This window comes from Vitis riparia, chromosome 15, assembly GCF_004353265.1.
Source record: "Vitis riparia cultivar Riparia Gloire de Montpellier isolate 1030 chromosome 15, EGFV_Vit.rip_1.0, whole genome shotgun sequence".
In the NCBI taxonomy this organism is placed as follows: Eukaryota; Viridiplantae; Streptophyta; class Magnoliopsida; order Vitales; family Vitaceae; genus Vitis; species Vitis riparia.
Window position 1 is genome coordinate 5639809 of NC_048445.1, and position 139895 is coordinate 5779703.

At 34.3% G+C, this 139895-nt stretch overlaps 15 protein-coding genes, 1 long non-coding RNA gene and 1 other non-coding gene across 37 annotated transcripts; 7 read left to right on the forward strand and 10 right to left on the reverse strand.

The window, feature by feature from the left end:
* The first annotated feature begins 3677 nt into the window (after nt 1-3677).
* On the forward strand, nt 3678-5285 carry LOC117932562 (vestitone reductase-like). The gene is made up of 4 exons (XM_034853837.1): nt 3678-3801; nt 4095-4619; nt 4743-4938; nt 5036-5285. Exons 1-4 carry the CDS (start codon nt 3681-3683, stop codon nt 5199-5201), a joined length of 1008 nt encoding a protein of 335 aa, XP_034709728.1. The 5' UTR covers nt 3678-3680; the 3' UTR covers nt 5202-5285.
* A 3575-nt stretch (nt 5286-8860) lies between these two features.
* Nucleotides 8861-10666, forward strand: LOC117932454 (vestitone reductase-like). Its single transcript, XM_034853710.1, has 4 exons — nt 8861-9074; nt 9452-9976; nt 10064-10259; nt 10364-10666. Exons 1-4 carry the CDS (start codon nt 8882-8884, stop codon nt 10503-10505), a joined length of 1056 nt encoding a protein of 351 aa, XP_034709601.1. The 5' UTR covers nt 8861-8881; the 3' UTR covers nt 10506-10666.
* Nucleotides 10667-13122: 2456 nt separating this feature from the next.
* On the forward strand, nt 13123-14737 carry LOC117932452 (vestitone reductase-like). Its single transcript, XM_034853708.1, has 4 exons — nt 13123-13310; nt 13485-14009; nt 14103-14298; nt 14417-14737. Exons 1-4 carry the CDS (start codon nt 13190-13192, stop codon nt 14556-14558), a joined length of 984 nt encoding a protein of 327 aa, XP_034709599.1. The 5' UTR covers nt 13123-13189; the 3' UTR covers nt 14559-14737.
* A 1637-nt stretch (nt 14738-16374) lies between these two features.
* LOC117931709 (protein transport Sec1a-like) lies at nt 16375-33485 on the forward strand. Of its 4 annotated transcripts, XM_034852733.1 has the most exons (22): nt 16375-16631; nt 18572-18630; nt 19452-19533; nt 21900-21978; nt 23323-23373; nt 23491-23587; nt 23707-23739; nt 24564-24692; nt 26966-27157; nt 27241-27324; nt 27416-27514; nt 27599-27669; nt 28300-28396; nt 28944-29069; nt 29227-29322; nt 30022-30141; nt 30260-30337; nt 30963-31159; nt 31442-31532; nt 31684-31773; nt 33220-33296; nt 33401-33485. In XM_034852733.1, the coding sequence occupies exons 1-21, from the start codon at nt 16559-16561 to the stop codon at nt 33271-33273; spliced, it is 1998 nt and encodes a 665-aa protein (XP_034708624.1). In that variant the 5' UTR covers nt 16375-16558; the 3' UTR covers nt 33274-33296; nt 33401-33485. The 4 variants fall into 4 exon arrangements, with proteins under 4 accessions (XP_034708624.1, XP_034708623.1, XP_034708625.1 ...); XM_034852732.1 differs by having other exon boundaries at nt 33220-33485; XM_034852734.1 differs by lacking the exon at nt 23323-23373 and having other exon boundaries at nt 33220-33485.
* Nucleotides 33486-35658: 2173 nt separating this feature from the next.
* Nucleotides 35659-45704, forward strand: LOC117932498 (transducin beta-like protein 2). 2 transcript variants are annotated; one of them, XM_034853768.1, is made up of 11 exons: nt 35659-36018; nt 36708-36813; nt 37533-37593; nt 37706-38001; nt 40163-40302; nt 40883-40957; nt 41369-41459; nt 42708-42911; nt 44656-44700; nt 45207-45293; nt 45386-45704. In XM_034853768.1, the coding sequence occupies exons 1-10, from the start codon at nt 35803-35805 to the stop codon at nt 45290-45292; spliced, it is 1320 nt and encodes a 439-aa protein (XP_034709659.1). In that variant the 5' UTR covers nt 35659-35802; the 3' UTR covers nt 45293; nt 45386-45704. The 2 variants fall into 2 exon arrangements, with proteins under 2 accessions (XP_034709659.1, XP_034709658.1); XM_034853767.1 differs by having other exon boundaries at nt 35660-36018; nt 45207-45704.
* A 736-nt stretch (nt 45705-46440) lies between these two features.
* On the reverse strand, nt 46441-46513 carry TRNAK-CUU. Its single transcript has one exon. It is a non-coding gene; the product is annotated as a tRNA-Lys (tRNA).
* Nucleotides 46514-47605: 1092 nt separating this feature from the next.
* On the reverse strand, nt 47606-53388 carry LOC117931855 (glutathione S-transferase zeta class-like). Its single transcript, XM_034852925.1, has 9 exons — nt 53187-53388; nt 52426-52482; nt 52225-52310; nt 51964-52035; nt 51394-51447; nt 51196-51271; nt 50918-50979; nt 50193-50252; nt 47606-47953 (listed from the first exon to the last, which is right to left on the reverse strand). The coding sequence occupies exons 1-9, from the start codon at nt 53269-53271 to the stop codon at nt 47855-47857; spliced, it is 651 nt and encodes a 216-aa protein (XP_034708816.1). The 5' UTR covers nt 53272-53388; the 3' UTR covers nt 47606-47854.
* Nucleotides 53389-54406: 1018 nt separating this feature from the next.
* On the reverse strand, nt 54407-65009 carry LOC117931702 (ATP-dependent DNA helicase 2 subunit KU80-like). 9 transcript variants are annotated; one of them, XM_034852724.1, is made up of 12 exons: nt 64922-65009; nt 63728-63820; nt 63282-63333; nt 62773-62904; nt 60968-61377; nt 58453-58736; nt 57495-57600; nt 57083-57196; nt 55642-55809; nt 55239-55556; nt 54904-55034; nt 54407-54798 (listed from the first exon to the last, which is right to left on the reverse strand). In XM_034852724.1, exons 1-12 carry the CDS (start codon nt 64934-64936, stop codon nt 54738-54740), a joined length of 1884 nt encoding a protein of 627 aa, XP_034708615.1. In that variant the 5' UTR covers nt 64937-65009; the 3' UTR covers nt 54407-54737. The 9 variants fall into 9 exon arrangements, with proteins under 9 accessions (XP_034708615.1, XP_034708614.1, XP_034708608.1 ...); XM_034852723.1 differs by having other exon boundaries at nt 57405-57600; XM_034852717.1 differs by having other exon boundaries at nt 57083-57289; nt 57405-57600.
* Nucleotides 65010-66687: 1678 nt separating this feature from the next.
* LOC117932246 (ATP-dependent DNA helicase 2 subunit KU80-like) lies at nt 66688-77577 on the reverse strand. Of its 4 annotated transcripts, XM_034853391.1 has the most exons (13): nt 77452-77577; nt 76713-76848; nt 75820-75912; nt 75383-75434; nt 73675-73806; nt 72649-73052; nt 69975-70261; nt 69657-69852; nt 69362-69568; nt 67855-68022; nt 67440-67766; nt 67053-67183; nt 66688-66959 (listed from the first exon to the last, which is right to left on the reverse strand). In XM_034853391.1, the coding sequence occupies exons 2-13, from the start codon at nt 76716-76718 to the stop codon at nt 66899-66901; spliced, it is 2064 nt and encodes a 687-aa protein (XP_034709282.1). In that variant the 5' UTR covers nt 76719-76848; nt 77452-77577; the 3' UTR covers nt 66688-66898. The 4 variants fall into 4 exon arrangements, with proteins under 4 accessions (XP_034709282.1, XP_034709281.1, XP_034709280.1 ...); XM_034853390.1 differs by lacking the exon at nt 76713-76848; XM_034853389.1 differs by lacking the exons at nt 76713-76848; nt 77452-77577 and adding an exon at nt 76574-76671.
* A 924-nt stretch (nt 77578-78501) lies between these two features.
* On the forward strand, nt 78502-80041 carry LOC117932248. Of its 2 annotated transcripts, XM_034853394.1 has the most exons (7): nt 78506-78698; nt 78783-78839; nt 78925-79050; nt 79131-79206; nt 79305-79397; nt 79476-79589; nt 79676-80041. In XM_034853394.1, exons 1-7 carry the CDS (start codon nt 78562-78564, stop codon nt 79727-79729), a joined length of 657 nt encoding a protein of 218 aa, XP_034709285.1. In that variant the 5' UTR covers nt 78506-78561; the 3' UTR covers nt 79730-80041. The 2 variants fall into 2 exon arrangements, with proteins under 2 accessions (XP_034709286.1, XP_034709285.1); XM_034853395.1 differs by lacking the exon at nt 79305-79397 and having other exon boundaries at nt 78502-78698.
* On the reverse strand, nt 80003-83739 carry LOC117932247 (proteasome subunit beta type-1). The gene is made up of 7 exons (XM_034853393.1): nt 83625-83739; nt 83395-83502; nt 82260-82341; nt 81092-81221; nt 80864-81006; nt 80683-80769; nt 80003-80282 (listed from the first exon to the last, which is right to left on the reverse strand). The coding sequence occupies exons 1-7, from the start codon at nt 83669-83671 to the stop codon at nt 80208-80210; spliced, it is 672 nt and encodes a 223-aa protein (XP_034709284.1). The 5' UTR covers nt 83672-83739; the 3' UTR covers nt 80003-80207.
* Nucleotides 83740-84884: 1145 nt separating this feature from the next.
* LOC117932669 (protein cornichon homolog 4-like) lies at nt 84885-87965 on the forward strand. Of its 2 annotated transcripts, XR_004654201.1 has the most exons (6): nt 84885-85038; nt 85805-85986; nt 86440-86562; nt 86672-86737; nt 87342-87502; nt 87662-87965. XR_004654201.1 is itself a non-coding variant. In XM_034853946.1 (5 exons), exons 1-4 carry the CDS (start codon nt 84967-84969, stop codon nt 86697-86699), a joined length of 405 nt encoding a protein of 134 aa, XP_034709837.1. In that variant the 5' UTR covers nt 84886-84966; the 3' UTR covers nt 86700-86737; nt 87662-87965. The 2 variants fall into 2 exon arrangements, 1 of the variants encoding a protein (XP_034709837.1); XM_034853946.1 differs by lacking the exon at nt 87342-87502 and having other exon boundaries at nt 84886-85038.
* Nucleotides 87966-92399: 4434 nt separating this feature from the next.
* Nucleotides 92400-101866, reverse strand: LOC117932394 (AT-hook motif nuclear-localized protein 1-like). The gene is made up of 6 exons (XM_034853638.1): nt 101568-101866; nt 100322-100735; nt 98230-98297; nt 94472-94603; nt 93443-93604; nt 92400-93094 (listed from the first exon to the last, which is right to left on the reverse strand). The coding sequence occupies exons 2-6, from the start codon at nt 100665-100667 to the stop codon at nt 92798-92800; spliced, it is 1005 nt and encodes a 334-aa protein (XP_034709529.1). The 5' UTR covers nt 100668-100735; nt 101568-101866; the 3' UTR covers nt 92400-92797.
* Nucleotides 101867-105032: 3166 nt separating this feature from the next.
* LOC117931672 (65-kDa microtubule-associated protein 3-like) lies at nt 105033-112168 on the reverse strand. Of its 4 annotated transcripts, none has more exons than XM_034852677.1 (13): nt 111974-112168; nt 110206-110293; nt 109780-109986; nt 109428-109682; nt 108808-109017; nt 108548-108703; nt 108273-108432; nt 107540-107691; nt 107363-107450; nt 106841-106914; nt 106578-106652; nt 106208-106478; nt 105033-105680 (listed from the first exon to the last, which is right to left on the reverse strand). In XM_034852677.1, the coding sequence occupies exons 2-13, from the start codon at nt 110275-110277 to the stop codon at nt 105223-105225; spliced, it is 2178 nt and encodes a 725-aa protein (XP_034708568.1). In that variant the 5' UTR covers nt 110278-110293; nt 111974-112168; the 3' UTR covers nt 105033-105222. The 4 variants fall into 4 exon arrangements, with proteins under 4 accessions (XP_034708568.1, XP_034708569.1, XP_034708567.1 ...); XM_034852678.1 differs by having other exon boundaries at nt 109428-109673; nt 111955-112168; XM_034852676.1 differs by having other exon boundaries at nt 111955-112168.
* Nucleotides 112169-119733: 7565 nt separating this feature from the next.
* LOC117932095 lies at nt 119734-127545 on the reverse strand. The gene is made up of 2 exons (XR_004654111.1): nt 125094-127545; nt 119734-121567 (listed from the first exon to the last, which is right to left on the reverse strand). It is a non-coding gene; the product is annotated as an uncharacterized LOC117932095 (long non-coding RNA).
* A 2875-nt stretch (nt 127546-130420) lies between these two features.
* On the reverse strand, nt 130421-132848 carry LOC117932094. The gene has a single exon (XM_034853135.1). The coding sequence runs from the start codon at nt 132647-132649 to the stop codon at nt 130748-130750; it is 1902 nt and encodes a 633-aa protein (XP_034709026.1). The 5' UTR covers nt 132650-132848; the 3' UTR covers nt 130421-130747.
* Nucleotides 132849-136868: 4020 nt separating this feature from the next.
* On the reverse strand, nt 136869-139645 carry LOC117931849 (LOB domain-containing protein 19). Its single transcript, XM_034852920.1, has 2 exons — nt 139269-139645; nt 136869-137328 (listed from the first exon to the last, which is right to left on the reverse strand). Exons 1-2 carry the CDS (start codon nt 139557-139559, stop codon nt 137035-137037), a joined length of 585 nt encoding a protein of 194 aa, XP_034708811.1. The 5' UTR covers nt 139560-139645; the 3' UTR covers nt 136869-137034.
* Between the last annotated feature and the right edge of the window lie 250 nt (nt 139646-139895).

Below are 139895 nucleotides of genomic sequence, written 5' to 3' on the forward strand. Positions count from 1 at the left end.
TTTTTTTATTAGAAGAGATTTAGGGATTTTACTAAGGATGAATGTTCTAGTTATTGGGTGGATTTTTGCCAAATAACCTTTAGGAAATGGTATTTGTGTATTGAAGTGATTTCACCTGTCTTTCTAGTCGTCAATTCTACTAATAGCCACTTATGGAGGGAATGAGTTTCTATAAATCGTCAGTGTGATGCAAATAATTTAATTGATTCTTTTTCGAGAATAAAGTTAGGAGTTCAAGGAATTGTGAAAGACAAGACGAAAGTGTTTGTAAGACAAGAGCTAAGTAACCAAGCAAGAGAAAAGGGACTTGGAAAGCCAAACGCTTTATTATGATGAATGGATGAATTGTTTTTCCAATTATAGTTACTTGGCTTTTCATATCTATAGAAGGGGGAATGAAATCAAGGAATTCTTAGAATTCTTCTTTTAAGTTTGATTAGGGGACTTTCTTTGGGGAGTTGCATTAGGAGAGCCTCTTGTAGTTCACACACGATGGAGAAGTATATCTTGGCACAACTAAACTCAAATAAAAAAAATGAAGTCATTGTGGATGAATCTCAACTATGGAATAGACATTGTGGATACAAGTTCACACAAGATGGAAAAGACATTATGTCTTAGTTAGCTAAGGATTGCATCTAGAGAGAGTGAATAGGTGTTTTATTGACTTGGAGATGGTTGTCTGAAAAGGCTATCACTCCCTTATTTCTTTCTTATTTATTTATTTCAATTTTTTTAGCAAACATTCAAAACCATATGCAAGAATGAATAAACTAACGATTTGAACAATGGAAGTAACACAACAATAAAGAGTTATCCAATCATTCAACAATACCCATGAAGTATCCAAATATTCAACCAATCCATACCCAAAACAAAAACTAGTCCAATACTTTCATAAGCACAAAGGGTTAAATTCAGCCCCTTTTCTCAATCATTTAATCCATTATAACAACTTTAAATTTACAAGCAAAGATAGGCTAGTAGAAATAACCAAATGAGAAAGACAATGGAACCCGGATTTAACATGAAAAATCTCCAAATAAAAAACCACAATCCTTCAAGCAATTGAAAAAAGTTCATGGTAAAAAAAAAAATTAAGTCCATCAATCCTCTCTTAACCTACTTGACTAGTACCTTCCAACCTCAATTACACACCTTCTAGAAATCAATCACTTCTTGAACCCAATCAAGAAAAAAGAGATTTTATCCTAATCCAAAGACAACAACCATATATGGGATAGAAGAACCAGACAAATCAACCCGTATTTTATAAGAGAACCTGATGGAAAATAGTTTTATAACTCAAAACAAGGAAATTTTCATGGGAATCAAACACTCCCAATTTGGACAGAGTGAGGAACACAATGGGGAGGTATATGAAGGCTAATATGTTTTCCTTAAAAACTAACTTGGAAATTTGTGGGTTTCAATATATAGTGGGGGCTGAGATCGATCCGGTGGTTGTGATTCAGCCAGAAAATTTTAAAAGAGGATTTATTATTATTATTATTATTATTTTATGTAGATCGAGACAAATAGATACACAAGCAACATAAAATCTGAAAAAATAACCAAGGACAAGAAAAACTGAGTTATATGTACATGTAAGTGAAATTGTTCAACAAAAAATGAAAAAAAAAGAGTTGAAAGCAGTCAAAAGTATCAAAAGGGAACTAAAAAAAAGGATTAATTGATTAAAAAAGATAAAAAGATCTTAAATTTGTAAAATTAACCTCCCTTATTTATTCACTTGAAGACTAATCCATTTTTTTACATAAATACCCTTCAATATTTTCATTATTTACATATGTTTTAAAAATAAAAAGGTTATTTTTGCAAGAAAAGGACAAGACATAGGTTGCAAAAAGGTGAAGGGTTAGTTTACAAAGTGAGGATGATTTTATCCCTTTTAATCGGTTATAAAAAAATAAAATAAAAACTTATTGAAACTAAAAATCAAAAGTGTCCAAAAGGACCTATCACAATAGGCCCGATAAGCACATAAATCACCACCTAAGTACCTAACCCAAATAACAAGACTAATGAAAGATTGAAGCTAGTACATGTAGCCAGAAAGTTGGCCTTTTATCAATCCACATGAGTACGAAACCTCTTGAAGTGCTCAATCATTAAGACTTGTTTGCCCAAAAACATGAGTCGCTAGCCTTAAAGCAAGTCATCAACTAATCAAGAACACCATCGTCTAACTCAAGATGAGATCTAACATCCCCAACATTGACATCACTAGCTCTAAATCAAGTTGTTGACCTTTTCAACCCTTGCTAAGGGTATTGATGTAGTGCAATCCTAATGTGTTATTGATCTTTGGTATACCATTGATTGGAAATTGTGAACAATTGAGGTTAGTCATTTAGCGTAAGTCCCACTGTTTTGGTTATAGCGTTTTTATCAATGGATTAAAGTAAAATATTTGTTTATGAAATTATTATATGAATTGATTATATAAAGTGTATTACGTTATTTTACCTTTAAATTGAAAGTGTTAAATTTTTAGAAGAAAGTGAATTAAATTATTAAATTAAATGAACTTATTTGGTAATTTATTCCTGTAAAAATGTGATGTCTTCCATGATTTAATGTCGTACTATATTTTATTCTTCTTATTGAACTATTTTTCAGTCTTATTGAGATGTCAAATTCATCTTTTTTTTATTATTTCACATTTTTGGCACAAATGACATTGGTGAAGAGAGATCGGAATAGGAATGATGTTTTTATTAGAAACAACTTTAGAATTGATTATTTAGGATTTTTGACTTAAAACTCAATTCAGTTATAATTATTAGAATTTTTATTTAAGTGTTTGAGATAATTATTAAATTCATTGTTTAGACACTTTAATTATGCTTTGATTATTGTTTTGAATCATTTTATGGTAGTAGTAATCTAGTTGCATTTTGGATTTTTAATTAAAGTCATTCATGTGTTAGGTTTTGGGGTTTCATATGTGAAATGATCGGAGTTCCCTTAGCTTTCAAGTTCAGTGGCACATAAGGTGATCATGGTTTGGGTTCTTCAAGATCTCATGACCTTCTTCCAGACCGATCAAAACCCAAAGAACCCATCAATAAGAGCTTCAATTAACGTCACGAAGTCCCCAAAAACAATAAACCGACATAAAGATTCACCAAAAACAGACATATATAAATGAGAATTTAGATAGAGGACTGACAATTGAGGTAACAATTGGGAGAAGAATTACTAGTATTCATACAATCACAATTTCGTATTCTTTCCAAACAAGCAAGGATTTCAACTTATACCTGATCTAAAGATATAGTTTTCAGCACATATGTGGAATTTGATGATTGGAGCACATTTATTGGATTTGATGAATGCCTGCATGTCATCCATCAGAGCTGAAATACCTACGTTATCAGAGGCAGTAAAAGGTAGTGGAAGTGATAAGGATGGCTCACCGACTTTGGGATGCCACGGCTGCAAACAGTAACAATGATTTTGGTGAAGAGGTGTGACAAGTTAAATTTTTCCATCGAAAATGATGGGGGCCATGTAGTGTAAAGCACTACTGTGAATTGACATGCAACCTATGAGAGAAAGGGAGAGAAAGAAATCAAGACTCCAGAGAGCTTACAGAGAAGGGAGAGAAATACTGAGAAGAAAGAAAAAGGGAGAAGAGAGAGTACTGATAAGAAATGGAAGGTGAGAAAGGGAGGGTGTGTGTAACAGGTGGTACAGGATTCATAGCCTCATGGCTCGTCATGAAGCTTCTTCAACATGGTTACTCTGTTAATGCCACCATTCGATCTCACCCTCGTATGTATCTTTCGTCTGTTAACCCAGTACTACTTCATTGATTTTTTATGGCTAGCTCATCATCTGCTTTTTTTACATGTTAACTCTCAACATTTGCTTGGGCTTCTTGGCCAGTCGATCATGAATTTTAAGCGATATTCCTCTCTTACTCCCCTTTTAGAAATCTTCAATTGGGGGGTTTATGATATACCCTTCTGCTTCAGAACCAGCTTTATATAATTAGTAGTTATTTTTGCACCCTTTTTGCATAGAAAGCAAATTCAAGAAATTGTGACATTTTCAAATGTGATCAGAAAGCAAGAAAGACATTAGCTACCTAACAAACCTACCGGGAGCATCGGACAGGCTCCAAATCTTCAAGGCAGATCTCAGTGAGCCCCAGAGTTTTGATGCAGCCATTGAAGGATGTATTGGAGTTTTCCATGTTGCTCATCCCGTGGATTTTGAAGAGGGAGAACCCCAGGAAACTGTGATCAGAAGATCAGTGGAAGGAACTTTAGGAATTTTAAAGGGTTGCCTGAAGTCAAAGACAGTGAAGCGAGTTGTGTACACTTCTAGTACAGCTGCTGTCGTGTACAATAACAAGGATGAAGACATAATGGATGAGAGTTCATGGAGTGATATAGATGTGATCAATTCTATAAAGCCCTTAGGATCGTCATATGTGATTTCCAAGACAAGAATCGAAAGGGCAGCCCTTGAATTTGCAGAACAACATGGATTGGATCTGGTGTCTTTGATCCCTTCTTTTGTAGTTGGTCCCTTCATTTGTCCTGGTTTTCCAGGTTCAGTCCACTTGATACTGGCTATGATCTTGGGTATATCTCATGCCTCAGTCTCACTAACCCTTCATTATAACTCAGCTGAAAGATCTATTCAAGTATGTCTCTCAATAATTTGCTTCGAGACATGAATTCTTAACAAGATATCTATCTATGCAGGTAACCAGCACCACTATCAATATCTAAAGAACACATCAATGGTGCATGTAGATGATGTAGCCAGTGCACACATCTTTCTTCTGGAATACCCAGATGCAAAAGGCAGGTATATTTGTTCATCAGACATACTAACACTTAATGAGATGTCTGAGCTTCTCTCTGCCAAGTACCCACAACTTCCAATACCCACAATAGAGTGAGTTCTGTTTTTAGTCCTTCTTAATATTCTTCAGGGATTTTTTTTTTTTTTTCTTCTGAAAGGCAAAATGATCATTTTTTTTTCCTTTTTCCAGTTCTTTGAAGGAGATTCAAGGTTTCAGAATACCTGGGGCATCATCAAAGAAGCTTTTGGATGCTGGGTTCAAATACAAGTATGGGGTGGATGAAATGTTTGACGAAGCAATCCAATGCTGCAAAGAAAAGGGTTTTCTAAATTTCTTACCGTACAGCATCTCTTAATACTACTGTATCGTGTGTATCGATTTATGTTTGTATATGTTTTTGAACTAAAACATTTAAATATGACAGATTTCATTCTAAATAGAACTTAAAACTAAATAATATTTAATGATATTAAATATTAAACTTATTTTTTTTAATGTTTTATTTCTATTAAATATTAATTAATAAGTAAAGAAAAACTAATAGATTATTTTTACTATTCAAAAAATCTAAATATTTTAATTTTTTTATTTAGTTAAAAATTAAAAAATATGAGTAATAAGTTAATATTTTAACTTTTTTATTTAATAAAAAAATTTTTAAAAAAAATGAGTAATAAATAAGAAAAAATAAAATAATAAACGATATGAACCTAGAAACAAGTTGCATTCATACTAAAAATACTAAAATTGAATAATTTAAATGCCATGAGTGATCATAAAAATTAATCTTATTCTTAAAAACACTTAGAATAAATGAAGATCTTTTACTCGAATTTTTTTGTATAAAATAGTCTATTTTTAAAAATAAAGAACATATCAAGAGCATACCAAAGTTTTATAGCCTAATCAAGTTGCATGCTTAAGATTGACATGGGTTATAAGTCTTTATAATTCTGCAATAAAAAAAAATTGGATCTACTTTGAGAAAATAAATAGATCCAAACGAAACAATCAATTTTGTTTGATAACAGCCAAATAGTCTGGAAAAGTTTATTGAGTAGTTAGCAGCATACTATATTATCTATCCTTATTTTCCAACTTGATGTCATGAGATGGTGGGCAATGGGCATTGGGATTTTCTACCATTTTCTAGGATTTGGGATTTTCTATCCTACTTTCTATTTGTTGATGTTACGTATGATGATGGGCATTAGAAACAATGATATATTTTTACAATGGGAGGGAAGAAAGTTGTGAAATTCTTAGATGTTATATATATATTTCTCTTAACTTTGTAGACAACTTTTAAAACTGTATACTTCTTTTAACTTTGTAGACAATTTTTAAAGCTGTGAAGACCCTTTTGGATTATAGAACGAATAATATGTATACATTTGGGTGTAGTCCTATACTTACAAAAGGTATCAAAGTCGATCTTTGACTCATGTGAGATTTATTTGTTTGATCCCATAATTTTGTGGGATATAATGAAGATATTGTGTTTGCATGAGAGGGTATTTGTGATGTTTGGGCGCAAGTTGATACACAGTGGTGTTAGATTTAAATAATCTTTTGCCCTCATTGATCCAAGAGGAAGTAGGATGGAAGAAGATAATGGGATCCTAACACCAAAAAGAATTTTTATATGTAATTTCAATTTTATTTTATACACTAAAAAGACTTTATTTTATAAAGATTTCAATTTTAATAAAAAAAAAAAATCAACGTATTTCTTTTGAATCCATCATTCTTACTATGATGTTGTTCATTTAAATTAATTAACATAATTAAATACATTAAAAAATGAAACATACCATTTTTTTTATCTAATTATTTCTTTTACCAAACTTCCCATAATAAATCTTCTAATAATCACTTAAATTGTTTCCTGAATGACTTAATATTGTTCAGTGAACAAGCTAGCAATGATTCTAATAATCATGTTTAATCCTTAATAAATTAATGATTTCACATAAGTAAATGAACAACCACTCTTTGTATAAATAAAGTACTTAATTTAAGTACTTAATTTTTAATAAATGTATCCTAAAGTGTAATACAATGTTTTTGTCTAGATGTCTAAGTATCATTAAATTGCATTTTGCGATTTTCTTATTTTCCACTTTCAACCACATGTTTGAATGGACTCCAGTAATTCAATTTTGGGTCCATTTGCCCTACTTCCAAAATGTGAGTAGGGAGAAATTTTTGAAGAAACCATACGCCAAATTGTGAAAGGAAAATGATTGATTCACCTATCATGATTAGGTATTATTACAAAACTCTGAGATGTTTAAAATGGTAAGGTCGCTTAAGCTTACAAATCAACAAAGAAGGTTGGAAAATTCAAGGTTATTGAATCGATCTTACCCATGAAACGTCATTGAAAGCACATGAAAAAATTTAGAAAAGTATAAAGTGACGAAGGAAATAAATCCTTTGGTTTTTGAATTGTTGTTGTACACTATTATAAAAGAACGAGAACAAGTAACAAGAAAATAAGAACACACAAATTTACGTGAAAAACCTTAGATGAAAACAACCATAAGTAGAGAAGAAAAAAAATCCACTATGTCAAAATTTGGTGCAAAATGGAAGATAATCGAGCGACTACTATATAGACATAAATTTCATAACCCTAAAGGATCGGGTCAATCCACTACCAATACAAACCCTCTAAAAAATCTCATAATTTTTTTTCATCACATATGTTGCACAGTGAACCTTTTGGATAAGACCAAATAGAATTCAGATCATCAAACTCTAATATACATGATAAAAGGTCAAGTTAACCAATATTATAGATAGTTACTCATTCACTTAATGAATAATTTTTATACTTATTCAATTTGTATTAGGTTACCATGTAACAAAGAGATTCTTCATGTATATTGAAGACCTAAATATACATGTTTATGACATAGATTAATTTATCATATTTTTTATGTATTCCAATTCTTAGGAGTAAAACCCTTATGCACTAGAGTTATATTAAATAAGAAAATAAAAAATAAATAAATAAAAAGATTGGTTTACTCTTAATGTTAGAATTCCACCTTCAAATCGCCCTCCACCCTGTCAATCTTACCACAAAGATCCATCCACAATGGCGGCAAAAATGTGTAGTGCAATTAGGCTTCAAACAACTCTACATTGATTCCATAATGGGACCCAACAAAGAAAATAATGATATGCTGAGCTGGAAAGAAAGAAAATTTTGTTGCTTAAAGAATGCTTATCCGTGATAGTGATACTTATAATCTTATCTACATAACTCCAGGATGGTCGTACTTAGTATCTTGTTAAGAACTAATCAATACAGCTTGTTTTATTGAGAATGCCACCTTGGCCCTGAAACAGATTGGACCAAGGCTCAAACACATGGACCAGGACATAGTGGGTTAATCCCATATTTAATTTATTCAACTCTCAGTAATTCATATTGTTGGAATCCGTGCAATAATTAATGGCGAAAAATAAAAAAATGAGAAAGAAGAACACGAGGATTTAACGTGGTTCAGTTAATTACCTACATCCACGAGAATAGGGAAAAAGGATATTCACTTTGTTAAAATTAGAGTTATATAAAAAGGTATTTATACTAACCTTTAGGAATGAAATTCTAAAAATACCCCTAAATCATACCGCGGGAAGCCTATACCCCCAACCTATTGTTCACCACCACAATAAAAAAAAAAAGTAGAAGCCTGAATGACAAATGTCATCACTATGCTCTCATTCCACTCTGCTTCGTTACGACATTTTGTCCATTTTTCTTCATATATCTTTTCGTTCAAATATGAGTAACGTACTATAACACATATTTAAAATTTAAAATATTTAGTTGGAATGTTAGAGGCTTCCAATTCAAGAAAATAATCAAATAGATGCTTATTTTATTTACACACGTGGAATCAAAAAGGGTGTTTGGTGGAAATTATTATATACATATATGCTTTGGCAGAAATCTGATTTGATAGGCCAACCCACAAGACAAAAGCAGAGGGAAAAGAGAAACAAAGAGAGAAATCTGATATGATAGGGCAACCCACAAGACAAAAGCAGAGGGAAAAGAGAAACAAAGAGAGAGAACAGAGAGAGATGGAAGGTGAGAATGAGAAAGGAAGGGTGTGTGTAACAGGTGGTACAGGATTCATAGCATCATGGCTCATCATGAAGCTTCTTCAACATGGCTACTCTGTTAACGCCACCATTAGATCTCACCCTGGTATGCAATTCTCTCCTCTGAGTACTCCACCATTTTATGGATTTTCATGGCTGATCATCTGATCTTTTTAAATGGGCTTTATTGCCTTATGTTGATGCTTCTTTATGAATCTTTAGGGACATTTCATTACTTGCAAGTGAATATAACACAGTGTTTCAACAAAAAATATGTAATAAAATTGTTTTCTTGTTTGACCCTTTTTAGCATCTTGTTTATTTTATTCCTCTGTTTTTTTTTTTTTTTTTTTGGCATTTTCTCAATAGTTGGAACTTGGAATTTCTCACTTTCTGCTTCACAAAGCTTCTGGGTTTTCCTCAAATCCCACTTGTGGGTAGTTGTGTGTATACAATTTTTGTAACATCATTTCATTTGATCAGGAAGCAAGAAAGACATCAGCTACATAACAAACCTACCAGGAGCATCAGAAAAGCTCCAAATCTTCAATGCAGATCTCAGTGAACCACACAGCTTTGAGGCAGCCATTGAGGGATGCATTGGGGTTTTCCATGTTGCCCATCCTGTTGATTTTGAAGCCAGAGAACCAGAGGAAACTGTGACCAGAAGATCAGTGGAAGGAACACTAGCCATTTTAAAGGCATGCCTGAATTCAAAGACAGTAAAGAGGGTTGTCTACACCTCTAGTGCATCTGCTGTTGTGTTCAATGACAAGGATGAAGACATGAAGGATGAGAATTCATGGAGTGATGTGGAGTTCATCAGGTCTCTAGGGTCTTTTGCAGGGCCATACATGATTTCCAAGACACAAACTGAAAGGGCAGCTCTTGAATTTGCAGAAAAACATGGCCTGGATCTTGTGACTTTGCTTCCTTCCTTTGTTGTTGGTCCCTTCCTTTGTCCATTTCTTCCTGGATCAGTGCAGATGGCACTTACTATGATCAAGGGTACATTTTGAAGGACTAGGTCATTCCATTAAAGTATTTTCCAGTATTTCCTTCAACCAAAACTAATGTTTTAACATATCTGTGTAGGTATTCAGGATCAGTACCAGAATCTTATGAACACATCAATGGTGCATGTAGATGATGTAGCCAGTGCCCATATCTTTCTTCTTCACTACCCCAATGCAAAAGGCAGATACAATTGTTCATCAAATACAATAACAATTAATGAGATGTCTGAGTTTCTCTCTGCCAAGTACCCACAACTTCCAATCCCCACAACCGAGTGAGTTGATCCATTTTCAGTCCTTTTTCAGTATTATTTCATTTTTTTGGTTTCATTTCTGCTGCTGATGATCTGAAAAGGCAAAATGTTCAACACTTTTGCAGGTCTTTAAGTGGGATTCAAGGTTACAGAACACCTGGCGTCTCATCAAAGAAGCTTTTGGATGCGGGTTTTGTATTCAAGCATGGGCTGGATGAAATGTTTGATGGAGCAGTTCAATGCTGCAAAGAAAAGGGCTTTCTTTAGTTTATGTTTGGGCACTAGCTCTTCACTTTCAGAAAGTTTGCTTGTATTTCATGGTCTGTGATGACTGATGACTTATGTTTTGTTATTGTTTAATATTAGACCTGGCCAAGTGTATGAATACTTACATGAGCATTTCAATGATTTGATTTGATTCTCATTAATCCAAACATAAAATACTAAATTATGTTTATATGAAGAAAATGATGGTAATTAATATGATTGTGTCAGCCACTTATTTTCCAATTTGCTGATGATGATTTGTTGAAACTATTTCAAGATAAGCATATGAGATTGTGAAACCAGTAGCCGATAAGAAGGTGACAGGAAGTGTGGAGAGCATATTTATCCACAAAAAAATAAAAAAATTTAAACTTCGAGGTTGAGGTTATGTTTGTTCCTAAAAAGTGTTATAAAAATGTGGAGACCAATGTAACTCAAAACCACAAATGACTGAGGTGGTGTTATTTATTTATTTTTTTTATAAATTGAAAAAACTTTGATGTGAATTGATATAATTAAATTGAACTTATTAATTACAAGTTTATTTTAGTTATATCGGTACATCAATAAGTTACTTTTAATTAAATAAAAAAATTAAATATTTTGAGTTTTTTATTCAGATTTTTTTATTTAGTCAAAAAACAAACATCACCTTAATCAATGTATTAATTGATTTTTAAAACAATTTTCTCTACTATTTGGAAAAAAACTAGAAAATATGTTTAACAATCAAAAAATCATTTTTTGTTTTCTGTTCTTAAAATCAGAAAATAAGGTGTTTTTAGATAATATCTTTCATTTGGAAGGTTATTTTGAAAAATAATTATACAAATATATAAAATGTTTAAAATTAAAATATTAGATATAAAAATTATTTAAAACATAATTAAAATATCAAAAATAAATTAAAAACATTTTAGATTCTCAAACAAATTTTTGTTTTACAAAAATAAAATAATAATTCGCAAAAATTGTTTTTGAAAATAGTTATCAAATAAGACCTTAGATTCTGATTAAAAAATGTTTGTGAAAATAGTTTTGAGAACTATTTTTTAAAATTATTCTTATATTTTTTTTAATGTTTTTAAATAACTTTCATATGTAATATTTATTTTTAAATATTAAATGATCGATACCCATCAAACATCATTCAACGTGTATGACAAAATTTAGAAAAGTATAAATTGATAAGGAAATAAATCTTTCATGTTCAATTTGTATTTGGTTACCTTGTAACAAGGGGATTCTTCATGGATATACTATAATTTTCTTTGATTGAATAAATCTCTTTATTGAAAAATATGTCAAAAGGAATATGTAAGAGAGATAAATCAAAGCTCAAACTTATCCCCTATTTCACAAGGGGTTGAGGTATTTATAAGGTTATGTTTGGTTATAGAAAAATTTGAAGGAAAATATAAGAGAAAGAAAATAGAGAGAAAAATGAAAAAAAAAAAAAAGATTCAAAGTTAATAAATTATTTTTATATACTTTTTTAAATTCATATCACTTATTTTCTTTTATTATCCAAAATGATCTTTAAATACATAAGTTTCTAAATAATTTTAATTATATTTGATTTTTTTTTTTTTCATATTTCTTATAGTGACACCAAACATAAAAAATAATTTTTTTTATTTTAATTTTTACTTTCCTTAATACTTGTCGGGAATCAAACATAGCCCAAGTCTTCTTCTTGATAAGATTTTTATGAATATTTTAATATGTGTTTTCCCTTCTTTTTTTTTTGTTGAGTTTGGGCGAAAGGAAACTACTTTATGACTTCGGAATTGTAATTTTTTATCATTTCTTTAGTTAGGAGATGTTTGATAAAACGTAATACTTATAACTTAACGACTTAACTTTAAGGTAAGTTATATTTAAGTTATTAACTTAAACTTATTATTTAATTTTTACTTTAAATGCTAAGGCTGGTTGATAAAATTAATTTAGAACTTATTATAAATTATAAAATTGACATATTTATATTTATAAATTATAATTAAAGTAAAGAAGATCGAGTAATAATAGAGGTCGTAGGATAGCAAAAAGAGATCATAAAGGTAATTAGGATAAATAAAAGTAAATAGGTAATCCCACGACCAGTGAGTTAATATTAAGTGCTCCAGTTAATTGGTTTCATGTGTGCTGCTGATGATCGGAGAAGGCAAAATGTTCAACATTCTTGCAGGTCTTTAAGTGAGTTAATCCATTTTCATATGAAGTGTTCGGGTTGGGCTCTTGGGTTTAGATTTAATTTGATCACAGGAGCACGTCAAGTAATGATGTCATCTTGCTAGACAAAAAGGAATAGGAGGAAAGAAATCTATTATTTAACGAGACTCTCTCCCGATTGGGTTGCCTTTCCCAAGTCTCGTTAGTCTTGCCTGTTGGTCGAGATGGTCGTCTCTTGTCCCGCTGTCAGCGGGGAATATGCTCCCTAGTTGTATATTTAAGAATATGATCCTTTTATTAAATAGATTATATGGACTGCATGCGTAGCTTGTAAATTGACATGCAACCTAACACAGAAAGGGAGAGAAAGAAATCAAAACTCAAGAGAGACAAAGTTTGTAGATTGATATGCAACCTACTAGAGAAAGGGAGAGAAAGAAATCAAGAGAGGGGAAACAGAGAGACAGAGAGACAGAGAAACAAAGAGAAGAAAGAGAGAGAGAGAAGAAATGGAAGGCGAGAAAGGGAGAGTGTGTGTAACAGGTGGGACAGGGTTCATAGCCTCATGGCTCGTCATGAAGCTTCTGCAACACGGTTACTCTGTTAATGCTACCATTCGATCTCACCCTCGTATGCAAATTTTTTGAAATTTATAATCTTTTTTTTTTCTCATTTTTTTAAGTTTAGTTTTTCGAAACTAATAAAATTATTAATCGTGTTTTGGAGTACGAAATGTTTTGCCATTCTGGTTTTTTTTAGCAAAGAAGCTAACTCTAGAAATTGCAAAAATTTCAACATGATCAGAGAGCAAGAAAGACGTTAGCTACCTGACAAACCTTCCGGGAGCATCGGAAAAGCTCCGAATCTACAACGCAGATCTGAGTGATCCCAGCAGTTTTGAAGCAGCCATAGAAGGATGTATCGGGGTTTTCCATGTTGCTCATCCCGTAGATTTTGAAGACACAGAACCAGAGGAAACCGTGACCAAAAGATCGGTGGAAGGCACTTTAGGCATTTTAAAGGCGTGCCTGAATTCAAAGACGGTGAAGCGAGTTGTGTATACTTCTAGTACAGCTGCTGTTGAGTACAATGACAAGGGTGGAGACATAAAGGATGAGAGTTCATGGAGTGACGTAGATTTCCTCAAGGCTCTCAACTATTGGGGCCAATCATACATGATTTCCAAGACAATAACCGAAAGGGCAGCTCTTGATTTTGCACAAGAGCATGGATTGGATCTGGTGACTGTGATTCCTTCTTTTGTTGTGGGCCCCTTCATTTGTCCCCGGTTCCCTGGATCGGTGAACACCGCACTGGCTCTGGTCTTAGGTTTGTTGCTTCACTTTGTGAAGACACACATGTGATATATATTGGCACTTTCTTCTGAAAATACCTTTTTCATAATTTTCTTGACATATACAGGTGACCAGCAACAGTATCATATTCTTATGAGCACATCAATGGTGCACGTGGATGATGTATGCAGTGCACACATCTTTCTTCTGGAATACCCAGATGCAAAAGGCAGATATATTTGTTCATCAGACAGACTGACACTGAATGAGATGTCTGAGTTTCTTTCTGCCAAGTACCCACAACTTCCAATACCCACAAAAGAGTGAGTTCTGTTCCATTTTAATCCTTTCTTAATAATTGCTCCATGTTTTTTGGCTTCATATCTGTTGATCTGAAAAGGCAAAATATTCAATTGCTTTTTTGTTTTTTTTGTTTTGCAGTTCTTTGAAGGAGATTCAAGGGTGTGGAACACCTGGCGTCTCGTCAAAGAAGCTATTGGATACTGGGTTTAAGTATAAGTATGGGCTGGATGAGATGTTTGATGAAGCAATTCAATGCTGCAAAGAGAAGGGGTTTCTCTAGTTCATGTTTGGTATAATGTCACGGACTTAGTCTCTTCCTAAACTCGTGCGGCACTTAGACAAGTCAAGACACTTGATCTTGTTAAGTCAGCCATACTGAAACATCTTGTGACAATAAGCTCTTAATAGATAGAACTGCCAGTTTGAACATTACATTTGAGGTTGTGTTTTCTATCGCTACTTCGAGTGTGTTTGGTAGTAATCGTAGGAAGTGTTTATATTTTTTTTTATTTTTTATTTATGCTTGAAAGATAAAAATAAAAAAATAAAAATATTTTCTAAAATTATTATCAAACGCACTCTTTACTTGTCTGGGTTATCAAATTGATTTCAATGGGCCCGTTAGGCTAGTTGGACTAGGTGGTCTGATTCACCCATGTGATGCATGACTTGTCAAATATATATATATATATATATATATATATATATATATATATATAATTTTGGAATAGAAAAAATGTAATATTTTGTTTAATATTTCAATAAAATGCAAAGTATATTATTAAAAATTATATAATAATATGATAATTGCGTGATTTTAATTGTATTTGGGCTTGAGCCCTATCTCACCCTTACACGTAGTTGAGTGACATAGTTTGAGGTTCCTAGGCCATTCCTTGACCATGTGATATCAGGTCTAGCTTACAAATGTGTGATTTAAAAAGCCAACATGATGTTGATTGGACTAATATCTCGACGGCCGAGATAGCTTCAAGTCCACTCAAATATCATAATTCATACCTAGTTTCATATTGTTACATTACTTGCCTATTTCTTACTCAAACACTGTCATTTTATGAGCTAGTGGTAAGAATGCTTCATATGCTACAAATGCTCTCTCATTAGTTAGAGAGGAGATTCACACATGAGGTCATTCATGTGATGAATGGCTTGGATGTTTTGTTCAATGCTGTTGTATCAAAAGTAGCATAACTATACAATTTGAATATTTGGTTACATGATACCGAAAACTTGTTAAAGGTTTTAAACTTACGTGTTTTGAAGTTATTTTTTCAAGAGATAATATTAATATAAAATTTATTAATTTCTTTTATATTGAAATTATTTCTCAAATTACACTTAGACTAAAAATTAAGTTTTTTTAAAAATAGAAGTTGAGTATTTTATATTTTATTTTTAGTAAAATTTTCTCTTCAAGTAGCAACCTCTTTTAAAAATAGAAGTTATTGTTTAAGAAACAATGACTCCAACATAGATCCATGTTTTTTAAAAATAAAATAAAATTGAAGCTGTTATTTTAAGTAAGATTGCAATTTAGATGGATTGGATAAGTTATAAATTGAGTTAAATTCAAATTAAGAAATAATCAATTCAAATCTAATTTAACTTAAGTTTTAATTTGGGGTAGTTAATATAAATTTAAATTAATCTTATTTTTTAAAACTTGAATTCAACAAAAATTTAATTCAAGTATTAAAAATGGTTGGAAAAATTGTGTCTTCATTAAAAATAAGTAAATAAAGAAGTTGGAAGCTAAAGAAAAATTGTCCTTCAAGTAGCCCATTTTTGTAGAAAATCTCCAATAGATAAATCAACGTGAGAGTTGAGAGGCGGTCACGTCTTGGCACCAACACCAGGATCGAAGCCCCTTCGAGGGTTAAAAGTCGAACACTTCAAAATATGGGGGGGCCGTATGAGATAACCCCAAATATCAGGGGCCGACAGTTGAAAAACAGGAAAGGATGGAACCGTAATTTCAAGCATTTAAAGAGACAAAACGACGACGCATTTGGTGCACCATTCTGGCGGCGTTCCCACCGAAACGAAAGCGAAATTCCCGTTCTATTTTACATTCAAAAAATAAAAATATTCATCGAGAAGAACGTTCCCACCACAACCATAACGACCTTTCCTCCGATCATTTCTCTCCTCCTTTCTTGCTCCAGAAAACTCTCTCTAGAGAAGACACTCTCCCCTCTAACTTTCTCGCCTTTTCTCTTCTGGATTTGGCTCTCTGATCTTCGTTCGTTTGGATCCGCGATGTCGATGTCGGACTTTGATTTTTCGTCAAATGCCGGAGAGTACAAGAACTTTCGTCAAATCAGCCGCGATCGTAAGTTTATTTGACTTTTTTATTTGGATTTTGGTTTGTTGTACTTTTGTTGTCTGTACTTCTTTGCTAAGAAAACGGACGAAAAGATAGGGAAATGATGAAGAAAAGCTTTTCTTTTCTTTTCTTTTCTTTTTTCTTTCTAGAAATCATATTTTGTGGACAAATGAGTTTCTTATTTGCTTTTGAGGTGAAAATTTTGAAAAGGTTGTGGGCATATGGCATTTTCGAAATCTGTGCGTGGAAGAATGTTTTTGAGAGTAGGGGGGTATTGAAAATCCTGAGAAAAATTTGTGCGTTTCCAGTAACGGGAAACGGCGTTGGTGTACTGGATGTTGACTTAAAGTTTTCTTGACCTACCTGAAATTTGGATTTTTTTTTTTTCTTGATTTTCAAGAAAGAAACACCATTTAGCAACTTAATGATGCCGAAAATTGGTTTCTTCTTAAAATTGTAAGTTTCATTGCTTTTATTTTCCCAGAGAAATTCTGAACCCTGAGTGGAGAAGCTCCCACACATTGAATCATATGCTTTTGAAAAATGATTTGTGTTTACTATTACTTATATAAATATTTGTTGATTTGATATGCAACCGAATGCATAATTAAGAGGATTTATTTATATACACCAGAAAGCACTTGGGAGATGCTATTTTGTCTTTTATGGTTTTTCTAGTGAAGAAAAGGAAAGAAAAGAAAAGAAAATAAATGATAATGCAATAGAAGTTCTTTTTTTCTTTTTTTTCCCCTCAAATACTGAAAGCTCAAGTTGGAGAAGGAATGAAGAGTTTATATTTTCATATACAAAAATAGTTTATGTTTTTTTCTTTTAGTATTATTTCTCGCAAAGGCACTGATGTAACCCTTCTCTGAGTAAATGAAAAAAAGCATATGAATTTCAGTAGAATAGTTCAGTCCCCTGATTAGGCAGTCTATTTGTTTCTTTATTTTCTTTTTCTTTATTTGTAGATAAATGTAATCCAGGATGTTGAACTTCAATTTAAATTCAAGACATAGTGATTTGGCTCAAAGACAAATAACATGTTCAGTTTGGCTAATGCTCTTCTTCCATATTGGTGGTCATTTTGCTTTAAGTTGCCAATCAATTGAAACAATGGAACGTTATTGGATTTCAAGATGGTAGGGAGTAGGGATCTGGAGATGGCACTTATGTGGATACTGCATGCCACAAGTTCATAATTTTAGAATGATTGCATTACAGTATAGTGCTAGGGACTAGCTCAACAGTGGGCAAAACAGAGATTTGACTAAGAAGATTAAACTGCTGAAAATTTAGTGAAATCCCAATGAAGCGGATTATGCTGCTTCAGTGCTTTGAAAAGAGGAGGTGAAGGTCAAAAGGTTGTTGGTCAAACTTCCCACCCTTCTTTTGTGTTGGAGTAAAATATTTGAAGATTGATCACATGGAAAATGTATGATAAACATATATTAGAGAAAAGAGCCTGTGCAACCAACTCAAGAAGTTGGATAAGGTATTGATGGTGGGATGATAGAAAACTAATTTTGAAGTATTGTAGAATATGTTATTTAAGAAAAAACTACAGAAAGTGGTTGGTGGTTGTTCTTTATATGCACAAATCCACTTAATCAGTTGCTTGTTTGTTGATCTTATTGGGTAAATAATTTGCATTATGATGGCCTTTTACTTCCTAGAATGATCACATTTTAACCAAGGTAAAATCTTAACTTTTTAGGCAAGCAAGATGGTAGCCATTTCTGTTTGTTAAAGAAATTACATCCCTATGGAACGTCCACATGCATGTTAACATATTTATTTTGATATGCTATGTTTAAGATTGTTGCAAGATAAATTTTTAGAACTCATTGAACATTTGTTTGATAAGTAGATGTTGAATTTGACATATTAATTTTGGTTTTTTTCTTCCTCTTTGCTCATATACTATTGGTGGATTCGTACTTCAGGTTTACTACATGAAATGCTCAGATCAACTAAAACTGGGGATTCAAAATCAACTTGGAAAGTATGTTGATGCTGCAAATCTTCTGATTTATGATTCTCTTAATGCTTTTTGAACCTAGCTTTATTGTTTTGGAGAGAACATGTTTGGTGTTTTGCTTTTGTTTACCCCTATTTTTTCAAAATTAGAAACAAACAGTACATGGCATGTACCTGATAGTTCAGATCCCCTCTTACTATTGGACCATTGCCTTGATGATAAATGCTTCTAAGGCTATGTTACAGCAAATTGATAGATTTTTTTGTTCAAAACTGAAATCTAACAAAAATAAAATTTTAATTGACGCTTTGGAGCAGAGAGAGGGAAGAGAATGAAATTTAGAATGTTGAGTTCATATTTGAATTCTGGTTCTTTCTTAGGGTTTGTATGCTTTAACACATATAAGTAGCAATAAATATGATATCCTCAAATTTTCAATGATACATAAGGGATTTGGACATAAATGGCATGTTTGTTACATTAAGACATCTGAAAATCTCTTCTTATTGATGAGTGCTGGGAAATGCAGCAATATTTTACCTGGAAAATAAAATTCTGTTGATTTGATCAATATAAGATGCAAGTAGTGATTTGATTGCAAATTAACCTTGACCAAGGATTAAAGTTTTCCTTATGTTTTTGACTTCATGTCATATGCATTAGAGTTGCTACTGTCTTCACCTAATTAATCAACCTATGTGATATTTGTGATCAGTGCATCTTGAATTCTTTTCTGTTGTTAATTCTTGCTGAATAATTCTGTCCGTCATATCCAGTACATAGTTGCACATTGTTGAATTTGTCTATGTTATGTTGTTTAGTCAACCTTAACTGATCTTCCACAGGTACTCATCATGGATAAAGTTACTACAAAAGTCATGTCTTCCTCATGCAAAATGGCGGACATAACAGATGAAGGAATTTCCTGTAAGCTTCAAAAGGCATTTGCTGAAAATTGGACTCTGTGAATCCATTCACTTGTTATTCTTTTAATTTTTACTACATTTCCTTGTTTTCTGAATGTATTCATGCTTGTGATGCTTTTCTTGCTTTTTTTTTTTGATAGATAAAAAGAAATGTATTCAACTAAAAGAGGAAGCACCAAAAACAGTGCCCTCAAAGTATACAAAAGCAGCCTAAAAGCTCGAAACCCCTACTTAGAGCCTTGCCAATCCAAAAAACTAACAAGAGAAGAAGGGCTCAAAACCATAAACACCCTAACCCAAGACCAAAGATTACATACAAAAGAATATTTCAGTCTATGCGAAAGCTCCTCATTCTCAAAAGCTAACAAGTTCCTTTCCTTCTAGATTGACCAAAAAATACATAAGGGGGGCAATTGCCAAGCCTTTTTACGAGTTTTCCCCACAAAAGCTCCATGCCACCCAAGAAGAGTTTCCTTCACTGAACATGAAAGAACCCAAGCCACACCAAATAGGGAGAAAATGAGATTCCACAAAACCCGTGTCTTTATACAATGAAGTAAAAAGTGATCCACTGTCTCTACTTCAGATAGGCATAGAAAACACCTGTTTGCCATAGAGTACCCCCTCCTTTAAACTTGCTCCAAAGTTAAGATTTTAGCCCAAGAAGCCTCCCAAGCAAAGAAGGCTACCTTAGGAAGTGCCTTCACCCTCCATATACTATTACAAGGGAACAAATGAGAGTCTCCGGGCTCCAATATAGAATACAGCGACTTGACTGAGAAATCACCACTCTTTGAAGTCGTCCAAACCACTCTATCTTCGTCCTCTCTCTGCACCCTAAAAGCTTGGATCTTGAACATAAAACACTCCACCATCTCAATCTTCCAATCATCGAACGCCCTTGAGAAAAGAGGGGTCCAACCCTCCCCATCACTGTCTGGGTTCCAAACATCCGACACCCAAGCATCTTTAGACAGGGAGATGGAATATAAAGAGGGACCTTTTCTGTCAAGTCTTTTTATAGTTCACTTTCAAGGGACACCAAGCCCCCCTTCCCGACTAGAACTATTTGGACGCCTTGGGTTCCAATTAGGGCTAGCTTCTTTGGGTGGGAGGCGGCTTGGAACAGGCTACTCACCACTGACCGCCTGAAGAGATTTGGTTGGAGCATTCCCAACAGATGTTTTTTGTGTAAACAAGAGTAGGAAACCACAGATCACCTTCTTCTGTTTTGCGAGAAAGCCAGAATGTTATGGCTTTTGATCTTCTCCCTTTTTGGGGTGCAATGGGTGATGCACTCCTCTGTGAAAAGAAACCTCCTGGCTTGGCATGGTTCTTTTGTGGGCAAGAAAAGGGAGAAAGCTTGGAGAGCTGCCCCCCTCTGCCTGATGTGGACCATTTGGAAAGAAAGGAATAGAAGGGCTTTCGACGATATTGAGAGGAACGATCAAGATATTAAATCCATTTTTTTGTACACTTTTGTGAATTGGGTTAGGGTATACATAGAGGATCACACTTTGTCTTTGATAGATTTCGTTGACTGGCTAGCCACCAAGTAAGGGTCAGGCTTGTTTGTTCATTTGTTTTTTGCTGCTTTGTATTTGGTATACTCCGTGTATACCCTTTCTCTAGCCTTTTGGCTCTTAATGAATTTTCTTTACCTATCAAAAAAATAAAGAGGGGAATGACTCACAAAGAGGCTCATTTCCACACCACTTGTCCTTCCAAAATTTCACTCTCTGACCATTACCCACTTGGTAGGCTAGTCTACTATTAAAAAACAACCACTCATTTCTGATTGCTTTCCAAAGTCCAACACCATACCTCCCACTTATAGCCCGAGTGCACCAATCCCCTTCTTCCACACCATATTTCTGACTGATAACTTGCTTCCAAAAAGCCTCTCTTTCATTGGTGTAGCACCAATTCCACTTACTTAAGAGAGCTCTATTCATCAGAGCTAAATTTCTCACACCCAACCCACCTTTCCTTGTTTCCAAGCAAACCAGATTCCACCTAACAAGGTGTGGCCTCTGCACAAGAGCTCCCCCTCCCCATAGAAAATCCCTCTACACAAGATGCTTTTCTTGTTGTATGTCATATTGTCTGTACACAGAAAACAATGCTATTCAGCTTAGTAATCTGTTCTCTATTTATATACACTTCTTGTTATATAGTGAATATATTTCTATGCCATTGTTTTCCAACCAAATATTGGTTTGTATGAATGCTTCCATGCTAATTGCATTGTGCATTTCTGTGGTTCTATATTCAGCTATACAACCGTACGAAAATATATTCCTAGTTTAGTTTCTGAGTGCCGGTTCCTATGAATGATACTTAATGGAATTTCTACTTTTTCTGCAGTGGTTGAAGACCTTTATAGGAGAAGGCAACCATTGCCCTCCTTGGATGCTATATATTTCATCCAGCCTTCAAAGGAGAAGTACAATATTTTCCCTTTCATTTGTTTTTCTCTTTGATGCTTATTTCCTTAGTTATATTTAGAGAGAAATTGCATAGTTTGGGTATGTGAAGAAATCCTGGCTGCTTTTCTGTTTTTAATTTGGTTCTATATATAGATCTCTGTATTGAATTCAATAGTAAAAGTAAACCTTTAAAGTCTGGTTATTAATTTTTTTGGACTCCTTTGTAGTCTAGCTAGCAATTGCGCGTTCGCATGTCTTCTGATTCAGTACTGCTCCTGCTGGACTGTATCCATTAGTTCATTTAAATCTTACAGAACTGTCTGGTTAAAATGGTTTTGTGCCCAGTCCCAAACACTGGAGGGCAAGGCGTTGTCAAAATGGGTAGAGAAGAGATGCATTTCAAGTGTTTTGTAACACCGTTACTCATAGTTTAATTTCCAAATGAACGCTTGAAAATCTCAAGGTCTATAGTCATCAATTTCTCTTCATATGGCACTTGTGGTTCAAAGCAAGCTATCAAAAAATGCTCTAGGATTCTGCTTGTTGCCTTCATACTTGTAGTCTTGGACTCCCTTTGGATCATGAAAAGTCCTAGGGAAAGGAAGAAAAGTAGGAAGGAATACAAATTCTCTTTTTAGGTTTACCATAGAAATATGAGGAAAAATCAAATATAATGAAAGTTAGTTAGAATTGTATGCATTTTTAAATTCTTCATTCCTAATATAAGAGAGCAAAGAAGAGAAATAAATTTCAAAAAACATGTGAGGAATTTTTTTATTTTATTTTTTTAACTTTAAACCATTTTTTTTTCCTTTATTTTTTTCTTTCCTTCCCCTTTTTCCCTCTATTTTCATTCTCTTGCACTTTCTCTCAAACTGTTCAGGACCTAAATGGAGTCTAAAATTTCCATGGTTCAAAGAAAACTGTTCCTTCTCAGTATTTTTTATTTGGATTCAAATCTGGTCATTCTTGTTATTTTTTTTAGGATTTTAGTAGAATCCCCCCACCTTCCTTCTAGGCCATCATTAAATCCCCCTTCCTTTATTTTGTTATGTCTTTTAAGTTGTTGACTCTATAAACCTTTTGCAAAATACTACTGGTTAATACTTTATTGTTCCGGTTGTCAGAAGATGTAATGATTTCTCAGTACAGTTGATATGCCTATCAGAAATTGATTGTTTTAATTCCAATGTGAGTGCACCAACAAGGGTTCCTAAATTTGAGATTAGGCTCTCATTTCTGTTTTAAAATTTTTTGTTTTTATTTTCACTTCTCTTCCTACTGTGTCCCCTTCACGTTAAACAACTGCGACAGAATGTTGTGGAAATGTATTTAACTTCTGTTTCTTGCTTAACATGCAGTGTTGTCATGTTCTTGTCTGACATGTCGGGAAGGGTGCCTTTATACAAGAAGTATGTGAAGGATTCTAGCTTTTCATCTTCTAGAACTCTCTAGCAAGTATTGTTATGAATTGATAGAAAACTCTTTTGTTTTGGTCATTTCTCAACCATTCTAATCTTTGGTTTCAGAGCATTTGTATTCTTCAGTTCCCCTATTCCAAAAGATCTGGTTAATCACATCAAGAGTGATACAAGTGTTCTACCCCGCATAGGTGCATTAAGAGAGGTTAAAAATTATCATTCTTCTTGTAAAGATTCTTGTATATTAAATAGTTTATCAATTTCCAGTTTTGAGATTTTTTTTTCTATTTGTGACATTCTTCTTGTTTGCTTGGTAACATCCAGATGAATTTGGAGTACTTTCCCATAGACAGTCAGGTATTTGATGGTACCGTATGTTATTCCATTTTTTGTTCATTCTATGACAATTAATATGCTCCATATGAGTTACCAGGGCAATATGTAGGTCCACTATTCCCTGACTTAGAGATTCCAATGTTTTTCAAACATTACTATTCTTGAAGGCTTTGTTATTTTTCTATGATACAGATAGAAACACCTTTAAGGAGGAGGGTTATATTTGTGAAACAAGTAACTACCTGTACCCAATTCTTATGTAATAACAATCAAACTATTAGCTTTTTGGTTTGTCTAGTTGGAAATTAGGACAATTTTCATAACAGAGAAATGGTTAATTGTCATTGAGTTCACTTCTGAAAAAATACATTGCAGAATGATACTGTCATAAGGAATTATGGGAAACTCCTGTTCGCCCTAACAACCGTAATGGTGCAATGTTCTCTAATACCCTCCAAATCAGGTTCCTACTTGCTTGCAGTGTGCCCATTACAGTAGTAGTTTGGCAAGGTATCCCACTAAGAAAATACTTTGAACTTAAAAGGGTCCATTAAATCTACTTGTTGGAAGTAAAACTTTGAATTGACACTCTCGAGACTCACTCCAGATTAATGTGGCATGTCAACAAATGCTCTCCATTGAAATGTGAAACTCCCTGAAATTTTCTCCCCAGAACAAAGTTAGAAGCCATATGAACTAAGGAACATGAAGACATGGCCCTTCATTAACTGTCTAGGGTGCTTTTTTCCTTAAGAATACAGGGTTTTGAAAATGTACAGATTAGTATTCTAGCATTTGGGATTTTTTTCTTAAGATTTAGCATTTTCATTATTTTCTTAACCCAGGCTTTTATTACTGATCATGAAAGAGCACTGGAGGAGCTCCTGGGGGAAAATGTGGAGAATACTCGCAAATTTGATAATTGTTTGAACACAATGGCCACCCGAATATCCACTATTTTTGCTTCGCTAAAGGTATGAATATAATACTCTAGAATTTTGATTCATAGAGATTTTTTTTTGAATTGCATAACCAATAGGGAAAGTTTTCCCCACTGCCAACTCTAGGAATTTGGTGTCAAGTCATAATTCTGTGAATAATCCAAAACCAAATTGCAGGAGAAGACTTTCTGGTTCTGGTTCATGTGTTTTGCTCAATTTTTCAATTACTGAATTACCAAAGCAGCAAAAGGCAATATGCATATTTTACTGAACACCATATTGTTCATCTTCTCTTGATTGCTTGAATATATGACTTTGCTTGTTACTAGTTGGATGGGGATCATCCTGGTTTTGCTACTTGAATGACTACCAGCAACTAGGAACCACATTCCAATGCTACATCAGTACTATGCTTTTATTGTCACAAGCTGAATTTGCATGTGAATTGCTGTGAGCACCTTGTTTTATTGGGTTTGAATTCCTTAAGACTCATTAATTCACTTCCAATTAAAGATTCTTTCCCCATTACAGGCTGATCCAATTGTTTAAACCATTTATTAAATCCTACTCCATCTATTCCATTTGATTCAGGCCTTATCTTTTGCTATTTTGCATATTTGTGGGAAGCATTCTATCTTTCTTTGGTTTCCTTTCTCATGATGTTCCTCTTTCTTATTATAATTTGACTGGTAGCTTTATACTCTATGCAACTGAGCTGTTAAATTCATTCACTGAAATTCCAAATCTTATAATTTGGATTGAACTTCAAGGAATCTGAATACCCCTTCTTATAAAACACAACTCAGCCAACTAAATCCTAGCATGATTTATGCAATTCAATTTGTCTTCATTAAATGCAGGCCTTGAATTTATCAAACGTCATATTGTGCTTCTGTTTGCTTCTTTACAACTCTAAATTTTTTCATATTTCCTTCCTTTTCAAGATATCTGTAGATTTTTAAGGCTTTTCTAAACAGGAAATTCAGATATATTTTTAGGTAAAGATAGAATTTGATTTCCATATTCTATATGTTTACTATGGCTAAGAAAAACCTTTGAATATAAAAAAATAATGATAATGGTTGAACCAGCAATTATTTAACTCAGAGTGGAAATCCCTTTTTTTTCCTATTGCTATCCATGATTAAGATGACTAGAATGGAAATTCTCATTTATATAACTTCTTATTCTTATTCATTTAAAACCTTGTTGGATCAAGCAAGCTTCTTTTGTTTATTGTGCTTTCCAAGAAACACATTGATTCAACTGAGCTGTCCCATCCATATAGTGCTTTAAATTAGAGTTTTATTTTAGCTTTTGTGCTTCAAATTAGAGTTTTATTTTAGTTTGTGCACAAATGGACATTCAATATCTTTTTGAAGACCAACATTTTGCAAAACTCACCATTAGATTAAATATATGAGTCATGCCTGTCATGCTCACAAAATATTAAGTTGGTTCGAGATAGAGCTGCCCCAGCTATAAAGCCTTACTCCAATTATCTGGGTTGCCTGAATTTTTTTCTTTCCAATTGCTGCCTTTGCCAAAATGGACTTCAACAACTTTCTAGTGGATCTACATGTTTTGAAGTTCTCCATTGATTCAATAATAAGTCATGCCACCATAGTCACCAAAGCTCATGTTAATTGGTGATAGAGTTATCCAGTCCATAAATCCATGTTCAACAATTTGGGTTAGTTAAAATTTTTATTTATTTTTCTTTTTTCCCCTAATTTGCCACTTTTGTCATTCATCTCTAGCCAGGGTCATGCATATCTTAAGGATTGAAGGTAATAAAATTTGGGAGTACTGTCTTTTAGTATGATCGGCTACATGTTAGATCACTACACCCAAAAAATGAATCTATTAGGTAAAAAGCCTGTATATAAGGCTAACACCTCTTATCTCATGTGGCCTCAACCTGTATATGGAGAAGCAAACAATAGAGCAGACAAACATAAGGGGAATTAAATAGAGGGGAAGACTCAATTTCTAGATCTCTAGAAACCAAGACTTTGATATCCTTTTAAACTGCTAATTTAGCCCAAAAATTGAAGGTATTAGGTATATATATCAGGTTAGCAGGTAACCCAACCCTCATTCCTAGGGCATTTAGGCCTTCTTGCTGAAAGGTTGAAGCCTTGGGATTTTATATACTGACATATGGAATTGATATTACCGGTCCCTTTCCCATAAGGTGTCATTGTACTATTGGTGCAACTGCACCATCAAAAATTTGTAACTAGTATGGTTTCTAATAAATTAAATATTAATTCTAACTTATGTATGTGTTTGCATATATTCAGGAGCTTCCCTTAGTACGATATCGTGCTGCCAAGACCCTTGATGGATCTGCAGTGGCAACATTTCGTGACTTGGTTCCTACAAAGCTTGCTGCTGCTGTTTGGAACTCTCTTGAAAAATATAAATCTACTATTCCCAACTTTCCCCAGACTGGAACATGCGAGCTCCTTATCTTGGATAGATCTATAGATCAGGTTATTATCTATTTTCCTGTTGTGAATTTATTGCCATATTTTCTCAGTTAGATTTATTGAATATGATGATTTTGCATGTTTAGATAGCTCCTGTCATACATGAATGGACCTATGATGCCATGTGCCATGATTTTCTGGATATGGATGGAAATAAATATGTACACGAGGTACATCTTTTTGTTATTTTTGTTTTCATGGTTTTGTATGTTAAATATCACTTGAAGAACTTTTGCTGGAGGATACTCAAACATATATTAGATTCCTAGCAAAACAGGGGGTGAACCTGAGAAAAAGGAGGTCCTTTTAGAAGATCATGATCCTGTCTGGCTCGAGCTCCTCCATGTACATATTGCCGATGTATGTCTCATTCATTTATATATGTCTTTCTTCACTGGGATACATGATTATTGTAAGTACTTGTTCCACTAATTGGCATGTCAGGCTAGTGAACGGTTGCATGATAAAATGACCAACTTTGTCTCAAAGAACAAAGCTGCACAACTCCATCAGAGGTTAGCTTTGGCATCTATCTATATCTTTTTGAAACATGTTTGCTTTTGTCATCATGTGATCAAATTTCAGAGGTATTTTCCTGTTAAGGATCACTTAATATGGTATTATCATTCACTACACCTGCTGGCTACTATGTATAACTTCTTTCTCCATTCTTAACACTCTAACTTGGGAACACAATATGATGATATGTTACTAATACGGGTATGTCTACCTGATTGACCACTTTGTAATTGTCATCATTTTGGAAAGCACAGTCCCATTAATTTAAAATATGTATCATCATGGCAATGGAATGAGAACTACAATGAGAAATTAGTCATTTAGGACAGTTTCCCTTTTCATCTTTTCCCCTAATTCTCTATGGGAGACTGTTTTATCGACAAGGATTTAGAACATTTTGTATGAATTTGTGAATGTGGAAATGAGGCTGCTTGGTGTTTCTTATGATAATTCAGAGGCTCTCTTTCACACACAATAATTCAAGATATATCACAAATACATGGAATTTTTCAAACAAGTTTGGCATGTTATGTCTTTATAAATTGCAATTTGAATAGAAGTGCATCAAATGATGTAATATCTACTCTGATGCTATACACTTCTCAAATTGGTTTTTTAATATGCAGAGACAGTAACGAATTATCTACACGAGACTTGCAGAAAATGGTTCAAGCTTTGCCACAGTATAGTGAACAAATGGAGAAGCTTTCTCTCCATGTTGAGGTTGATTTTTTCTTTCTATTAGTGTTGTATTTCTGTTGATGAATGGGCTAGAAATTCATTTCCAAGAGAAAACTTCAAGCATTTTTGTCATTTAAATACAAAGTGATTTATTGGATTCTGAGGCATTTAAGGACTTTTAAGTTATGTGCATAATTATGATTGTAAATTATAATTACAAGATCTTTGTGCAAAGGAGTTTTTTTTCTTTAGTAAAAGAACAGGAAATAACAAGAAACCTTATCAACTATTGCGTAATTTCTTTTTAAGTTTAAGGAATTTCTGATTTTCTAGCACAATAATGACTATAAATTCAAAAATTGTTGCAACAGAAATAGAAACAAAGAAAATAAAAGAACTGAAGGAATTCTTTCTTAATTGTTTAATAGCCAAGAGAGGATATACGGGATCATCCAGTGGTTCTATCTGCAGATACAAGCAGAAGTAATTAAATGATGATGTTAAGAGAGAAGTAGTATTAACATGGACAAAATGAGTGTTCCAAGACAAGTCTTTGTGTTTATTGTCCCACTTGATCATGGCAATGCAGATTGCTGGTAAAATCAACAGAACTATCCGAGAGATGGGACTTCGAGACCTTGGGCAACTGGAGCAGGATCTTGTCTTTGGAGATGTAGGAGCAAAGGAAGTGATAAACTTTTTAAGGACAAAGCAGGTGATATGCTAAAGATTTTTGTCTGCATAGGAACTGATGCACCATATTTCTAAGTAATGTCCATTTTTTATTTAAAATAATTTTGTTTGGAAATGAACTAATGCACCATATTGGGTAATGTCTACTTTTTTATTTAAAATTTGTTTCACTTATGCAGGATGCTACTTCTGAAAATAAATTGCGTCTGTTGATGATATATGCTTCCGTTTATCCTGAGAAGTTTGAAGGTGACAAAGGTTTAAAGCTAATGCAGGTAACAAGTGAACTCCAATTCCTGCTTTCTTTATGTGGAATATCACATTATCCTTTTTCACTTCTCTTATCATTGACTAAACTAGTTGCAAGGGGAAATGCCGAAAGAGCATGTTAAATGCCATCTGTTAAACAAAAGAAGGATCAATGGTGCTCTAAAAAAATGTTTGGGCTTAATTCAATTGACCGGCTCTGTTTGATACCTGAATTTTCCTAATTTTTTACTTCCCCAAGCAAGGATAGATGTCAGCATCAGGCTTGCAGAGGATGGACATACACTTGCTTGCTTTCCTCCTTAATCCACAAAGATGATTTCACACATTAATATGTTAAAATCTTTCATGCTATATCATTTGTGTGAGAGGCAAGAGCTGGAGGTTTTTACATCAACAAACTGATACATCATAATTTTATGATTTGTTTTTTCTAATTAGAAATTGAGTGTTTGACACGAGATTTGATAAAAATTATGTGTAATTCAAAACTGTTGGCATCCTTTTTACATGCACACAGTGCCTAACGAGGTACAATTTCTGAAACTAGAATTCCTTATGTCTTGGGTTTTTTAGGAATTTCAGCCTTTTTTTTACTAGTGTATTTGTGTTCTGATGCAGCTCTTTTTAGATTATTATGAAGTATTGATGACTGCTCACCTTTACCAAACTTTCACATTGTCATGTTCATTGATCTTTTTCATCAGTTAGCAAGATTATCACCCGAGGATATGAAAGTTGTGAATAACATGAGACTGCTTGAGGGATCATCGGCTACCAAGAAGAAGTCCAGTGGGGGTTTCTCACTTAAGTTTGATGGTCAGAAGGTAAATAAATATAGTGATTGTAATGCTCATTGAAGATCCTTACAGCTTTCTTCTTACATGATTCTTGCCCACCAACCTAAGGTTTAATAGTTTCTAGATGTTCTTGCTTGATTATTAGGTAAAGAATGCAGCTAGAAAAGATCGAACCACTGAAGAGGAAACGTGGCAGTTATCACGATTTTATCCCATGATAGAGGTATGATTTAAGATCATGCAAGATTCTTCACATTTGTTCCTGCAACACCTTGAAAATTAGGAGTAAGTGCTGATAGCAATGACATTATGTAAGCAAGTTTAATAGTTTTTTTTCTAACCAAGACCATCCTTCTGAAACAGTGAGAGTTGTTTTTTAAAATTAAACCTTAGCATGTGGTAATCCTTTTGAAGTATCTGTGGCTGCCAGTATATGGACTGTTCAGATACAGAGTAGCATTGCCTATTTTCATTAGTGTCATTCGTTGCTCTACCCTGCTTGAATTATTTGAAAATATATATATGTTCATTAAACATTCTTTTAGACATAATTTGTACAAGAAGATCAATCAATAGTTTGTTGGGTGAAATATGAAATGTTTTTCTTTTTACTGGGTTGACTGTTGCTATGTAGGCAGTTATTTTGTAAAGGCACTTCTTACTAATCTCAGAGCAAAATAATGTCCCTGTCTGCCTGTGAAGTTATTTATATAACAATGTCACTTTGTCTGTTGTGACTAAAGCAAGGAAAAGTTACTCTCTTATTTTACTTATCCAGATAACTGCTTCTCTTAATATGCTATGAGTTAAATGGGTGGTAGTAAGTTACATGCTGTGTCATTTATCAGGAGCTGATTGAAAAACTCAATAAAGGTGAATTACCCAAGAATGAATATCTGTGTATGAATGAACCAAGTCCACCTGTCCCACGGAGCACTGATGGTGCATCTGCACGGACGAGTCAAGCTCCAGCTTCTCAGCCAGTAAAATCAAGACGAACTGCAACTTGGGCACGTTCTCGTGTTTCTGATGATGGATGTTCAAGGTACTCTCACAGTTCTCTTAATTTCTCATATACTGGATTGATCTATTCTGTACATGACTTCCATTTGCAGTATCCAGCTTTTGGATTTCATCTTCCTGTACCATATTTGAACAATTTGGTTTATCTATTTTTTTCTACATTGTTGAACTTATACGGTGTGATCCATAATAATATAATATGTATTATCAAAATTTGATTGCTGATCAAAGCCTAGATATTCAAGTATATTTTTGCATACAATTAACAAGTTCTTATTACTTGCTTCTTCTGTCTTTTTTACAGTGACTCAGTTTTGAAGAATGTGTCTGTGGATTTCAAGAATATGGGGCAGCGAATTTTTGTCTTTATCATTGGAGGAGCAACGCGATCTGAGGTAAAATTCTCAAGAATTTCTTTACCATCACCTGCATCTTGGCCTTACCAGATGTTTTTTCCCCCTTTTTTTCCCTTGATAGGCAACCTGATGGTTTTCTCATCTTTCCTTTTTTTTTTTTTTGCATTATTTTGTTGTTGCTGTTGTCTAGCTGCGGGTTTGTCACAAGCTCACAGCCAAACTGAGGAGGGAAGTTGTCCTAGGCTCCTCTAGTATTGATGATCCTCCACAATTTATTACGGTAAATAACTGCTTATTTATCTATTTCTTTTCCTTTTCCTTGCTGGTGATAAACGAAAATCAGGGGCACAAAAGACATCACATTTGGGTTGAAAAACTAATAGTTTGAAGCATTGATTCTAGAGCCTCCATCTCCTTTCAAATGATAGTATTTTCAAGACAATAAAATTACAATTCCAAACCACAAGAACACAAACAACTTGTCAGGCACTACATACAAAGCAAAAAAATCAAGACTAGGAATTCCAAACCAATAGTAAAAGAAACTTTGAACAAATAGCCACTTTGCAAGTTCTGGTAAATGGTTACCAAAGACAGTCAATCCCAAGTTTTCCCCCTAGATGTCCATATTAGGATGATGTTGCAGTGATATGGTGATAGGCCAATACATCAATTCCCCCCTGGATTTTGAAATACCTTGTCCTCAAGTTCAGGTGTAATTATTTGCAGTAAATCCAATGGCCTGATTTTTGAAAGAAATTCTTGAAAGATGATTATATCATGCTCCTACAATTTGAAATTACTCATCCTCTAGCTTGATAAAGAGGATCAATTTCTTCAATCGTAACCCCATCATATATGATATATTTGTATTGGTTTATGATGAAGGGTGAGTCTGCTCCATGTCTAATCTTTCAGCTTCAAGACTATGCCCAAAAGAAAGACCACAGATTTCTTCAAGTAGTTTCAATAATTCATTAGCCTATCAGTGCTCTTAGGAACTACAAATTCACCAATCCAAATGACACATGCTATAGTTTCTGATCAACGAGTCTTCTATTTCACTAGTACTCCATTTGTTTGCACATGGAAAGTTCTAAAAAAATTCATTATATACAAAAATAGTGTAGACGTACATTATTCACCCACCTTTCTAAAATTTCCAATAGAGTAGATGTCATCTCATTGTCACTCATCATTTTCATTTGTCTTCACAATTTTTAATTCATCATAGTAGTAGTGAACATCTGAAATTCATCATCCTCCTCTTTGATGGCAAGCACTAGAAGATAATGAATTGTATTATTCATTAGCACTCTGGGAGCCCACTTGAGATAGTTTTTGTTTTTCACTTTAGCTGGAAACTGAGCAGTATTGGTGTTGTAATTTCATACTTTTTTTCTAAGCCATGGCTGTTCTAATAAAATTAGCCAAATGAGTGTAGAAGCTTTTATCAAGTCTTAAAAAAAGAGTTTTTGGCTTCTCAGAGGATAATCCAAACAGGCCCCAAGTTGTTCTCATTTAAAACAAGAAGATGGCCTATCAGTATACCTAGTTGTCCTCAACTTGTGCAGGATCAAATTTTTCTGTAGGCCATGATTTTGTTTTCTTGTTGGAGCTTTTGAAAGCATGACTCTGACCTAGAGGACAGTCAAGGACTGCAAACATCATTCTTTCCCCTTCTTATATTACCAGCAGCAATTATATTCATGTTTTTTTTTGGCAGAAACTGAAGATGCTGTCAGAAAAGGATATCTCATTAGATGGCATTAGAATCTAAAATTTGGTTCCTGGACAGTCAAGGTCGGTTTTCTCTTTTGTAATTATGAATCTGTAATTCTTATTTTTGTCCCCTTTTTTTTTTATTCTTTTATTTATATATTTCCTTTTTGTTCCCATTAATATAGAACTTTTCCCATGAGATCATCCTCAGTTGTTCAAACAGAATGGGCCATTTTTGGCACCACATATAAAGGTCCTGTATTATTTTGAGGGCAGTGTGTCCTGGTCCTTCCCGGGGTGTGGGGGGGGGGGGGAGAACAATTGAAGCAATTGCATTAGAACACCTTACGCGGTAAAGCGATTATTTGACAACTATTTTCCATGACACTTTTTTATTTTTTAGTGCAAAAAAACGAAAAAATAATTGAGAATCAGAAAACTATTTTCTACTTTTTGTTTTCACCATTCAAATATAAAAAAAAGTTAAAAAATAAAAAAGAGATTAAAAAAAATTAATGTTGTTAAATTTGATTTTAATTTGAAAATATATATATATAAAATTAAAAAAATTAAAATATTTATATTTTCAAATTATTTGATCTTTATATAAAAGAGTTTAATTAAATGAAATAAGTTTTAAAAATAATTTATTAATTTTACATTTATTTTTTATTTTTTAAATTTTTTTCATTTTACTTTTCCTTTTATGCCCTCTCCTATTTTTCAAACATAACGGAATGATATCACAAAAAATAAATAAATAAATAAATAAAAATATTTCAAATTTGTAAAACTAACCTTCCTTATTTTTGAATTTGAAGAGACTCATTTTTTACATAAATACCCTTCAATATTTTCATTATTTACGTGTGTTTAAAAAAAAAGGTTACTTTTGTAAGAAAAATATGATATTTTTGTTAAAAATGGGTATTATTTAGGTTGAAAAAAAGTGAATGGTTAGTTTTAAAAAAAATGAAAAGATTTTATCATTTTTAATCGGTTATCCTTTTAAAAATTATCCCGTAATATTTCGTTTTAAAAGATAAAACGTTTCTAATACAATTGGGGCGTGCCTATTGCTAGCTTCTGGTTCAAATTGGCTTAATAATGGGATAGATAAATTAAAGATGGCTGAATAATCTTTCCGAGCATTATTAAATATGAGAGATTTGTAAGTCTTTTGTAATTCTATGTCACAAGGTATTCCACCTAGCAATGAAAAAAGATTTATAGATTGATTAATTTAAAGGGTAACATTGGCATATTATAAAAAAATTATTACACATAAGAAGGTAGAGTATATCAACATCCTCAAATATCTCTAGTCTATACACACATATGTGCCTCAATTAATATTTTTAAGACAAAAATAACCTTTAATAAAATAATCAAAATACTCCTTAATTATCGGAGTTGTACTTTTTCACATATTTTCGATACCCACCTTTGTAAGTTTAGACCAGGGAAGAAAATATCGCGATATTTCGGGATTTATCGAGAAATCGGCTATTTTTCAGCCTATATCGGTGATTTTCACCCCATTTCCTTCCTTGCTGCCGAGAGGATTTGAACCCCAAACCAAAAGGTTTGGGGTTCACCCACATACCACATGAGCTAATTGTCCTTTGTTAAATAATATGCAACCCATATATATATACTCAAACTCATTATATAAAGAAAATATAAAAATATTTTAAAGAGCAAATTAATTATAATTATTTTGTAATTAAATGCATAGTCTTTTAATTAATTACCAAAAATATAAAAATTATATAATTTTCTTCATAATGTTTTTAATATCATTAATAATTAATTAAATATTAAAAAATTATATATATATCATTATTTATTTTATATTGTTTAATACAATTGAATTAAATGGATCATATTTTAATACTAATATATATTTTAAAATTAGACATATTATAATCAAATATCATAATATTAGGTATAATTTAATAATAAATGTATACTTATAAAATTCATATTTTTATCGATACATACGATATTATTATCAAATATGATAAATCATGTTATACATATATCAAAATTTTCAATAAAATAACTTTAAAATGTCTATTATACTTCTAATTATATTATTATGAGGTTTTTCTTGCATTTCCATGAGTTTTTAACAATTTTAAGCCTACCAATAATATCCACGGATATATCTCCGATATATCCGATATATCCGTAAAATCGAATTACCGATATATCCGTGATTACCGATATTTTCATCATTGGTTCAGACACACATAAAAAAAATAAAAATAAAAATAAAAATAAAAATAAAAATAATAATAATAATAAAACACCACTCTTTTTCATTTCTGTCCCATTTGTTCAATCAAGATTTATACAAAATCATAAGCCCTAAAATATACTATATATATATATATATATGTATATATATATACTACACTCATATGTGAAATCTGGCTGTTATTCTGGGAAGATAAATACAAGCGTTAGCCCCCCGCCATTTTGAACATCTTCCGAATCTTCTCCGCCGCATCATAACGCCATTATCATCATCATCACTGTACCGACTTTACCGAATTCTCAATTCGATTTTCTCCGGTTACGAATGGATCCGGTTCTTCTGGCGGCGGTGGTCTCGATCCTCCTCGGGGCTCTGATCGCACTCGTTTTCTTGGGGAACTACTTCTTGAAGCGCAGATCCGAAGTTGAATCCATTTTCAAACCGGAACTCCAATCCGACAAGAATCCCAAGCCCGCCAAGCCTCCTCAATCTTTCTCCAAGAAGTCTCACTTCAAGCATCACTCCCATGCCGCTGATAAGGTGTTTGCTTCCCTTCTTGATTTCTTTTTTTTTTGTTTGTTTGGTTCCTGAGAAAACACGAGAAAATATTTAATTTTATGTTTTAACAGGAAAACAAAGTTAAAGCTTAGCTCAGTAGGGGGATTTTCTAGTGAAAATTTTGAGGTTCAAGATTTTAGTTCCTTATCTTTAAACGGGGGATGAGGGGTTTTCTCTAGGATTTAGATGTGATTCTGGCGATTAATTTCATTTGTGGTCCTACATTTTCTTAGAAAATCGGTTGGCGTAAAGATTTTGTTTCTTGAGGGTTTAGGCGTCTTTAGATGTGATTCTGACGATTATTTCATTTGTGGTCCTACATTTTCTTAGAAAATCAGATGGCGCAAAGATTCTGTTTCTTGAGGGTTTAGGCGTCCTTAAGATTGAATGTGTTGTTTTTTCTTAGATTTCCTCCACACATATCAGCAGGAAATAAACGTTTATGCTAGGTTTAGTGGAGAAACGGGGGACAGTGGTTTTTCTTCTTCTCCTTATTTCTATGTTTTGTGCTTGTTTTCTCTCTCTCTCTCTCTCTCTCTCTCTCTCTCTCTCTCTCTCTCTTATTTTTTATTTTTTATTTTTAACAAATAATGTATTTATTTTGCTTTCTTGCAAACAAATGGGAGTAACGCTTTCCTCTCTCCCACTATTGGCGTGATTGTGAAATGCAGGATCAGAACAAGCGACATCATCCGTTGGATATAAATACACTGAAAGGGCATGGAGATTCAGTCAATGGTCTGTGTTTCTCTCCTGATGGGAGGAATTTGGCAACAGGTAGACTAAAATGGTTTTATTTTTTATTTGACTTTCTTTGTACCATGCATTAAATTCCTTACATTTCTGCAATGTCAACTTCTGCTTGATTCAAATGGTTTGAGCTTGCAAGAAATGGTGATGTAGTAGGGCAATGTGATGTGTTTTAGATGAATTGTGAATTATTGTTTGTTGATTTTGTGTCACAATAAAATTCTGGGATTTTTAGGTTTCTTGATGAGAAAATAGAAAAGGTAATGGTTGTGCAAGAACCCAAGAACAGAGAAGAAAATGGCCTAATGGTGGTGCAGTTGATCTGAAGAGGGATCAAGAGCCCATATTCATTATGACGTGGGGAAGGTTTCTGGGCAAGATCCCAAGTTCATTGGATTGACTGCCTCATGTGGGGGTTTTCAAGTCCTCGGTCTACTCTTCTTTATTATCTTCTTGGATATTCTTGTTGCATATTTCTAACACTTCTTGATTGCGGCTCTTCTTATATTCATCCTGTTACTCCAGTAAAAATGATTGATTGAGAAACCTGACCATGTTCATGTTCTTCATAGACAAGTGAATTTTAAGCCTTAAAAGAACAGCTACTGGCAAGCTGTTGAATGGATTATATGTAATTTAGCTATTCCATGTGAGATGGCTGGTATTTTGGAAACAAATCCTATAACATTTTTCCTGGACCCATTTCACATCTGCTATTGACCTTCTATTTTTTTTTTTTTTTTCAGCATGTGCTGATGGAGTGGTCAGGGTATACAAGTTGGACGATGCTTCAAGTAAAAGCTTCAAGTATGTATCACTTAGCCTTGATGTTTTATCAGTTACCACCTAACAAATACTAGTGATACTATTTTTTTTTCTTCCTTGCTTCTCCACTGTTTTTCTTATGATTCTTCTGCAGGTTCCTAAGAATTAATGTGCCTCTTGGTGGTCATCCAACAGCAGTCACATTTGGTGATGACTCAAGTTCTGTAGTTGTGGCTTCTCAAACTCTATCTGGCTGTTCTTTGTTCATGTTTGGAGATGAAAGGGCCAAAACTGCCAATGAAACTAAGCAACCAGCCAAACCTCCTGTCCCTGAAATCAAATGGGAACGTCTCAAAGTCCATGACAAAAGAGCTATCCTGACCCTATTTGGAACAACTGCAAGTTATGGCAGTGCTGATGGGAGTACAATTATTGTCTCATGTTCAGAAGGTAATTTATGATCTTATATCTGATTCATATTATTTATTTCAGTTTGTGATTTGTATTCATCTTGATAATAGACTATGTTTAGTTAATAAATTATCCAATGAAAATAAACAATCAAGAAAAAAAGGTTACTTTGATGTTCTTACTCACAATTGAAATTACTTGTTTAGTAGGCTGATCTTGTGTCCTAATTATGTCATTTAATTCATTTTGAATTTTTTTGTTATTCAACTTCAGAATCTTTTGTTAATTTCCCAGTACAAATGCTAAATTAAGAAATGTCTATGTTGAATATTGATGTTATGATCTGTGTTTGCTACTGCCAGGACTACAGGATCCTTACATCTAACGATATTTACTGATTATAGAAGGAATGGGTATTCAGTTTGAACTGTTGAATGGCATCATGGGCTTCATTGTGTGGCTATAATCTTGTAATGTGGTAGCCCATTTATATTATGATAGGAGTTATTGTTCCAATCTACAGCCAAATGACAGATTGGACATCCAATTTCTGCAACATTACCAGTAATTTAAAACATGAGTTACCCTCTTAATTTGATGATTTGTTCCTGGTTCAAACCTTTGAGCAAAGGTGAAGCCTCTGTCTCACTGGCTAGCCTCTGTCCAGCATGTTCCGAAAATGCTCATGCTAATGTTCTAAGATCTGTGAGTGTTCCTACAATTCCTAGTTGTCTTGGATTACCTAGAGAACGTTTGTCAAAGTTTAGCTTAGGGTAGTATCTTCTTAGATGGTCCGGTAGATCTGCACACTAGGTTTCAAACTAGTAATATGATGCTTAAAAGAGTACCCTCAATGTTGCACAAGTTGATGCCTAGAGACCTGAAGAGAAGTTGAATAAATCTGCAATGCCTCAAAAATCGTCACCTTCCTCTCCTACCAAATTGCCTATGATCAAGTGAGACTAGCAATGCACAACAAAGACTTGCCCCTAAAAAGGCTTCCAAAATCATTATTAGAAATAGTCAGCATCTACACCACACTTCTAGGTGGAACCCATTGAGTTTCCTTCAAGTCTAATTAGCTTGTGCCACAGTGTTAGTACCACTGAAGACTATAGAAAAAGATGATCTACTAATTCTTCACTCCTCTTATGCATGACACATTATTGTGGGCCGAGAGCCTTATAAGGTCCCCTTTTCTATGGAAAATTGTTTGTATTGACCTTTAGTCATGTGAAGGACTTGACTTACGGGGGGAGTGGGCTTTAGATTTCCAGATGAAATATGCAGGTGGAAAGGGAGTGAAGTTGGTGGAGACAATAAGGGCTTCAAAAATAAATAAATAAGTGAAAACAACCTAGAGGATGTCAAAAGACTAAGGTGGTGTTTGTTTTTTTTGGTTGAATAGAAAAAGCCAAAATATTTGGTTTTTTCTATTAAGCTAAAAGTAACCTATTGACATCATCCAACATAACTAAAGTGAATTTGTTATCAATAGGTTCAATTTAGTTATGTTGGATGATGTCAACAGATTACTTTTAGCTTAATAGAAAAAGCTAAATATTTTGGTTTTATCTATTCAGTCAAAAAACAAATACCACCTAAATCTTCTCAGTAGGAAAAGTGGATGACAAATACACATTTTCTAAAGTCAACATGAGGTGAGCAAGTTCTTTTATTTCATGGTCCAAAAGGCTGTGATGGAAATTAAGATTCTATGACATAGAGGAAGTGGAACTTCGAATTAAAGAAAAACTGTAACTCTTTCACTCACCATTCTATAGAGGTTTAAGAATCAAACATAAGGAGCTAGATCACACTATCAAGTATCTTTCCAGAACCACCAATCTAATACTGAGTGAAATCACAAAATAACTGTGTAATGTCCTTCCAAAGACACCAATGTGACCAACTAACAACCTTAGTGTCCCAACCACTAGAGTGTAGCCCGTAAATACTTACAATGATCTTGGTGAACCTCTAGAATCACATCCCTAATATGGCTCTATTCCTCAGAAGTATCCTCCTTAAACCAAGTCTCCTTCACTTATCGCCTTACACACCTGGTCCCCTACTAACAAGACGATCTCTCTTCCATTCCTCCAAACCAAACCATAAAAACTCCATGGGCCACTATGGCTGGACTGATAAAAATGTTTGTTTTCTGTATACATATGTCTGATTACCTGTTACTTTCCAGGGACTGATATTTTGCTTTGGCATGGAAAAACTGGGAAGAATTTGGGGCATGTTGACACCAATCAGCTGAAAAACAACATGGCTGCTGTATCTCCCAATGGGCGGTTTATTGCTGCTGCAGCTTTTACTGCAGATGTGAAGGTTGGTATCCTTAATTGCTTAGTACACACTATAATGTTCAATGACCAAAGGGGAAATTTGGCTGGACAGTTTTCACTCCAGCTTCACATCATTTTTTCAGATCACATCACCATGTATGCAATCTACAGTTGCACATGCAGTGAATGCATTTTAATTGTTTTCTGGCAAAATCATCTGCATGTCTATTAATCACTATGCATGCAATTTACAATTGCACATGCCTTGAAAGCTTATAGTTTCTTTGCCTGTAAAATCATCTGCAATTCTATTGCAGGAGTTGATATTACTGTTATACCTATTTTATGCACATCTCATACTGGATTATGTCCCTATGTGCATTCATATCCACAAACACATTCATATAACCTAATAGGCTGTGCACATGGCAAGACACATTTGTTCAATGTTTTTATACTATGTATACTATTTAATGTCTTCATTAGGAACTCACTAGATGTAACAATTAACTGTTATTCAGGTTTTGTCATGTAACCTGTAGCAAGGTATGGTATAATATTTAACTTAATTGTTCCACAGTGTGAGCTGATTGTTATTTTTCCATTTGTACGTTACTTTTCAGGTCTGGGAGATTGTATATTCAAAGGATGGTTCAGTCAAGGAGGTTTCAAACGCTATGCAGCTCAAGGGGCATAAGGTTGTGTTTTCAAATGCAATTACATGTGTTCATGAAGTTTTCATATAATTCCAGAATATGAAAAGCTTTATTTAATTTCAGGACGTTAATCAAAATTAAATCAACATTTTGTAGCTTTTCTAAAATCAAAATTTATAAGATGTATTATTTATATATATGAAGCAAATTTCAAAGGCCAAGCATGTGAAAGAGTCAGTATTTTAATGGTATGAAGGTATATAATTTATATAATCTTCCACTAAAACCGCTTCATGCTGCTGATAAGAAATTATTCTATGGGTTAGATGATCATGCCCGTCACTATTTTCAACTCCTTCAATTGTTTACTTGATGAATTTATTATTGTCTTTATGTTTCTTTTTATTATAGAATTATGTTTGCACTAACACAATTCCTGTTCTTAATTTTCAGAGTGCAGTAACTTGGTTGTGTTTTACTCCTAACTCAGAGCAAATCATCACAGCATCCAAGGATGGTTCAATAAGAACATGGAATATCAATGGTAAGCATGATTTCATGAATTCCTATTATGCACTATTTTTTGCCTAGTTCTTGTCAGCTTAATTGGCTTTATGTTTTTTGAAAGTAATGCTGTTTTCATCTAATAACTTGACTTGCTATAACTTTTTTTTTTTGGTTTCTTTTCTCAAGAAGATTTATTTGGTGTTTGAAAAAAAGAAAGCACTAAAAAGTGAAAATCTAGTGGATCGAGATCAAATTTTTTCTATTATATATGTATTTCCAAGTGTGCTTGTTCCCCCTTCTTCCTTACCATGGCAAGTCTTTGTGAAATAACCCTGATTACAAGAAAAAAGAAGGCATTAAGAGACCCTCCTAGCCTAACCCTAGGCGCTTTAAGATCCTTTTACAAACCTGCTCCCATTTCGAGTCAAGAGATAAATAAATAGACACATCCCATTACACTGATTGGGGGCATTCATAGTGACTAAGGGGGTCAAAGACCAAGAAGTGAGTTATTTATACTAAGCATGGGTATTTTTGTCTACAAAGTAGGATCCACAACTCAAATTAGAGCCATGAAAGAAGTAGGTGGCCAATCAACCCAAAAGAATTTAGGGGAGGGGTCGAAGTTCTTGAATGAAAAAAAATATGGAATTTTTATTTGTTGATGTTAACAAATTCAATATAATATAATTATACTATCCATTATATTGTAATGTATAAATAATATTATAAATATGTAATATTGTTGTATAATATTAATATATATATATATATGTGTGTGTGTGTGTGTGTGTGTGTGTGTGTATTGAAAAGTGAAAAATTGGTGGATCACACTAGATGCAAGTATGTACATACATGTATGTATTCTATTTGGATCCCTTAAAAAATCCATGTTTAAAAACTTTCAGGTTTTTTGTCTTACCATTAGAGGTTACAGATTTCCAAATAAAAAAAGGGAAAAAGGTCCATGACTTATTAGTTCTTTTGAGACATTTATAATTAGTTCATATTAACTTGTAGGTATTTTTTTCTCATAAGTCTGTGACAACTGTCTCCCCTTTTTTACATCTAAATATGGGTAACAAAGATTTTCCTTTTTGAATATTAATTATAAACCTGTAATGTATATGAATGGGATAATTGTAGATTGATGGTCTTCCCCCTGTTTTTTTTTAATTTTTATTTTTATTTTTAATTTGTTATTCTTCATTCATTCATTTATTTATATTGTTAATCATAATGGAATTTTGTTTGTGCTGAACCTGTTTTATACATTCTCCTGAAGTTCGATATCATCTTGATGAGGACCCCAAAACCCTGAAGGTTTTTCCTATCCCACTTCATGATTCCAGTGGCAGTACTTTGCTCTATGATCGACTCAGTATTTCTCCTGATGGAAAGATATTGGCAGCCACCCATGGTTCCACATTGCAGTGGTTGTGTACCGAGACTGGAAAGGTCTTGGACACTGCTGACAAAGCCCATGATGGTATATCTAAGCTTAAAACTTTTCCACTACATTTTTCTTTCATTTTCTTCTTGCTCCTATTATATGCCATTTTGTGATTCTCATATGTTGAAGAGATTATTATTTTTTTCCTCCAAGCCGTTATCCAAAAAAAAAAACCTGCAGGGTTTGTTGGCATGTGATGTGACTGATTTTTTATGTTTAAAAAATTTAATTCCATTCATTTGAATATGGTTCATGAATACAAAGTCATGCTCCCCTCCACTTAGCAGGAACCAAAATAAATAAATAAATAAAACACATCATGTGAAAAACTATACTGCTATCTCCACCTTTATTTGTTAGAGGCAGTTAGTAGACAACAACAGCATGTTATCTCCTTTTGATCTTATAAGTAGGCCCAAACAATCATAGTCGGTCCCTTAAATAAACTTTGTTTGTTGTGGCTTTGTTATAACACTTTTATTCACTCCAGTTGTTCCTGTCACTAGGCATTTTTCTACCACAAAGTCCCCAATTTATATTAGGACTGACAAACGTAAATTCATAAAATATATGATTTGTTAATGCATCACATTGATGTAGCCTCAGTAGTTATTATGGCCATTATGGGTGATGGAAGTGGTTAAATAATCTTACCCATGCTGCATATATGCTGATAGAAGTAATTTCTTGCTAGGTGACTCATCTTGATCGCTATGTATTGCATTTTCTTTAAATGCCTTTTACTTCCTCGGGCAACATTCAACTCTAGTTGTTAGTATTAAAGGATATGATACAGCATTAGAGTCCTGGGCTATTAGGATGGTTGATTCTGGCTCTAAGGCTCAGGGCCAAATTCACACACTATGACCATAATAAGAAAATGAGGTTAAGTGGGAGATGGTGGTGAGACAAGTGAAAGGGTGGGAAATATTCAGAGAAAGGAGTAAAACCAATGTTGAGGCAGAAAGGACTGGAGAGGGGGGGTGGAGGTACAGCTTTTGGATTTAAATGGCAGGGCGGAGGATGAAATTAAAAGAATGAGTGGCCACTTGGTGTGTAGATGGGGGCATCTCAACAACTTCTCTCCAGCCTGACAAATCGGAGGATTGGGCTATTAACCATTGGAAGTGATGGAGCAGCAAGGCTCTCTGTTTCTCTTCAAATTCCCTTCATAGATGAAGGGTTTGTGACTTCTGGAGGAGGACCATGCCTCTAACCTTTATAATTCTTCTGTAGGGAGGGAAACATGGTACGCTTTTAGCAATCTTTTTTAATAATGGATTTTGGATCTTTCATATAGCGTAAATGTTTCAGTCTCAGAGAGCCTTGCTTTCTGTTCCCACCCCAAGCTATGACTGTATATGAATTGCCTTTCATTAGGAGATTTTATATGATAATAAATCACTTAAATGGTACATGTAGATGAATTGCCTTGATAATCTACACATCTAGCATGTTTCTTAAGATGCATATGTGGTAACCTACTGCCCATATGACATACAGAGTTTCATCTCATTTTGTTTTAATTATATTGAGCTGCTCTTGTCATGTTATTCCAGGATAAGTACTCTTAAGACTTTCTATTGTATCCATGGATGGCTTTACTCTGTTGCTGAGATTGTTATTCATCGTCTCTGTGAACTTGCAATTTGACTCCATACCCATGTGCTTTAATACTGTTTTCCCTGTTGCCTTTTTACTATTATATCAGTGTTCTAAGTTGTACTTAATACACTGTGTAAGTCTCAAGATTTTGTATTAACCTCAGGCTGTCATGCAGGTGACATCACATGCATTGCATGGGCACCTGAGCATCTTCCAATAGGTAAATTACCTTTCTATTGACTTACTAATTATCATTGCTTTCTCTTTATATTCTCGATCTTGAATTTCGGATAAATCGGTCATACATTGCTCTGAGGCAGTGCTATTTGATGTTGCACTTTCATCAGATGTGTTTCTAGCCAGAAATGTGCTGAAAACACCTATCATGTTATACTTTAAACCATGAGAAGAAGCGGAAACTTTTAAACCTGCCTCCTTAAAAGTCAACAGCATCTAGGGGATGGCAACAATGCGTTTATTAGCATAGTTAACTAGCAAACTATTACCTCAATCAAACATATTAGATCATTTGGAGTGTTCAGGAAATTATTAGAAAATAATCGAGGGATCAGATGAATAGAATTATCAAAAAAGGTGGTAGCTCTCTGATTTGCAGACATTGCTTCATTCCACAGATTCTAGAGTTGCTTACCACTCTTTCTCCATTGTTTGTTCATCTCTGCAATTGAGACATGTATTAAACATGCCTTCTTTTTTCTTCTGCAGGAGATCAGAAATCCTTGGTTTTAGCTACATCCAGCGTTGACAAGAAAGTGAAGTTGTGGGTGGCTCCTCCACTCCTTACATCATAAAGTAAGCACCGAGTTCTGTCAATCATTGGCTAGAAGGAGATGGTTGTCAAGTTGTTTTCCGATTTGCTTCAGAAGTTTCTTTTACCCTTACAGGTTCTATAGCGTTAACACTTCATAGCGAAGTACACGCCTCCAGCAAATCTTGTATACACAATTTTTCAGGAAAATATTGAATATAAGCCAACTAATCTTTGTTCTCGCATGCCTAGACTGATCGTACCAAAGTTTTGGCGACAAGGTTTCATAAAGATATAGACACCATATGGTGGCTTTGGATTTTTGAGTGATCCCATTTTGAACTTAGTGATGCTGACGATGACATTAAAAGGTTCAAAAATTCTAAATGCCTTGTATACAACTCTAGAGAGACTTGGATGGAGGATATGAATAAAATGGTTTTGATTTACAGAGATGAATGAGTCCTTTATTTGACTTTGTGGCTCAGAGCATACACAGATGCTGCCTTGGAATGTTGGGTATGCATAAATTAGCCTTTTAATTACATTTATTTGTGTGTGTGTGTGTTGCTGCTCAAAATCCGGCTGAATCTATCAAACTGGCCCACGCTCATGCTCGTTGGATTTTATTTAGTGTGATCAAAACTAGGGGTAGTAAAGTTTGATTTGATTTGTCAACACGCTTAAGAGTATGTTTGGTTTTTAGAAAGTAGTAAGCAAAGAAAAAAAAAATGTTAAAAGGAAAATGAATTTTTCATATTTAAAAAAATATATAAAAAAAAAAGTCTTTTTTTATATTTTTTTTTCTTAAACTTTTTGAGAATATATGGTCATAACATGTTTTTTTAAGTTTAGATTGAATATGACTGTGTTTTGATCATATCCCGATTTGTGTAACTCATTTAATAAATAATTTTTTTTTCAATCAATTTGTATAATATGAATTTAATCCAAATTTATATATCTAAATTATTATCGTATTTAGGTTAATCCATGTAAGTAATTGAATGTTTGACAAACACGAACTGGGGGTGGAGGGGGAGGGTTAGAGGTAGGGTTCTTAAAACAGTTCTCATTGGTTTGTGTTCCTCCCAATGTTGTTCTTGTTAGTCTTTTTTGTTAATTTCAAAGCTTACATTAAAGACTTTTGAACCTGCAAGGCAAGCAAAAACACCAAAAACAAAAAGCCACCGCCCACCGTGGGGCTCGAACCCACGACCACAAGGTTAAGAGCCTTGCGCTCTACCAACTGAGCTAGACGGGCATTTGATGAGTGTGACAAATAATTATATATCTAATTTTTTATTCAGGAGCTCCCTTTCCAAGAAAACTTAACACTAATAAGAAATATATTACTTATTTTTTATTTTAAGTACTAAGCTTATTTGATAAAATTAAATTAATTTTATTCTAAATTATTAAATTGACACATTTATTTTTATTAATTTTAATTAATATTTATTCTTATTTATTTTCATTAATTTTAAGCAATAAATTTATTTATAAAAAATCCATATTTAAAGTATTGTAAATATATAAGATGACCATAAAATATTTATTATAAAAATGAGTTATACATATAATATTATAATTCTAAAATATACTCTCACTAGCGTGAGTAAATGAAGCAAAAAGTATTTGAAATTAAGAATAAATTAATTATTTTGACTTAATATTTAAAATTAAAAATAACTTTAAATTAGAATATTAAGTTATTTTACCAAAAATACTTAATCAATTAGATTATTAAGCAAGCTTGAATTCACTTTCCATTTTTAAAATAAAAAAAGTAACTTAATATAAAATATCTTAGAAACTTATATTAAAAATTTCATGATTTTCAAATTATGTTTTAAAGACATGAGATAAATTTATTTATTTTTTTTACAAAATATTTTATTTTTATACAGAAATTTCTGTTTTTAAAAACAAAAAATTTAAATGCATCCATAGCATCACAAGGCGGGCCATACCAAGGAAATGTGATCTTTTTCCATGGCTCATACCAACTCCCCAATTTCAAGCATATCTATTCTAAGAAATTGCAATTTCATTGGAAACAAAGGCCAAAGCCCATTTTCCAGTAGGCAGCAATGAAGTGCTACTCCAAATTTAAGCTCATCTGCTTCCATCATTCCTCAATCATATCCCAGATAACTGTTTGATCTGGATTCTGGTCCCAGGCAAGAAAATTGGTTCTTGGAGAAAAAACTCAATGCCCCTTCTTAGACATTCACTTTCAGTATACATCTCCAAATTATAGTCATCTGTGATGCCAAATCCTTCTTCACTAAATGATCAAAAACAAGAATCAAAATGCCTTGGAGTTCCTACATTTTGCATACATATCCACAGGAATTTTGCACACTTGTTAGCCAATCAAACATCTTCTTTTATAGAAAACCCATGAACCTGTTTTCAACCACAAAGCACTGAGATTGGCCTAAGCTGGTAGAATGCTTCCAATTCTCACATGGTTTGGTTCTCCACTACCATTATTGCATTGCTCACATAACACAACCCTAATCAGTCTGTAAAAAATAAAAATACAAGAACCTTTCAAAGGATCCCTAGTCTAAATTAGAGCAGACACCAGTGAGTGCCATTACAGTTCAGCATCGGGTTGTCTTTCTGGCACAGAGGCTTGGAATTCTGGCAAATCCTTGCATGACTTGTATATCCCATTCAAAGTAGGGAACTTGGACTGCATAAACAATGAAGAAGGTAAATAATTTGATGTCACAATGGAAGAAGAATTACAATTCATTGACAAGTTCTCATCTGCAAAATGTTCTGTTTCCAACGGATTGAAAGTGAACAAATTGAAAATTTGTCATACATTTAAGCTTATGGGGTGCCTTTGCATAATATGGATCATCTCTAATTATTGAATACTAGCTTCTTCAAGATGTTTGTTAACATGTCATTTTCTAGGGATGAGACCCCAATGGTGAGTAAAAATTGTTCAAAGTAGGTAAGAAATTGATGAAAAAGACCAGTAACGCATTTTTTTATCATCTCTAATTCTCAACTTTCCTTCCAAGTTTTTGCCTCGATATTTTATAGAAATTTGTCCTCAAACTCACATTATTTTACTTTAAATATTAGAGAAAATTGTATCATCTCTAAAACTATGATTCTGAGACTCTCCAACTTCACCCAAAGTATTCATGTCAACACGACAAGGGGTTGGTGTGGGTGGGTGTTGAAGGGACCAAGTCTGTCTGTGTTCTAAAGAATATGAGCTTAGTAAGTTTCCCTGGCTTCTTACAAACACGAATGTCATCTCCATTCAATATATGACACATGACACTAAAAACCCTATGTACAATTTCGGTTACAACAGAGTGAGGGAGGCTCTTTTTTGAGACACCAACAAGTGTATGATCCTTATTAGATGCTCACATATTGCTACATGTATGACTGTTTGACATTATTTGATTTTTTTTTTCTTACTTTCAATTCTGTTAGTATATAGTTACATTGAAGAAAGAGAGTTTGGTGCAAAGAGAACTTTTATAGCAGAATTTTGCAATAAGATAGAAAACAATAGAGATAAAGGAGAAAAGAGGGGAGTTTTGATAAAGAATACTTTATTTCTAATTGATTTTTAATTCTTTTTTCTTTTATTATGACATGCTTGAGTATCCATACCCATTATTAAGATCCATTTTAGCCAAACCCTGACATCCTAAATTTGGAGTGAAGGATCAAACACTTGGACATATATCAGCACCCAACATGCTTGTTTCTGATCAAGAGAATATCAGCACCCAACACCCACACCAAAATTCATGCGACATAGGTAAAATCAAATGTACAAGCTGCAAAAGTTTTTTTTTTTTTTTTTTTTAAATAAAGGATATTCTTTCAAACAAAAAGGTTGGAAGTCTAATTTTGAAGGAAAGCAAAAAATGGACCCACTAAACTTTGTTGATCACAGAAGGCTACAAGACAACAAGATGAATTTATTAGGCATTACAGATCCTAAAAAGAATGATTATCAAAGATCATTTGCTTCCTTTCGTGCAAACAGACCATCATTACACCCCTAGAAGAAGTTTCCACAACTTAATTCCTTCATCCTTCACTTCTAACCCTAAGACTCTGTTTGGTTCTTGGAAGTTTGAGAGAAAATATAAAGGAAAGAAAATGGGGAGAAAAAATGGAAGGAAAAAAAAAAGATTTAAACTTCATAAATTTTTCCTGATCTACTTCACAAAATCTATTTCTCATCTTTCTTCTTCAATATAAAGAATAAAGTATTTAAAATGTATAAGTTTCTAAACAAATTTTATTATATTCAATATACCTACCTTCATATTTTCCATGATAAATGAAACAATTGGGAGTCCTTGTACTTTTTGTGATCCAAGTGGAGCCTTAATGATTAGTCCTCCAAAGGTGAATATTCATTCAGGCACATAAACTTTTTGAGCACCATCTATTTCCTTATCCGATCCCAACTACTTTTCAAACCCAATATTTGTATCAACCCGTCAGCACTAACCATCAGGCCTTTTGAATCACAAAAATTTTAGTTGGACCCATTAAACTTACTGCAGTTCTCTTGTTAGAAGTTGAGATAACCCTTTGATTTGCAGTCCTACACCTGAAGTTCTCTCTTGGATAAGTTATAAATTTCGTCAGTAAGCCTATTAACATCATTATTCTTAATTAGGAAATAATATGCTTCCAATATTATTTTTGAGTTTTTGGAAATATTTGATGAATGACCCTATAAGAAAGTAAAACTGGTAAAAATAATTAGATATGCAAGCAAACATGCAGATTTTTTCCCCCCTACAAATGCCATATAAACAAGAAGCAAATAAAAACCCTGCAGAATTTACAGAAAACTAATAGCTCTTGATTATTGAAATGATGGAACTACTGGTATTTGAATATGGAAGAAGCATAAAAAAAATGGAAAAGGACTTCACCATGTCAATATTAAACCTCATCTCAGCTACAGCAATTTGTGGAGCCAAAAACACATCAGCCTGCAAACAATAACCGCTTGTTAGTTACTTTAGCTTCAAGGTCCTCAGTGGTTAAACAGTTACATAGGATTGCTTTCCTTCCTCCAAAAGTATCAAATGACGTTAAAAAAAAATTATAAAAAATCATAGTTCTAATTATTCAAGTGTTATGAGCAAATTAACAAACAGATATGTCACTTCCAAGACCATCAAAAGATCTTCACTTTGGCAAGGCATAAAATTTTGTCGCTGTAGACCCATAACAGATTTTGCAGAATGGAGAACCAATAGAAAGGACATAAGGAACCAGTTTCAAGGTAGGGAGGAAAACAATGGGTACAAAATACAGTGTAGGCTTGTTTCTTTAGATTGCCATATGGTGAAACTAGTGAAATAAAACTTTCAGAGTACAGGACTTCAACTATTTTCAGGAACCAAGTTTTTTAGCATCTGGAAATCATCATTCACTGAAGCAAAGATATATATTGTTTTGAAAGAAAACATTGATTTTCTGGCAGTTTAGTTGCATATAATCTGTAAAAGATGTCTAAAAGCCCTTTTAGAATACTATGATGCACTATTCAAATAAGAAATTAGGCATGCACTAGAGAGCAGACATGAACACAGCTCAAAAGGTTGGAGGCAAGTAATTGAGATGGTGTAGAAGGTGTTAAAAAGACCATTACCATATAAACTTCTTCTCCTGTTGCGTATGTGCCGGCATAATCTTTCAGCAACTTCTCAAGAGCTGCAAAAAAGGGTTCAGTAATTCATACTGGTGGCTGCAGAAGAGCACCATTTTATAGTTTAACAATGGCAATAATTTATGAACAACATACAAAACATCCTTAAATTCGACAATAGAAAATAACACTTTAACAGTATGAAATACAGTATAAATCTCCTGCTTCCCTGGTAAGTTATAGATTATGGTAGGATGGGGAAAATGGAGAAAAATACTGACCTTGGAAACCTTTTTCTATATTATGTCGAACCCATAATTGTCGTTCTGCAGGACCAAATTTTTCCTCAATATACTTCTTCAGGAATAAAACCATTGTGAAACATTAGACCACAAGTACAATACTAAGTAATTTAAAAAATATATGCATATATAAAAATATAACCCTCATCAAATAAATTATCCAAAAGCAAAAAATACCAGAATTGACTGCATAATGAGAGGTTGCATACTGCTGCTAACAATATTTGAAGCCTGTGGCATAATTACTTATTAGCATGGTGGCACAAGTACAAAAGGTTATGCAAACTCATTTTCAACTAACACAAAGCTTGTAATTTTCCAATACTTGATTCAACACATCTGTCTACATTATGCTTTCACATTAGCATACGGTTTCCCTAATGAAAAAGAACTGCCTGGTGGCCTGCAAGCGCCCTAACTGAATGGTTACATTGTTTCCAACTCTATGGATCCTGTAATCTACGATAGTGAAACCCAGAGGTTGTTTAATTGGAAACTTTTTCAAGATACACAATTTCAATGTCAGACATGGTTTTTATTTTAATTTTTATAAATTCATTTTCAGGAACTGGTGCTTAATCATGTGCACAGCACAAAATCCGATGACTACAAGGACTCCTGCGATCTGCTATATTAACAGATCCAACATTTTGTACCCAGATTCTCAAATCTCAAACTACTTTTCATATAAATAACTCCATACAAAACTTTGCCTTGAAAGAATAAAGAATCCACTAGAGATGTTACCTGGAGATTGAGAGCTCTTAGTTGAGGATCAGAAGGCAATAATGCATTTTGAGGATACTTCTCGTTCAGATACTGACCAATAACAACAATATCACTTGTCCACAAACGGTTAAAACAAAAGGCACGATAGCATACAACCCAAAATAAAATGGAGTTAGAGGATAATCCTTCAAATAACATAGTTTAACTACTTCAAGAATCTATAGCACCATAGCCCTGAATCAAGTCCATGGGATCATTTCTCCAACTAAAGATACCAACCAGTAAGATTGCAAAAGAGTCTGAAACCACAATATCGCCATCAACTAACACCGGAACAAAACAAAGAGGATTTAATTTCTTGAACTCTGCAACTCAAACATCAGTGTTTGTGAGTTCTTACTTCTCATTTCCTATATTAGTATGTGAGTACATGATTATATATTCATGCTTATTACTATATGATAAATCTGGGGACGTCACCTGGACTAAACTGCTCTCCCTTTCTAAGGTTGACTGATCGATACTCATAAGCAAGTCCTAACCATCCATCAAAAAAGAAATTAAATAAATTAAAACAATAAAAATCATAAATTTAAATTTCAGAAAATATGTCACTTCAAGTCAGTCATGTTTTCAATTCATGAAACTACAGGTGAATATTTCTTTAGTCTGAAAGTTTAGAATCTCTGGCCAAATTTTTACAATCCCCATTCCTTAATCTTCTATTTACTTGGCTGAATTTCAATGGAATCCAAATCATACAAAGTACATCAGAAAATCCCACTGTTGGGAACTTCTTTACCAGCAAGTATCACCGCAGTGGAGAATTTCTAAATTATGATCCAACTCCATAAAACACAATTCTTTCATTTCAGCCAAATTATGAACAAAAAAAAAAAAATCTGTTGTTCCTCACTATTTAACCCAAATTTTCAGAAGTTCACAGATTTCGGAATTTCAGCCAACTCTCAAGTTCCCTAAAAACCCATGATCCAAGTTCAACCAATTGCCGTCCAAATTTCCAAGTTACTTTTCCAAGTGAATGAAAATTATTGCAAGGAAAAAAAAAAAACCAAATACCCCAAAAATATTCTACCTAAAATTTCCCAGTTTCTCAACTTATAGCTATACCGGATCCAGCCAATCTACAACCAATAAATAACGAAATAATTTTAAAAAAAAATGGAAAAAACAAAAAAGTTTCAAGGATCAAATATCTGGAGGGTATGAAGCAGGAGAACCTTTGATGTTCAAAGCAAAGCGGACGCGCCAAGCGCACGAGCTCTGCCAGTAAGAATACAAGACAAGCTTGGAAGATGAAGACATCGATGAGTTGCTGGAGCTTATTCAGATTTTTTTAAACCGGCACAAATATTATGCAGTGGAGACCTCAGACTTAAATATCCATGCCATAGTTTTGTGAAATCAAAATTCAAAATTCAGGTGCTGGAATTCACGGCGGTTGAGAAATACCTAGCTACATTCCCGCTAAAAATATATATATTATTATTTTTTCAAAAAATAATATAAATGATTTTTCAACATTAAAAAAAAATTCCTAAATTTTATCAAACTTTCTTTTAAAAAATATTTTTTGGATTAAAAGCATTTCCGACTGTTAAACCCTTATAGGTTATTGATAATTTTAAAAGGAAATATACTTCTTCGACCATGTTTTTTTTTTTTTAATTATTTATAGGGGACATGATTTCAATTGTTGATTAAAAGGAGTATATAAATAAAATCAAATTATGAAAAAATAGAACTTCACGAAAGATTTTCAAAGATAACACTGAGTGGGTTGAAAACTAGAGTACCATGGGATGAAAGGGAAGTTTGTCTTCCTAAAATTCCAAATATTGGATTAATTAGGACATCCAATTGATTAAGAACAAATGATGGCCTTGGTACAAGGTAATGAATGTTACACTATCATGCATGGCCTTCCCATTCACCATGCGAAGACCAACATTTGTATAGCTAATGGTCCATATAAAAAGTTATCTAGATGATCACTAATGTAAAATATTATTTTAAATGATAAAAATTCTCTTATTAATGACATTTAAGCAGTTAATTTAAAGTAGGTTTGGTAGTGTTTTTAAAAAACGCTTTTAGCCTAAAAAATGTTTTTGAAGAAAAATTATATGTTTAAAAAAATTTTAAAAACACTTTCAAAACTTCTAAAACTCACTTCTCGTGTTGAAAAATCATTTATAGTGTTTTTTGAAAAAAATACTTAATTAATGATTTTCCTAAAAACACTTTAGAATAAAGCACTTCTATTAAAAACACTTTAAGTAAAAATACTATCAAACTCCCTCTTATTCGGTGTTAAGTTTAAAGACTTTTTCTATTCGGTCAAAAAACAAGCACCATCCAAGTAAAAATAAAACTAAAGATAAAAAATTGGTTGCACCAACTAATTTAATTTTGCCTCATGTCACTACATGCATGGCAATTATGAGGAACCAATAATCAATCATTCCACTGCTCAACCCCATAATAACAGGAGGAAAATTTTGGATACAGCTAATGGATATATAAGTAATCAATATTATGTGACTCCTTTGGTTAGGATGATAAGAAACTTCCCTGCAGAATGAACTCAAAACTTTGCCAGGGAACAGAATTTTCAATTCCTCCAAAATACCAAATTCAAGATTGAAAGAAGAGTTCTCTCTTTCTTTCTTTTCTGTTCTTTTGTTTTCTGCCTTTCAGTTCAAAATGGAGTCAGAAACAAAGCTGGTTACTACAAGAAATCCAAAAATAATAAAGAGGTTCTATTTTGTTTACTCTAGTATAGGCTCCTTTTTCACCATAAAGCTTCTGGCCTCATCTTCTGTAACTTCACTGCTTAGAGAAGATGGTAGGGATCAACTGTTGCTGAAAGAAATGAGATTGATATAATGAACAACTTTTGGAATAAAATGGAGCAAATGAGAGGTGGAAATAAACCTGTCTGTTACTTCAGTCTTGGGGATCAGCATGATTTCTTTTGATGCAAGGGATTCACAGAAACTGTTGAGATTATGGTACTTGCAGAATTTGTAAATATGGAGGAGGAAATTGCTGAACTCTGTCGGTTTCTGCACAACAAAAATTTCAAAACTTAAACTGGCTATGCTTGGCCCATGAACATTGCAATCCTTCATTGTATCGGTCGTATATAACATGCTGTACAATAATAGAAACTACCAACAAAATTTATCAGACCAAGAAGCACAAACAGAACTAAACAAAAAAATGCAAAAACAGAAAGACAACCAAGAATGAAGAGAGGTGAAGGATACTTGCTCAAGGATGCAACCCTTGCGAAAGGCAACTAGACAATCCAATGCTTTAAGATGGTTATCCCTTTCATTTGAATTTTGCACCAGGTCAAAAATCTTGTTCTTCATCTCCTTGATTGCTTTACCAACCCACTCTGGGCTTTCTGTGTGTGACATCATGGCTTCAAAATCTTGAATAGGAGTTGAATCTCCAATCTTCTTAACCATAGTAATTACAGATGTATTTTCAACAGAATTGATGGCTCCAGCATCACTACTCTCTCCAATATTTGCTTCCTCTTTCACACCAGACTGTCTGTCTCTAGTTGATTTCTTCAGCTACAAGACAAATCCAAGTATAATTACCAAGAGGAGATTGACATAACTGAGCTAACTACATTCACAAGAGCTTCTATGAATGAACCTTAGGATTCTGCTTGAGTTCAAACCGCCTTTTAAATTCATCAATTATGGACTTGTTTTGAGCAAGGAGTTTTGGATCAGGCTCCGTTATTGTTTTGAGGGTTTTGTCAACTGGAGGAACAGCTGCATATGGCTTCTTCGACTTCAACTCAAGATAACGATAAAAACGCTGTACACACATATAATATGTTTAATTAGTTTGGTCAGATAAACAGAAAGACATGTGAGAAGGAAAACCAAATACTAGGCCAAACACTCTCATGGGTCATCTTCCAGAAAGAGATTTAGATGGTGTCTGTTTTTTTAGCTTTTTGCTAAAAGTAATTTAGTTTTATAATTTAGGTTGTTTGTTTTTCTACTTTTTCATGACTTATTATAAACTTTTTACTAAATAGAAAAAGTCAAAATATGTAATTTTCTAAATAGAAAAAATAACATATTGATTTTTTTTACTTTTTAATACTTAATAGAAATAAAATACTATAAAAACAAACAACCTAATATTTAACACTATTAAGCATTAAGGTTCTATTTAGAATTAAGTAAAAAAACAAACACCACCTTAGATTTGTCTTTGGGCACCCAAGAGTATAGTCCATCCTCAAGAAATCTTATTTGTCACACCCTTTACTGATGCTGCTGGAGTATTTTTTCTTTTGCTGTTCAACTTTACACAGAAAATTGAAGTAACTCCTAGGGCACCAAACTCTTGCACAGCTTTCATTCTGCAACTGTATGGTACCAACTACCAAGTGTCTCCTTTAAGATATACAGTTATGTTCTAAGCTCAATGAAACTATTGTGTTAGTTTGACAATTTGTAGTGCAGAAATCATGCAAGAGAATCATGGAACAGGATCTAACTGGGAAAAAGTACCCGAAAAAAAAGTACATTTACTCATAACGATTTTGATGAACAAAACCATGCTGATCTTAAAACTAGAAAAATATTTGCCTCCCCACTCAAGAAACTAGGGCATTGCTGCATTAAATCTAGCTTCCTAAGGAAACATATGCGGATTTTGATTATCAAAATTCAAAAAAAAAAAAACAAGAAAATTCCACCTCAAAACCAGGTTTTACCAACAGTAAGAACTGATTTTGATTGGTTCAAGAGTGTTGCAGAATAAAAGTGCACAGTTATTACTGAGGTTAAACCAAACAATAATATTGATTGGTTCAAGATTTTTTCAGAATAAAAGCGCACGTCAAACCCAAAAAATGTCAAACCATAGTCGAGTCACTGAGTTTTAGATAGAATATGTTAATCAAGGGCACATTAAACCCAGAAAATTCCAACCTACTCAGGAGACAACACATGAATTTATAAATGAATAAGAGTGATGACAAGCCAGACGAGGACTTATGACTGATTTTGCGCTTCTTACGGGGAATTATGTCAAACTAGGATTATGTACATGGACAAATCACATAATCAATTACCTCCAGAACAGGATTGGGTGTAACATCAGGTAAGAGAGATTCCTCTCTGCCAAATGGTGCAAGATAAAGCATCTGGACCAAGTTATCTGCTGCTTCTTGCTGTCCTTCATTTGGCTGCCATGACAAAGGAAGATTGCTGAAAGATGGAAACTGAAATTCTTGAACATCCTCAGCATAGGGAAGTATATTAAAGTAAAACGAATCAGGCTGTCCAGGAAAAACAAAAAGTTTTCTTAGGGAAAGGAGAGCAATAAAATAAAGAGATGAAATGGCCCAACTGACAACTTCATGGGAAGGAATAAAATAGCATATGAGAACTTACAACACTATCTTTTTCAGATACATTGGGTGTCAAGATCCCTATGATAGCATTTCTCTGTTTTCGTCTCCAAACACAGCGCAAAATTGCTACCTTGTTCATTTCCTTCATTGCTCTTGCTAAGGCAGAAACTGCAAGAATAGCCTTTGTATTTCCTGGCTCAGCAATGAAGATGTTGACATCCTTCTTGTAATAGTGGCTTTGATACATAGGTAGACAAGGGTGAAAAAACAAAAAAGCCAAAAGATCTTTGTTAGAGCATTATAAACATTGTGGGCCTAAATTCTAACAACTTAAGTTTTTAGGAAAGATGGGAACTCAACATGATACTGGTTAACTGGAGGATCTCAAGTTGGAGTCCTCTTCTCATCTATTTATCTGTCTCATTATCATGACCATAAAATTTGTGATTTGTCCATCTCCTTGTTTGTCTCTCCAAGATTGGATATGAGGTCGTGTCATGTGTGAGGGAGATGTTAAGGAAGGATATACATTGTATTTCCCCCATTGATTCATTTATCCATTTATCTATGATCACCAAGCTGCGAGTATAGGGCACGTGAAGGGGATGTTAGAGCATGTCATATGTAGCAAAACCTCGTTAAATGAATGTTTGATAAATTAATAACCTTGCTAAATGCATAAGATACTAATATTTTTAGAAATCCTTAGGGGTCCAAGGAAATATAAATTAATAATTGATGAAGTGCATAATATATATATATAGAGAGAGAGCAAATAGTTCTATATATTAACTTTTTACCACATCTATTGTTTTTTAGATTTATATGTCATACATGTACAAGTACTATACAATAGAAACATAATACTCTTTATAAGTTAATAAATATTCATTTATTAATAAATTAATAACCCCGCTAAGATGATAATTTCTCTTGGTCCTAAGAGTATTATTTTATATGGGTTTTACTGTATAATAGACCTAAATGATAACATCCTAAACTTTTAGGAAACTCAACAATCTAAACCCTTCTAATTGGCATTAACCAACACTAAATCATATGGAAATTGGAAAAACAGCTAGTTTTACCGCATTATGTTTGAAGCATCAGTGAATCCTAGAAGCTTCACACCCTTTTCTGGTTCGAATTTGACAGCTTCCCATTCAGCAGATGAAATTGGAACAACTTGAGGTCCATAACTATAACCTTTAATCCTTTGCGTCAGAGGTACAACTTTGCTAGGATCTTCAACACTTTTATACTGAAGATTTACCCTGACTTCATGTGTGGCAAATTTATCAGTAGGAGGAGCTTCATCTGAATATAGTTTCAGTACAGGGAGCTCTTCAGCTGATTTCTTGTAAACCCATACCTAAATGTTAAAGTTTGCAATTAGATTAATCTCAAAGATACGTTTTATTTTTTATTTTTGTTTTTATTTTTTATAATGTTGTTACACTTGTATGCATGGGATTGCAATGGTGGAACATAAAGAGTTTAGTACACTTGCAGAAGAACATGAAGCTAAGATCCAAAATAATCAAAGCAAGAATGACAATTACATAGTAATTAATAAGATACTGAGGGAATATTATTCGTAGAAGAGTTAGGAAATGGGGTAATGGGATTCCATCACCATGTAAAGGGTAGCATCAAAATGCAAAATGTGATGTGCCCCATCAAGGTGATACCCATCTATTGCCTTCTGTCACCCACATTAGGGTGCCCTTATCTGAACTTGGAGAAAAACAATAACATCACAAATCTCTAAGGTCATTCCCTGGGTGGCTTTCTGCCAAAAACCTTCCTTTCTTTCAGGAACATTAATTCCAAGAGTGACGTAAGAGTATGTACTGCAGCTGATGCTAGACCCTGGCTTGGAAAGAATGGATAAGGAACTCTGAATAAGCTCAGTATTTATCAATGGCAAGTAATAGAAACCCCACCTCCAATCAGTCTATTGAGGCTCTACAACTCCACTAAGTGACACTATCAACCATTGGCAGAGCCAGTGAATGGCTTGAGGGGGAGCAACATCTAGCTATTTATTTCAGGGGGTGGGGGGCAAAAATTGAACAAAAAGTACTCGTAGTCTAGTGGTAACAAAGAGATTCTTCACCTAATCATGATAAAGGGTTCAAGTCCCCCTATGTTAAATTTTTTTAAAAAAAATTCGGAGGAGCATATGCCCCTCCTGGGCATGCATTGGCTCTGCCCCTGCTATCAACCCACAGCCTCCACTGGTCTTGCAAACGCTGAACCTGGCACTGAGCAGTTAGATGCCTGTAACAACTCCTTGAGCAAGCTGCTATTGGCTCTGACAAGTGCCAAACTGTGCACAACAAGGAATTAAAACTTCAGATCATCTGGAGCATTTCTTTTTGAGAAATGTTCTCCTGGTCCTCTTGCCTCACCTTCACAATCCCTCAGACTCTGGTTTACTCTACTGTCAAGCCACAATGTCTCTTTTGTTCCTCCATTCATGAATTACACCTCCCCTAACCAGAAAAACCCAAACAAGAAAGAACCTCTAGATGACTCCTAAAATCAATTGGCACTTTCTATTATGAGTGCACCCAATTTTTTATTGATTTTTTTGTGTGCATAAAAATCTAAGTGGGCTTTCAATCAGTGATTGGTTGCTCAACAGTATGGATATTGCAATACCTAGAGTTTTCTTGCATGTGGCTCAATGACCTTGTTAACAATTGAGATTAGCACTAACCCTTTTTATCTCACAGAAGATTAGAGAGGAATGACTGCAACTTAGAAACAGAACTTCTAGGTCTCAAACTCAAGTTATTCCATTCCAGTGACAATACTGCTTAATCCAATACAATGTTTGTGCTGTTGAGCCAAAAAAAAACAAAAAGCAGACTTCATAAAACTAGAGGAGCACCCTCTTTGGGCCCAGATAAATTAGCTCATAAACTTACCAACTACAAGTAATATGGATTCATGCCATGATACTCCAACCTCAATCAATGATAAGCACCACAGGAACACTTGATGTAGGGAACAAAATTGATTCTATATTAGAGTACGCCTAGAGGCATAGAATGCAAAGCAGTTAATTTAAGCCAGGGGCAAAGTATAGCTAAATATGAAATAAGTCGTGCATTTGCATGCCTTCTCACATACACAGCCAGAAAAACAGGTAAATGCAAATCCATATCACAAAATGTACTCTCATGTATTCCCATCTAGGATAATGCAAATGCCCAAGACCTAGATATGAAGCATCCAAAGGCATCAGGGTTAGTCACGGGAAGGGGCAACAATTGAAACGAGAAAACTAACTATTAATGATTTCATAGGACACAATAATAGCAAACCATGATAGTGCTTGCAAAGAAAAACAGTTCTCAATAAATAACCAAAACAGAATACATAAACAAATTAAAAAAAATAGAAAACCATACACACACTCGCATGTTTGCTACATATATAAATACATAAATACCTATATACATGTTATTAATCTCCTTTAGAATAAATAAAATTTCTTTTCTGGGCAGGAAATAATGTTATGAAACAATCAACCATAAATAAAAATATTACATTTACTTCAGAAGTACATGGATAACATGCCATAAACCTAACCTTGATCTCCATTTTGGGGCTTAATTCAAGATCACCTCTGAATATTGTAACAGGTGCTACGTTCCGAGTTCTAAGGGCGCCTAATAATGAAGTAGGACACTCAACATACACTGTCTTTGCAATTGTCTTCTTGGAAAATAGTTTCAATAGAAGATCATTCTCCTCCATTATTCTCATATTCATATTGCCACTTAGCCTCCCCCTTGCAACTATACATTCCAGCCTCATGCCATGTGCAGTCATTTGTTCAGCAATGGTGCCAATTTCATCTTCTTTTGCTCCTTTATATGGACCCTTGGTAGGACATAGTGCACTTGTAATAAGGCAAAGACGTTTCTTTATCTTTCCCCTTTTTGTCAATAGAAATTTCTTTATCAACATATCCATCCCAACAACAATAGCATCAAGAACTATCAACAAGGTTAAGGAATCAAGAGTATGAAATTGCAATGCTTAATAATGAACAAGGATATGAAAATACAATGCTTACTAATAAACAATTACCAACTACTAAGTCACTTCCTTTCCAAAACAGTTGCCCTCGTGAAATAATGCCAAGAAGTATTCCCCTATACCTTCCAATACAAACAACTAAAAATCTGCCAATTTAAGTGAAATTATGAAATGATATAGTTTATCATACCAAGTGCAATTTTAGGCAGTACTAAAACTTGGAATATCAGTTGTAATCCTGTATAAAACCTATTAAGTTACTTGACATCATGCATAAAATTAGTCAAAAGTTGAATTATATTACAAAATCAGGAATTAATTACTAGGATAGCAAACTGATACAACTGGACAGAAAAATGCATGAGTGAAGTTGATGAGAATGAATCTTCAAGATTTACTCAAGATAGGAATGAAAGGAATGAAGAAATCCTAAATCTTTCTATCAAAGGTATTTAAGTAATTTTGTAGCTTCTTTAAAGTTCTCTAATGTCATAATTAGTTGCTAGCTGATATTTCAGTTTTATTTCGAATTTGGGAAGTTTTGGAATTCTTAGTTTCTAAATTTTCTATTTTCTACATTAATCTATTTTTTTTTTGTAAAGTTTATATTTTTGGGTCCTTAAAATCTAGAAGTTTTATTTATTAAAAATTTTATTATAAAAAGTTTTTTATAAATCTTCTAATCCTAAATCTTTTTAATCTTTTTAGTTTTACCGTTTTAGAAAAGGAATAAGAGTCCTAATAAGTTACTAAATAAGGAAGGTTTAATTTTTCAAGGTTTAATTTAGATTTTAGTGCTTTTGAAAGTTTTATAAGGCTAATTGATGTAAAATAGGATTAATGAAAGATTAATGATTAATAATTTAAAGTTTTATCAGTAGATCTAGCAATTCTTAATAATGAGATTCCATTGATTTTTCTTTTAGATGAAACTCCTAGAAGGCTTTAGAAAGATTTTCAAATTTTTAATCTTCTTTCTCTATATTTTATTTTACTTTCCCCTACTAGCAAAATTTTTTATTCCTTGTTTTTCTCCTTAAACCCTAAAAATGTGAAGCACTAGCCTGTAGATTTGATTGTAGACAACCAGCCTAGGGTTGTCCTCCATCAAAAGTTCATTCTTGAGCAAAACAATCACAACTAGAGAGAGCTCTGATGTCTATTTAAAGAAAATTACAAATTTTTGGGAACCCAAAAAGCATTGGAACGTTATTAATAGAAAGCAGGGAATGCATGTTGAGAAGAACTATTATTTCTTGTTTAATAAACTATAGAACATGTGTTTTCTAAGTCTCTTGTTGAAGAGAATATAACCTTCCAAAACAAAATAATCTATGTAAAATATTGGATACACTCACCAGCAAAAGTCCCTCGAGGAAGTTCTCGTACAGCTTCAACCAGATCACCATCAACAACTTTGTTATCCTGTGAAACCAGCACATGCTTATATCCCCCCACTTTCTTCGTCAGCTCATTTTTAGTAACTGATAATTCCAGGAATGTATGAATTAATACCATTTCTTAACTAGTTAATCCAACATTTGTCCAGTAATATGCAAGTTACAAAAATATGAAACTTTGCCGAAAATCAGCAAAAAATTAAGTACCACTACAATATTTTCTAGATTTCGTATTGATATTTTGAATAATATATATTAGAAATACCATCCTAACAAGGAGTACCAAGAGATATAATAACATGGAGTGAGTTTGCTTCTAACTTTCTCATTCTCATACAACCTCAATGCATGTGGATAATAACATACAAAAGATTTACTCCTTTTGATCTAATGCAATTGACAAATTGTATGGAACTGATCAATGTTCTAAAGAGATCATTTAGTTAAAAAAAGGAACATACCTTTAGTTCCAAATAAAACAATTCCAACTAAATCTTTTTTGTTGTAGATCAGCTGCAATCATAAAAAGGAAGACAATTAGTATAATTTGTAAGCAACCAAGACACTGCAAAGAACTGATGATGCTCTCTTTTACATTCCATATACGGAACCCTATGCAGCTTCCTATGTGAGACCTTAATGATGTCAACTGCAAAAGTTGCAATTAATCAAACATGAAGTTGGAAGAGAAGATTGAAACCCACCAGACTAAAGTTGCAGATACAAACTTTTGTAATTTCCAAACAAAATTCATTCCCCCAATCCAGCCCCCCACCCCAAAAAGGAAAATGATAAAATAAATAAATAAATAAAATAAAATTAATAAATAAATTAAAAAAAAAGGGGGGGGAAGAAGAAGAAATGAAATGGAGAGCTAGATCACTAAAGGAATTAAACTGAAACATGCCTTCTTCTGTAATAGCATGAAGCAGAGTTTTTCAACTTCTGGCAGAAAATTGTGCATTGGTGGACTGACATCAAGCAATAAAACCAATGCCTCCTGTAAAGAAAAAACATAGCATTAATAAGTACAGTAAAGAATGTATATTTACTATAACAACATGAAGAAAAATGGGGTTCATTTGAAGTGGTAGGATACTAAGCGGATGTATGTATAGTCTATCACTGGAATAGTTCCTCTGAGAACAAGTACTTTCCTTTTTTACATGTCACACAGAGAATTTAAATGACCATGTCCCTCAAATGGCAGAAGCTCTATTCAGAGCTGGCTAGATATGTTGAAGAAATATCAACATGACTGGATTCCCAGGTAAATTGAATCAACATTTCCTTGTGTCGCTAAGAAACACTCTCAAAAGGCGACAACAGACAGAATGTGCTTAGAAACAGAGAAGACACAAGTTATTAAATAGGCGTAAATTGGAGGGTTTTTCGAAAAACCCTCCAATCTGCCTGGCTAAAAACAACCCAGTTAGGTAAATATAACCTAAAAAATGTTAAGTTTTGTCTTGTTTAGCAACGGCTTCAAAGTTTCAAGGTGGTTAACTACTACCTTAAGTTATTTTCCAGGTTGAGAGAAAAAAACCAAACGAAGTAAAGACGTGGTACTGCAGAAGAAACACTTTCCTCCAAAAAGGGCCAGTTCTCCAGCAACATCAAAAACAAGTTTTTTATCTTCTGTTTTCTCAAGACACTGAAAATGTAACACCCCCACAAAATTATTCCATTTTTCCACAAAACATTTTCTCAAAATAAACCAAATACAGAAGAACAAAAAAAAAAAAAAGGTTCCCATCCCTTGAGGGAAATGGCAACCAGAGGAATCCCAAAAACCAGCGTTGAACTCTGAGCACAGCCACCCTACTTCCACAGCTTCATTAACTGAAGTTATATACTAACACTAAGTTACTCTGCTATTCAAAATCAGCAAACGGAAAACACTAAAACAAAAACAGATAAAAAAAGCCCTAAAACCCATGAAGACCAACAAGTGAAGCATCATACGGATCATGTTATGAATTCTCAAAACAACAAAAACAAAAAACAAAGTATAAGCAGATTTCTGCAGAAAAGCAAAATCATTCCAGATACAAAACGCTAACATAACAAAAGCAACCTTTCATTTGAATGAAAATTTCACCTGATTTCGAATCATTTCAGAGGATGAGAGAGAGAGAGTTAGTTCAGCTTCTTGTGGAAGCTAAAAGCCTAAAACGGGTTTCATTTGAATAGCGATGGCATGGTGGTTTCCTGTTCCCGCCCCCGTTAGAGGACGAACAAATACTAAAACGGCACCGTTTTGAAAGAACTCAACTTGGGGACCGTTTGGTTAGGCTGCAGTTTTTGCACCCCTCGATACCATCAATTTTTTATTTTTTATTTTATATTTTGAACCAAAATATTGAGAGTATCAATGCCAAACATAAGCTTTTATTTATAATTTTTAAAAAGTATAAACTATATATATATATATATATATATGTTTTAGCCTTTTAGGCACAAATATCCTAATAGAAATAAATAACATAAATGTCACACAAATTTTCCAATTTTTTTATTATTTTAAATCAATATTTATGTCAAGGTGAGATTATATTTATAATTTAAAAATAAAAATATTTATTTTGTAAGAAAAAAATTAGAGCATTTTTGTCCGGTATTTTTTTTAGGGTTAAAAAAGTTGAGTTAAGGTTTAATTGATGACAAATAGTTTGTTTAGTTTATTTTATTTTTTCTTTTTTCTTTTTTTTTTTAACATATATGAAATAAAAATTTATTTCATAACAATAAATTAAAAAAAAATTATAATATCAATAAATTAAAAAAATTTATAAATTATACTTATTTTTTATATAATCAAAATTTTAAAAATTATAAATTATAAAGATGGGAAAAACAAAACAAAACAAAACAAAACAAACGGTGCAGGTAGGACAGCCCGCCCTGTTTGTAAAAAGATCTTCCCTCACCTTCTCTCAAGGGAATTTATTTTTTAAAATAAAAAAAAATTATTAAAATATAATATTTTAAAAATAAATATAAAAAATGACACTTTTTATCCATTATTTTATTTTTACATCAAACTCCAATTTTTTAAAAGATGAAGTCACTTTTTATATTGAATTTATCATTTGAAAAAATGAGTTTATTTTTTGTATTAAATTCATTGTTTTAAAAGGTGAGTTTATTTTGTTGTATTAAATTCATTGTTTTAAAAGGTGAATTGTGTTTCATTTTTAAAGTGAACTCATTTTTTCAAAATTAAAATAGTTTTAGAATTATTTTTCATGTTACAATAATTTTTTTTTAAAAAAAATACACTACTTTAAAAAAATGAATTTATATATGTAAAAATGATATGGTATAATATAATTTGATATTGTTATTAAAAATCTAAAAAATTGAATATTATTATATAAGATAATATGGATTATAAACGTAATCGATTGTCAAAACCTTATCCCCGAGACCAATCCAAATTAAATTCAGATTGAAATTTTTTTTACCTAAACCCAACCTCTATTAAAAATGATTATCTAAACTCGCTGGTGCATTAGATTGATTCAACCTAAGCTCGTCGGAGCATTAGATTGGTCTCGGGTTGACTCGGGCAACCCACCCAAGTTACACCCCTACTCGGCACCAACCAATTTACTGTTTCAAACTCCTCTGCAGTTGAGGAAAAATCAACTTTCTTCCAAGTCACTAGTTGTAACTGCTATAACTAATGGGCACCAATTTCCAACTTCTTCAAGGCCTTCAGTAGAGCAGCACAATAACATTTATGAGAGCTTATCTGAGCTCTATCTCCCTCCCACCATGACTAGTACGGACCAATATTTTTTTACAGTAGGTTGAGTACACGGCTTTCATGATTTTGTCTATAAATTGTGAAAAGGCTTGGAATGCTAAAATCCAGAATGAGAAGAATCATACTAATGGAAACCAAAGCTCAGACGTATCAAAATTTGAATTCCTTTTTCCTACATAATATCATGATTAACCTACATTTCCTTTCCTATTCCCATATACCAAACACACCTGAAAGGAGTCAGACCTCAGTAAGTGTGTGGTTAACAATAAGCAACAAAAGTTCACATGGAGCTGCTCAATTTGTTTACTCTAGTTTTGGCTCCTTTTTCACCATCAAGCTTCTAGCCTCATCTTCTGTAACTTCACTGCTTAGAGAAAAAAAGTAGAGACAAAAACACATTAATGCTGAAAGAAATGAGGGTGATGCAATGAACATTCGAAAATGTGGGTGGTCTAACCTGTCTGCTGCTTCTGTCTTGTTGATCAGCATGATCTCCTTGGATGCAAGAGATTCGCAGAAACTATTAAGGTTATGTTTCTCACAATATTTGTAAAGATGGTGAAGGAAATCATTGAACTGTTTTGGTTCCTGCACAAGAAAATTTTTCAGAACTTAACTGAGCATGCTCAGTCTAGCCATGGTTGTTAAAACACCAGTGTGAGTGCAGGCCTCCAGATTGCTAATGCACCTTGTGTTCATTCATTGTACTGGTCATATATAACATACCGAACATAATAGAAACTACCAACAAAATTTATCATGCCAAGGAGTTTAAAACAGAACAAGGCAGAAAAAGCAAAAACAACAAACGCAGCCAAGAAAGAAGAGAGGTGTGATGGTATACTTGCTCAAGGACGCAACCCTTGCGAAGGGCAACTAGATATTCCAGTGCTTTAAGATAATTATCCCCTTCATAGGAGTCTTCCACCAGGTCAAAAATTTTATTTTTCATTTCGTTAATTGCTTTCCCAACCCATTCCGGGCTATCTCTGCGTGACATCATGGCTTCAAAATCTTGAATAGGAGTTGAATCTCCAATCTTCTCAACCCCAACAGTAGATGTATTTTCAATAGATTTGATGGCTTGGCCATCACTACCATCCCCCATACTAGCTTCCTCATTCAGTCCAGATGGTCTTTCTCTCAATAATCGTCTAGTTGATTTCTTAAGCTGCAACACAAATCAAAATATAATCTCCAATTAGAGATTGGCATGATGACACAATTATCTTCATGCACAAGTGTTTCTATGAAAAAACCTTTGGATTCTCTTTGAGTTCAAAGCGCCTTCTGAATGCATCAATTATGGGCTTGTTTTGAGAAAGAAGTTCTGGATCAGGTTCAGTTATCTTCTTGAGACTTTCGTCAAGAGGAGGAACAGCTGCATCTGGGTGCTTTGATTTCAACTCAAGATGACGATAAAAACGCTGTCCACACATGTAACATATTTAATCAGTTTGGTCAGATAAAAAGAAACACATGTTAAGAAGCAAAACAAAAACTGGGTGAAACACTCTCATGGATCATCTTCCAGAAGGGAATTTAAACAATTTGTCTTTCAGCACCAGGTTCATAACTTGCTGTTTAGAGGTTCACCTGGAGGGTTTTTCTATTTTTTTACTTTTTAATTTTATTCATTTTTTGTCGTTTGATTCTAAACCTAAAACTGAAGTAACTCCTAGAGACACCAAACATACAAGATAATAATTATGTCCTAAGTTCAACGAAATAATTGTGTCAGTTTGTCTTGCAGAAATCCTGCAAGGGTACTGTGGAGCAGGATTTCAGTGGGAGAAAAGTATCAAGTCCTAAGTGGTCCAAGACACAAACCCAGTATAACAGGGTTGCTTCCTAGGCTGCATCCACAAAGGAGAAGAGATTTCAAAATATAGGCTCATAAAAGAAAGCTGAAAAAAGCAGGGCATTTGGTAAACAAACTTAATGACTTTATATCACTATATGAATTAATAAGTCATTAATCAAACTACGTATGTCTGAACTTAATACTACTTAAAATCAAAACTAACATAAGGTAACAAGTAAAATGAATCACTTTTTCTACATCCATATAATTATGCCTTTGTTGCCCAAAACTCTCAACCTTTTATTAACTTTCTACAACAACCATCAACCTTTCTCCTTTGTTTTTCTCTCACAAATTCATTACTTTAATATTAATAGGGATAAATATGTCAAAGTCAATAGTTTCAAAAAATGTTTAAGTTAGTTTTACTAAACAGCCTTGATGCTTGAGATAAGAATCAAATAATCAGTATTTAGTTTTTACCAACACACAACATACTCACAATATAGTAGCAATGTGACAAGAAGCTAACAATTTGACAAACAAAATCATGCTGATCTTGAATTTGGAAAAATTATGTGCCTCTGCTGTATCAAATCTAGCTTTCCAACTATTCTTGAAGTTGATTATCAAAATTAAAAAGCAAATAATTTCCACCTTAAAACTAGGTTTTACCAAAAAGTAATTAACAGATTTTGATTGGTGCAAGATTGTTGCAGAATAAAAGCACACATCAAACCCAGAAAATGTCACACCAGTCACACCAATGAGTCTTAGCTTGAATATGTTATTCAAGAGCACATCAAATAGAGAAACCTTAAACCCATTCAAAAGAAAATAAGTGAATTAATAAATAAATAAAAGTGATAAAAAGAACAGCTGAATTACAATCCTTTTGGCACATCCTACTGGGGACCATGATAAAATGGATATGCACATGGGAGAATGACATAATTAATTACCTCCAGAACAGGATTTGGTGTCAAATCAGGCAGTAGAGTCTCCTTGCTGCCAGATGGTGCAAGGTCAAGCATCTTGACCAAGTTATCTGCTGCCTCTTGCTGTTCTTCATTCGGCTGCCACGATGCAGGGAGATTGCTGAAAGATGGAAACTGAAATTCCCGAACATCCTCAGCATAAGGAAGTACATTGAAGTAAAATGAATCTGGCTGTGCAGCAAATCCAACAAGCTTGCTTAAGGGATGTGACCAACCAACAACTTCAAGGGATGTAATAAAATTGCACATGAGAACTTACGATATCATCTTTGTCAGACACATTGGGTGTCAAGATCCCTATGACAACACTTCCCTGTCCTTGTCTCCATACACAGCGCAAAATTGCTACCTTATTCATTTCCTTCATTGCTCTTGCTAAGGCAGAAACTGCAAGCATGGCCTTTGTATTGCCCGGCTCAGCAATGAAGATGTTGACATCGTGCATATAATAGTGGCTTTGACATGAAAGGCAGATAAGGAGGAAAGAAACAAGTAAGCCAAATGATCCTAATTATTCTAATTGGCATTAACCAATGCTACATCATATGGATCCAAGTAAAAGGATGGCTAATTTTACCGCATTACATTTGAAGCATCAGTAAATCCTAAAAGCTTCACACCCTTTTCTGGTTTGAACTTGACAGCTTCCCATTCTGCGGATGAAATAGGAATAACTTGAGGCCCATAACGATAACCTTTAATCCTTTGCTCTGGGGGTACAACTTTGCTAGATTCTTCAACGCTTTTGTACTCGAAATCTACCTTCACCTCATGCGTGGCAAATTTATCAGTTGGAGGAGCCTGATCAGAATATTGCTTCAGAGTGGGGAACCTCTCCTCAGCCGTTTTCTTGTAAACCCATACCTAGTCCATATCAAAGTTGGAACAAAATGAATTTCAAAGTTTTTTCTTTTTTTTTTTCAAATAATGATGTTACACTTGTATGCATGAAGTTGCAATGGTGGAACGTAATAGCAGTTAAGAACACAAACATAAGAATATGAAGGAAACATCCAAAACATATAAGCAAGAATGGCAATTACATAGTAATTAATAAGATGTTCTGGCATTATTAAGCGTACAAAAGTTTGTTAGAGAAGGTCACAAGGTTCCAACACAATGCAAACTCTGGCATCACAAAGTGACATATGGCATGAACCCCCCCACCCATCAAAAGGCAATACCCATGTGGCCCATTTGATCACCTGCACTAGGGTGCCTTATCTGAACTTGGCAAAAAACAACAGCACTACAATCCTGAAGTCTCCAAGGTCATTTCCCTGGTGACTTTCTGGCAAAGGCCTTCTTTTCCTTCAGGACTACTGCATGCCAGTGTGACAAAACACCAGGCACCACAGATAAGGCCACTTGCTAGACACTGGCTTGGGGAGCATGACTGAGGCTAAGTAAGCTTGGAACTTGTCAATGGCAAGTAATATTGACCCCAGCTCCAACGAATAGAATGCCTGGAGGGGCCTTTTTATTTACATGTTTGTTAAAGCAGCCCCAGCCCACTGAGGCTGCATCAACCTCTACCACTCGCTTGTAGGGAAAGAGAGTTCTCCTCTAGTAATGGAGCAATTATTTTCCCTGTAGGTAACTCAGCTGCAACCTCCATTTGGTGACACTGTCAACCCACAGCCTTAACTGGCCTTTCTAACACAGCATCTAGCACTGAGCAGCTAGATATCTGTAATAACAGCATGATCAAGCTGCTATTGGTTCTGACGAGCAAAATTGCCCATGTAGCACCCCAGGACTTCAGATTTTCTGGAGTACTTCCTTCTGAGAAACACCCTCCCTGTGCTCTCAGCTCATCCTCATTCTCCCCCAGACTACGCTTTACTATACATTCAAGCCAGCATGTTGCCTCTGTTCCTTCTCCATTCATCCACTACACCTCCCTTGATCAGCAGAACCTACACAAGAACCTGTAGATGTCTCCTAAAATCAATTGGCACTTCCTAGTAGAGATGCACTCCTTCTTTTGACTGGTGCTTATATATAAAATATTGGTTTTCCTATTAGAGAAAGAATTGGCACTTTCTAAGTGGGTTTTAATCAAAAGATCCGTTACTAATTGTATAGCGATGGCAGCATCTAGAATTTCCTTGCACATGCCCCTATAACGTTGTTGACAATTGAGATTAACACTAACAATTTTTATCTCTCAGAATATTAAAAAGATAGAACTACTACTTTGAAACAGAAATATAGATTCATGCTACGATACCTTAAGAAATCAAGCAATGACAAGCTTCAACAGGAATGCTTTACGTAGGGGACCAAGTTGATTTGATATTAGAGCATGCCCAGAGGCATAGAATGCTAATGAAATGCAATTAATAAATACCAGGGTAAAGGAACAGCTAAACATGAACTGTAATGCAATTGCATGCCCTCTTCTGTACACAGCCAGACAAACAGCTAATGCACAGGCCCAGGATCTAGCAATGACATATCCAAAGGCATCAGGGTAGTCATAGGAAAGTGCAATAGTTGAAACAAGAATATTTAACTATTTGCGATTTGATATGATACAATGTGACAATCATTAAAATGCTTGAAGAGCAAGTGAGCAACATAGTTATTAATCAAAAAAAGATAGAACTACTACTTTGAAACAGAAATATAGATTCATGCTACGATACCTTAAGAAATCAAGCAATGACAAGCTTCAACAGGAATGCTTTACGTAGGGGACCAAGTTGATTTGATATTAGAGCATGCCCAGAGGCATAGAATGCTAATGAAATGCAATTAATAAATACCAGGGTAAAGGAACAGCTAAACATGAACTGTAATGCAATTGCATGCCCTCTTCTGTACACAGCCAGACAAACAGCTAATGCACAGGCCCAGGATCTAGCAATGACATATCCAAAGGCATCAGGGTAGTCATAGGAAAGTGCAATAGTTGAAACAAGAATATTTAACTATTTGCGATTTGATATGATACAATGTGACAATCATTAAAATGCTTGAAGAGCAAGTGAGCAACATAGTTATTAATCAAAAAAAAAAAAAAAAAGCAAAGAAGAAGAGAACAAATAAATAAATAAATAGAGGTACACATACACACACAAACTGATGTTCATTACATGGATATGTACATACATACATGTTATTAATCTCCTTTAAAATACATAGTTTCTTTCATAGGTAGGAAAAAACAGTATGGAACAATTAACAGTAAATAAAAATATTAAGTTTACTTCAGGATTATATGGGTAACATGCCATAAATCTCACCTTGATCCTCATTTTGGGGCTTAGTTCAAGATCACCCCTGAATATTGTAACAGGTGCTATGCTTCGAGTTCTAAGGGCACCTAATAATGAAGTTGGAGTCTCAACATACAGTGTCTTTGCAGTTGTTTTTGTTGAAAATAGTTTCAGCAGAAGATCATTCTCATCCATTATTCTCATATCCACATTGCCACTCAGCCTCCCCCTTGCAACTATACATTCTAGTTTCATGCCATGTGCAGACATTTGTTCAGCAATGGTACCAATTTGATCTTCTTTTGTTCCTTCATAAGGATCTTTGATAGGACATAGTGCGCTTGTAATAAGACAAAGACGTTTTTTTCCCTTGTTTGTAGATCCAAATTTCTTTATCAACATATCCATCCCAACAACAATGGCATCAAGAACTATCAATGACGTTAGGGAATCAAGGATATGAAAATATGATGCCTAAATATGAGCAATTAGCAGTTCACTGGCTCACTTCCTTTCTAAACTGTTGCCTCAGAATAATATCAAGAAGTATCCCCCTACACCTTCCAATGAGAACCACTAAAAATTTACCAAATGTAAAATGGGAAAATTTTGTGAAATAATATACTTCATCATATCAAAAGCAATTCTAGGCAATCTTAAAAATTGAAACATTAGCTGATATTCTGTGTAGGACCTATTAAATTACTTGAAATCATGAGTAAAATTAGTTAAGACTTGAATAACAACATAAAACAAGGAATGCATTCCTGGGATAGCATATTTAACTGTTGACATTGGAGAGAAAAATGCATGAATGAAGTTCGTTTACTTGAGCAAAAAAATTACAATTGAAGAGAGTTCTGATCTTTGCTCAAAGAAAATAACAATTGTGTTGGGAGTTCAAGGAGCTTTGGAATGTTAATACTAAAAGCAGAAAATGTCTGTTGAGAAGCAATAATATTTTGTGTAGAATAAACTATAGAAAAAGTGGTTTCTAATTCTCTTGTTAAAGACAAGTGTTAACAAAAGTAATCTATGTAAACTATTGGATACAATCACCAGCAACAGTTCCTCGTGGAAGCTGTTGTAAAGCTTCAACAAGATCACCATCAACAACTTTGATATGTCGTAAGACCACCACATGCTCATATCCTCCCACTTCCTTTGTCAGCTCATTATTAGTATCTGAGAATTCCAGGAATGTATGAATTAATAACATTTCTGTAATTAGTAAATCCTACATCTTTCCAAGAATAGGAACATTGATAAAATATGAAACTTTGCTGAAAATCAGCACTAGCTTAAGTACAATACCAACATTACTGGAAGAGATTATTGATGTTCTGAATGTTATATACGTGAGAAACACCATACCTGGTATGAGGTACCAAGAGATAAAACAACATAGATTGAGTTTGATTCTTCTAATTTTCTCACTCTTATACTACCTCAATGCATTTAGATAATAACAAATAAAAGATTCACTTTTTTTTTTTTGTCTAATGCAATTGGCAGGTTGCTTGGTACTGCTGAGTACCAACCAGAAATAGCTTCTCTGCATCACAAACTCAAACCATGAAAAACATAGGTGAGCAGGAGTTTGGAGTTGCATTTGAGAGCAAAGGAAGCTAGGAGTTTGGAGTTGCCTTTTTCAGAGGAGGAAGTTTTCCCTGCCCTCTCAGCTTTGAATGGGGATAAAACCCCGGGACCTAATGTGTTCACTGTAGACCCTTGGCAGCTATGTTAGGACTTTGTAAAGAGTGAAATGTTGGGATTCTTAAGGAAATTCTATGAGCAAGGGCTCATGAAAGAAGTTTAAATGCCACTTTCTTGGTCTTAATCTCAAAAAAAAAAAAAAGGTGAAGCAGGAGATTTGAAGGACTTTAGGCCAATTAGTCTGGTGGAGAGTCTGCACAAATTACTACCAAAGGGCAGTAGCAAATAGATGTGCAGGGCAGGGTGGCCTCTAGCTCTCAAAATGCCTTTATTGAAGGGAGACAAGTTTTGAGCGGTGTTCTTGTTGCAAATGAGGTCATTGATTCAAGGTTGAAGAGTTGTTCTAATCGCATTCTATGCAAACTTAACATTAAGGTCTATGATCATGTTAGTGTTTTCCGCTTACGGTTTAGGAGAAAATGGGTTTTGGCCAAAAGTGGATTAAATGGTGTATATCAACAGATAGGTACTGAGTGATTGTTAAATGTACTCCTACTGAACTGGATGGTTTAAATGGTGTTCTATTTGTTATGGTGATGGAGACTCTTAGCCACTTCTAGTAAGAGTAAGGGAGAGGGGTTTCATCTCAAGTTTTAAGGTGGGAGTCGGGAGGTAACAGTGGCAAGGGAGTGGAAATGTCTCACCCATTGTTTTCTGACAACACCTTGATTTTTTGTGAGGCATGCAAAGATCAAATGATGTATATTAGATAGATTCTGATATTAGGGCTTTTAACAACGTTGAGTTATCAAATCAAAAGATTAATTCCTTCTTTATGTGTAATTTTTTGGAGTGGATCAAAGGGAGATTAGAGGATGTGTCCATGTTTATGGTAGATTTTTTCAATTGGTTAGAGTGCAAGTAAGGGGAGGAAGAGTTTTTATTTTCTCTCTTCTTCTTCTGCCCTGTAGCACACTTGTATACATCTTGTGTACTTTGTGTGCCTTTTTTTATGCTTATTAATATCTTGCCTCTTGCCTATCCAAAAAAAAACATATATTGCATCAACATGTAAATGATTATTCAGTAAAAAACTCTAATGTACCTTCAGTTCCAAATAAAACAATTCCCACTTCATCATTTTTGCTGTAAATCAGCTGCAATTATTACAGTGAGAAAATTAGAATAATTTCTACAAAAGGCAAGACACCATAAATAACAGATGGTGTTCTCTCTTTCACTCTTTCATTCCATAAACAGAAACCCACGCAGGTCCCCATGTTAGATCTTAAGGATGACAACTGAAAATCTGCAATAGTCAAACATAAAGTTGAAAAAGAAGATTGAACCCACCCCCCACCAAGAATAAACTTGTAGATACATAGTTCTATTTCCAAATGACATTCTTCTCACTAAACAAACCCCCTACCCCGAAAAGAAAAGCAACCAACCCCGCCCCCCCCAAAAAAAAAAAAAAACTACAGCAACAACAAACTGACAAAGAAGTAGATCACTAAAGTAATTAAAAACTGAAACACGTGCCTTCTTCTGTAATAGCATGGAGCAGAGCTTTTCAACCTCTGGCAGAAAAGTGTGCATTGATGGACTGACATCAAGCAATAAAAGCAATGCCTCCTGTTAAAGGAATACATAATATTTGTAAGTACAGTAAGGAATGTATTCTACCCCCAAAAAAATAAGTACAGTAAAGAATGTATCTCCACTGCCACCATCTGAAGATAAATTGGTTTCATGATCCGGCCTATTTTCGCACCCAAGTATCCTTCATTGTCTACTTATTCCTAAAGAGTGGATGGCAGTAACTTTAGCTAAATGTTTGTGAAGTTCACAGAAGAGATTAAGTGCTAGAGTAATAGGTAGATGCATAATCTAAATACTTTATCAGCGGAATAGTTCCTCCAAAAACAAGTACTCATAGTTTCATGCCCCACATAGAGCATTTAAATGATTGAATCCCTCAAATTGTAGGAGCTCTATCACTCAGGCCTTCCTAGATGTGTTGAAAAGCTATAACCATGATTGTTTTTCCTGATGAAATGAATCAACATTTCCCTGTGTGACTAAGAAGAACTCTCAAAAGGCAACAAGAAAGGCAGATAATTATTGGAAACACAAGCGATTGAATAGATGCAAATTGGAAGGAAAAAAATTCTGACGGCCATAAAATCAATGGGTTTCTGTAAAACCCAAAAATCCAGCCAGATTAAAAAAAAAAATCCACCCAGCTACTTGGTTTAGCAATGGCTTCAAAGTTTCAAGGTGGTCAGCTCCCTACCTTAAAACATTTTCCAGCTTGTGAGAAAAAGAAAAACCAAAGCAAAGAAATGATACTGCAAAACATACAAATATCCCAAAGAGCAATCAGATTCCTGGGCAACTCCTAAATCACACATGTATCACATTTTCCAACCTACCCTCATTTAGCATGTATCTTTTTTGCAGGCCATTTTATAGGAATTGAAAAAGAATAGCACCACCCAAGCAGACCAGAATCAGGATGCCCTAGTTCACACCAGAATCAAGTACCATTGCCACTGAGCTAGGACCAACCTGCTAGCAAAAAAATTAAAGACATGCTTGGTTCCATACCCAAAGAAGAGAAAAACTGTGGAAGATTTGTTCAGCAAGGTCTTTCCAAGAAACCCTTTTCCCCAAAAAGGACCAGTTTCTCCAAGAACATCAGAAAATGTTTCCCAGTTTCTGCGTTCTTTATGACCCAAAAAAAATATATATATCTGAAAATGAAACATCCCCCAAATTATTTCCATTTTTCTACAACCCCTTTTCTTAAAATGAAGCAAACACAGTAAATATACACAAAAATTTCCGACCCCTAAAGCCAAATCCAAACCAGCAGAAACCCAATCACAAACAATGAACTCTGACCAGAGTCACCCTATTTTCACAGCTTAATTAACTTAACTCGTATATTAACACTAACTCTGCTATTCAAAATCAGCAAATAAAGAACACAAACAAATCGAAAGCCCTACAACCCAAAAGAGGATATGACAAGTGAGGCATCATCTGGAACATTTTATGTATTTTCAAACCAACAAAAACAAGTGTCAGCGGACTGCTGCACAAAACCAAAATCAATACAGGTACAAAACACTACAGCAGCAAAGAGCTTTCGATTTTAGTGAAAATCACCTTATTTCGAGCCATTCCAGAGGATGAGACAGAGGGAGTTCAGCTTCTTGTAGAAGCCCAAATGGGGTTTTATTTAAAAAGTTAGAAACTGTTGACATGCATCTTCTTTGTTTCTTCTTCCCGCCCCTGTAAGAAAATGACTAAATTATAAGACGGTTCCGTTTTAGAGGAGCTTTACTTAGGGACCGTTTGGCTCAGCTGCTGCTATTTTTTCCTTTTTTCTAAGCAAAACATATTTTCAAATATTCATTAAGTTAATAAAATGATTAGAAACAATCATAATTTTAAATGCATTTTCTCTAATAAAAATAAATAAAAACCATTTAAAATTGTATGCTTAATCAAATTTTTTAATTTTTCATTGTTTTGTTCTCTCAATAGAATAAGAATGTTAAAATTTTTTAAATTAATCAGACCAGGTTGGATAAACTTCTAATTTTATTATTTTTGGAAAAACAAAAAATGTACATATTTTTATTTTTAGTTTTATTAAATTCGAAAATGTTTGAACACATTTTTGTTTTTCAAAACAAAAAAAATACCTAGAATTTATTTGAAAACTATTTTTCAAAATAGTTTTTTGGTTATTTTGATAATAAAAAACTATTTTTTGTTTTTTGTTTTTGAAAATAGAAAATAGTATTATCAAATAATTGTTTTAGTTGTTTTATATTATTTTTATTTGGCTTTTTATAAGTATTTTTAAAAATAATTATATAAATAGATAAAATAACTTAAAATAAAACAATAAATATAAAAAGCTATTTTTAAACATTAAAAATAGTAAAAAAAAAAAAAAAACATTTTAGTTTTTCAAATAAAATTTTATTTTATAAAAATCAAATAACAATTTTTAAAAACTATATTTCAGAAATATTTTTTAAAACAGAACCTTATTTTTTATCCTCTTTTATCTATTTTTCGTTTTTTGTGTTTTTTTTTTTTTTTTTTTTTGAATTTGTTCATAAAATACCTGGACCACGTCGTTTCAGGATGCAACCTAGTAATATCTTTGTATGGGCAAATATTGTATTTAGTGGGAATAAGATAAACGGATGAAAGGAGAAGCTCGAAGTTGCAGAGAGCAGGGAAAGGAGTGGAGCTCCAACAATGGCTTCACTGTCATCACCTCTCACCCGCTGTTACTACCGCAATTACACCATATTCTACAATGCCTCCACCCTTCCCCGCCTCATCCTTTTTCAGCAAAACAACACCGATAAACGCACTCACCAAATCAGTCGAAGGTAATCCACTCTCTCTCTCTCTTCCGTCTTTCTCTCTCTCTCTTTCTCTCTCTCTCTGAAACCCAAATTTCCATCTCTTGTCAGAGAAATAATACTGAGGAGCAGCGAAATAGCTGTGCTCGGCGGCATCTTCAAATTCAGGTAACTCTTTCTTTGCTTTCAGACGTGACTGGATTTGGTGTTTAGAATATGGATTTGAGAACTGATGAGAGATTTGGTGATGTAGCGGAGAAAAGCCTGATTACCTTGGGGTGCAGAAGAACACACTCTCTCTGTCACTGTGTCCGGCCACTAATAACTGCATATCCACTTCCGAGAACAGCAGTGATCTAATCCACTATACCCCTCCTTGGTATGTGGCCTTCGTTTTTTTTTGGGTACCCAATCCAATAGTCAATCAAATATGCCAGTGAGCGGATTTTTGTATTACAGGAACTACAATCCAGAGGGAAGAAGGAGGGGAAAGGCAGTGAGAAGAGAAGAGGCAATGGAGGAGCTTCTTCAAGTGGTAAGAGCCTATGAGGGTCTATATATTCTGGGAAAGTTTTAAGGCCAGTGTCTTTTTTTTAATTCAACAACTGGAAGGAGCTAAATGCCTATTTGCAGATAAAAACAACTAAACCAGATAAGTATACACCAAGAATAGTGGAGAAGAAAGATGATTATGTGCACGTTGAATATGAAAGCCCCATCCTAGGGGTAGGTGCCTCTTACCACTCCCAATTATTTTCCAAATATGAACTTACTGAGAATTGTTACTTCTTTGTGTGCAAGCAGATTGTGGATGATGTGGAGTTTTGGTTCCCACCTGGTAAGAAGCCTATTGTGGAGTATAGGTCCGCATCTCGCCTAGGAAACTTTGATTTTGAGGTGAATCGAAAGAGAATCAAGGTAAGTTTCCCCCACAGTGTCAACATGTTGAGTAGGGCCCTACGTACCATTCTGCCAAATAACAAGGCATTCGGCATTCATTACAGGCATTGAGGTTAGAGCTAGAAAAAAAGGGATGGGCTTCAGAAGACAGCATATGAGGAAAAAATCTGCTCCTTGCCCGATCTTTTGGTATGGGAGAAAACCAAAATGGAACATAACTTTGGTTTTTCGTGAAGTAGAATTTGTTATACGGACTCCAGCGCAACTCACAAGAACGATGCATCCTAGATTCAAAGATAATCTATGCTCGAGATTTCATATTCTTTTGGAGAATCACATAAGTTGTTTTCAAAGCTTTGCATTTTAATGGAAACATTTCCCATATAATTTTCGATAATCCCAAACTTAGATAAAATGTATATAGGGTAAACTGCAGACGAAAAATATCATGCTAAGCACTGAAATTCCAACAGAGGTGTCACAGTTGCAACATTTCTATTAAGTAGAGAAACTTGTGTTCAAATTGGAATGCAAGCAGCTAAAGGACTGACAATTCATTAGTCATGCAAATATCAAGAGACTCGTCCCAACAGCTATCATCTGAGAACATTCCGTATTCCAATCCCACTTGAACCATCAATCTTTCCTAAGATCCATGTACTCACGACGAATTCCGCTAGCATTTAAGATGACAATTTCCAGCTTGTCTCCCTGCAAAACATCCAGAGAAAAGTTGGAGAGGGCCGTATTGAATGGATGAACTGCATGCTACAATATATGAATCACATATGCTTCTCTTTCAATGCAACATTATCATACCAGTACTCAAGACACTCAGTCTCATGTTATGGTAGTGATTATAATTTTTCAACAAGTAATAATTTTAGTAATCATCCAAATGTCCTACAAAATATAGATCCAGATCGACTGCTATATGAGCAATTAATTTAGAGGTTGAGCTGCAATGCAAATTGCCTATATGAAAATCAGTATAGTCCAAAAGGACCCTTAAAGAAACCTGAAGCACTTTCAAGGATCCAACATAGTTAAAAGGGCATAACAGCTCTATGTGAAAAATGTTACTTTCAAGTAGGTGGAGAAAAGAACTTACAGTGTATATATCCCTCTCAGTTGCAGATGCAAAAACAGTTTTCACTAAATCAACTGCTTCTGGCTCAGAGAGAGGAGTAACAGCATCCTGCACAAGTAGTTTGGATTTTAGAGCAGGCACACATGGAAGATTAACCAGTGGAGCAAATGTATCAACAAAGCAACAAGCTTTAAGAACACACCAGAGCAGGCAATAAAAGAGGGCTGGGAGATTTCAGTTGGTTGTCCAAGAAAGGCATGATGAGTGTTGAACCTGAACCTTGGGAGCTATATCCAACCTTCTCATAGGATCCCACAGCATCGTATGTGAAGACACAACCCTTTCCTGAAGTATATGAAAAAAAAGGATATTATTTTCTTAATACAGACAGAAGGCTTATAGCTGGCATCAGAAGTTTATATCACATTACCTTCATTATCAAGGCCACCTAAAACGTTAAAAGAATAATAAGGGAAGAAACGTTTATAGTAGAGGGTGTTGGAGAGCAGTTGAGCCATTGCAGGGCAACTCATCTGCTTGTTGTGCTGATGCTGATAGATCTGTAATTAAATCAGGAAATAAAAATAAATAAAAGCAATGAGACATTTCATTCATATTACATCTTTACAATTTTTGGATGCCAAGCAATGAAAGATTGTGTGCTGAAAACTAGAAAGTTGCATCCTTTAGAACAAACATGATAATTTTATTTTATTTTTGGTTAGATAAAACAAACATGATAATAGATCCTAAATATTGGTTTCAGCAAAAGAATGTGAATTTTATTTAAGAATGGAATAAGAATGACAAACAGAATATATCACAAAAATTATGCTCAAGCAAACATAGCCTATATGAAGACAATGAGATGATCATGACTAAGATAAACAGGGGCGTGATATTGAAAACAAACCACCAAGGAGCTCCACTAGTTGATAAAATTGATTAATTTTGCTTCAGACCTCAGGCCTCTCACAGTTTCCTAATCATTATAACTGCACCAAGGTCTCTCATAGTTTCCTAATCATTATAACCCCACCATAGCCTAATTGGACCACAATTTCACTGTTTCATCTGCGAGCAAGCTCAGTAGTTAAAATTACTACAATTTATTTATTTTTTCTACTCCCACAATATCATGAGTGACAGTGGGTGCTTGCTTTCCTATTAAAAAAATTCCAGTGAAATCAACATCAGAAATCCATAATCTGTCTAATTTTTCTAATTATCTTACTGGTCTTATGACTTAATCATGCTTCTCAATAATAACTCCAGCTTCTGGCATCGCTTCAGACACTGCCATTTCCAAAGTTTAAACAATACAAGAACTTGTTTTTCTTGGTCTCTAAAAAATGTATGCATCCAACATTCTTTTCAACCAATAAAACTTGATGCTTGGACAAAGTGAAGCATTCTCAGGCAAACCGATCACATTTAGATCAGCACGATAATGTCATAAATGGAATAGAAGCTATTAAAAATGGATACTTCATATTCAGTTTATTTGAACTTATCATGCTCCAAAAAGTTCATATTCTTTAGGCAAAAATGGATCATAATATAAAAGTGCTATATGGTTAATGTTTTTGAAACCTCACCAAGTGCCTAGCTGCCAAGTGCTTCTGTAAAGCTCTTACATCAGCTTGAAATCCAGATGAGGCCATTACACATTTGTCTGCTCTGCAAGGTTGAGAAAAAAGAACAATATAAAACACTGCTTTGGTATAACTGAACTTTGTATAACAATTTAAAAACCTCTTTCCATTCTCCATAAATAATGGGTAAAGTGTTCCACATACTAAAACCAGCTGAACAAAAGTGCAGGCTAATGAAGACTCATAAAATAACCTATGATAAATTGCTGTCACCCATCCACAGAAAAAGAAATGATAAAACTTCCACATCTCTGAACCAACATTCTTTTAAGGCCATATGTGATCTGCCTAGAAAATTTTTAATCCTTTTAAGTTTATTAAATATCATGGTTCCACAACTTAGTTAATCAAATGGCATTATAGATTTTTGTTGGGTATATCAACTGAAACTAAGTGGACTTGCACTAAACCAGCCTAACTCCTATATGGCATTCATTTGTGGGGAAAAAAATGTTCATCAAATCTTAGTTATGTGTTTATAACAGAAAGAGAGCTTGACTCAGTCTCTGTGTGTGTGTGCACGTGCACGCATGCGTGTCTATCTACATATCAATTTTCAACCAGTAAAGGTGAATCTACTACTAGCATTCACCTTCAATTCCAAAATTTCAATCCACTGGGTGCACTGATTAGTTTCTTTCTATGACTCAATTGAGTGTGGATCATCTAGTCCATTGCAGGAATATATCCTAACGTTCAAACTCCTTAAACTGACGTGAAGTATAACAATGTGTTCCAATTTTCAATTTGACTTTCCTAAACCAAATCCAAATTACCCCATTTATGGCAAAGCTTTCCCAGATTTAAAAATTTCTTTCTTCCTATGCCCAGTTTTCAAATTACCACTCCAAATTCTCATCCTAAACAATAAAAGAAATGTTAAAACATCTCATTTTCCTAAATTCCCGGGCTCCAAATCTATTCCACCGGTACTTTTCAGAAAATTCAGAGTTTCATCTAACAGACATCACACCTCACAAATTGAGCAAAACGCTAAAAAAACGAATAATCAAACCACCAACTCGATCAATGTTTTTACGAACAGAGTCTCAAATAGGAAAAAAATAAAGAAGCGTACAATTTGCAGATTTTAGAGTAATCGCGAGTGAGGATATTGTAGCCGGTCGACATCCGAGTATCGGCTGCGATGACGCAGTAATCGGCACCTGCAATTGCAACACAAGATCTGCAAATACATATATCACGAAAACAACATCATCATTCAACCATCGAATATCACAATCAATTAATCGATATATACATTATAAGGGATAAAGTCTAGAGAAAGAAAGTTTAGAAAGAGAGTACCCTCCATTGTTGTCGTAAGGAGACCAGTTAGCTTGCTGCTTCGTCATTGTGAAATGAAAAGAGACAGCGAGAGAGATTAGGGCACTGAGGTGAGGGAGAGAACCAAATGGAGAGGTTTATAACTTCAGATCCGGTTTTCTTTTCCTTCAAGCAAGACGTGCATGAAACGACGTCGTTAGCCAGATTCTAGGACATAAAGGGGGGACCCCAATACGACGTCGTTTAATGAGCCCACTAGCCCAAGCCTAGGCATAACCAATGAGGAAAATGTCACGATATATCTGTATCGAAGGATATCGATATGAAATTTCATGGAGAAATATCCCCATCGGTGATATTTTGTGATATATCGGCGAGCGGTCAAACACGCTACAGTGAAGTCAATGCGTTACTGTGCCTTGTTGCTGAGGGGATTAACCTTTACCCACTTATCATCCAGGCAAATTTACCTTTATTATATAATATGCACTAAATATATATATATATATAGTTAAACTTATCATATAAAGAAAATATTAAAAGAATATTTTAAAGAACAAATTAATTATAATTATTTTATAATTAAATGTAAAATTTTATTTTAATTGATTACAAAAAATATAAAAATTATGTAATTTTCTTCATAATGTTTTTAATATCATTAATAATTAATTAAATATTAAAAAATATTCATATATCGTAATTTATTTTATATTGTTTAATAGAATTGAATTAAATGGATCATAATTTTAATATTAATATATATTTTAAAATTAGATATATTACAATCAAATATCATAATATTATATGTAATTTAATAATAAATGTACACTTATAAAATTCATATTTTTATCGATGCATACGATATTATTATCAAATGATAAATCATATTATACATATATCAAATTATTTAATAAAACAATTTTAAAATATCATTATATTTCTAATTACATTTTTATGAAATTTTTCTTATATTTTTATAAATTTTGATCAATTTTAGGTTTATCGATATTTTTTTTCCAAAATACCCATCGATATATTCATAAAATCGAAGTACCGATATATCTATGATTATTGATATTTTAATCCTTTAGCGTAACGCACAAAGCCAAGCATTTTGACCCTGGCTTGGACCGGCTATGTTCAGGCTGAATCTATGATTAGGAGAAGAAGAAATTTGAGAAAATAAATGAAGACCACAGAAGCAAAAGCTAAAAAGAGGAAAGAAAAGTTGGAAACGTAGATGATAACCCGTAGGTGTGGGAAGGTCATTGGCATGTGACCAATTGATGAAAATTGAAGTAACTAAAGAAAATATAGAGGAGATAGAGAGAATTAGAGGTGGGGGGCTAGCTAAGGAGCCATGGGAGACCTGATGTCATGGCTCTTGTCCTTCTTCTTCCATGGCTCTCTTGTTGGCCTCATCGGCTACCAGGTTAAATTATTATTTTTTTTACCCTGGACCTTTTTACCTATTTCTGTTTCCTGGTTTTTGTTTTCCAGAATCGTTTTATGGTAAGTTGGTAACGCCACCACCCATATGAAAACATGTTTTCAAAAGCATAAACATTGCTCCAGGTGGTTGCTCTTTTCAAAAGCATTTTTCCCCCAGTTTCTCTACTGGGAATTGGGTTTCTCCTCTTTTTGTATGTTGTTCTAAAGAATTTGCTTTGATCGTGGCTTATGTTAAATTATATGGAAATCAAAATTTTGGGTATCTGCATTAAGGTGTTGAAATCATTGTCCAGAATGAAAACAGCCATCATACTGTTGAAACTTGTCCTTTTTTCCTATTGTTTTGACCTGCTAAGTCCTGAATTTGTTCTTGAAACGCCAAAATGTTGCCGTGAAACTGTTTTTAAAAATGCCCCACCAAACACTAGAGAAACAACTGTTTGTTGTTGTTGCCAAGCACACCCTTTTGAGGGTTTTCAGATTGGAATTCATTACAGAACTTCAATGGCACCCTTAGAAACTTTTAGTTTATAGTAAGAATTCAGGTATGCTATGAAAAAATGATCACAGAATTGTGTTCTACATGGTGATTTCATCTTGTAATCTATGAATGCCATTGTATCTGAAAAAGCCTTTTGCTAGCTGTTTGAATTGTGTGTGACATTCCGTTGGTTTTGTTTCATTCCTGCCTTCCAATTGGCTTGACAAGGAATACAAAAACTCATATTTAAATATGTTGATTGCAGCTCATGTGCTTGGCCGACTTGGAGTTCGATTATATGAACCCATATGATTCATCATCCCGGATAAACAGAGTTATTTTGCCCGAATTTATCATTCAAGGAGTCTTGTGCCTCATCCATCTTGTAACAGGACATTGGTTTATGTTTCTGGTCTCTCTCCCATACTTATACTACAATGTCAGATTGTGAGTTTCTTTCTAGCGATTTCTCCAATCATTTTTGCGTTAAAACATTCATATAAACCGGGACTTGGTCAAGCAGAGAATTGCCACATGAAGTAAAAGCAAAAACTATGATGCCAGATTGGCTTATTAGTTGTTGGACAGAAAATTATTACATGATTTGCATAAAATCATCAGGGGTTGATCATAATTTAGGAGTTAATGGGAAATGGTTGAACATGAAGACATGGGTATGGTTAAACATGGGAACAGACATGCATTGAAGTTATGGTTGTCAAGCATGTTTCAGTAGGTGGTTCTTCTTGGGAAACATTACTCCTTCCCATTAAAATCAAGGAATGATCGAGGCATTAAAGTCATATTTGTCCTAATAATGAGCTAAATGGTCATCTCAGTACTCCTCCTGTATCATTTTATATACTTCAAGCAGACTACTTATACTTCCTCCATGATTAGGTATATGCGGAGACAGCACTTATTAGATGTAACTGAAATCTTTAACCAGTTGAATCGGGAAAAGCAGCTACGGATTTTTAAGCTTGTCCATCTTATCGTCCTCCTAACCACTTCTATTTTCTGGTACTGTGACAAGTTATACGATTATGATCCATCCCTTAATAATTACTATTTCAAATCTTTCTAGCAACTTTTTAAATTGATCTATCCTTTCTATTCTTCTCCTTGTTAGGATGATTTGGAGCATCGGAGGCATATGATTAATCAAGCATCAGTGCTTCTATGAAGTGTTCCCCACGTAAGTATCCAATACTCTTTGAGTTTCTTTGTTCTTTTTAGGGGTGTTTGGACACTATAGAAATGAAGTTATTTTATTTCATGTGCCTTAAGAATGCAAAATTATGAAAGGACTTACTGTTCCCTTGCAAATATGAATTCAGGTTTGATTTTGGTCCTCTATTTTGCATGAAAGCGTATGAATTCTATTTCAGGAGCCAAGGATTTGGACTTATTTTAACCTCTAACTGCCATGGACCAATTTTATAAAAATTAAAACCGATTTGATGATTGGGCCATTGTTTGATTCTTCTATTAAACCAAATTCTTCTGAAGTCCAAGGAAAACTGATTCAACTAATCTAGGTCTGGTTTTAGCATTTTTTTTTTTTTTTTTTAAGGAACCCGTTAATTCAAATTTATGAAAAGCATGAAGTAAAATATTAAAAGAAATGGTATAAGTTTTCTGCATAGATGGGTAGCAACTTGGTCCTGGTTGGTCCATTCTTCCTCTTCCTAGAACTAAATGTGGTTGGTTCTCATATATTCAACCCAGGCTCAGGCAATTCTACTTCAGAATTGACCCATCCAACTGTACTTAATATGGTTGCCTTGGTTGGTTTTCAGTTGAAGATACTTTCCTTTTGTGGAGTGTGATGGAGGATCAGAAATTATTGCAAGATATGGGAATTGCAGAGGAGAGAGAGAGAGAGAGAGAGAAAGAATGTGAATTTTCTGGAAAAGAAAATACTCTTAGTCTCAATGTTGAGCTATCTTTTACTAACTAGGTAATACAACAGTTCATCATATGAAGTTGCACGGAACTCCAAATTCTATGTAAAACAAGATATAACCATGCAGTGCTGTCCTTGATTCTTGTCTCTTTTTACAATGTTGCATATTACCTTATTCTTCAAGTATCTGATCACTATCTTGGCTAATATCAGGTTGTTTCTGGCGATGAAGAGTCTGAGGTACAAACTCCTGCGATCATAGTTCTTTTACAAATCTAGCTAGAATTTTATACTTACTGACAATGTTCCACACTGTTGTAACATCATGTTGGGTAGTGCCTTATGTGCCTTTTAATACTTGGGCTCTTCCCTTTTACTCAAAATTTTCTCACTCATAATGGTAAAACTGCTGCTAAGATAGTGCTGTCCCAATCTGTTTCAGTATGCTAGATTCTCATCCAATTGTATTGACACAGAAGTTAATGTCTTATTTGATATGCAAGTGAATTATACATAATTTCGGGTTTGTTTATATTGTATATTAGTTAAGACGCGATAAACTTATGATGGAATCCCTGTGCTTCTGCTTGTTTGCACAAAACCGCTCCTGTCTGATGCAGTGTGACACTTATCTCTGATTTGGGTCTTTCAATTGCTTAGATACCATTCTATCTACAGAAAACTTAGTGTGATTTAGTATTCTTGAGATAGAAAACTAATGAGGTCAAAATCACTATCCTATGTCCTAACACATCATATTCACATGGGGTCAAGATGTGTTTCAATAATGTAATTATATGCACGTCATGTAATTATTCTGATGATAATTAATAATCAATGAATACATCTTCCGACCTTACCTAATCGACCCAACTTGGTCCTGGTCTCGTGCCTTAGATCTGGAAAATCATACAAGACAAAGTAATTTATTATGAGTTTACTTCATCAAGGAATCATTTGAAGCTGACATTTCCTGTAATCACACTTCATTTTTTCTTATTCCCCTGTTGGAATCTTGATGTTAAAATTTTGTATATTAATTATGAGTTGAATGTTGATATTTATTGATACATGCATAGAATTTGTGTTCTCCAACTACTGCAGTTTTAACTCCTAGCTAAGTCTTTCTAGTGTTCATCAACAACCTTAATTTAGGCCTTTGCTAAATTTCAAGACTTTCATAAGGACTTAATATTTTGATTAAGAAGACTTTGGAGCAAGATCTTCTGATAAAAATTCTGTAGTCAAGCAAAAATTTCCATGTTCAGGTTGGTGTTTTCAGACTTGAGATGTGTTGACTTGGGACCTATGACTTATGAGACAATTCCAGTCTTCTAATCTTAGTGCAGTGCTTCTGCTCACTTAATTTATTGTGTGGTTGTCATTCTTTATTGAAGCTACTTGAATAAACTACCCATTGATCCATTTAAATGCAGAATAGCTGATTACTTTGAAATCATGTGGCAGTCATTCTTAATAGTTGTATTGAAGTTATGAGGAAACCACCTTCTCTAGCCTTATGCTTACGTTTGGTTATGTTTGGTCTAGAAAAGAAAAAAATGTTAATTTTTTTTTTTATAATTGGTTATTTTATAGAAAATATAAAAGAAAATCAAATATAATTAAGATTAATTAAAAATATATATATATTTTCAAATTATTTAAGGTCTGTTTGGTCATGTTTTCTAAAATTTGTTTTTAAGTTAAAGAATAAAAAAATAGTTTTTAAAAACAAATTTAAGAAAATATGACCAAATAAGTCTATGTTTTTCTTTTATTTTTAAAAACTAGTGAAAACAACTTCTACTTGTTTTCTAAAAATTGTTTTCTATTTCATTTTATTTTTAAAAATTGTTTTCAGAGAACCACAGTTAAATAGTGTTATAAATATTTAAAACAGTTTTCTATGTTTTAAAATAGAAAATTGTTTTTAAATCACACAACCAAACATGCTTCGTATCTTTATACGAAGGAGTTAAAATAAGTGAAATGAGTTTGAAATAGTATATAAAAATAATTTATATACTTTAAATATATTTCTTCTTTTCGCTTATTTTTTATTTTCTTCTACTTTTCCTTTTTATTTTCTTTTCTTCATATTTCCTCTCAAATTTTCTGAGAACTAAACATAGTTTAACAAGTTTGGAATCCATTTGTATTTCTAAAGTTAAGGTTATGTTTGGTTCCTCAAAATATTAAAGGGAAAGAAAATAGGGAGAAAGAGTGGAAGGAAAAAAAAAAAAAAAAAGTCAATAAATTATTTTTATATATTATTTTAAACACATTTAAGTAATGTTTTTTTTATAAAAATAGTATTCTTATTTGTTTCAACCATCCATGATGTAGAAGAAACAACTTAAGAATTACTAAATATGGGACTATGGAGGCACATTCAATCCTGAGAAAGGAAGATTTAATTGATTATTGAGTCAAATAATTTAAGCCAAAGCATCGAATGAAAGTTTTTTCATTTTTGAGGAAGTGCATATTTTATATCTTTAAGTACAAGACGATTGAACTTTAAATCTTTTCTAAAGATATCCTAAAATTTCAAAGTAATAACTCTTCTGAGGTAATTTGAAAATCCATAAAGTTCTAATTAATATTAATTATATTTAATTTTCTTTCATATTATTTTTAGTAAAACAAATATGAGAATTATTTTCCAAGTATTTTACTAGAACCAAACATTCTGATCATTATATAATTTAAAAAAAAATTAAAGATATTTATATATTAAGTCTGATAAATTATAAATCTCCGATAATTTGAATTCAACATATCAACGTTACTCATAGTAGGCTTTCCATGAATATTTACACCGATAAAATTGGGACATTCATGGGAAAACAACAAAAATGAAAGAGTGAAAAAAAACCAAAAAAAAAAAAAGAAAGGAGATAGCACAAGATAAGACTGTACACATTACAAACAAAACTTGTAAGTTAATGCCTTGGGAGAGAGCTAGCTAGAGCAGGAAAAATGTGATTCAGGAGCAGCAGCTGGCAAGCAAAGAAGCCTTTCATTGTATAACTCCTCCCCCCATTTTCTATACACCTTGTCTATGAATTCTTGGACCCTCCTCTCCAAATCTCTCCGCTCTTCCTCATCTTCATCACTATCAACTTCACCTTCACTGCAGCCACCCTCATTATCTTCCTCATAACCATCAAAACCATGATACTCATCCCTGTGTTCATCATCATCTTCATCATACGCTTTATCATTTCCTGCTTCTTCTGTGTCTTCAACCTCATACACTAAAGAAGGAAGCGAAGCCAAAAGCGAAAAACCATGACTCTCATCATTCTCATCACTTTCATCATTTACTAATTCTTTTCCAATATCATCAACTTCTTCATACACAGGAGGAGGAGGAGGAGAAACAGAAAGCGAAAACAACTGATCATGGTCCCTCTCAGATGGTTTAGAACTCCCAACAAGTATTGCGATGATCACTGCGTTGAACATGAAAAATATGGCCACATGGCTAGACTTCATGAAATTAATGAACTTGCAGGTGGAAGCCAGAAGGCCATGGTGATGGGAAACAAAGTATAGTGAGGTGAAGAAGATGATAGATTTAGTAAGAAAGAAAAGGAGGAAAACAAGTGTAAGTATTTTAACCATCTTATCGCCCTTGTATGCAGTAGTACCCAAATTGGGTTTTGTGAAAATCTTTTCCACTCATGTGAAGGATGATGAATGATTTTTGGAGGCTTTCTTTGAGTAGTTATATAGCCCTGTGTAGGAACTTGCATAAGAAAATATTAGGAAATTTTCCTGGAAAACTACAAGAAAGTCTACCTCTAGAAGCAAAGAGGAGTTTTAATTGTATAATCACCTAGAAAATGACAAGTACTAAAAACAAATAAAAGGGTTTAGTGGGAACACAGGAAAGTTCTTGGCACTTCTCTGGTATATAAGAAAAAAAAATAGAACGATAACCAAAATAAATAAATAAATAAAAGAAGAAGAAGAAGAAGAAGAAGAGAAAGCAGTATTTTAAAAGTAAAAACCATAGACTTGGTCTTCTCTCTGTAACCCATAGGAAAAGCTTGAAAGAAAAGAAAATGATTTAAACCCAGAAATGGAAACAGGTGGAAGTATGTGTGCCCTACAAGGATTTTTAATGTAATTTAATGGGATCATCCTTTGGAGAAGCAAGCTCTTGGGACTTATTTGAAATATGATATGTAAGAAGAGTTGCTTTCAACTTTGCTTGATGGAATACACAATACACAACCCTATCATGCAAGTAAACTGTTATTGATACCGCTTTCAAAAATAGTTTTTAAAAACAGTTTTTAATTGATTTTAAAAGTAAAATGCTGTTTTGAAGCTCAAAAGCAAAGCTTTGTTTCGAAACTCAAATATAAAAAATAATTTTCTTGGTAAGCACTCACCTACAATACAAAAATTTGCAAAACATTAAAAAACTATTTTCTATTCCCCATAAGAGAAAACTGTACTAAAAAATAGCTGACAAAATCATGTCTAAGAAACCCACTGGCTTGTTCAATTGGATTTATTCGAACAGGTTATCTGAAGAACAAATACAATGACACAATCTTATAAAAACAATTTCTATAATATTTCACAAAGAAAAACGCATTACTCAAACCAGGCCCTGTCAAACTTCCAGATGATTTTAAGTAGTTTTAGAAGCACCACCCATCACAGGGAAGCAGAAACTGTATACACTAAACATATTGGGAATCCTTGTAGTGCATCTCATCATAAAGCCTGCCTGCTGAATCTGGTGTCATGTTAGTTTGGAAGTGCAAATCATAGTAGAACAAAGATCACCAATGAACAGAGCCGGTATGCCGGGATAGTTCATTGCCAATGATAGACAGGATTCAAATATCAATTAGGAACATGGACTAGCAGCCTGATAAAGGGGAAGCAGTCAAATAATATAGGGAAAGTTCTTTGTTATCCTGCATCATATGGAAATGATTTAGCTTTAAAACATTCAAGAATTCATAAATTTTTTGTGCTGGATGAAAGCTAGCATGGATCAGTAGTCTTTCAAAGGTCTGAAGATTGCCACAGGGAAATTCAGTCAAAAAAAAAAAAAGAGCAAATAGACAAACAAACCAGGTGCTTTTACAACCAAAGATCCTACAGCTGCAGAAACCTACATAATTAGCCTACTGTCAGATTTGCTGCCTGAGAACAAAGCTTATGGAGAATGAGACGCAACCCTATTTCATCCTATGGAAGTAGTCGATAAGATTACAGACAATTCAGATAAAGAGGGGCAAAACTCATAGTTTCTCGAACATCCAGATCAGGATTCGGAGTAGTCAGTGAGAAATTGAGCCGTTGGTGAGACCTACCAAATTAACCTCCAGGCAAAGATATGTTGATATCTGTTCCTGACTTTCTCGAATCCTGCATGGACTGCATACCGGCCCAATTTTCTCTTTGGATGGAAGAGGGAGAAGCAATGTTTGGCTTTAGGGCACTAGAACTGGGCTGCCCTTGTCCAGCAACACCCTCCTCTTTTGCTGTACTAGTAACGACTGGTGGGGTGGTGGTTTGCACAGAAACTGGAGTGGCAGTTTGTGCAGGAACAGATTTCATCTTCTTTGGCTTCTGTACCGGTGCATTGTCCGGTAGAAAACTCCCAACCACAACCTGATATATGCAGAAAAATGTTAGGGAAGTACTAAAAAAATACTTGTTCAGTAGGGAATTTCAACTATTATCACTTAGGAGCTGTTTGGGATTAGAAAATCATCCCATGAGCCAAGGAGCCAAGGATGACAGCTAAATTCTGGCATGTTTGGTTCAGAAATGTGCCCCATATCCAAAGGCATTTACTGGGGAATAACTTGGGGATAAAAATTCTATATGCCTTTTTTGGATCAGCATTCAGGTGAAGATTGACAGTCATTTAGTAGTAATTCCTAGAAGCAATATGAAGTATGATAACAGATTTCTTTTTTCCTTTATTTTATAAGTAAAAAACAAAAAGGAGCTTACTAGAACAGGACTAGCAGCTATCAGAAGTCCAGCAACTCCTCCCCCAACAACCCGACCATCTGGACTTGCCAAAGAGACACTCATCCCACCAGCTCGATTCCTTGTTCCTCCGCTTTCAGTAGGGACAAATGATCCAGTCAAAGAAAGTATTTCAAAGCGACCCTACAAGAAAATAGGGGAAAAAATAATCAGATTTTCCTTGGAAATGAAATCAGAAATTTGGAAGTTGGAACGGGAACAGAATCAAAACTTAAATACAGCCGAAGAAGTTTTCATTTTTTGCAACTGCCAAAAAATTTTGGAAAGCTCAAAATTATTCCCATGCAGGTAACTGGATCTCCTCAGTCACTTAGCTGCTTTCTACTTTTCAAACACTCTCCATTTGGTCAAAGAACTAAAGAACATCAACTATTGTAAAATCAGTGGAACATCAACTTCATCCTACTACTTCACATCCCAATTTCAGATGATTCAACCTATTTAGAGGAATAGTATGTACAAGTCAGCTTGAAGGAAAGCTATATAAATACATTGTGATGAATAAAATTCACTGTCAAACAGCATTAAAGTGACTTAAACAAAAAAGAAGTAAAAGGGGGAAAATAATATTAATAATATATAATTCCATTAGTTTACTTTCTTTCCCACTTGTCATGCAACTCAAGCTTTTCCCTACTGGAAACTCCATACAAGGATTAACATCAACCATATGATAAATTCTAAGATTAGATCAACCCCACCAACTGAACCTCTACAGCACATCAACTATTGGAGTGTCAATTAATCATCAACTTCACTCTGGAACATAGGCTACTTCATATCCACATTTCAGAGAATCCAGCCAATTGGAAAGAACAGCACAACATGTACAAGTACAGCCTAGAAGAAAGCTATGTAAAAGAATTCCTAATCATCCTTAGGACCAATAAAATTCAATATCGAATTGCCTCCAATGTGATAAAATTAAAGAAAACAAAGAGACTGAGATCAATATTAATGGTATTTCAGGATAGAATAAAAGTGCTAGACCTCATAAGTCAAAGTACCCCCAGAAGAATCTTGCTGACGAAGTGTAACATTTGAAATCACTCCATTAGCCGATAGGATACAAACAGCCCGAGGTCCTTGTTGAGAAAATGATATCAGCTTCATGGTAACATCCTAAAAGAGGTAAAAATTGACATCACACAATAATATCAGAGAGATGAAGTGATACAATTACTTAGAATAATTCATATATCCATTGATAAAATAAATAGAATATGCAATGCTTTTCCATTATGATGATCTTCTTCTGCCTTTCCTACAGAAAAGCTCTCCTCATTTCTGACTCATGTCCAAATGTCCTCATTCCTTAACATTGACTCCTGAAATGCCCCAAATGGCATGCATTCTGAAGGAATCCTTGTCAGCATCTGGGTACTAGTTTCTTGACACGTACTCTTCAATTTCATAGGAAGAACCTATGTCAATCAACAGGGGTGCATGTAGGGGATGCTTATCAGCTATCTCCATTACTTGGGACACGGATTTGATTTCTAATGGGCTCTGTTTTCGTCGTAACCAGAACAGAAAATGTGTTATACAAAATAAAAGACAAAAGAGTGGGGTTCGAAAAGGTTAGCAACTTACCCGCCAAGGTAGCCCAGTTGGTCAGGGCAAACACTAGGGAGTGTGGCTCTAGAAAGTGGCACATGATCCCAGGTTCATATCCTACCACAAATGATACCCTAAATTTACCCGATACTAGTTGTTGCAGGGTGTATTTGATAGATGAGAAGCCATTGTATTGAAAAGCGCCAAAAAGATGGGAAAAGATGGGAAAACCAAAAATACTTATTCCATTAAACCAAACTCAACCAATCAATGAAATCAAATAAGGATATCAACCTATCACTTCTAAACAGTTTGGACCAAGAAAACAAACTACACAGAAATAGGACTTTTAGCCTATGATCAGAGAGCTCCTCATTCTCAAACAATATTTTGTTTCTCTCCTTCCAAATCAAATTTTAGGATATGGATATTATAAAAAAATAAATACATAAATAAAAATTAGGCGATGGAGACTCGACTTAAAAAGGATTTTCAATGATTCTTAGGATATGATATAAGATATGACACAACAAAAGCTAAAAAAATAACATACCCTTGATAAAAAGAAAAACCGCTCTCTTTCTTTTTTGTTTCATCTTGAAGATAAAGGCATCTGATAAGATATCTCCGACGGTGTTTGTTTTTTTAACTTAATGTTGAATGCAATATGCTTTCAAACTTTAAATTATTTGTTTTTAACTTTTTTTCTATTTATTACTTATTTTTTTTAAAAAATTACTGAATAGCCAGAGTCAAATTTGTTTTTCTATCGAATGCTAAAAATAACTTTTTGAAATGACCAAAACACAATTTCAACCCAACCCTATCCTATTAATACTTAATACTTAATAAAAATAAAATAATAAAAAAATAAACAACATAATACTTAATACTATTGAGTTTTAATTTTATTTAGAATTAAGTAAAAAAAACAAAGACCACCTACATCTTATCATGTTAATAAGTTACCATAGATGAAGTTGAAGACTTTAGGCATCTAAAAATAAATTTAATTACTATTTTGTAATTTATTTATTTTTTTATTTTGATTTTTTTGTGTAATTCTAAAATAGTGGTGGGTGCTCCTCCACTTTGATTTTAAGAAGGATGTAAGAGTTTTTTTTTTAAATAAAAATAAAAATTTAAATCTTGATATTCAACAAATAATCACTAATAAAATATTTAGCTATGCATACATCATTATACAATTAAACATAAAAATAATAATATGGATAATGAGATAATATTGATTAATAATAGAACAGGTCATAAAACACTTAAGGTAAAATAGGGCGGGAAATGTGGCTCAACTTGAAATCAGTTAGCACAATTTTGCTAATTTTAAATACTACAATTTAAATAAATAAATTATTATCCTCCAATAAAATAGAACTTTTAGTTTTAGCTAATTTGACATTCATTTAGATGCTTATCAATAACAAATAGTCTAATGTTATCCATATCTAGTTAAGAAAAAGATAGATACCATTTTATTTGAAATTTGAAATTTAAATTTGCACAAAATTTAAGTGAAGTTTAAAAAAAGGGAAAAACACGAAAAATAAATAAATAAATAAAAATAAAGGCACAAATTATGATTTTCTGTAAAAACTAGATATATACCTATCCTTTTTTCTTAGATAATTATTTTAAATGGTATTCTTTTATATTGTAAGTGATGTAGTAATAGTACTTTAGCTAATAACAATTTTCCGCCAAACTGTTGTTTTTTTTATTTTATGTATACAACAATTGACTTTGTAGTAATGTATATAGCATTGGATTTCTGTTGAATACCATCAAACAAGAACAACAAACCAAATAATATTCTTATATGCTAACATAGATTGCAAGTGTGCGAGGGAACTTGCAAATGTAACAAGAACAATTTTTCAGGAAATTGTTGTTTATTGGTTTTTATTTTTTATTTAATGTTTACATTAATTGAATTTGAATTGAACTTCGATCATAAAATAAGAAGATAAGACGTGGATAAGGCTGACCTTTGCACTTGAGGCGAGCCACTCCCCTTGGACCCTAGGGATATATGTTTGCATATAAGAATGTTTATTGGTATGGTTGATCCAAAGTTGCTTAGGAATTTTAATAACATCAGACCCTCATCAATTAGTAGTTCTTGAACTTATACCACTATTTCATTTATAGCTATTCTATTCTAGCCTTCCAATTGTATAATAAAAAATATATGTATATCTATTCTATTCTTACATCGACTACCTCAGAATAACCACCTTCAATCTAATACTAGTGAATAAAGCAACGACATAAGAAAAAGTATGCCTCCCGAATTTCTCCAGATGCTTTGAGCAAATACTGCAAATACCAACCACCTTAAAGCAAAAGAGATATTAGGCGATTAATGTGGCTACTTGGTATTTGGCAATGTTTTCTGACAAGTTATTATCAAGATGTCAAGCAATATTTACCATCCTTCCATGAAGACTCTTAAGCACTACATAACAACATAATCAAAATGGTCCAACCAAAAGAAGGCCTTTTCATATGCTTAACTCTCAGATATGGCCTTCAAGCAGTACATAACAACAATTCCTGACGTGTGGATAAAGGAAATACTCATCTACCAACTGAACATTCAATACTTGGGCTCAAAGGCAAAAATGACATATCCAAATGTTTATGATGTGTCTCATAAAGAAATAAGTTGTTCTGAAATGAGTGAACAGGGAAAACAAAAAGTGAATATCTCAGCAAGGAAAAAATTGTTCTCATATGATAGTAATTTCATCATGCCACTCTCTGGTTTGCACTCTCTTTTTCAAACAATATCAGCACTGTACCACCAGAGCAAAAAATAACCATTTCCTAAGACAAAAAAAAAAGTATGTTCCCATTTTTGTGGTACAAAACAAGGCGTGTCATACACGACCAAAGCAACTCTTGTCATAATTTAATGTTGTTGTAAGAGCCCTTCATCGAAGTAGAGTCTAAAAATTTGACCAAGGGTGACTTCATATGTACTAGAGATTTAGAAATGTAACAATAAAAAAAATAAAAAACTGCTGATATTGGAACAATCATTTACAGCCACAAAATAGTGGACCCCAAATAATTGGCGCTAGGCTTTCATATTCATGAGAAAGATTCACAAAGCAAGCTATTACATTTTAGTAAATGAAACTATTTTTCTCTTTTGTCTAGCCAAAACATACCTCGCCAGCATTAACAGTGATGATATGAGGCGTGAAATTTACACCATCAGAGATAGCAGACCAGTTGCCTACAAAATGGCAATATAAAGAACATTAGTAATTTTAAAACTAAGCATTCATACTAAGCAATAGATTTGATGAATTAGAAACTTGGGCTCTGTTCCTTAGCAGAAAAATGTGGTGGAAACATTTCCTTAATGAACTATGAGGTCATAAAAATAGAAACAACCATGGTTGTCGGCATTCTTCCCTTTATGTTGGACATAAAATAATGCAAATGACCTTCCAAACAACTATCGGAAACAAGGTTCCTACAAAATAGTAGCAAATTGTTATATTAATAGAAAATGTTACGGATGGAACTTGTCATATTGCAATCCAATCCATCTGAAGACCAACTCCCAAAAACTCTAGTGAAACTTAAAAAGAAAAACATTCAAGAATCAATAATTTGATGACTAACAAATTGTTTATTCACATTCAATCTCTGAATTGGATAAACTATTCACCTATAGACAAAAATGAAAGTCTGACTGATAGGAGAAGCCTAATCAGAAATAATTTAGAAATATTATAAATAAAAGAACAAATTCTAAAGGAAAAGTTCCCACAAAATAATAGAAAATTGGCTGTTTTTAGGAAATCCTAAATGTGGTCCATGATAATACAAATCTACATGCACACAGAGAAAAAGACTCAAAGACAACAACGAGTTCCATGATTCAATTATTAGTGAATTAGAAAAAAAGGTTCTCTTTTTAGTGGGAGAAACATAACAAATTTAATCCTCAGTTGCACATGTCAACCTCACATGTTAACATGATTTGTGTGATTTTTCTTAGTACTTTCAGATGTGAAATCTTTTCCTCCGATTCATTCATATAAGAAATTTGTGTAATAATAACTGGTCTGAGATAAATTTGGCTATTATAGATGGCTTGATTTTTCATATTCTCATGCAGGATTCATGAAAGAACAAGACTTTCACCAAACCAAATTTTAGAACTAATATAATGATGCAAATATACAGCATCTAGTACTCTCAAAGGAGCAGTAGGGCTCATCATTTACCATAGATATTAATTATGCTGTGCAGAAAGGGAAAAAAAAGACAATCTAAAGGACTTGGTTCCATCACTTGGAGCTAGCTTTCCCTGACTCAGCTGAAAAGCTATATGGTCTGGACACTGCTTCAAATGGAGGCTAAGATAGATGAATATCAATAATTGGGTTTTAACTGATACCTCACAACAAGACAGGATTCATGGCGCTCCATGTGATAAGGCTAAAAGGAACTCACAGCTATCACACTAGAAGCGCTAATTGTTTGAATTTGACATGCATTCGACAAGGAAATTTCATTTTAGTAGAAGCCACACATAACATAGCTTTCACATACATCAGTTAAATCACAAAAAGCCAACAGTTTACCGTATGGAATCAGGACCAACAAACTTCAGAAGGCATAGAAGCCACAATTTCTCTTTCCTGGACCCAACCCTGTGTAACAAACTTTACCAATGAAACAAATATGCACTGTCAACAAGTTCCATTCTTTCTTTGTCACTTCAGATTACTATGCAATTTCCTCCACATAAAGGCAAGAAACAACGGATTTTAGCAAGAAGAGGAATATTCCTTGCTCATACCAACCCCACAAAAGACCACCCTTTTCTTTATAAAACACCATCCTTTCCTTCCAGATACAAAGGGAAAGCATCTTAAAACATGGTCCCACACAAAAATTCAGCGAGCATTACCAATATCACAAATGCAGAACTCCACAAGAACTAGAGTATACAGAGTAATTACACCATAAACAAAAATTTCAGAAAAGAAAAACAGAGACCAACATGAATATTCATCAAAATCAAATACAATACCCCAGATTTATAGCTAAACTTAATTATATAACTATACAGTTACCATCACAATCAATCATACAGTTATCATTTTTTTTTTTTTTTTGGATAAGTAATCAATCATACTGTTATCATAACAGACAATCAATTCATTGTAGCAATCAAGGTAATCACAACAAAGAACAAACAAGACCTTGAATCTCAAAATGGGTTAGGAAGGCCCCCATTACCTGAATTCTCCGACCCCACTTTTTGTTTTTGCTTGCTTTCGGAACCAACTGGCCGCCCTCTACCCCGCTTTCCAGATGAGAAGTTGCCAGATAGTGGAGCTGAAGATGAAATCGGCATTGGAGACAATGTCATGGAAGCCATTCCATCTGGTTGGTACTTCCTTGGTCTACCTCTCTTCTTCTTCCCCACTGTTCCTGTGAATCCCACACTCACAGGAGATGCATCCACTGCTGGTGATCCAGCAATCTGGCTAGGGTTTTCAGTTCTAGCCACCATTTCATAGTCGGATGGAGCTTCAGCTCCTATCACTGTAACTCCTGAAGTCATGCCTTCCCTTCCCTCCATGCATAACAAAAATTCCTAATTACCACTGAACCTAATAATCCAATTTTCCCGCAGAAACAAACAAATACCTGCAACAGAGAAATTCATCAGGATTTCAAAAAAGAACTAGATTTAAAAATAATAATATTAATAAAACAAAGAAAAGAAGAACAAAATTTAAATTAATCAAAATCACAAAAGTAAAGCATTAATTTAAAAATTGGTGAAATCTACTGCAGATCAACATTTGCTTCAACTTTCAAATATCATTACCCGAAACACAAGCAAGAAAACCCAAAAAAGAAAATTCTAACAAATTCTTAAAAAAAAAAAAAAAGCTGAAATCAGACCAAAAAAAAAAACAGTTTCAAACAACATTTTCTTCAACCTTTAAAAATCTCAAGCTGTAACCCAACCCAGAAATCCATCAAAGTTCCAATAAAAACCAGAATTTCTTTACAAGTCGGATTAAAAAAATAATTTAAACTCACCATTTTCTGCAATCTGTAAAACTCACCTCACAAGAAAACCATAAGAATCTAAACGAAGAAAATCAAAAACTAGAAATTCACTTTTGAAAATCAGAAAAAATTCACCAACTTCTGGAACATGCAGTAAAAATTCACTTTCAAACTCAACATTTTCATCAATCTTCAAGCATCACAACCTGCGACTCAGAACAAAAAATCAGTAAAAAATAAAAAATCAAAGATAAAAAATAAAAAATAAATAAATAAGTGAAAAAAAAAAACCCTTCAACACAAAAAAAAATTCCATAAACAAAAGGGAAAAAAAACACCAAGAAAAAAGAATTCAACCCAAAACAAAAAAACAAAAAATAAGTGAAAAATAAAAAGAGAGAAAATTTTTGAAAAATCAAGCTCAAAATTAAAATCATCTCCAGTCTTCGAAGATCACGACCTGCAAAAGTCACTTCTAACTCGAATTATCTCTTCTCAAGTTGTAGCCGAGACTGTTCCGTGCGAGAGGCGTCAGTCTCTTCCGCATTTGCAGAGCTCACACACTGCTTCAATGGCGTCCTCCGATCACACTCAATTTTTTTCCAAAAAACAGCCGGACGATCATAGAACAAAATCACCGCTTGTTTCCCGACAAAACAATTCTTCGGAAAAACACAAATTAAAAAAAAAAAACCGGTTTTCAGGCGTCCGAAAAACCGCTGGCCGGTTTTTCCGAAGCCTGTCCTTTACAGAGACTACTAGAGAAGGAAAAAAGTTGGAGCACAGAAAAAAATAATAAATAAAAATAAAAATACAGCATATTAATATTTAATACAGAAAAATTTTTATTATTCAATTAATTAATTGCTAAACTCGAAAATTACAATTTGGTTATGAAAATTTTCAAGTCCGAGGAGAAATTAAATTAAATTATTTAAAATAAATAAAAATAAAAATAAAAAACCGGAGAAACGGGCAATTTAGTAAATTCTTGAAAAATAAATGAGAAATAAAAAAATAAATACTTTTAAAAATAAAAATAAAAATATTTGAAACCTTTTTTTGTTTTTATTGGTTTTAAAGCTGAAAAGTTCCATTAAAGAGAGTGGACCTTTTTCTAGGTGCTGACGTGATTTTTGTCGTCTAACTTAACATATGACCTTATCATTGACCGAAAATTACTGATTGTGCCACTGGAGGTTTTAGAGCGTGTCCTTTTGTGATGATAATATTTTTTGTGGGGTGTGGGGTTGGTGAGCGCTGATGAAGTAACCTGCGGGTGAGACATGCGGGTGACGCGTGGAATCCGATTGGGACTGAAACAAAAAAGTCTGACAGGTGACTTTTTGAGATTGGCAGATGGGTTGTGTGGGTGGCAGGTGGTTTCCTACATGGGGAAATGGCTTGCCTCACACGTGGGTGACATGCACTTGTCTGTCTCCAATCACATAACAGAGGCTAGATCTCAGATTTACTCTCGTCTCCTTTATTTGATTTAGAGAATTACATCACACGGCAATTAATTTTTCAAAAAATGATAATAATTTAACATGATTGAATTTTTAATTTACATATTAAATTTGAATTATTTATGCCTTGAACTTTAATGATAAACGTATTTGGCATTGTTAATGAGAATACGTTACGTGTGTCACGCATTAGTAGGTGAGAATTGTCTGATTATACATAAGATTAGTATAATAATTATTATTATAATGTCAAAATTATTGGATATAAATAAATGAAAGATGTGATAAAGACAACCCATTTTTTTAACATTTTTTTAAAAATAAATTTTATTTGTAATTATCTATATTGCATAATTATTTTTTAAAACCAGCTTCTAGAAAACATTATATTTTCAAAATAAATTCTAAAAAAGGCCATCTATTAAAAAAAATTACCAAAAATATATTTTTTTTTAGTTTGGAAAATAATTTTATCTTTTTTAAAAACATAAATGTGTTTTTTAAAACAGTTTCCAAACAAATTTTTATATTTTTATAAGGAATAGTTTAAGATCAGTTATATCATAATTTTTTTTTTGTCCAATTAAAATAGTTTTTTTAGGCTAAAAACATATTTAGTAAGTTTTTTTTTATAGAAAACAATTTTTTCTAAAATCTTTGTGTTTTTTTGGAATATATTTTAATTATTTTTATTTGTCTGATTGTTTAAAAAATAATTATATAAATACAAAAAATGATTAAAAATGAATTACATATATTTTTAAGAAATATTTGGAAATGTAAAAAAAACACTAAGAATATTTCAAGTTTTAGGGTAGATTTTTGTTATATAAAATATTATAAAACCATTTTCAGATAGATTTTTATTTTACAAAACATTATAGAACCGTACTTAAAACCTAATTTTTTTAAAAAAAAATAACTATTTTCAAAGACCGGTCCAAACATGCCCTTAATTACTCACCATCACCATGCATCATTTTCAACCTAACATAGAAATAAGATTTCATTATGAAGTGAAAGTATGAAAATTCAAAATTATGTAAGCAATGTAGAATAGCATATGGGGAGTTAGGCGACCATCAAACCAAAAGGTGGACTTGTCACCCCAAATCCACCTATTTTTCAAAGATCTTTCTCTCTTTTTTATTATTTCTATTGCACTCATCGTAATAGTCATCCAACACCTCATGGATGTCATCGCCAATAACAAGAAATTAATTAATTAATTAATAAAATAAAATAAAAGAAAAGAAAAGGACTGAGAAATATGGACAGATATGAAAGGTTTGTAGGTAACAAAATTGATATTAAATTCAATTATTTTATTTTATTTTATTTTATTCATGTAGTTCAAATATCCCTGGCTCCACATTAGGGTTTATCATTACTCTACAAGCTTAATGGGTTAATAATTCTTGGAATCTTTTCTAGTTTCAATCTAAAGTCACCTGCACTAAAAAAACCAATCATAAAAAGATTTACTCATTCTTAAATCCTCCATAGTTTCACTCTCAAGTCATCCACACTAGAAATATAATCACATAAAGATTTACACTACAGCAAGCATATTTTGATGTCAATGTTTTAGTAATCATTTGATTGGGCGCACCAATATATATATATATATATATATATATAGAGAGAGAGAGAGAGAGAGAGAGAGAGAAAGGTGAGGAGGGAGGGAGGGAGGGAGGGAGAGAGAGGGAGAGAGAGAGAGAGAGAGATCCTTATTATTATTAGGTAAGTGGGGCATGGACAAGTGAGAAAATGCGCCAAAAAACGGCAAGGTTTCTCAAGCATGTCAACGGTACTAAAAGTTAGGGTCTTCTGTGTTTGAAAAAAATGAAATACATGGTCCCCATTCTCATGAACTGGAGACCACCCTATAGAGGGTACTAACTAATAAATAGACCAGTGCTGGGGGAGTTGAGATTCGAGAAAGGGTAAGACATATTTTAAGTTTTGTCAGAATCCTTAATTATTCTGTCCCATGGTTTCTGAAATTTGAGGTCACTTACCTATCTCAAGAGCCCACTTCAGAAGATACTTAGATTAAATGATTGATCAACATTAACTCAGTTGTTGGGGTGCTCTAAGGCTGGTTCTAAACCTGGGTCGGGTCATTATCCAAATAATGACTCTTAGAACAAGCTTACAAGGTGTGACATGAAATGTTTTAAAAGATTTATCCTACTTTTATTGAACATCAAACAGTTTTCAGACGGGATGGTTAAAACCCGATCCAAAAATTGATATTAGAACCAACATCAACAACATACTTAGGTTCACAAAGGGTGAAGATTTTAGGATGGATTTACAGTGGGTTTTTGGGTTTTAGAGGATAAAGATTGGAGATAATACTTAGGAGGAGGAGCACAAGAAAAAAGAGAAAAAAAAAAAAAAACAATCCCCAGAATTACAGTTCAAAACTAAAGGTGAGCCTCCAAGCACAATGAATATAATCAGGTTTAGATTCAATATATAAACCAATAGCTACCAAAAACAGTCAACAACTATAGGCATTTTATTTACTAAGAATGTTTTGTTGTTTGTATGGCATGTACATGGAGGAGAGAAACCACAATAAACACAGAGCCTAGTGACTTCAAACTAGCGATGTCTCAAGCTTCTGAGTTCTGATGCTTACCTTGAATAATAAGCTTCAGGAAGCATGAAAGCCGCTCTTCTCTCCTCAAAAGAGTATTCAATTACTTTAACCCGCTCTTCGGCTTGATTGGCAACAAAAGGAATGCAAGGTGTGCCTGGAGTAGAGGCCGTCTGCATGGGAAGTGAGACTGTTGGAGGAGTAGTTGGCAATGGAATTGGAATATTCTTTGGGGTTTTGTTTTCCAGGTCATCAATGGAAATCAGCTTTGAAGGTGATGCTGTTGGAGTCTTGCTGGGTGGAATTGTTCTGTGTAATGTTCTCTTTGGCGTTCTGTCCTGCCCTTCCTGGATACTTGAAATTTTGTCGGATACTACTGCAGGAGAAATGGGAGAGAGGGGCTTTCGGATCACTGATGATTCAATTTCACATGCATTTGTATCTTTAGTAAAGTGCTTCTTTACTGGTTTAAAAGCAATCCCTAATTTCGTCCTACCTGCAAAAATTTAGAAGCAAAAAGGTCAATAGGGAAGCACACAGTTATCAAAACTGAAAAATGTAGGCAGATGTAATATGTCTCTCTATGAGCAGACAGTAAACAGCCTACTTATGAATTCCACATGATAAAATATCAATGTAATTACCTATTTCTTAGAGAATCTGGTATTTCTAGCCAGGAGAAAACAGTGACAGAAAATCTTAAAACAGGATAGTCAAACCTAACCATCGTTTTTTTATATTAAAAACAATCCCCAAAATATGCCACATATTCAAGTGGATCCATAATAGTGATAAGAACCCAGTAGGGGTGATTAATACACGGTTCCAGAACCGAGGTTCAATGCCAGTTGTTTCTCACAAAAACACACAAATACTTGAAGAAACAAACAAAGAATACAAGAACATAGAGATGTAAAACTATCATATTTGGTGCTCGAGTGAGTTGTCATGGTTTCCTCATTCAGTAGGGTGACTGATACTAACCAGTTTAGTTTTTTAAGAAAACAAAAAAAAAAAATTTACCAGAAGATAGCACTGCAGAACCATTGTATTGCTGGTGCTTGAGTGAGTTGTTTTGTTTCACACAACCATCTTTCTTAGTAGGACAGGAATGGAGAGCAGCTTTTTCAGGATTTGGGGCTTGAAGCATCATTCCTCCATGAGACAATCTTCTATTAGCTGCACCTATTGTTGAAATTCTAGAAAGCTTCTTCCCACTCTTTGATGGACTAGGTTTTGACCCAAAGAGTGCTTCCTGCTCTGCTATTAGCTGTCCCTGAAGTCTCTTCTGTTCCTGAAATGTAGAAAAATTCAAGTCATGGATAAGAATATTTTTCTCAAAGCAAACTCCATACTTGGTGGTATGTGATTGTCAACACAACAAGGCTCTTACTCTCTGCCTTTGACGTTCTTGTTCTTTCTCTTGTCTTAAAAAGTTGTACTGATCAAGCATAGAAAGAAGTCGAACCTAGATAACAAGGACCATAAACCATTAATCAATTTGCATGAAAAGGAAATGAAAAAGGCAACCAAATTAAAAGCAATGGGGGTTTAGTTAAATCCACAACAACCTGGATACTAAACCAAATCAAGGTCTAATCTGGACCAACTTGTTTGATATTAAAAGATTAAACATATTGAAAGAATAATGCTTACACCATCATATGAGAACTCGATTCCTCTTTCTTCTTCCCAAGCTTTGGCTTTCAAAGTCAATGCGTCTGTCATTGCTGCTCCAAACCAGCCAAAGCAAAGAAACTCATGAAAATGTTAGAATGAAAAGGCATCAACTAATACAGTATTTTAAACAAAATACAACTTGTGGACCAACCTATTATTGGCTCCTATAGAAACCCTGATCCTGCTGCATTCATAAACTAATATAAAATTCAACATCTTCTAACATAATCCCAGGAAGGTCATCTTCCATGCTAACCCACTGGTATAACTTTAAAAGCATCCGAGGTTCCCAACTTTGAGATGAAACTTCACATTCCAAGTCCATCAATTTTATTTGTGGGTTGTGTCATAGTATGCAGTAATTTATTAGAGAGTATCCGAATAAGTAATAACACAGTTGGCATGAATTCCCAATTGCAGGTCAGCTAGTCTTCATTTATATTCACCTCTCATATATATCATAGTTAGGATCAAATATCAGAGAACCAAGGTCGATACCAGGAATTTTGCTGACCAAAGCTCGGGCTTTTTCAGCACGCTTCAGATGAACATGAGCACCTCTTCCAGCATTATAACGATTGCCATCCTGAAATCCCAACACAGGTCAAAAAAGTGAAAGCAAAGACAAAAAATGAAATAGACATCATTTACAAAAGCAACAAAAAAATGTCAAACCCTGTTATACTCCTCAAGCCAGCACTCCTCATCACATGCAGCCAGCCATTTCACGACCTTGTCAAGTATTTCTTTCCTGCTAAAAGCTTCCTCTTTAACCTTTGCAATCTGAAGCTCAACTTGTTCCAGTAGGTAAGTAGGCTCCATCGCTCCTGAAAAATGGAAATTACCTTAGAGATGACAAAGCATGGCTATTAAGCATTTCATGGTTTCCCCATGAGACTAGTCAACTAAAATGGTTGTAGCAAACAGTAGCCTTTGTATATATTCTGGAGATATAAAAATGCAGAGAAATCAATAACTTTTTGTCAGACTTCACTGCTTTATCTGCAAAGTAGTGGGCCCATTTATGAATCTAAACTAATTCATTTATTAAGGACATTGCATATAAATGATGAAAAGGGAAAATTTTATATTTAACAATTCTTCTGATATGATTTACAAGACTTAATTTTTATTATATTCCACATAATTTTTTTAATGTCTCAGATGACATCAACACAGAGATTGGTCCGCTCAAACGTGTTTAGATTTATTTGAATAGCCATGATGAATACAAGGTCCCACCATTTGACGTATAGCGGGTTAAGCACCAAAGCACACCACAGCTAGACAATGGTCTCAAGGAAAATTCAAAACCCATTGATTATGAATGCTTTTTTGTTGGAAAGAATAACATAGCATTTTCTACTTGCAGCCCTTTTCCACAAAACAACCTGAATATGAATTTTACCAGACTCTATAGCTTCAATTGAATGTTCGATTGGAATATATGCTTCTGAGACAACATGTATCCTGCTGCATATCTCCTCCAGTTCTGTCCTCTTCTTCAAAATAAGCTCTTTCATTTTGCTTGATTTCAGCTGCTCTAACCTTGATACTTCTGCCTCAACCTGCAATTCACATACATTGAAACTTTCCAACATGACTGTGTGAATGCTAGCAGATCAAATATAAAATGATAATAACAATTTCCTACTCCAAAGGACTAGATCTAAATTTACATACATAGTTAATGAAATTCAGAGAAAGAGTGTTAGGCTCAGTAATTTCATGTTCTGAAGCAGCGATATTACTGGTAACATTCTGGAACATCTGTTGCTCCTTGATTGGTGTATCCATTAAACTCCAGAGCTCCAACATGGAAGCTGCAAGATCTCGAAGCTGGCATAACTTCAAGTGTCATGATGGCCAAGCAAAAAAAAAAAAAAACCAAAACCTTTCACAACAAAACATAAAATAGAAACTACATTTACGCAAATACTAACCTTATGCATTCTCTCTGTCTTGACTTCTCGTAAACTTAGTATTGTGGCAGCCAACTTATCAATTGTATTACTGCTTAGGTTTTTCAATCCTATGGAATCATCCATAGAGGGGTGAATCTCAGCAACTGTGTGCTTGAAATCCAGACCAAGCACCTTACACAGTGAATCAAGAGTCTTCAGGTGGGCCAGTACCTGCTTCACACGGTTGCTCTGCATGTGAAGTGAATTAAAGCAAACAGGATTATTATTGTGATAAATCCACCAAGTCTTCAACAATGCTCAGAAATAAATGTGACATCCTCTTGAAATGAATGTCACCCAACAACAATGGACATGGTTCATATTTCACTCTGTGTCATGCAACATTGTTTTGCTGGCTTATTTTAAACTTCTTTTTCAGTCTAATTACTTCCCCATTAAAAAGCATTCCTATACATCTTTCAACTATTCACAAAATTGTTGCTAAATTCAGCACAGCCAAAAAGTTTTTGACTTTTCTATTTCACATATTTTTTCCAATCAAGTCCAAAACACCAAATTCTTTTCAGCATCAAACCCCTTATTTGGCACAGGATAGAATGGTGTTGTCATTGGGGAACAGGGGTAAAAGGAAACTAAACCTTCTCATCTTGGAGTTCAAGCAACAATCTGTGCAATTCATGTAGTCTTTTCAGTGATAGATCTGTCTCATCCATGAAAATCTTGCACAGATTATCTTCCCTGGGTTTGCAAAGTTCTTTTGAAATATTCAGCAATTGATCTAGAACTTCAACAAATTGTTTCTTCCTCTCACATTTCAACTTCCGCATCGCCTCCAATGTTGAAACAATGGTTTTAAGCTCTTCCTTCAAGCCTCCACCAGCATTCTGATCAAACTTAGGACATGAAACCAGTAGGAAAAAAGCAACTAAGAATTCCCTTAAATGGCCAAGAAAGAAATTGAAAAGGACGGACTTATGTTAGAGTTCTAACCTGCCTTACGTTTACCGGTCCCTCTCCCATTGCTGAGCAGATGTCTGCAAGTTCTGCTTCAGAGTCTGCAATTGCTTGCCGCAGTTGAGCTCTACTCTTTTTTGCATGACTTACCTTTCTCTTATATGCCTCCAGACACTCTTGCTCAAGTTCAAGTAGCATTTCATCTCTTTCTATGTTAGGTTCTCCAACTTCATCCCATATACTCTGATTCAACAATGACGATGAGGAGTGCATGTAAAAGCTACCATGTTAACCAGATTATTTCAACCAAATCACAAAATTTGCTACTGAAAAAGGAAGAGATATTTTTTTCCAGAGAGAGAGAGAGAATTAGCAATTTAGAATAAAAAATCAGTAGTCATCTTTCTAAAACCAAAAAGAAAAGAAAAAGAAAAAGAAAAAAAAGAAGAAGAAGAGGTAAACCTGTAGGTCTTTTAGAAGAGAGGCACAAGTTGTTTCTATTTGCTGAAGCCGGTCACTATGGTGATTGTTCATATTGAATCAATAGCCCCTAGAAAGAGAAATATTTCTGTTAGAGGTCTCAAGTGCTTAGATACAGCCCCATAAAATTAATTAAAAAATGTGAAACACTTGAATCCAAAACCAAGAGACTTAATGATAAAAAGTAAATGGAAAGGAATGAGGAAGAAAAAAAAAAAGAAGGTAGAGATAAGAAGTGAAGATCGCCACTGAAGCAGTTGTGCATGTAAATAGTAAGATTTAATAGAAAAGGTGAAAAAAAAGAAGTAAAGTGTAAAAATTCTTCGTAGAGCAAAGTATGTTAAAGTCATATCTTAGGCCAACTGTGCTGCAAGTGACCACAACATTTCACCTTAGCCATTCCACCAATTGAAAACTATAAATTCCATGTGTGAGAATTTCTTTCTTTCTTTCTTACTTTCCCTTTCAAATAGGTAATTTTGATTTCATCTATCAAAATAGTTCCTTTCAATGCTATGAATTTCTAATATTCCTTCCACCAAAGAAAGAAAGGTACAAGGAACACAATAGCATAAACACACTAGAACACTGTAAAACCGAAGTTTAGAAAAGTAGGAATATAAACAACCAATATGATGATAAACAAACATGATAATTCCATGGAGATGTGAGTGAAGAGAAGATAAGATGGAGGCCAGATTTATCAGAGTAAATGTCGCATTGAATCTGGAAGTTACAGATGCTTTCATTGGTTCAATCGCTTTGACCAAAGTCTCAAGTCTCATTTTCTTGTAAGGAATGGCCAGTTAGCAATACCAAATCACCCATACATCTTGCTGAAACATATCAATGTTGGATGAAACCTAATGAAATCATTGTTATTAAAGGGGAATTTACATCTCATTAGAACACTACTTTGTCTCTGGTAGAGAGCTCAATATAAGACATTAGACTCTGAATTGAGGAAGACCCATCCTGGTTTGCTAGTTCCACTGGTAGCTGGCCCTTAATCTGGTTGAGTTTGGTATTTGATTATTTTGTATTTTGGACAAAAGGCCACTATGGAGCATTTGAATTGGCATACTTTTGCCTAACAAGTGAGGGTGGAATCATACCCAAAGCAAAAGGAATAAAGTTGTGTTTAACCTTTTGTTTTACTTACAAGCTTATCAATGAGATTAATGTCTCACTGGGCTTTGGTAGCAACAATGAAATTAAGCTGGGGCCTTCAAAGAGCCCTATGAGAAACATGAAAATCAGAAACCAAGAAAAATAAAGAACCAGCTCTACACAAAAAACCTAGGAGTGGATAAATTTCTTAACTGTCATCACATTGAAATGCGCTTCACATTATGTTTACACTAACCAAGTTGATCTAAAAGCAAACGATATAGTAGATTCACTTCATTTGGTTGCCAAGAAATTTGGTCACAATTTGGAACCCCAAGACCTCCACTCAACAAAGCCATGTTCAACTAGTTGTGTTGACCCTTTCATTTCTTCATAAACAAAACAATTCAAAACTTATAATGAGATTCTAAGTTTCTTTCCTCCTTCATTTTCTCAGCCACCAAACAGAGAGTATAGGAATTATCCGTCAAAACTCTCATTTCAACATCATACCGAAGGTTTGCTCACAAGCTCAGCTAAACTTGAATTAAAATCCAAAAAATAATCCCAATTATGAAACATAAACAAGAAGGAAAAAAAAAAAAAGAGTCGAGAAGAGACTTGAATTCCCGAAACACACAGAGATTGCTTGTTCTTTGCAGACGCCGGATAAGGGATGATTTTCGCCGGAAATAGCCGTATTCGTGGGAGGAGGACTTTCTCCGAAACGGGTGGAGTATTCAGAAGGGTTTATGGGATTCTCGGGTTTCATCAAACCCTAGAAACCGAAACACTTGAATTGGAGATTTTAGAGAGAGTGGGAAAAAAATCGAGGGAAAAAGCCGTTACGGTGAGAAAGGCAGCGTCATCTTTGCTTGGTTTAAATGCGGAAGATATTTTTTTGAATTTCAAGTAGTAAAATGACAAAACCACCCTCCTCTCCTTTTCCATTTTATTTTTGAACATCGTGTAGTGATGTAATTTCCCATAAAAATCATATTAGAATCCGTTGCTTCTAATTTTTTTAATACTTTAAATTTTTTTATCTTTAATTAAAAACGGTTCCTAAAATAATTATTAAACGGGCTTTAAATCCTTTAAATTCAAACAATGCTACATAACAAATCAAACATTTTCCTTAAAAATAATTCCCAAAATTAATTAAAAAGAGAACAAAAAAAAGTCCAATTTAGGAATAGTATTAAAATCATAAAATTCCCATATCTTTAGTTTGGATACCCGTTCTTTTTTCTTTTCATTTCTATTTTTTTTAAAGTAGAAAACATGAATAAATTTTCAATTATATTTTCAATTTTTATCTATATTAAATATTTTTGATAATTTTATTTTTATATTTAATTTTAGAAATAATAAACAAAGACATTTTTTATTTGATTTACTTGTTTTTTTTTTTACTATTTTCGCAGTAGCGTATATAAATAATTTTGCTAACTATGTTCTATTTTTTTTTAAATATTTAATATGTTTGATAATTCTCATTTTGTTTTTATTTTTAAAATAAAAAATAAAAATAGGTTGAGTCATTATATTATTAGTAGATTTTATTTTATTTTTAGTAATTATATTACAAGTAGATTTTTTTTTCTATCAGTTTTTCGACGATTTGACCTTATTTCAATTTTCGATTTTTTTATCATTTAAGTCTAAAAAAAAATATAAAAATCATTATCAAACACACTCTAAGAGTTTATTTGGTGGTGATTTTAAGAAGTATTTTTTTATCACTATAAAAATAGGTTGAGTCATTATATTATTAGTAGATTTTATTTTATTTTTAGTAATTATATTACAAATAGATTTTTTTTTTCTATCAGTTTTTCGACGATTTAACCTTATTTCAATTTTCAATTTTTTTATCATTTAAGTCTAAAAAAAATATAAAAATCATTATCAAACACACTCTAAAAGTTTATTTGGTGGTGATTTTAGGAAGCATTTTATTATCACTATAATGTTTTTTCAAAATTTTAAAGTGTTTTAAAATTTTTCCAAACACTTTTTTTTTTCTTCAAAAACATTTTTTACCCTAAAAACACTTTATAAAATTACTAATAGACTCTACCTTTTCTTATTTTAAAATTTATTATTTTATATAATTTTAAACTTTTAAATTCTCTTAATTTAAACTTGATTTGAATTTTTAATTTTCAAATTTCAAATTTTACCACATTCAAATGTCATATGCAATCATTCTTATTGGATGAGACTCCTATAATCGAACCCAAGGTTGTTGAGTTATTAAATTAACCAATTGAAGAGACTCAGGTCCACCAAAAAAATAACTTGTCATTTCTAAAATTATTAAAAAATAATAATAATTCCTTTATTTATTTATTTATTTATTTTAATTTCTGGTATCAAACTTGAAAACGAAAACAAAGCTACACCTACAACCAAATATATCTGAATGACCCGCAATAATACCTACTTCTCCCAACTCCCAACAATACCGACTTTTCCCCATAATACCTACCTTCTCCCATTGGACCAACTCCTCCGACCATACCAACATATTTGACAGATCCACCACTAAGTCATAATGGTTTGAATCGGTATTGGCTACGTGCGTCTTTCGGAACTCTTCTTTTGAACGGTATTCTGTTCCGCAGAACCAGAAAATATATTTTACAATAAAAAACTATTTTTTTTATCTTAAAAGTGTTTTAAAAAAAATATTTTTTAGTTATTTTATATTATTTTTACTTGTTTTCAAATAATTATTCAAATGTATAAATTATTAAAAATAAAATACTAGATATAAAAATCATATTTAAAAATATTAAAAATAAATTAAAAATATTTAAAATTTTTAAACAGACTTTTATTTTACAAAAATTCAAAAACAATTTTTAAAACCTATTTTTAAAAATTGTTTTCGAAAACAGGTCAAAAAGAAAAATGTTAAAAGAAAATTTTTGATGTTTTTTTATGTTTAATTGTATTTTAAAAACTATGAAAAAATCAAATGTAATTAAAACTTGTCAAAAACCTATACATTTTTAAATTATTTATTATTTATATTAAAAAATTAAAACAAGTAAAATAAATTTAAAATATTTTATTGACTTCAAATTTAATTTTTATTGATTTCTTTATTTTGTTTTTCTTATATTTTCCGAAGCATAAGTAGCCGAAAGGTTATATATATATTTATATATACCTCAAGCTGCCATGAGGTTAATATCATCTACTCACCTGCAGTAGGGACCAAAAGAACACAAACCAGCCTGCAGCAAGTTCCCATGAACGTACTCGGATTCAGATCAGCTCAAAACGCATACAAAATTGGGCAGTCGGATTCAGCTCCAATCTAGTAACCACCAAAGTTAATGGTATATTCTCTCAATCACATACAAAATTAGCTACTTAGTTTCAAATTCATTCTAATAACCAACCTTACCCAGGGAGGGTAAAATTCAAGAACATGGCAGCCATCTCATACTGGTAATAGTATGTCACTCTTGTGTTGAAAGCAGGGGCCTCCAAATATGCCAGGAGCTGCAGGAGACCTTTTAGCAGCACCCATTACTATTCGGCGAGTTGTAGCGTACCATTATGATAAACCTTTCACCTGGAGAGACAGGCAAGTAAATCCTCTCCATATGTACACCTCTTTGAAGTAAGCTTTGCCTTTGACATCATGTGCAGCAAGTTTCCCTTTCTTAGATGGTGAAGTTCTGCCCATGACCTGGTGTGTGTACCTGGACAGAGTGGAAAGGTGTTAGGCCTCCATGTTTCTGAATCAATTGAAGGAGGAAGAGTCTGACTAAATTAGGAAAACAATGAAAGCATTGCCATATTAGAACTTTGTGAATCATAAACAAGGAGAGTGAGTGTCGACTAAATGGATCCAAAAGAATACTGCCTTGGAGTAGGTGATGCAGTATATATAACCTATATCAAAGATCAGTAACATTGTCACCTCATCCTCAAAGCATAGAGGCAAAACCAGCCAGTTTTTTTTTTTATGGAAGCACCGTAATATCAGTCAAGGGAATACCAACAGGGAATGATAAAAGACATGATAATCCAGTAAAGCATGGAACCAGGAAAAGATGCCACTTCATGACCTCGTATTTTGTACATATATAGCTTTGCAAGTGTGGTCTGCTGTGTCTTTTTCTACAATCATCCCATAAACTGAAGACTACTCGATATATAGCATCATTACATATAATGTATAATTGAATCTGAAAAGCAAAAACATGCGCACCAAGATAATCAAACCACATATGTTATTTTTCTTGGGACCCTAATTCAGCCAACACATCTACACCTCTATGGAGAGAACTTCTGGAGTATATCATCAAAGTTTTTGTTTCTCCAGATATCATTGGATTGTTGATCAGTGAATTATCAAAGAATAATTTCAGCTCACAACCATGCTTACACATAGGAGTTGGAGAGAGAGATGTAAGTTGTGCCGGTATCCACTTGAGCACTTCCAAGAGGTATTGCTAAAACATGAAAAAAGTGCAGTTACAGCACAGGTATACAACAATAAAAAAAACTTACTCAGGTGAGTATGGATTTGAAAATTTACTTACAAATCTGCTAGGGGAAAAATTTAAGAAAAATGAAGAAGTTTCAGCATATTAAGCACGGCAGATTGAAGTACTTGGGTATGAATTGTCCAATGAAAATAGAGATGATTTAGACTAGAAATATAGGGAAACATCATCTGGAAGCACATATTGCAGATATGAAAGATATATTAGGCATAGAACAATCATAATTAAGTATTTCACTATACAGGCATTCATAAAACAACATCATTGTACTCCTCTTAAAGCACCCACATGGGCTTTAATCAATCAAACCACAAGTGAGTGAAATATCATTTCCATATGAATCAAGTTGTCAGCTGTATTGTTGCTATTAATTATAAGCTGAATCTTATGTCACATGCACTTGGGACTTGGGTACATGAGTTATAATTGTCTAGCTTTTGAATTTATCAAATTCTTCAGCCTTGAGACATTGTAGCCACACCCAAATTGTCCAAGAGTCCAACCTTTCATTTTTCCAGACCCTAGCATAAAACATTAAGTGTCAATATAATAAAAAGCATTTGAAATGGAATTCTTGCTCATTTCAAAATAGTCATGTTTACCGGGAAGGGAAGAATACGCTGCTCTAAGATTTTGTTAGCCACACCAGAGGACCAGGTAACCAATGGTATTTACGTTTTACACATACCTCACACCCATAGCAATGTACATTAGACATTTGAAATGTCAACATAACATACTCCCAAATATGTTATCAATATGGGTACCTTTGACATTTGAGATGCCCATGTAACATGGACTCAAATATGTTATATTATATCCTATCAACATGGGTACCATTTGAAATGTCCATGTAACGTGGACTCAAATACATTACATTAAATCCTACCATGACCAACACAGGAGTTTTTAGAAAGATTCCTGATTGGGGTGGCAAAGCTACCTGCCATATATTTAGTTATGCCTTTTGGGGGCCACAGTTTAAGGTCAATTTTTTTAGGGACTTAATTGAGAGGAGTTTCAAGCAATGTTTTAAAAACCGAATAATCATTGAATCAGAAAAGTTACAGATTAATAATTTAATGGTCGGATCAATGGTTGAACTAGTCAAATCGGTGACATTATAAATATATAAATTATACTTTATTAAAGCTAAAAATAATTATAAAAATTTATATATATATATATATAAAGAAATTTAAAACCAATAATATTTATTTTTTCATCTTTGATATTATCAAATTAAATTAGGGATAAATATAAATGTATTACTATTTTAAATTTTATTAAATAAAATATGTATAATATTTAAATGTGAAGATATATTGAAAATGAAAAGCAAAAATATATTATTTAAATTTATCAAAATATTAAAAGTTATATATCCTATTACTTTATAATTTTAAAAAATATTACATTATTTTCATATTTATTATTACAAAACTAATGTTATTTTATATATTGTTTGGAAATTTGTAACAAAAAAGATATGCAACCCCATGGTTACACTCCCTTGGAGACCTTGGAGTCCATGGTTCAAGCTCCCATTTTGCTTACTTTGTTGGACATTTATCACAAATTATTCATCCCACATCGATGCAAAGGAGTATAAAATCAGTATTTAACCCTACAGGAAAAGAAAAAAAAAAGCCCAAAGGGAAAGGAAAAGAAAAAAAAAAGGAAAAAAGGTAAACCTGACAGACCAGTCCACAAATTCTGTGGTTCAACAGTCAGTCAGGTCAGCCCAGTTCAATGCCAATTCAATAGGTCCTTTGACTCAAAGTGCAAACTGAACTGGACTAGGGTCCAGTCGATGCGTGGACCAGGGTCTGATCAATGGTTCAACCAGTCTAGTCCCATTTTTAAAACAAACTTTTAAAAGAAGATGAACCCCTTGGAAAAGACGGTATTTGTCTAAGGGGCAAAGACAAACACCTGTAGAAAGAACCATTTGTAGTATACTAATTTTTTATTTTTTATTTTGATGAGTCATTTATAGTATACTAATTTACTTCATGTCTTCCTTTTTGATCCCATAAACAGTTAGAATAAGGACCATGAAAAGATTCAACACAATTTCCTTTCAAGTTGAGGACTTGTGGAGAGGAAAATGCACTTAGTTAAGTAGTCTACTGTTGCTCTCCAAACCCCAAGAGCGGGGTGGGTATTAGAAGCTAGGTGCCCAATAAGTCTTTTCAAGATAAGTGGTGGTTGTGAAGATCTTCTTTGTATTGCAACAGCTTGTGGGGGAAGTTATAATGGGAAAGTATGAGAGGAGGAAGGTGGTCAGTGCTTTAAGAAAGAAATGGAGCATGATGAAACAACTTCTTCGAAGTTAATTGTTAGGATTTTTTTCAAATCTCAATCCTGTGTTTCAGTTGGCAATGGTTCCAAAACCAAATTTTGGCATGACGTGTGGTGTGAGGGGTCTGCTTTGAGAGGCTACTTTCCCACCTATTTAGTATTCTTGCCAACAAAGATGTTAGGTATCTGATTTGTGGCAAAAAAATGAGGCCTTTCATTAAACCTGAGATTGCCAAGGAGATTTCTTGATTAGGAAGTAGAGCTGGTGGAGTCATTTTTGCAGCTCTGCAATGGAAGAGAAGATGGGTTAGCATGGAGTATTTCTAAGTCAGAGTGCTTCTCCATGAAGTCCTTTAGATGCCATCACATTCAGGAGCCTTTTCTCTGTATCTGAGAGTTCAGATGCTAGTGCTCTTTGTAGAGTTGGGATCTTCTTTGGGAAGTAATGCGGGGGAAATCCTCATGACCAACTAGCTTCCAATAAGGGTTTGAAAATCAGTAAATCAGTATGGTGTGTGCAGGCACATGGAGGAATTGAGCTAATCATATCCTCCTCCATTGCAGGTGTATTAATATTTTGTGGTGGTTAGTTTTTTCCTTATTTGGATTATCTGCGTTCTTGCTTCAATCCATCAAAAACACATTTGGTTTGCATGGTTTTAACAAGGCTCGGAAGAGGGTCTAGACTCTTGAGGATGAAGACCCCTCTATTGTGTATATTTTGGTGCATATGGAAAGAGCATAATAGAAGAATTATTAATGGACTGAAGAGATCTGAGTTGGCTTGAAAGAGCTCTTCCGCAAAATCTTTGTGATGAGGATAAATCTTCAAGATATAAGTATTAGTTGTAATAAAAGTAAGATTAATATTACTTAAAATTAAATTAGGATTAATATTTGTTGGAATCAAATTACGATTAGCTAGTTGAGTTATAATATAATTAGAATTTGAGTCATGATAGGTTATTAGAGTCCTAATAGACTTTGAATGTTATAATTAAAATTAGAATCATAATAGATTATTAGAGTCCTAGTAAACTTTGGATTTCTTAGAGAAGCCTATAAATAAGCTAATCAATGTAAATCAAATGGATGATTGATATTAGTAATATTATGTTTTCTTTCATTGTAAGGTTACAACCATCGATGGTGAGACTTCATTGATTTTCTTCTAGGTGAGACTCCTAGAAGACTTTAGTGAGACTCTAAGGTTTTCAATCTTTTCTTCGTTGTTTTCTTCTTTCTCTCTACTCCTTATCTTATTTTTTTCTCTACCATAAACTTTATTCCTTGTTCCTCTCCTTATATCCTAAAACAAAACCCTAGCCCACCTACCTTTGAGTGTAGGCAACCATCCTAGGGTTGTCCTACATCACTTTACTTTCATGTTAGAGAAACCCTCAAACGGTGAAAATAGAACGCTAAAATGAGGTTAAGGTTTGACTTGGAGTAAATAGCATTTAAAAAAAAAAAAAAAAGGCATCTATATATATATGTGTGTGTGTGTGTGTGTGTGTGTGTGTGTGTGTGTGTGTGTGTGTGTGTGTATTTTTTTTTTTTAACGGAAACAAAAATGTATCAATTATAGATAAAAAAAAATACATGAAAAGAATAAGAAATCATCCTCACAATTACAAAAAACCTTATCAAAATATAACTAAACTCCTCCACTTAACAAAGAGACCTATACAAAATGGTTTAGACCACAAAGGAATATACATAATATCACCTCCTCAAACTCGGACTAAGCTCCTCTCATTGTTGTTCAAACACATCGAATGCCAATTAAGTTGAATAACATTGAAGGAAATGCCTTCGAAAGCGTCAATACAAGAGACCCAAAAAGAGGAATAGAAGTATAGTAAATCCTACAATGTCTCCAACGTCCTCCCCTTCACTTATCCTTAAATATCCTAACATTTCTCTTTCGTCACACAATCAAAAGCAATCTAAGATGAGATTTGCTAAAAGGCGTTGCCTCTAAAGGAGCTCCACAAATCCGCATATGAAATGATCATCATGTTACATATGCTCCTAGGCTGACCCAATCCATCCAGGCTTGTTTGAACAGATTATGCCATAGCCCCACAATTATTGGATAATATCGAAAGAGATGGTCAATCATCTCTCTCCACCATGTATAAGATTCATCTACAAGGACCAAGAGATTTGAAAGGTTTGGAGTAGATGGTTTTTGCAACATTGTTTTTATTTTCAGTCCTCCTATATACTTCTTGTGGTCCTAGGCAGCCCCTACCATGCAGCCACCCCAATCCATCCTCTCTTTTTTTTGGTTAGGCGCATATGAATATATAGAATATTTGCGAATAGAAAGAAAATTTTGAAAACGAGTTTTTTCTTTCATGATGTTGAATTTTAATGAAAACAAAGATTCCCAAAGATCAATTAGATTAGGAAATTTGGCATTTACAATATCTTGATTTTGGTATTGACACAAGTTCCTTTTAGGATTAGATTTTTTTTGTTAAAAAATATATATTCAAGGTGCATAGGATTTTTTTTACTATTGAGTTGTTTTCAATATTCTTAATGTCCAATTTTGCACTCAAATAGACTTATGTACCCATATCATATGTGCTGATGCGACATGTTAGACAACCTACAGTACATCATCACATCTACCAGATAATTCTCTATTCATGCAACCCAAGTCTCTTGCATCACCACACACGCACTCAACACCAATATACCGTATGTTAAGCTAGAAATCATGAACAGTATGGTTAGTAATAGATGACTATATTGTAGGTGCTTGCCTGTGGAAATTTCAAGTGATGTGCCTATCACCTCCAAATAGGAGGATACCTGCTGAGTAAAGTACCATTCTTCCTCCCCATGCATTAAGCAAGGAAAGGGGTCACCCTTCTTAGTTTGTGGAGGTGACCCCTTAAGAGCCTCCATAGACATGACCCTCCTAATGATAGTGGCGTCAACTCAAAACCCGCCTGTTGAGGTGGTGTTGAATTGACCCTTACATGGGTCGTGTCATTCTGACCCCTCATAGTGATGTGTCATTGTCGAATTGACCCCCACTTAGGCGATACTAACATAAATCCTCACACCAACAACATAGCAATGACCATATCATTCTTAGGAGTGGTCTTAGTGTGCACTTTCCCATGAGAAGTTGATTTTTTTCCTAGTTTATTCTACTCATGTCCTCCATATGTTGTCTCCATACTCTCTTAGTAATGTCTCACTTAGGATGGGGCAACTTGATGCTATTAAGCATGACCAAGTTAGAAGGAGGATTACATGGGTTTGGTGCACCCTAATAGTGTATGGCCTTCCCACCACCAAGTTCTTTAAGACAAGTTGACAATGGCAGATAAAAGTTGAGGTTCATCAAGGAGGGATACGTCCAACAAGGGTCAAACCTTTTTTTTTTTTTTTTTTTTGATCGGTAAAAGAGTTTCTATTAAAGAAAGAGACACCAAGAAGGCGACTCAAGAGTTACAAACCTATACACCCTCCTTTAAGAAAATGCTAAAAGAACAAAAGGCCCCAAAAAACAACCCTAATTGAAGCCCATCCAATCTATGAAATTAGCTATAGTTAGAGGGCTATCAACTATGAACAATTTTGTTTCAGCCCAAAGAGAGAGAATAAAAGAGTATTTCAATCTTTGAATTGACAATATATCATCCTTGAAAGCCAAGCAATTCCTCGCCTTCCAAACCGTCCAAAAAATGTGCAGAGGAGCCGCTCTCCATACCTTCTTACGCTTTTTGCCCACAAAAGAACCATGCCAGCTTAGAAGTGTTTCTTTAACAGAAGAAGGCAACACCCAAGAAACTCCAAAAACTGTGAAAAGAAGATCCCATAACACCTTTGTTCTTGAACAATGAAGAAGGAGATGGTCTATGGTCTCCTCATTCTCAAGACACAAAAAACATCTATTTGCCAAAGTCCATCCTCTTTTCTGCACCTTGTCCAAGGTTAGTGCTTTGCCCCACGTAGCCTCCCATGCAAAAAAATTAATCTTGGGCTGCACATTCGCATTCCAAATAAGGCTTGAAGGAAACCGAGCCGAACCCCCCGCTTCAAGGGCCAAGTATAGAGAGTTGACCGAGAATTTACCACTCTTAGTTTCAGTCCAAGATACCCTGTCCTCCACCTCCTCAATAATTCTGTGTCGATGTAATCGCTCCATAAAACTTGACACTTCCTCTACCTCCCAATCATTAAAAGCTCTTAAAAAGCATGGATTCCAACCCCCCTTCCCCCCTCCGCCAAGGAATCCCAAACATCTACCACACTTTCTTCCTTATCAACAGTCAAAGCAAATAGAGACGGGAAGGACGAACACAAAGGAGAATCCCCACACCACTTATCCCTCCAAAACCTCACCCTCCTTCCATTACCAACAATGAAGACCAACCTATTGCTCACTAACTCCCAATCCATCCTTATCCCTTTCCACAACCCCAAGCCATGAGCCTCTCTCACTTCCCGAGTGGACCAACCCCCTCTCTCTTCTCCATATTTCCCTCTAATCACTTGATTCCATAAAGCTTCTCTCTCATTCGCAAACCGCCAATTCCATTTAGCAAGAAGAGCCTTGTTGAGAATATATAGGTTTTTTACCCCTAAGCCCCCTTTCTTCTTACTCAAGCACACCACCTCCCATCTCACTAGATGAGGCTTTTGCTCCAAATTACCCCCACCCCAAAGGAAGTCCCTTTGAATCTTTTCTAGTCTCCGTCTGACTACACTTGGTAAGCACAACAAAGACATAAGATAGATTGGTAAATTCGATAACGTGCTTCGAATTAAAGTCGTCCTCCCTCCTTTGGATAAGTATTGTCTCTTCCACATTCCTAGCCTTTTACGGAAGCGATCTTCCACTCCATCCCAAACTGATGTTGATTTGAAAGGAGCCCCCAAGGGCATCCCCAAATATGTGGACGGCAAACTACCCACTTTGCACCCAAACTCCCAAGCCAGGTCGTCCATATTCTCTATCCTTCCTACAGGAATGAGTTCACTTTTTCCAAATTTATTCTCAATCCCGAAGCGGCCTCGAACCACATAAGCACCCAACTAAGATAAGTCAAATGGTCTTGAGACGGCTTACAAAACACCAAAGTATCATCGGCGAACAACAAATGGGATATAAGGACCCCTTCTTCATTTCTCCCCTTGACTCTACACCCCGATAAGAAGCCTCCCTCTACAGCCCTTTTGAGAAAAGCGCTAAAAACCTCCATTGCTATAACAAAGAGATAGGGTGAGAGGGATCACCCTGCCTCAATCCCTTTGAACTTTGGAAGAAACCTGTAGGGGTTCCATTAACCAACACAGAAAAACTTGCAGTCGAAATGCACCATTTAATCCATCTGATCCATTTCTCCCCAAAACCCATTTTCTGCATAACTCTGAGAATAAAAGTCCAGTCCACATTGTCATAGGCCTTCTCTATGTCCAATTTGCCTAAGATGGCACTCTCATTATTTTTCAGAGTCGAATCAATGGCTTCATTGGCAATCAGTACTGCGTCTAGTATTTGTCTTCCTTCCACAAACGCCCCTTGGGCCTTGGAAATCACCTTTCCAACCACCTTTTTTAGCCTATTGGCTAAAACCTTGGCCAGCCACTTATACAAGCTTCCCACCAAGCTTATAGGCCTAAAGTCCCCCAAATCTTCAGCTCCCGCTATTTTGGAATTAAGACCAAAAAAGTTGCATTTAGGCTTTTAACAAATTTTCCATTTTCAAAGAATTCCTTGAAAAAACACAACACATCCGCCTTCACAAAATCCCAAGCAAATTGCCAGAAAGCCATAGAGAGTCCATCTAGTCCTGGAGCTTTATCCCCATTGCAACTCATCAATGCATTGAACACCTCCTCTTCCGTGAACGGGCTCTCCAACGTACTAGCATCCAACTGATCCAGAGTCTCTAACTGCAGCCCGGATATAGAAGGACGCCAGTCCCCCGAACTGGACAGCAGTAACTTAAAAGCGTTGAGGATCCCTTCCCTAATTCCATTCTCCTCTGTGCACCAAGCTCCATTAATCTTGATTCTGTCCACATTATTCCTCCTCCTGTGAGCATTAGTCATCTTGTGGAAATAACCCGTATTTCTGTCCCCCTCTTTCAGCCACACTTCCCTAGATTTTTGCCTCCAGCTGATTTCTTCAATTAAAACCCATTTTTATAATCCTCCCTCGCTTCTTTCCTAGCTTCCAGCTCTTCCAGATTCAGTCTGCTAATTTTCTCCTTTGCATCCCACAACTGCACCTGCTCCAATGCCGCATTTTTTCTGAGCTCAATCCTGCCAAATGAGTCTCTATTCCACTCCTTCAGCTTAGCCTTCAGCACTTTAATTTTTTCAGCCAAAATAAAACTTGCTGATCCATTGAATCTGACCCCCTCCCACCAAGACTTCATAAGCTCTTTCACACCTTCCACTTTCAACCACATGTTTTCAAATCTAAAAGGAGAGGGTCCTCTTCTTACACCCCCTACATCCATCAGAATCGGAAAATGATCGGAAACTGGTCTTGGAAGGACACACTGCCTCACGTCACCAAAGTGGATATCCCAACCCTCATTAATCAAGAACCTATCCAGCCTTGAGAAGGTCTGATTATTCACCCCTCCGTTCCAAGTAAAAGGGCCCCCTACCAAAGGCATATCCTTTAACTCTAAGTCTTCTATGATTTCTAAGAACCTTCTCATATTCGAATTCAAGCTCCCCCCTCTGTTGCGCTCTTCAGGACTTAGGACGGCATTAAAATCCCCTGCCACACACCATGGCCCATTCCAGAGCCCCTTAATAGCCCCCAACTCCTCCCAAAAGCTCTCCCTTTCTCTCCTCAATATCGGGCCATATACCCCTGTAAACATCCACATGAAGCCGTCCTCACTGTTCTTGAACTAGGAAAGTTGAGGGTCAAACCTGCTTCAACTAGGATTAAAGAAAGGAAAGTTGTGATTGACGAACAAACCATTTCTCCTTCCTCTTCTTCTAAATTGTTGATTAATTTGTATGACCATTGAGGGACTTTTTTACTAATTTCTTTTATTCCGCAGCTAGAATTTCTTTCTAATCGCTCGATCATTGTGGTCAATTATGATTGTATCAAAACAAAAAAATTTAAATTTTGCTTGATTTTCCGAATCTAAATCAATTTTTAAGCATATAGGTCTATGAAGGTTTGTCATTGCTAGGTTTGATAGACTAATGGTTTCAACATTGGCTCTCTACAAAAAGGGCCCAATGGTTCATTTGTGCATAATAATAACAAAGGGATATTTTGGACTTTAGTCTCCTAAGAGCTCTTAAGTTTATCTCCTCAAGTCCTCTTCAAAGTGCTCCTTAATGCCCCATCCCCATGGAGATCATTTCCACTCATTCTTCCTGCTTTTCTCACAGTCCATCATAAACCAAACACCACCAACACCCCCACCCCCACCCAATGTGCACAATGATAAAAAAAGGGATACTTTGGACTTTGGCCTCCTAACAGCTCTTGAGCCTACCTCCTTAACTCCCTTCAAAGTGGTCCTTAATGCCCTATCCCAATTTGGGGATCATTTCCACTCATTCTTATTGTTGTCCTCTTAGTCTGTCATAAACCAAACACCACCAACACTACAACCCCCACCATATTCCCTCCTTCTACCTTTCTCTGCCTTTTCCTCTTCCTCAAGTCTCATCACCTATATTTCCTCATGGCTGATATCCTATATTTACCAAGATCCATTCAATAAATGTCTTTGAAATTTGTTTTTACCAAAAACAACTAGACGACCTTACTTTATATCCATGATAGCAATTTCAAAATTCAACAACCATACAAGATGTTGAACAAGGAAATTCTAGCAAATCTAAAGACAAGGATAAAGATACATATACCATATAAGGGTTGTAATTGTTCATACACCATCCATGTGGAACACCATTTGAAAACATACTCGCTTTTGTTGCGAAGCTCAATCTAAAATTTGATTTGCTTTAAGGTTTGGCAATTGGCAATCTAAATAATCCTAGTCATTCTACCCTCTACAAACATGGAAAGGTATTCAAACATGAAGCCACGCAATTAAGCGGGTTTACAAGGCTAATTTTTAATATCACTTTTTAATTCTCCTTAAATAGCTAGAGTTGTCATCTGACATCCTCGTTTCAATTCCCACGCCGCCACACATTATTGGAGGCCATAAAAAACCCTAGAGCTATAGAAAATCTATGGCCACTGGAAGACAAATCTTCATGTTTATTCCAATAGCCAATCTTCTAACTCCATTTCTGTTCACTTATGAGTTCCTCCACATATCAGATCTATTCATCTCTCTCTATACACTCAAAATTGTGTGATTTGAATGCTTCAGCAATAGTATCAGTGTAACCCTTCTATTGAGGCGATTGGGATTAAGTTTTTTGTTTTCTTCAATGTTTTTTATGTGTTTTTCTTTGATTTGTAGTCTTTTCCCATTTCTATTATCAATAATTGATTGTTCATAAGTTTTTGGTCCTTCAGATCTGAGATTGAGTAATGGGACTTGGCGTCTAGAAAGATCAGATAGACTGGTCAACCCATGTTATCCAATTTCAGATCAGATCCATTGCGGACAGACAGCCTTCTTGAAAATGCAGATTTACACAAGAATGGCTGTTGGTGTGCTAGATCATTGCTCAACCTGGAGAACACTGATTGATAGCATCAGGTTTCCTTTAAATAAGGCAATTGAGTTTAAGCCTTTTTTTTTCTTTTTTTGAATGTTTATAGTGTTTGGGGTACCTTAGATTTCCTTCCATTTTGATTATCAAGATTTTGACTTTTAATCTTTCAGAACTGAGATTAATGGAGGCGGTCAGCAAGTAGATCAGTCAGACAAACCAGTGATCTGCATTCTCCATTTTTAGATCAGGTCAGTTTCAAAGAGGTAGCATCATCCAGGATGCAGTTTCAGGTTCGAAACGGAACTCCCCTAACCCAACTTTTTGTAATTCATCAATTTATTTGTGTGTGTGTGTGTGAATTTATACTATGTCAGCAATAATATTAAAATGTAAGATGTTCATCTGGGCTCAATAGATCATAAATCATTGAACAACTTTATATTGAGTTCCACAATTTAAAAATGCCGACATATGCATGTTCTTTGGCAGATATCAGCAGCTGAATACATTTTTTTTTTGATAAGTAGTTTCAGAGAATACATTGACATGCTTCTACAATCCTATTTCATATATGGCAAAAGACATCAGCACATTTTTATTTCCTACATGCATGTTAATCAGCACATATCAGCAGCAGCAATTAGAGAATGCATTGAAATGCTTCTACGTTCCTATTTCATATATGGAAAAGACAAAGAATTAAATTTTGATCTTTCAGGTAGATTCTAAACCTTGAGATATTTCCTTTTAGCTGTCACATTCACATGTAGTCTGCATTTCAGAACATACACTACCGTAATATCTGAAATATAGGATGAAACAAATTGCAAGTGCTGGCATAAAAATAATTAATGGTCCTAGTAAAAATTAAAGCATAATAATGAAGTGACAAAATGGAAAAAAGAGTCCAGGAAACATTAAGAAATTTGCAAAAAAGAATAAAAAAGGAGAAAACAACTGTTTCAGATGGAACTCCACCACCTTCCCTTATATTTCAAACCTAATTAAACATATCCTAGGCTCCTAACAAGTACAGGTAACAACAAACTTGGAGTGGGGGTGGAAACTTTTAACACTTTCAAATCCTCTACCCTTTTGGATTCAGAAATCTATAATTTTAAGAATATAAAGAAGTTTGATGCAAAAAAAAAAAAAATAGAGATTATCATGCATTGCATGGAATTTTAAGTTATTATCACAAAAGAATTACTTTGGCACCAACTTATCATAGAAAGATTGAGCAAATCCATACTATAAACAATATCAAAGGGCAGGAGGGTGTTAGGAAAAAGTATGACCAAGTTCTGAAAGTACATTGTTTAATAATGTAGTCTTGATGTTAGGTAGATACATCAATTACCAGGACACTCTTGGAAAAGTAGCAAACCTGTATCACTACATCCATGGTGCTTTCAAGTTGCAGCTTCTTTTGCTGTATAAATTGGCATTGAGAACTTATTGAGAATGAGTAAGCATACAAGGGCATTTATCCTACAAATCGATCAACTAGACCTGGTACAAACAACAGAATAAGAAAGAATGTCAAAACTTGTTCAAACAGCAGAATCAACATAGGAGGTGTTACAGAGCCCCGATAAACATGTCATTCAACATTTTATATTTAAAAGGTAGGAGCAGGTCCTCAACTAATGCATGTGTAATAACCTATAACATTGCACACTGTTTTAAGCTCAATTAAATAGTATTTTTCAACAGTCAAATAATAAGAACCTTTACAAGATTTTATTGATTCACACCTATTTATTATATCTCTAATTTTCTTCTAAAAATAAATAAATAAATAAACTAGAAAATTGAAAACACTAAGAGATATAGGTCCAATAAAAAACATTGAGCTATAGGATGTAAAAAGTATACCTTGAAAGCAAGTTCATGAAGTACTTTTTGTTAAAGTAACATTAATATGTATCAGATTCTTAATTCTGTAGTATTTTGATCATTTCAACACTCAAACAATTCCCATTGACCACATGCTTCTCTAAGAAGTTGTTTAAGTGACTTCTACAAAGGTAGTTACCACATACTTCTCTGAAGTTAATGGAAGCTATTTGGAAGCTGAAATAGAAGTATATTTCTGAATTCACATGTTCAAACACTGCTTTCTTGATAGAGTCTGAAATAGAGGGGCTTCCTGTTCAGGCCCTCCACTTAGCGGGTGAAAGGTTGATGCCATTCCCCAATTGAGTCACCCCTTCCTAGGACTCAATATTCTCCCACAAACCATTAATTCTGAACCTCGAAGGTATCATCCTTAAGATGCAAAGAAGATAAGGATGTTAATTGTCGGATTCCAAACTGTTGAGTGCCACATGAAGTGGTCCCTCCTCCCAGAGGTGAAAGAGCCCAAGGATTCAATGGAACTGGAACCATTATCATAGTTAAGTGAGAGCAGTCAGAATAAATTCGGACTACCCCTTTCATTCTGCAAATCAGAACAAATTCATCCTTCTCAGATGCTCACTATTGATTTGTCCTCAAAAAATGCAAGGCCGAAAATGACAGATTTGAGATGCCTAAACCTTTCCCTTAATTTCTTCAATGCAGAAGGGATGAGAGACGATTTCATCCTTTTCCCAAGAGAGAGAGAGAGAGAAGAGGAGAAGAAGAAGAATCCTATATCTACAGTTACTCCCCAACTGGCAACAATAATCACATTAGACCAATGTCTCGAAAATTAGTAGGTTCACTGCACAACATGAATAACATTAAAAAAGAAAAAAAAGAAAAAAAAAAACTGTGCCCACTCCCATAGCACATGGAAAGGATGTCAATAGCAGTGACTTGAAGCAAGGTAACAATCCATACCAGCATTTCCACCAATCTCATCTTTTAGAATAGGGGCAATTGAAGCAAGTAGCTGATTAACCATGTTCCCAACTTTGTGGTATGTCCAAATAAGGATTAGCTCTCTAACTGTCTAACCACCAATATATCCAATAAACACACACAAAGATTCTGAAATAGGGTACCGCCATCAACTGACAAAAATCAGTGGCAAGTCTTGGTCCTGCAACCTCCCACAATAAGGTGCAACAAAAATACCATTGAATCATACGTTCACTGGTTGAAGATTAAATTAGTTTAACACATTATATCCAAAGACCAAGTAGATATTGCATAGATTTTTTTAATTAGAACAGATATCAACAACGTTTAGAAAAAAAATGGACGGACACCAAATTAAATCATTTTCTATCTCTCTGTAAAAGTAAAGAATAGAGAACAATCCATTGTAATAGATGTTGCTTTCTCTTAAAAAAATTCACATGAGACTATAAAATAATCTATCAGTGGGAAATGCTAGAAACTCAAGGAAGTGTTAGAACAAGGGACCACCTATGCACCTTCTGAAGATTTTGATCCAAAGGCAGCAAAATGGTATCACCTCCATAACTACAAAGAGGTAAGACACAACAAAATGGCTTCAACTGTTTGTCATGTAAGGAGCAATACCAAGCTTGCATTAGAAGGATGCATGAACCAGCAGAAAAGAAAACAAACACACATAACAAAGAAAAGTTTTCATGCAACTCAAAATGCAATAATAGGAATTAAAAAGCATAACTGGGCTGCACATATAATCAATACAAGATCTTCATAGAATAGAAAGAAAACGGAAAAGGAAAGGAACAGTCACTGATATGCCTTATAGGAAGAACAAAGATAAAAATTTTCGAGGTCTAGAACATGGTCAACAAATAGCTGTCAAGTAAGGTATGTGCAGGGAAGCCCAATGGGTATACTTTACAGAACCACACGCACAAAAGATACCTAAAAGCATGTGAGAGGCTCCATTTTTCTGTATACATAAATGTACAACCCACTACCAACTATGAGAAAGAACAAAATGGCACATTATAAACTCATAACTATGTTAGAGTGGGTCAGCCCAGCTCTATAAGACTCTACACGATCCCCCCATTCCTGAATCCATTATCTCCGCAATCTGCACCAGGGTCCAACCCACAGGGAGAATCATACCATTTCGAATTCTCTGAGTAGAAACTGTCTACCTGTATACCAACAAGACCTACATCAGTCACTATAGTCTCATCATGCCTTATGGGCTTGGTTAGTTTAGTATCTTCACAGTCAAGAATGCTCTTCTCATCGAACTCACTGCATTTCAACCACTTTTCAGGCTTACAGGTCTCACTCATCAGATCTTTCTCACTCCTACAGTCTGTTCGGATCTGATCCCAGGTTGCAACATCCCCGAGCGTTCGCCCGAAACTGTCTTCATCTTCTTCAATCAACTCTGTCTCCTTACCATTCCCATATATCCTTTCGTGATGGTGATTGCTCCAATGTGCCAATTCACTGTCCCCCACCAACACATCGTCTGAATGTGGCTTATCAGCAAGCAATCCAATTGCCTTCGACCCATCTTCTCCTATACTTCTAACTTTATTCACAATATCATACAGCTCTCGAGACACTGAACCCAACAACTCACGTGGGATTTTCCCAATTCTCCCTTCCAATAACCCAACTTCAGCCCTCAATTCCTGCAACTGCTGCAACACTGAGAGCTGAAAATCCCCGTCCTCCTTCCCAATCAACCCAAACCCCTCGTTTTCCCCATCTTCAGCCATCCCATAGACCATCTCCTGATCCATCAGATACCCCCCTTTATGCCCAACAACCCGATGCATTATTCGTGCATTCCCATCCAATGGCCCTGGCTCATGCCCTGAATGCACTGCATACAACTTAAACACTGCCATCCCCTCCTCCTGATACACAAAAGTCTTATCCTTCTCATTATAATTTGCAATGGGCACAATTGCCCTAATTCGAAACCCACACCCACATCTCTTTGAGGCATATGGCTCCCTCTTCAAAATCCTTGACTTCTTCGCAGCTGGCTCGCCCGCCCTATGACAAGCATAATCCTTAACCTCTGCCATAAACGGCTTATACCTAATATACTTCTGCCTAATACAAAGCACAACCTTATGCTTCGCTGCCAATTGCTGCAGCCTAGAGGGGACCTCCTTCGCAGGCACATCAAAGGACTCGGTATACTCAAAACGGCGCCGTTTACTCCTCGGTGCTGACCCGGACGAGCCCGAGCAAACTGGGCACGCAGCCACACAAACCCTAATGAAGGATTCGGGAATTCCATAGAATTTAGCACCCACAGTCCAGACTTGTTTAATTCTCTCTATGGTTTCTTTAACCGCTAGGTGCTTCAAATCGGCATCTCCGTGAAAACTCATCACAATGTCTTGCCATTGATTGATATGCGAAACGAATTGCTGCGAATTGTTCTTGAAACACAAGAATTGGTTACCAGTAGCGGCGTCGACTCGCGCCGTCAGCTTATCCTGGATGCGCTTCCAAGCCGTGAGGTAAGCCGTGTCTTCGTTCCGATCCTTCCACACGGCGCGCCAGCTCTTTAGGACGGCCCGGGGAGTAGCTGCGCGGATCTCGTCCGGCGACGCCAGGCGGCCCTCCAAAATACACCGGATCATTAGGGCATGCGACTCGCTGTTAAAGGTGTAGAATTGGTTGGAGATGTGGGGCTCGGGACTAATGTACGCCGGGGCAAGATGCGCCTGCTTGTCGGCCGCGCCGCCTCCCCCGCCGCCGTCGTTTTCCGGGTCGGACTCGCTGTGACTCATCGGCGAGTCATCGTTCTCATCATCATCCCGAAATAGCACGATTTCGGAGATCGGAGGGAGAGAGAACGAGGAAGAGGGGGAGGATTGGGTGTGGAGATGGGTGGGGTCCATGATATGGGCTTGCGGGTCAAGATCATGGGGATTGAAGAGATGATCTTCTTCTGTTTTGTGAGGATTCATCGAAGAAGACGATGACGCAGAAGCAGCAGCAGAAGAAGAAGACCAGAGAGAGAGAGAGAGAGAGAGAGAGAGAGGGGCTTGGGAGTATCTTTCCTAACCTTTTTTCAGTTTCTCTGACATCTTTGGGGACTCAAAGCCTTTCCCCCTTTCTTTTTTTCCCCTCTCTCACTCTCTCCCCTTTGTTTCTGCCCTATGTTTTTTTTCCTCTTTTCTTTACTACTTGGTTACTCACTTACTCCTATGTGCTTTTATACTAGGGTAACACACATTGGTCCAATGGGCCCTACTCTTTTTTTTAGGGTTTTCCAACAATTTTTTTTATCCACTTACAAATATAAAACATAAATCTTATCATTTTCATTTGGAAAAATAATTAGATTTTTTTATTTTATTTTTAGCATTTAACTTAATTGGATTTTCTTGGATTTGATTGGAAGTAATTAGGATTTTTTTGGGGAGTTTGAAGAGGATATGAATCTCACTTGGTTAAAAGTTCAAATTTATCTTGGATTTGATTGGAAGTGATTAAGATTTTTTTTGGGGAGTTTGAAGAGGATATGAATCTCACTTGGTTAAAAGTTGAAATTTAAAACCAAGTGGGTGGGTATTTTTTTCCTTTTCTTTATTTTTTATCTTTTTTATTATTATTATTATTATTTTGAAGAGTTAGACATGTTTTAAGATGACTATAGAGGTGGGTCTTGCAGTATCTTAATGGAGATGACTTGGCATGAGAACAACAATCAAAGTCAAAGTAAAGGTAATGAGGCTTAGAAAGGTATGTATTGGTAGGGCGTTAAAAAATGTGTGCCATATTTTATGAGTTTTCATTGCCTAGTGTCACTTATTTGGTCATTCTACTCTATGTTGAAACAATATCCATCCCTTTACATGTGAATTTGCAAGTTAGTAATGGGGTTTAGTCCTTTTGTACAAATTTAAGTTTGCTTTAGTGATTGGAGTCAAAATATGTGTTCTAATATCATATATTCGACATGATTTGTACACCAAAAGATATTCAAATCACATAACTTAACCTAAATCAATGTTAAGGTCCTAGCCATGAGTTTAACTTATATTTTGAAGACTTATCTTAGGTTTAAGGAAAGAAAATTGTGCAAGTTGAATCACTTTAGATTTTGAAATATCAAGAAATTGTCAAATGAGAAAATAAGTGAGTCAAGACTCATGGACCATAAGAAAAGGCAAGACGAGGATACCATAAGTTTGGAAGATGAGAAATAACCATTATGGAGTAAGAAATAAGGTAAGAAAACATGATAAATGAGGCATGAAGCAAGATTCAATTGCATGAAAATTTGGAACTCAAAATCTGGTGACAACATGTACTTTGATTTTGATGACAAATTTGAAATACTTTTCGAAGTCCATTTTAGGCATGTTATATATCATTTCGAAGCTTGTGAAGTTAGTAGTACAACACCTTAAACAGTGTACAAATCGGAGCTAAACTAAAGAAGTTATGGTCATTTGAAAACAATTGTATAAAGTTGAAGAATCATTTCGAAATTCAACTTATGAATTCGAAATCCAATTCGAAATGACCCCAATTTCGAATTCACTCACTGCAACTTTGATGTTTTGCTTCCTCTACCTCGGGAATCACATCTAGGGCACTCCATCAACTCTAAGTGGGCCCACACGACTAGAAATCACCATTTTATTGTTTTTTTTTTTAACCATTTTTAAATAAATATTCTTGTAATAAGTGGTTAATGAGAATGTGACACATGTTAGGTAATTGATGATATTTACTCTCTTAATTTTGGGTTTTAGATATCTTGGATCTTTTTTCAAGGAGTTTGACATTGAAGGTTGAAGAAGACGAAAACTTTTGTTTGTTTTCTTTTTCTTTTTTATTAAATATATTGTTTTTAGTTTCTGTTGATTCAAATTATTGATTTTTACCCTATTATGGATTGTAAATATGACATCACCCTCATGAGAAGCTAAGAAACTAATTTGGGGCTTGAAACATAAAAACCTAAAGGCTAGGAAACCTATAGGGATAATGAGTAAATTATTATAATAATAAGATTAATTATTGGTTGGGTGACAATTTATCGTGTTTTTTTTTTAATTCTATCCTTGTGAGTTAGTTTAGGGAAATATAAGGTAAGTTATTACCCGATACTAGTGATTCTTAGTAATGTTTTATCATTAGTTATCATCGTCTTTTCTATCTTTATTTGCCCCAAAACAAAGTTATAAAAAGTAGGAAGGGTTAAAAAGTCAAATTTTAAACCGATAATCAATTTCATTCATTTGATGGTTTTAGAAATCTGTTTTCAAAAGAAAAAATTAGGTTTCAAATGCAAATTTGAGTTATAAAACTCAACTTGATTGCAAGAGACTAAGGATCCCAAAACCTTAAGATCATATTACTTAAAAGACCCTTATTTTCTCTAATTTCTATACCCTATGTTAGATTATGGAAAGCCCAAAACTTGAATCAATCGAATTTAAAATCAATATTCATTTTGTTATTAATTTAATTTTTTTTACTTAGTTTCACATTCTTCACATATTGTTTTTTACTTTAGGTTTTAAACAAAAACAATTCATTTATTATAGTATTGACAATTTCTATAAGTCAATCATTAAATACGATACCTGAAGTACTACAAAAGTCATAGTAACTCTTTCTCTAATTTTATTGACCAGAATTGTTACGTAAAAAGGCTAAATATTTTGGTATAATATAAAAGTTCGGTCATTTAGCCTTTGGATTGTGCTTTAAAAATATATCATTTTTCTAGTTTCACCAAATACTAGGTTAACACCTTTGAGATTTAGGATAAATATAATAAGTCATTATTAGTTTCAAACGTTATCGATTAGCATACTACATATGTATTTCATCCATAAAATATATTTTTTAGAAAATTATTTACCATTTTTACCTAAAGTCTCTTTAAAAGAAATTATAAATGGAATGAATTTATAGAAATGTTAATTGATAAAATTTAAAACCAATAGTGATGAGATGTATTTATATCGAACCTGAAAAGAAGTAAATGGAATTAATCTTAAAATATTTTATTTTTGTTGGGGTAGTTTTAATAGAATACCTTGGATATTTAAAAGAGTTTAGCACTAAAATAAAGGACAATATTATTTTTACATGTGATAGTGTTAGCTCAAGGGTTTTGATGATTACAAAACAAAAATTAAGTTTATTAACATTTAAATTCAAGTAAGTTTCAAGTTTTATTGATAATTTTGATTTTAAAAAACCTCAAAATATATCTCGAAGAGATTTAAATGTCATGAAGATATGGATCCTTAAAGAGTTAAAAGGTTTAGGACCAATTATTAGATGAATCTCATGGGTGTACTTAGGATTAAATTATTTTCCATACACATTTAATGCATTCATTTGTACTTTATTTTCTTAAAAAGTAATCTTAAAATCTTAAAAATGAATGGGTAGACATTTTTCCTCAAAATCTTAGACTAAATTCTTTCAAAAATGTCGGTTTTAAAATGAATTGCTTAAGCTTTTGGAAGGTTAAGACTAAAAAAGGAAGCTTTTTCGGCTATTTTAAGGTCAATTAGTCAAGGTTACCTTAAATCTATTGAATCAATAAGAGAATCGGTTCAACCGGTTAGGCTTTCCATATCGAGGATCCATGAAGCTTAATCAAAAACTTTTTCTCTCTTCCAAAACCTTGATGACTCTTTATCAATCCCAATTCGGCCATCAAGGTACTTGACTTATTTTAATTTCCTTAAAAACTAAAACATTAACTTTAATATTAAAAGCATTAGTACTTTAACTTCATTTTGTTATCATGAAAACATAATCAAGGAAAGCCTTAAACTAATAATAAATACATAGATTATATTTTATACAATTAAAACTAATTGTAAAAATTAGAAAATATAAAAATAATTAAAAATTATGATAAAAATAATATGCAGACTTATTAAACCACGTATTTCTAATTTTTTTAGCCATGTATAGAAAAATTTGGGCTGTGAAATTGTATAACTGACATAACATTATATTGGGCTCTGGAGATAATGCAGATCAAAGAGAAACAACTACTGGCCCAAATATTCAGTGGGCTGGCCAAACATGCTCTTCGGCCCAAGTTTTGGTTCTGATGGAGCCCAATTATTAATCGCACACACGATACATGCAATTACAGGCCCATTATTCAGGATTCAAAACTAATTTGATCAGTCAGAGAGGTGCAGGCATGGAGTAGTATAGAAAGCAACAAGGTTTCTAGTCGATGTTTTGGTGATAAAAAGGGAAGGCATGGCTATTGAATTAGACTATTGAATCCATACATGATGAACTGAGATTTGCCAGAAAAAGTTAGAAGAAACTTAATGCAAGTGAGCAACAGAAACTTTTAGTTAGAACTCGAATCCCGGACTTTTACTCCGGGCAAGAATCTAGAGACAAATTCTTGAGCTAGGGTTTGGAGATCACCATCCTCGAGCTCTCTGTCCATTGAATTATTACAGAAGTCCGCAGCTTCCATTGACGCCTCGTGTGATTGTAGAGGAACATTAAAAAAGTCAGACTGAAGATTGGGCTGCGGTGCACTTTCAGGCAGTAGGGGTGGCGGTGCCAGCGAAGGAATGCGCTGCAAGGTCGAAAGACGGGCCTGAATGAAGGCCAACTCCGCCTGCAAATTCATAACCTGTAATCACAAACCAAACCATTATCAGTCAGTCATTGCCCTAGCTTGCTGATAGGTAATAAGACTTAAGACTATTAATTTGCTATAATATAACTGTAAGCACAGCTACCTCTTTATAGTTTCAATTTTCAAATGGTGACTACGTCCTTTCGAAAAGGTCTAAAACTGTGCTATATATTATAATATGGAGTGAGGGCACCGATTTGGACAGACCATGAAACATGGAGGACGCTTTTCCAGCTTGGTCTGCCATGAAACCCCAGCATGTCTGAAATTGCTGGGCAACTGGGAACAACTTGGCTGGAAAATTTTTATCTCCAAAACTAACATAATCTAGATTAGCTTCATAGAACTATGTCATCCTTCTAATAGGAGTGTTAAACAAGTCTATATGGTTAATAGTCTATATGATTAAGAGGAGAGTTTTCACATGTTGGGATGCAATAATGTCGTTCTTAAACCGGAGATGAGTCACCCAAATGATGGCTCTTAGAATACGGCTGGTGTGATGTGATGTCGAATGTCATAAAAGGTTTTTAGTTAAAATGATCAAAATCGATCTAATAATTCAAATATTATATATATATATATATATAAACTTTTCTCGGGAAATCATTCCTAGCTATCATATTAATTGGAAGAGGAACCAACCACATATGCCTTCTTCAAACTATGAATATGGCTACTATTTTTTTCCCCTATCAAAGAAGAAAACTATTTAGCACACTCACCCACTTGCTGATTCACAGTATATATGTATAGGTGATAAATACAGTAGCATTACTATATTGGGATGAACCAACCATCTATGCCTTCTTCAAGCTATGAATATGGCTACTATTTTTTTTCCCTATGACAGAAGACAACTCTTTCGCACGGTCACCCACTTGCCGATTCACAGTACATATATATATAGGGGATAAATACAGTAGTATTACTTTATTTGGATCTCTTCGCAGAAGTCAAAACTACAAACACTTGAATAATCCTCGAGCTGCCAAGTTTGCTTGGTGGCTCCGGCAAGCAACAAGACCCACAACCACTAACATATGGCGGCTCTTTCTGTCTCGGTGACTCGTCCCAGCGTGTGTTAGCATGAGTTTTCCCACTATTTTCTTTGGGAAAACCGAGGGTAGACCAAGAGTGGAAAGTGGAAACCCTAATCCTTTTTGGTGGAAAAAGATTGACTACCCAAGAACCATCAAATAAAAGCTGAATTTCCAAAAGGAAGAAGTTCAGGGGCCTTGACTGAATGCTTTATTTGATGGTTGCAAACTTGCAACCCATAACTATTGGCGTGGTGCATGTTAGCATGGATACGCATATGAGAATACAAAATAGAAATTCACAAACCCTAATCTAAAAAGGGGAAAAAGCTTGGCTTACTGTGTTAACCCAGACAGGCGCATGTTAGCATGACATCTCAGTTTTTTTTTTTTTTTTTTTCCAAATTCATGATTTAAAGTAAATAGTTTTTCTTGTTGGATTTAATTCTACAGGTCTACCGAGAATCCACGTACCCACTTCGATCAATTATACACCGTACCTAGCTCAGTTAGCATGCATGGTTGTCATCTACATGTTTAGCATACCGTCATTTGTAGTAAAAAATAAATAAAAAATAAAAAAGAAGAAAGAACAAGATAAGAGGAGGATGAAGAAGACGAACTGAGAGCTGACACCTAAAACTTCCTAACGAAAGGTTAGACCCTGGAGTTGATTTGTAAAGTCATCACTGCTTAAAACTACCAGACTTAGGCGCACGTTAGCGTAGCACTCCTCAACCCATTTTTTTCAGACCCACTATAGTCCATAAACCATATACCAAAAAAGGGTGTTACAAATTCCACGTCTCCACTGGACCGTGAGCCGGACCAACAACCCAAAACTCCAAACAGCCCCGGCGCAAGTTAGCAATAGAAAGAAACCCAGAAATATACCTGTTGTTGGAGAGTGAAAACATGAGCAACACAGCCATAGACAGGGTCTCTAACCCTAGCCAGAGCCTCGTAGCAGAGAGTAACCACCGCGTCGAGCCGCTTGTGAGCGGGAATCCCGGTAAGAAGCTTGGAAGCGTTGCTGGCACCAAACACCTTGTGCACGGCCGCGAAGTGGGCGGTGCCCTGGTCGGAGTCAAAGTAAGGAGCAAAAACACAGCCTTTCACGCACTTTCTCCGAAGAAACTTGCAGGCACCGCATGGCCCACCACCATCTCCCTTGCTTCCAGTCATCTCCCTCTGCAGCGAGAGGGAGGGTAGAAAGTAGAAACGGCGTCGTTTGATAGGGGAAGAGAGAAGCAGTAGTGGGTTTGCGTGAAGCAAAGGGGGTGGAAGTAGAAGTAGATGGAGGTTCAGGCAGACTTCAAGTCCTGAATATATGAATTATGAAAATGATCAACTTCCAACCGCCGCAGTTGTGGCCACGTGCGACCCCCCACGTGGGACAAAAACATCCTATCCAATCATCCTCTCTCTTGTCATTTCCATTTCAGAGAAAAAAAAAGTGCGAGCGCCTACTCCACTTGTTCTTCTTCCATGTTTATAAATACAAAAAAAAAAATAATAATG

What these genes read in the sequence shown, in the direction of transcription:
- LOC117932394 (XM_034853638.1), bottom strand. Translation starts at nt 100,667, where the DNA reads ATGGAGGGAAGGGAAGGCATGACTTCAGGAGTTACAGTGATAGGAGCT. An exon ending in AGTGGGGTCGGAGAATTCAG is followed by an intron (nt 98,298 to 100,321) that starts GTAATGGGGGCC and finishes GCCATTTTGTAG; the next exon opens with GCAACTGGTCTGCTATCTCT. An exon ending in TCACTGTTAATGCTGGCGAG is followed by an intron (nt 94,604 to 98,229) that starts GTATGTTTTGGC and finishes TACCTCTTTTAG; the next exon opens with GATGTTACCATGAAGCTGAT.
- LOC117932454 (XM_034853710.1), top strand. Translation starts at nt 8,882, where the DNA reads ATGATAGGGCAACCCACAAGACAAAAGCAGAGGGAAAAGAGAAACAAA. An exon ending in GGCACTTACTATGATCAAGG is followed by an intron (nt 9,977 to 10,063) that starts GTACATTTTGAA and finishes ATATCTGTGTAG; the next exon opens with GTATTCAGGATCAGTACCAG. An exon ending in CTTCCAATCCCCACAACCGA is followed by an intron (nt 10,260 to 10,363) that starts GTGAGTTGATCC and finishes ACACTTTTGCAG; the next exon opens with GTCTTTAAGTGGGATTCAAG.
- LOC117931672 (XM_034852677.1), bottom strand. Translation starts at nt 110,277, where the DNA reads ATGAACAATCACCATAGTGACCGGCTTCAGCAAATAGAAACAACTTGT. An exon ending in GGCTTGAGGAGTATAACAGG is followed by an intron (nt 107,451 to 107,539) that starts GTTTGACATTTT and finishes TTGGGATTTCAG; the next exon opens with GATGGCAATCGTTATAATGC. An exon ending in TTCTGCAGTGCTATCTTCTG is followed by an intron (nt 105,681 to 106,207) that starts GTAAATTTTTTT and finishes AAATTTTTGCAG; the next exon opens with GTAGGACGAAATTAGGGATT.
- LOC117932094 (XM_034853135.1), bottom strand. Translation starts at nt 132,649, where the DNA reads ATGAATCCTCACAAAACAGAAGAAGATCATCTCTTCAATCCCCATGAT.
- LOC117932452 (XM_034853708.1), top strand. Translation starts at nt 13,190, where the DNA reads ATGGAAGGCGAGAAAGGGAGAGTGTGTGTAACAGGTGGGACAGGGTTC. An exon ending in TACCATTCGATCTCACCCTC is followed by an intron (nt 13,311 to 13,484) that starts GTATGCAAATTT and finishes CAACATGATCAG; the next exon opens with AGAGCAAGAAAGACGTTAGC. An exon ending in CTTCCAATACCCACAAAAGA is followed by an intron (nt 14,299 to 14,416) that starts GTGAGTTCTGTT and finishes TTTGTTTTGCAG; the next exon opens with TTCTTTGAAGGAGATTCAAG.
- LOC117931709 (XM_034852732.1), top strand. Translation starts at nt 16,559, where the DNA reads ATGTCGATGTCGGACTTTGATTTTTCGTCAAATGCCGGAGAGTACAAG. An exon ending in AGGGTGCCTTTATACAAGAA is followed by an intron (nt 23,374 to 23,490) that starts GTATGTGAAGGA and finishes CTTTGGTTTCAG; the next exon opens with AGCATTTGTATTCTTCAGTT. An exon ending in GATTTTATCCCATGATAGAG is followed by an intron (nt 30,338 to 30,962) that starts GTATGATTTAAG and finishes GTCATTTATCAG; the next exon opens with GAGCTGATTGAAAAACTCAA.
- LOC117932246 (XM_034853389.1), bottom strand. Translation starts at nt 76,639, where the DNA reads ATGTTTTGCAGTATCATTTCTTTGCTTTGGTTTTTCTTTTTCTCACAA. An exon ending in CCATGCTATTACAGAAGAAG is followed by an intron (nt 75,435 to 75,819) that starts GCACGTGTTTCA and finishes TAATAATTGCAG; the next exon opens with CTGATTTACAGCAAAAATGA. An exon ending in TGTTTTATTTGGAACTGAAG is followed by an intron (nt 73,807 to 75,382) that starts GTACATTAGAGT and finishes TGGAATTCTCAG; the next exon opens with ATACTAATAATGAGCTGACA.
- LOC117932562 (XM_034853837.1), top strand. Translation starts at nt 3,681, where the DNA reads ATGGAAGGTGAGAAAGGGAGGGTGTGTGTAACAGGTGGTACAGGATTC. An exon ending in CACCATTCGATCTCACCCTC is followed by an intron (nt 3,802 to 4,094) that starts GTATGTATCTTT and finishes AAATGTGATCAG; the next exon opens with AAAGCAAGAAAGACATTAGC. An exon ending in CTTCCAATACCCACAATAGA is followed by an intron (nt 4,939 to 5,035) that starts GTGAGTTCTGTT and finishes TCCTTTTTCCAG; the next exon opens with TTCTTTGAAGGAGATTCAAG.
- LOC117932669 (XM_034853946.1), top strand. Translation starts at nt 84,967, where the DNA reads ATGGGAGACCTGATGTCATGGCTCTTGTCCTTCTTCTTCCATGGCTCT. An exon ending in TTATACTACAATGTCAGATT is followed by an intron (nt 85,987 to 86,439) that starts GTGAGTTTCTTT and finishes CTCCATGATTAG; the next exon opens with GTATATGCGGAGACAGCACT. An exon ending in CTAACCACTTCTATTTTCTG is followed by an intron (nt 86,563 to 86,671) that starts GTACTGTGACAA and finishes TCTCCTTGTTAG; the next exon opens with GATGATTTGGAGCATCGGAG.
- LOC117931702 (XM_034852717.1), bottom strand. An exon ending in GCCCCAAAATGGAGATCAAG is followed by an intron (nt 58,737 to 60,967) that starts GTTAGGTTTATG and finishes TTTAACATTTAG; the next exon opens with GTATGGGTTTACAAGAAATC. An exon ending in AACTCAAGCAGAATCCTAAG is followed by an intron (nt 55,557 to 55,641) that starts GTTCATTCATAG and finishes TTTGTCTTGTAG; the next exon opens with CTGAAGAAATCAACTAGAGA.
- LOC117932248 (XM_034853394.1), top strand. Translation starts at nt 78,562, where the DNA reads ATGGCTTCACTGTCATCACCTCTCACCCGCTGTTACTACCGCAATTAC. An exon ending in ATCCACTATACCCCTCCTTG is followed by an intron (nt 79,051 to 79,130) that starts GTATGTGGCCTT and finishes TTTGTATTACAG; the next exon opens with GAACTACAATCCAGAGGGAA. An exon ending in TGAATCGAAAGAGAATCAAG is followed by an intron (nt 79,590 to 79,675) that starts GTAAGTTTCCCC and finishes CATTCATTACAG; the next exon opens with GCATTGAGGTTAGAGCTAGA.
- LOC117931855 (XM_034852925.1), bottom strand. Translation starts at nt 53,271, where the DNA reads ATGTCTTCATCTTCCAAGCTTGTCTTGTATTCTTACTGGCAGAGCTCG. An exon ending in CAGGAGAAGAAGTTTATATG is followed by an intron (nt 50,253 to 50,917) that starts GTAATGGTCTTT and finishes TATTGTTTGCAG; the next exon opens with GCTGATGTGTTTTTGGCTCC. An exon ending in TGAGGTTTAATATTGACATG is followed by an intron (nt 47,954 to 50,192) that starts GTGAAGTCCTTT and finishes TTGTTTATGCAG; the next exon opens with TCCAAGTTCCCTACTTTGAA.
- LOC117932247 (XM_034853393.1), bottom strand. Translation starts at nt 83,671, where the DNA reads ATGACGAAGCAGCAAGCTAACTGGTCTCCTTACGACAACAATGGAGG. An exon ending in ACTTGGCAGCTAGGCACTTG is followed by an intron (nt 81,222 to 82,259) that starts GTGAGGTTTCAA and finishes ATTTAATTACAG; the next exon opens with ATCTATCAGCATCAGCACAA. An exon ending in CTCTTTTATTGCCTGCTCTG is followed by an intron (nt 80,770 to 80,863) that starts GTGTGTTCTTAA and finishes CTACTTGTGCAG; the next exon opens with GATGCTGTTACTCCTCTCTC.
- LOC117931849 (XM_034852920.1), bottom strand. Translation starts at nt 139,559, where the DNA reads ATGACTGGAAGCAAGGGAGATGGTGGTGGGCCATGCGGTGCCTGCAAG. An exon ending in TTTTCACTCTCCAACAACAG is followed by an intron (nt 137,329 to 139,268) that starts GTATATTTCTGG and finishes TTGTGATTACAG; the next exon opens with GTTATGAATTTGCAGGCGGA.
- LOC117932498 (XM_034853768.1), top strand. Translation starts at nt 35,803, where the DNA reads ATGGATCCGGTTCTTCTGGCGGCGGTGGTCTCGATCCTCCTCGGGGCT. An exon ending in TGCAGCTCAAGGGGCATAAG is followed by an intron (nt 40,958 to 41,368) that starts GTTGTGTTTTCA and finishes CTTAATTTTCAG; the next exon opens with AGTGCAGTAACTTGGTTGTG. An exon ending in TGCTGACAAAGCCCATGATG is followed by an intron (nt 42,912 to 44,655) that starts GTATATCTAAGC and finishes GCTGTCATGCAG; the next exon opens with GTGACATCACATGCATTGCA.